This window comes from Camellia sinensis, chromosome 7 (genome assembly GCF_055761805.1).
Source record: "Camellia sinensis isolate YWXY chromosome 7, ASM5576180v1, whole genome shotgun sequence".
NCBI classification, from domain to species: domain Eukaryota; kingdom Viridiplantae; phylum Streptophyta; class Magnoliopsida; order Ericales; family Theaceae; genus Camellia; species Camellia sinensis.
Genome location: NC_138967.1, coordinates 188,297,018 through 188,441,196, shown reverse-complemented (window position 1 = coordinate 188,441,196; position 144,179 = coordinate 188,297,018). Strand labels below are relative to the sequence as shown.

General features: G+C 39.2%; 4 protein-coding genes and 2 pseudogenes across 6 annotated transcripts; 4 read left to right on the top strand and 2 right to left on the bottom strand.

The window, feature by feature from the left end:
* Window positions 1-35,379: 35,379 nt before the first annotated feature.
* On the bottom strand, window positions 35,380-46,078 carry LOC145796397 (putative germin-like protein 2-1; annotated as a pseudogene).
* A 5,551-nt stretch (window positions 46,079-51,629) lies between these two features.
* On the top strand, window positions 51,630-82,294 carry LOC114287912 (DNA mismatch repair protein MSH5-like; annotated as a pseudogene).
* LOC114287895 (DNA mismatch repair protein MSH5) lies at window positions 81,570-88,412 on the top strand. Its single transcript, XM_082880207.1, has 7 exons — window positions 81,570-81,623; window positions 81,743-81,801; window positions 83,045-83,098; window positions 83,428-83,459; window positions 83,549-83,572; window positions 83,892-84,007; window positions 84,113-88,412. The coding sequence occupies exons 3-7, from the start codon at window positions 83,079-83,081 to the stop codon at window positions 84,221-84,223; spliced, it is 303 nt and encodes a 100-aa protein (XP_082736333.1). The 5' UTR covers window positions 81,570-81,623; window positions 81,743-81,801; window positions 83,045-83,078; the 3' UTR covers window positions 84,224-88,412.
* LOC145795531 (GDSL esterase/lipase At5g55050-like) lies at window positions 87,745-111,315 on the bottom strand. Its single transcript, XM_082880205.1, has 3 exons — window positions 109,986-111,315; window positions 90,298-90,550; window positions 87,745-88,354 (listed from the first exon to the last, which is right to left on the bottom strand). Exons 1-3 carry the CDS (start codon window positions 110,013-110,015, stop codon window positions 88,134-88,136), a joined length of 504 nt encoding a protein of 167 aa, XP_082736331.1. The 5' UTR covers window positions 110,016-111,315; the 3' UTR covers window positions 87,745-88,133.
* LOC145795532 (uncharacterized) lies at window positions 105,431-106,572 on the top strand. Its single transcript, XM_082880206.1, has 3 exons — window positions 105,431-105,721; window positions 105,830-106,061; window positions 106,173-106,572. Exons 1-3 carry the CDS (start codon window positions 105,635-105,637, stop codon window positions 106,328-106,330), a joined length of 477 nt encoding a protein of 158 aa, XP_082736332.1. The 5' UTR covers window positions 105,431-105,634; the 3' UTR covers window positions 106,331-106,572.
* Window positions 111,316-130,021: 18,706 nt separating the features above from the next.
* On the top strand, window positions 130,022-134,990 carry LOC114294739 (uncharacterized). 3 transcript variants are annotated; one of them, XM_082880202.1, is made up of 8 exons: window positions 130,022-130,345; window positions 131,722-131,814; window positions 132,032-132,161; window positions 133,521-133,592; window positions 133,754-133,825; window positions 134,141-134,284; window positions 134,447-134,518; window positions 134,626-134,977. In XM_082880202.1, exons 4-8 carry the CDS (start codon window positions 133,534-133,536, stop codon window positions 134,753-134,755), a joined length of 477 nt encoding a protein of 158 aa, XP_082736328.1. In that variant the 5' UTR covers window positions 130,022-130,345; window positions 131,722-131,814; window positions 132,032-132,161; window positions 133,521-133,533; the 3' UTR covers window positions 134,756-134,977. The 3 variants fall into 3 exon arrangements, with proteins under 3 accessions (XP_082736328.1, XP_082736329.1, XP_082736327.1); XM_082880203.1 differs by lacking the exons at window positions 130,022-130,345; window positions 131,722-131,814 and having other exon boundaries at window positions 131,825-132,161; XM_082880201.1 differs by lacking the exons at window positions 130,022-130,345; window positions 131,722-131,814; window positions 132,032-132,161 and adding an exon at window positions 132,223-132,617 and having other exon boundaries at window positions 134,626-134,990.
* Window positions 134,991-144,179: the final 9,189 nt, after the last annotated feature.

Here is a 144,179-nt window from a genome sequence, read left to right as displayed (position 1 = left end):
CTAAGGTAACCCAATGATCATGCAAATGCAGCAAGCTGTAATGAAGCAAGTATTCGCAAATAGATGCAACAGTTTTAAGCAAGAATGCAAAGCAACAACTACATTTCATGCAGTTAAGAATGCGGAGGATTATTCAATCCCCGCCACGTCTCACACGGAGAAGATACAATACCTGTGCGATTCGTCTGGTCGCACCAGCTTCAATTGAACCGTACATACAATATCGTGCCTGCAAAAGAGAGAAATTGCAACAAACACAATATGCTAACAATATGTATTCAATGTGACTTTGAAAATTCGACACACGCAGTGCCGGTGAGTGAATGCATCGCAATGCAAAAGCAGAACATGCGTGACAACGTATGCTCAAACACAGAAGTATGATTAACATCAAGAAACGTGTATGTTAATGCGGGTATGTTCATGAAAATGCAAGATAATGTAACACGAGCAGGAATCAGGGCGCTCGTTTGTCATGAAACAACGAGTACAGAAACGCATGTTTCGGCGAAGGTAACTCAATCGCGGCCTCCGATCCGCTTCTTTGAAATGTTACCTTTTATTCAAAAAGGATTTGATTTCGATGAATGAAGATGAGACACATGTCAGAACTTGAAACCGAAGTCCCGACGGAGCAATTTCGCGACCGGAAGTGTACTTTTCTTGAACTTTTTCAGGTCCCGGGAACTCCGATCTTCCTCAAAATTTGCAGAGAGCTAGGTGAGCATGTGGGGATGATGGCCGGCCGTTTATCTTCCCAAGGGGAGGTGGCCAACCGGTTTCCACAAAAGTAGATGGCTGGCCGGCCATTTCTGCAAAAAGCAGATGGCTGGCCAGCTAGAAATAGGGGCCGGCCGGCCATGCCCTTTTTCCGGGGGCATTTTGGTCTTTTTCCCTCCTTTTTGATGCTCTTGCAATCCAAGGCTTGAGGCCTATAAATGGCAGCCGAACCTCACTTCATTTCTTGCCTCTTTCAATACTTTCCTCTCCAGTTTTGAGTTTCACGCCCGTTTTCCAATGCCCCGCGCAAATTGTTTTCGCAAAAACACTCAGTTTTAAATACTTTGGAGCGATTAAATTCCGGCTTCGGAGCTTCCTTTTGCATTTTCACCACTTGAGGTAAGTTTATCTTAATATTTGGAATATTTTCTCGAGAGTTGACTTTTGTTGACTTTTTATTTCCTGAGAGTTGACTTTTGTTGACTTTTTCCAATTTTGGCCCATTTTGCTCATTTTTGCTCCCCTTTTGCAGATTCCTAAAAATGGCGGGTACTTCTTCCCATGGTGGAGGTTTTCTGGGTGCCGGAGATGATTTCGATCCCACGACTCTACCTCCGAGGACCCGACCTTTTATTCCTGAGAGGTACCGTCCGGCAGCTCACGTCCTCCCGCATGCCGTCTTCCGTCATTTTACCAGCTTCGACGAGAGAGCACCCGTGGATCTGCTTCTCAGAGAGCCGGAGCAGTATCTCTCTCACGAGGCCCGAGAGGTATTTACCTTATCTTCTGTATTTTACATTTCGCACCTTTGCCATGCTTGAATATGTAGTTTAGCTTATGACATAGTACTTTGCTTACATTTTGAACATGTAGTTTCAACACTTGAATTTCTGAACACTCGGCTCATTAATTAATTGCGAACACACAGCCCACATTAGAACACACGGCTCAAATTTCAAATTCTCTGAACACGCAGCCCAGGTAGATAGTGAACACGCAGCCCACATTTTAAATGGAAGTTGAACACGCAGCCCAAACTTCAAATTTTCTGAACACGCAGCCCAGATAGATAGTGAACACGCAGCCCACAAATTAACTGAAAGTTGGACACGCAGCCCAAATCTCAAATTTTCTGAACACACAGCCCAGGTAGATAGTGAACACGCAGCCCACAAATTAACTGAAAGTTGAACACGCAGCCCAAATTTCAAATTTTCTGAACACGCAGCCCAGGTAGATAGTGAACACGCAGCCCACAAATTAACTGAAAGTTGAACACGCAGCCCAAATTTCAAATTTTCTGAACACGCAGCCCAGGTAGATAGTGAACACGCAGCCCACAAATTAACTGCAAGTTGAACACGCAGCCCAAACTTCAAATTTTCTGAACACGCAGCCCAGGTAGATAGTGAACACGCAGCCCACAAATTAACTGAAAGTTGAACACGCAGCCCAAAATTCAAATTTTCTGAACACGCAGCCCAGGTAGATAGTGAACACGCAGCCCACAAATTAACTGAAAGTTGAACACGCAGCCCAAACTTCAAATTTTCTGAACACGCAGCCCAGGTAGATAGTGAACACGCAGCCCACAAATTAACTGAAAGTTGAACACGCAGCCCAAACTTCAAATTTTCTGAACACGCAGCCCAGGTAGATAGTGAACACGCAGCCCACAAATTAACTGAAAGTTGAACACGCAGCCCAAAATTCAAATTTTCTGAACACACAGCCCAGGTAGATAGTGAACACGCAGCCCACAAATTAACTGAAAGTTGAACACGCAGCCCAAAATTCAAATTTTCTGAACACGCAGCCCAGGTAGATTTTGAAAGTAGCTTATTTCACTTCATCGGCACACAGCCCAAACTTCATTCCATTGGCACACAGCCCTTTTTCATTTCATTGGCACACAGCCCATTTCATTTCATTGGCACACAGCCCATTTTCATTTCATTGGCACACAGCCCATTTTCATTTCATTATTGACACATGTATTCATTCTGAATGCAGGGTAGTTCCCGCAGTGTGCGGGGGTATGGTTCCACTGCGGCGAGGGATTGGTACGCTGAGCTCCCGGAGGGCGTCAGAGACTTGGTAGATTTGGCGGGGTTCGGCCCCTTCTGTGTCGGGTTGTCACGTTGTCCTGCCAGGAGGACGCTGATGGCAGCCTTGGTAGAGAGAAGGTGGGACACCACCAATTCCTTCCATTTCTCTGCTACCGGGGACATGACCATGACCCCTTTTGATTTTGCTGTATTGACCGGCCTTGACGTCGGAGGTTGGTCCATCCCTTACGACGAGGACATGGGCGAGTGGGAGGCCGCCTGGATGTATTTATTGGGGGCTTGCCCACCTGTTGACAGGGTCTCTGGGAGAGTCCGATATACTTGGTTCTCTTCCCATTTTCGGCGGGCAGAGATGGTGCCCGAGACTCCCGAGGAGACAGAGCAGTATGCTTGTGGCTTCTTGATGTTCCTCTTCGGGACTACCCTGTTCGCCGACAGAGGGAACACCATTGGGCTATACCTGTTGAGCGCTCTGGTTGACCTATCACAGGTCAGTAGATATGATTGGGGTGGCGCTGGCCTGGCTACCCTCTACTTTTACATGAGCGCGACCTCCCGCGGGCGGGGCGACTTACTTGGCGGCTACTGGAGAGCTTGGGAGGTACTTTTCTGTCCCCCTGATTTACATTTCTGCTTCTCATTACTTGTACATTGCACCCACAGCGCACTTTTACAGTCTGTATTCTGCTCTCAGCATTTCGTACTTACATTCTGCACTGCTTTTCTCAGCTATGGGTTTATGTATACTTCCCATCATTAGCCCCAGAGCTGGAGGTGGTAGGGATTCCCGTGACCCCATATTCATTGATATTTGAGGGCCCGCACCGGGCGAGGCCTCGAGAGACCCTCCTTCGCCTGCGACAGTATTTCGACACGGTGCGACACTCAGAGGTACCTCAGAACTTTCAGTTCTTTTCATTTTCATCTTTGATTTGCACTGTATATTCTTGATTTCTGGTCGGTTTATGCATTTGTCATCCGCAGATTACATGGCAGCCTTGGGCGCCCCTGGGTGATGATCTCCGACTTCAGTATACCGGAGCATCAGGCATCTCTCAGTATAGGGTCCTGCTTGAAGGGCCGGTTGGCAGGGCATGGTTCCTGGGGGAGCGCTTTCTGCGCCAGGTATGGGGGTATCTTTCTCAGGATATTCCCGCAGCACCCCCAGCTAGTATGCGGACCGCTGACAGGCTCTCTTACTCAGAGGTAGTCGGCGCCATGCTGGGTACTGAAGCCTTACTATATATTGAGGAGGGGGACTACGCCACCTACCGTCACATATACTTGATGCCCCCATTGACGGAAGCTCGTATCCCGATGATGAGGCCTGCCGGTACGTCATCCTCGGATCAGGCTCGGGCTCGAGCTACAGACGTCCCTTCTTCTAGCGGGGCTGGCGCATCTAGAGGTGGGAGTAGACCGTTTCCTCCGACTCCGTCGATTCATCCTCATGTCGGATGGCCAGATATGCCGACTGAGTTGATGGCATGGCAGTATGGGGCTAGCTCTCCGACTCTGATTCCATTAGAGCCTCCGATGCCCAGTGATCGATACGCCATTGATCCGGACTCACCGCCGGTATGCTCCACTTGTTTTCATTCATCGTTCAGATGTTTAGACACTTTTCTGTTCACTGATGATTATGAGCTCGTTTTTGCAGCCATCGCGAGGATACATGGAGGAGGTGGTTGGGCTGGTGGCCACACTCGAGGGCATGGTTCTACGCAGGGAGGCACAGTTATCTGTCGCGGGCATCCAGGTACCCTTCAGTTTTCTGGCATTTATCATACTTCTGATGACATGCTGATTTCTACTGCATCGATAGACTATTTGTGTAGAGCACATCTGACACACACCCCACTTATACACTGTACTTACATGCACTCACTTCATGTAGCCTCTGCTTGTATCTGCATCTGATGTATATATTTGAACTGATGCATTTGAATTGAACTTTTTGTTTTCAGATGCCTTCATGGTCCGGCCAGCTGCAGACTAGGCCATCCGGGCCTCATTGGGGAGCTGGGCCATCTCGGCCTTCCAGAGGATCTGGGCCATCTAGGCCTTTCCGAGGAGCTCGAGGAGGGCCTGCCCGCAGACGCAGGGCTCATGTTGTGGAGGTGGAGTCTGATGAGGAGGAGGAGGAGGCTACCGACCGTCAATTCGAGACATCTGTTGAGGAGGGAGGCTCCGGTTTTGGCTCGGGGAACAGAGGCGAGGCTGAGGAGGACCCTGAGGATGACGGCTCCGACTCAGATGATGGTGTGGAGGTCGTCCCGCAAAAGAGGACGAGGCGTGCTTCTCGTTCCCGCTCCCGAGGACTTTGATGTTGTTATTTCCTGCTTTATTTTTCTTTTTGCTAGTAGTTTGTAACACTTTGCACATTGTTAGGCAGTTTTATTTTTTGTAAAACTTGTACCTTTGTTTGTTGTAAAGCATGATGAAATGAAATAGCTTTTGAAAATATGTTTGTATTTTTAGCATCGTATCGCATCAATTTATTTTGCACAAAAATAAAATTGAATGGAAATGCGCATTGTGTAAGCACCAAGTCAGGTAGTGAACCGACGCAACAAACTAAACAACTCAACTTACTAAGATATAACAGGACCTTAGAAAGTTTACAACTCGATAAGCAAAATGCAACAACACCAATAAACCAGACTTAAACAAAGATTGCTTAAACAGAGCGCAATGACTCAAAAACACGAAACACGTCCGCTCGACAAACAACTCGATAAGCAAAAACAACAACTCGAAAATCAAAACACCTTAACAAAAACAAAGTGTACTTTTGACGATCGGAACGCATCCGAAACGGAGGGAGATGAAGGCCTTTGAGTCTCCTGTTGCCCGGAAATGCTTGGAATTCTCTCTCGAAGGATAAGACAGGGTCAAGGAGATATACTGCAGCATTGCCAGCCATCCTTGGGAGCTGGCCGGCCATTTTTGGTGGAGAGAGACAGCTGGCCGGCCATTTCTGAAAAAGTAAATGGCTGGCCGACCAGAAAAAGTAGCTGGCCGACCATTCAGTCCTGCAGCCACCGGATTTTTGACACGTGTCCCCGTGAATAGTGTTTTTCCTTCTATAAAAGCCTCAACTTCGGGAACATTCATTTCATCTTAGTTTTAGGCAAAGATGGAGGCGTTTCTCGCAGAAAATATCACATCTTGGATCTCTTCTCTAGATGGCTCGGAAAAGCTGAATTTCCGGGGTTTCGGCTTGAATGCACTATTCACGCTGAGCCATACTCCGTTATATCTCCCTTTTCTCCATGCCACGGCAAGGTTCTGGAATCCAGTGACGCATGTTTTTAGCTTTGGCGGCCAAGAGATGTGTCCCACTTTCGAAGATTTTCAGGTTTTGATGGAGTCTGAATGCTCTGAAGTGATCTTGCCCCAGTTCCGTTTTGGTCACGCCCAGGCTTTAGGGCGGATGTGTGGACTCACAGCACATGACGCTCGATCTCTGATCTGCAGTGGAGAGCTGGACATCCTCGGCTTGATCCATCATTTTTCCGACGCTGGTGACCGCAGTAACCATTATTGGCAGGGTTTTCGGCAACACGCCCTCTGCTTATGTTTGTTGTCTCACTTTCTGCTTTCCTCGGGCTTCGGCGGGGCTAGCATTCGCCTGATTGAGGTCGCCCAAGGTTTGAGAGAAGGAAAGAGCTGTATTGCCATGACCTTGGCCGAGACATTGATGGGCTTAGATTCTGTCTATCGCCGGGAGGCGACTAGGTTTGCCGGGAGTCCACTGCTACTGCAGGTAATGTTTTCCACCCGACCTCACATATATATCTGCTCACATCACTCGACCCTCAGGCTCGATTTTTCTCTCAAAACCCTTGTCTTACTTTTCTCTCATCGTACATCTCTCTGTTCTTTAATCTCTCATTTTCCATCCCTCCCCTAGGTATGGTTAATGGACAAGTTGCAAGTTGTGGACTCTTGCCCGGCCTATTCAGCTCGAGGCTACTTCTTTCGGCAGCGCCTAGTCAATGCTCTTGACGAAAGGTGGTGGTTCGATTGGATGTGCAATTTGTCCACAAACGGCATTGCCTGGCGTTGTCCTTGGCTCAACCTCCCGGCAATGAGCTATAGTATGTCTCGGCTGATTGGGATCCAACTGATTGGTCTAACCCATTGTGTATTCTATTTTCCGTTCCGGTTTCTGCGTCAGTTTGGCCATGATCAGACCTGTCCACCGGAGGGGATTGAGTACCCAGCCGCTTTCCCGGTCCGGGGTGCACAGCTTGCCCGATATGCCACGGCATGGAGGACTAGAGAGCTCCTGGCCCCTGCTTCCACTTTCAGTTGTACTTTGTCTGATGAGTGCGTGGATTGGCTTAATGAAGAGGCACAGGTCGGGCCTAGCTTGGCGTCAGATGCTCCATCCAGCTCTGGGAGGGGACGCAGAGATACTTGATTCAACTATGCCTCAAATTTATTGCTTATTTAGCATTTTCAAGTTTTCTTTATGAATGTACTAAAATAAGCAACCTCGATTGTAATGCAAGAGCAAGAGAATTCTATTTTGAAATCAATGAAATTGAAAGTTATGGTACTGAAAATTTTCCACTTTTGGTCTAAAGATGGTCTTAGTCGTAAAAAGATTGATTTGAACAAAGTCAACTTTCATTAAAACTTTTCAAAACTATTTTCGATGTGGATCAGAATTGGACACACCGGAAATCTGTCACTGAGATGCACAACCCCAGATTCCTGCAACTGGAAAGTTGCCCCTAGTCTGAAGAACAATGCGGCACTTCACAGCAACGGAAAGTTGCCCCTAGTCTGAGTAACTTTGCACCGTCGTGGCAACGGAAAGTTGCCCCTAGTTTGAACAGCACTATACCGGAGATCACGATAAATGCTGATGGATAAAGATGACTGAGATGGTCGAAATGGACAGAGTTGATCGGGGAAAAAGGTTTATGACTGAACTTCAAGGTGAAGCCGCCTACGTATCCCAAAGATGGGAATCAAGCCTTACGTAGTTCAGGCCCAGGTTCACTCGAGTATTTTTACTCTCCTTTTGCGCTCTAACTTTTTCCAAGGCCGCCCTTTGCGGGTTTTCAACCTTGCGAGCTCAGTTTTTATATTTTCTAATTTTTTTGTGCTCTGAATTTTGCCTAGGTCGCCCTTTCGGGTTTTCGGCCTAGCGAGCCTCTCAAGGATAGTATTTCTTCAACTTGCCCATATTGATCGGTTGTGAGAACTCCAAGCCATCTAGATCCATCAGAATCACAGCCCCACCTGACCAGATAGCTTTGATGATGTAAGGACCAGTCCAATTGGGTTTGAACTTGCCCCTTGGGTCGTGGATGGGAGCTCGGTTGTCTTTGAGCACCAAATCTCCTTCTTTCAGATTCCTGGACTTAACTTTCTTGTTGAAAGCCCGGGCAATTCAGCGTTGATAGCCTTGGATGTGGTACAATGCTTTCAGTCTTCTTTCATCAAAGAGCATGAGTTCTTCGAATCTGCTTTGCTGCCAATCTGCTTCGGCTATCTGGCATTCAGCCAATACTCGTAACGACGGAACCTCAATCTCAATGGGTAGAACAGCCTCCATTCCATAGACTAATGAATATGGAGTTGCTCCAGTAGAAGTTCTGATTGACGTCCTGTAGCCCCACAGAGCAAATGGCAGCTTGTCTGGCCAATCTCGATAGGTTTCCACCATCTTCTGTAGTATATGCTTGATATTCTTGTTGGCGGCTTCAACCGCTTCGTTGGTCTGCGGCCTGTATGTAGATGACTTGTGAAAAGCCACATTGTATTTCTCCAACAAGTCTATCACTTCTTTCTTGAAGTGGGAACCATTATCTGAAATTATTTCGTTTGGCACCCCGTAGCGACAGATGATGTTGTTTCTGATGAATTTTGCGACATGCGATGCCTTCAACACCGCGTATGATTGGGCCTCGACCCACTTTGTAAAATAATCTATCGCTACCAGGATAAACTCATGCCCGTTTGACCCCTTCGGGGTAACAGCTCCGATCACATCAATTCCCCAGACTGAAAAAGGCCATGGTGAAGTCATGTTGTACAGTTTTGACGGCGGGATGTTCATGCGGTTTGCATGGATTTGACATTTGTGGCATCGCCGAACAAAGCTAATACAATCCTCCTCCATGGTTGACCAGTAGTAGCCCTGTCTGAGGATCTTTCTGGCCAGCATTACTCCATTCATGTGTGCACCGCACTCCCCCCCATGGATGGCTTCCATCAGGCGTTTTGACTCTTCAGCTTCTACACAGAGCTTATGCATTCCCAGATGACCCCTTTTGTACAGCTTTCCCCCGCAGATAACGAACTGAACAGCCATTCTTCTGACAGCCCTCTTATCTTTGGCATTTACCCCTAGTGGATATGTCTCCTTTTCCAAGAAGTTCCAGATGTCGTAATACCAGGGGTTGCCGTCTTGAACCTCATCTATGGCGGAAATTGACTCGTATGCCGGCACGAACTTCTGATCAATAATGACTGGACGCATCCGGACTCCGGACGGGATGTCTATCATAGAAGATAGAGTTGCTAATGAATCTGCAAACCTGTTGTTCTCTCTTACGAGGTGGGTGAATTTTAGCTTTTCAAACCGAGGAATTAACAAATCCAAGGTTTGGTGGTAGATTATCATCCTTTCCTCTTTGACTTTCCAATCTCCTTTCGCTTGAGACACAACAAGGTTCGAGTCCCCAATGACGTCCACTCGTCTTGCCCCTAGTTCCAGGGCTGCTTCCAGGCCAGCAATACATGCCTCATACTCTGCTTCGTTATTGGAAACCTTGAACCGGAGCTTGAATGCTAAGGGGATACGGGAATCGTCAGGCGCTATCAGCAACACCCCTATCCCATACCCATACTGGTTTGACGCTCCGTCAAAGTACATCGTCCAAGTTTCATCTTCGGCATGCAGAATGGCTTCATCTGGGAATAGATATTCAACCGCTTCATCCCCCTCAACCGGGTGGTCGGCAAGGAACTCCGCTACCGCTCTGTCTTTTACTGATTTGCGCGTTACATACCTCAAATCAAATTCGGAGAGCAACAGCAGCCATCGAGCTAGCCTACCCGTAAGTGCTGGTTTCTCGAAGAGATATTTGATGGGATCCAAACGCGAAACCAACATTACAGAGTGGGCTAACAGGTAGTGCCGCAGCTTCCTGGTTGCCCATACCAAGGCCAAACAAGCCTTCTCCAGCGGCGTATAGCGAGTCTCGTAATCCAGCATATTTTTGCTCAGATAGTAGATGGCTCTTTCCACTTTGTCTTCTGACTCCTGCGCGAGCATGCAGCCCATGGTGGTCTCAGTTACCGAAAGGTACAGTATCAACGGTCTCCCCGGCTCTGGCGGTGACAACACGGGCGGGTTCTGTAGATACTCTTTGATCTGCTCAAAAGCTGCTTGACATCGGCCGTCCCATTGGAATTTCTTTCCTTTTTTCAGGAGACCAAAAAGTGGTTCACAAGTCAAGGTTAATTTAGAAATAAACCGTCTTATGAATTGCACTTTACCCAGAAAGCCTCGCACCTCCTTTTCAGTCCTTGGTGGTGGCATTTCTAAGATGGCCTTGATTTTGGAAGGGTCGACCTCGATGCCCCTATGTGTGATCAGAAACCCTAGCATCTTCCCTGCTGTAACACCAAACGTGCATTTCTGGGGATTCAGTCGCAGCCGAAACTCTTTGATCCTTTGAAAGAATTTTTGTAAGGCGGTGTAGTGGCCCTCTCTATCTTTGGACTTGACAATCATGTCGTCCACGTACACCTCGACCTCTTTATGGATCATATCATGCAATATTGTAGTTGCTGCCCGTTGATACGTAGCTCCAGCATTTTTCAACCCAAATGGCATTACTCTATAACAATATGTCCCCCACAGGGTAGTGAACGTAGTCTTCTCCCGGTCTTCGGGTGCCATCACTATCTGGTTATAGCCTGAGAAACCATCCATAAACGAAAGCAAGGCATGTCCTGCCGTGAAGTCTACCAATTCATCGATGTGCGGCAAAGGGAAGTCGTCTTTCGGACTGGCCCTGTTCAAATCTCTGAAGTCTACACAGACCCGAATTCTGCCGTCCTTCTTCGGCACTGGAACTATGTTGGCCAACCAAGTTGGATATTCAGATACCAGCAGGAACCCTGTGTCAATTTGCTTGGTGACCTCTTCCTTGATTTTGAGAGCCCAGTCCGGGCGAATCCTTCTGAGCTTCTGTTTGACAGGGCGGGCCTCTGGATCAAGAGGGATCCGGTGCTGTACAATCTCAGGATCGATTCCAGGCATGTCTTCATAGGACCACGCGAAAACATCTTTGAAATCTTTTAATAAAGCGACTAAGCGCTCGCGCTCCTCTGAAGACAACGTGGACCCGATCTGGACCAGCCGCGGGTCCTTCTCAGTACCAACATTCACAGTAGTGATTTCATCCATTAATGGTTTAACAAATCTTTCCTGCTCTTGATCAATTAATCGTTGCAAAACTGGGGGAATTTCTTCCTCGCTGTTTTCATCAAAATTTTGAAAATCCTGATTTAAGCAATAAATCAAAGGCACAGAGAAATACTCGGAAACCACATCCACATCATTCTCATTAAATACTTCCAAGCCGTCAGATTCCTCTGTTACAACAGACTCAAAAGAAAATGAAAAAGACGACCTAGACAGGACTGTGGCATCCGGGTTATCACCCCCAGGAATACCGGACTCAGACTCAGTCGAGCTGGAATCTGATTCCGACGCAGAAGATTCGGTAGAATCAGATTCCGGCTCACTACCTGACCCGGAACTGCTAGATAAAAAGCCTTCTTCATACTGCCAGATGAGAGAAGGTGCGATAGATGCATCCAAGATCGGCGCTGGAAAGCCCGCAGCTATTTCATCTCCAATCACAGAAACCAAAGAGTTATCCCCCAAGCACTCTTGGCCGATTGGAGGATCTGATAGTAGACTTGCCAGTGCTACCCCCATTTCAAGCTCTGTGCTCTCAGGATCCACTGCTTCACATTGCTCAACCTCAGTTGGTGGGTCTGTCTGCGCTTCGGCAACGTCATCCCCAGAGAATTGTATGTCGAAGAAGATTTCAAAACCAGGCACGCGCTTCCCCTCCGCGTTTTTCCATGGCTCCGGGAAGCCGCAGAATGGAAAATCTTCCCCCTCCCGGACGAAACGTCCGTTTAGGGTACCCCAGATGGGCCTGTGCATTAAATCAAATGGCTTCCCGGCCTTCTTTGCCCTGGCCCTTCCGGCCATTTCTTTCCCTTTCCTTACCCAATCCTCCTTGGTGGGCAGATAACCCAGTCCAAAGGCGTGGGGGTTGTGCGGCACTTCGGCCAATACTGAGACGCCTTTCCGGCCGCTTCTCCCTAATCCCATCCCAGGGGTATGCTTTAGCTTGTTCATGAGGTATATGGATTGTGCACTAACATACATGCCCTCATTCGCAGCCATGACATTCTGTACCACTTGAGCCTCGGCCAAAGTGAACCCTGATAAAAAATACATCCTCCGTGCCGTGCTCAATCTCCAAGACAGGTGTTGACACCTCCGGCGGCGGATGGATTGATGAATTTCTGAAAACTATCGCTACCCCTTTCCCGTGGGGGTACTTTAGCATCTGATGTAGAGTGGAAGAGACTGCTTTGACCTGGTGCAACCACGGTCGCCCCAAAAGTAGGTTAAAGGTTGCGGGAACGTCCAAGATATGAAATTCGATACTGTGTTGTCCTGGACCAACCTTGGTTTGCATTTCAACAGTCCCCATCACTTCTCTGCTGGTATTGTCGTATGCTCTGATCATTTGGGTAGTTGGGACGAAGTCCACGGGTTTCAACCCGATTGCATATGCCGTTCTGGTCGGGCAGACATTAATCGCAGACCCGGTATCAACAAGTACCACCGGTATCCACTTATCTCTACATTCCACAGAAATATAGAGCGGTTTGTTATGGTTTGTGCCCTCAGGCGGTAGCTCCTTGTCCGAAAAGGTTAATGCCGGGGAACCTCCTCCCGGAAAAACCAGCCCAACCAGCTGTTCAGGCGTGGTGTCTATGGAGAGTTTGGACTTGTCCATGGCAGATAGGACAGCTTCTCTGTGTACTCGTGATGCCATTAGCAGTCCCCAGATGGAGATGTCTGCTTGTATTTTCTTTAACTGTTTCAACACAGCCTCATCTTCGATCTGCTTCTCCTTCTGTCTTTCCACTTCTCTATCCTTCCCGGATGCCTCGGGTTGGTCTAGGTGTGGGGGCTTGAAGTACCGCCCACTTCTTGTCATATGGTCCACTTCATCGAGGTACCAAGTATCATCCGGCTGGTTATTCCCCCAGTCTTCATCCGTGTGGGCAAGACACAAGTCGTCATCTTCCCACCACATTCCACTAACAGCCAACAGACACCTGTCTGGCTCCGGTCCACTCGCACTCTCAGTGCTCTCTGTCCATATGCTCGCAGCATTGTTTGTCTTTGTGCACACAGCACTTTCAGTCCCTTCAGGGCCCTTTGCCTTTCTGGCTCTCTCAGCTTCCTCAAATTTTCCTTGCTCCAACTGCGTCAGTACAGCTGGTTGTTTAACAATTCCTGTATCTACAATGCCTATGTCTTGAGCGGAATTCTTAACACCGGCGCTCTCCGGCGGTACAACTTGGTTTTCGGCCGTTCCGGCCACAACTGATATTTCTGCCTCTGCCGGGCTCTGTTCTGATTGGGCTTCCCCCACTGCATCTGGTTGATCTTCGAGCCATCCCGTGGCCTCCTCTGATTCCTCATAATCATACCAATTAATTGACGCCTCCCCCAGTTCCTGGTCGTCAAAAAGTTGCAGGTTGGCAAAGTCCTCCCCTGCAGTTGTCAGCTCATCTGTCCATAGCCCGGATCTATCCCCCCGGATCATGCATAGCTCTCCTGTCTCTGGCAATTCTACACTTAGCCCAATTCGGCTCGTTGATAGGATGTGCTTGCTTGGATCATAGGCTCCCCCGACAAAATTCTGTCCAGTTTCAGATTCAACAATCTCATTTCCTCCCAAAATCTGCCCTGCCCTGTGTTCGACGGTCACCACCACCGGTTCTGTTTGGGTTTTGGAGATGTCCACCATGCACAAGAAATCAGTGCAATCGGGAAGGAGCACCTCTGGCTTGGGTAGGTGGGTGGGCGTAATGTAGATGCTAGGATCGTAAGATGCGACCCCAGTCTGGATAAAGTTAATTCTTTTGGGAGGAGGAGCTTGGTTATGTGATGGGAGAGGGTTGGTTGTAACATTGGGTTGATCGGGGGGTGCGATCACCTGTTTGTCAATAAGATCTTGGATCTCATGACGCAGTCTGTAACAACGGTCGGTGTCATGACCGTGTTGTTGGTGGTATGCACAGTATTTTGACGGGTCATATGAGGGGGGAAGTGGATTCGGTAATGGCTTTGGTTCTAGGGGTTTTAAATGATTCTTTCTGATCAGTATTCCTAGAATTTTGGTCAGAGGCATATATAGTTGGGTAAAGGTTCTTTGGCCTCGTGGTTGGAATCGGCTGTTGGCTTGTGTGTTGCTTCCGGACGCGCCGGAGAAAGGTGTGGCAGTCATAGGTCTTGGAGGGGGAGGGGGAGTGGTGGTGACCATACCAACTTCCGAGGCTCTCGTATTTGCAGCGCCGCTCGGGCCTGCATTGTTATTGCGATTGAAGGTCCTCCTTGGTTGTTCTCTGTCCTGGTCAAACAGACCTTGCCTCATAGCATCTTCTATTTGCACCCCCATATCATGTAAATCTGCGAAAGTGGGAAAGGGGACCACAATCATTCTCTGCATTAACTTCGGGTGGAGATTGCGCACAATCATCCGAATTTGATCTCTGTCAGTGGGCCTTAAAGTCATCGTTGACGCCTTGGCCCTCCATCGGATCACAAAGTCCGAGAAAGATTCCTTAGGCTCTTGCCTTGTCGTTTCAAGATCACGGGTTGTGATCTCGATTTGAGTGTTGTATGAATATTGTGTGACAAAGGCCTCAGCCATCTCATCCCAATTCTTCTTCACCTCATCTGATAATCTTGCGTACCAATGGGAGGCCACACCTGACAGGGTTCGGCCGAATAGTGAGAGCTTCTGTTGTCGTGTTAGGCCCATCGGCCGCAAGACATCTGCAAACAGTCGGATATGGACCATGGGGTCGCCGGTCCCGTCAAAACGGTCGATTTGTGGCATTTTGAACCTATCGGGGAGTGTCACGGCCTCCTCGGTATATCCATCTCCGATATCTGGCATAGCCTTGGCCCCTTGGGATTTCTTGAAGAGCTTCTCCAGTTTGCTCAATTTCAGAGCTGTTTGATCAACCTCGATCTCGGATGGAGAGTCCGGGTGATTGGATATATGAACCTTGGACAGTTGTGGTGGAATCGGGGGCGGAGCTGGCCCCGTTGGGAGACTTGTGTCCTCTTGCAGATTTTGGATAGTCGGTACAGTAGTCTGGGTGTTTGGAGGGACGTCGTGGATAGCAGGAGCCTTTTCAGGTAATGGGGCCCCCGCCGGAGGAGGGATTTGTTGTGAAGGAGACGCTGTATTCTGTTGTTGCAGTCTGGCAATCAACTCAGCCTGCTGGGCCATGACTGTGGCCTGCTGTTTGGAGAATTCCGCTTGTCGGGCGGCATCATCGTGCATTTGTTTCATACTCTCCTGCATCTGGCGCATCAAAGCCTCCATCCCTGATGTATTCGGTTGATCCATCTGTCTAACCGGTATGTCTATTTCTACAGCAGTAATTGAGACCTCAGTCCTGTAGTCATCTGATAAAGTAACCCACTGTTCTGACAATCTCTGTTCTGACGTACTGCGCCTTTTTGGCTTCCTTCTGGTAACAGGGGGTAGAGAACGGAACACTGGCTGTCCGTCGATTAGATCCTCAGATCGGTGGAGTCGACGACCTCGTGTCCAAGGTGCTTGGGGAATGCCTGTTGGGTTGGAAGCAATCGTGCTAAAACTGACCTAGCAAAAGATAAATAAAGCGAAAAGGAAATAAATAAACAGATAAACGGACAGCATAACAGCTTAAAATAAAATGCAAGACACACAGTCGGGCATAATCAACACACAGTCAATAAGCTGAATACATACTGTCCTCAAACACTGATTATTATCCCTGTATCACTGTTCCCCAAAACAGAACCTGATATCCGCAGATAACTCGTTCTCAAAGACTGGTTGATGCCCGCAGGCCTGATACCCATAATACTGAACTGATGCCCGCAGGCCTGATGCTGACAATACCGAACTGATGCCCGTAGGCTTGATACTGAAACTCATATACTGATCTGATGCCCGCAGGCTTGATACTGACAATACTGAACTGATGCCCGCAGGCTTGATACCCAAACTCATATACTGATACATGCATTCCTGTAGAGACGCACTCTAAAGCACATAACAGATAAATGAGAGCCAAAACACCCCTATGTTGGGGTAGGGTTTCCCTGTCCTATTGTGTCAGGAGTTAGGGTTTCACTACGCACACAGCGGTTTCAAACAATCTATAAACGGGTAAGCAACCTGTCCTAATTTGGAATGGTCACTATGGATCCGAATATGCACTAGGTCGAATGGTCAAAGAGGGTGCCCCGGTAAAACCGGGGTTTGTGTTCCCATACTGGCAGAGCCCACAACCGGTCAGCCTTATGGTCATGCCTTGACAAGACAAGCCTCCGGCAAACCGTTCAGGAATAGCAGATGGCAAACACGGTGTCCTAGGCGCACCAATGCAAATGCAATGCAAAGAAACACACAAATGTAGTCAAAAAACAGATATCAAGAGTTCGAGTCAAGTTCTCTAAATCCCCAGCGGAGTCGCCAGAAACTGTAACAAGCCCGCGAGGGACCTCGCTACAGCTCGGACTCGACTTTTGCAGTCACGGTTCTAAATCTGAACCAAAGAGTCCAAATCCGGCAAATCGTTTTAGGAAAACTGATTTTTGAAAGAAGTGCCAAACATGGACTGCTTTGCCAGATACAGAGTCGCCACCTAAATATTTTATTTTGGGAAATTTAGGAAACCCTGACTCGGTGCCAAAAGGCCACGTGTCCGTCATCACCAAAGTTGCCTCGGCTCGGGAACTTGGGTACGATTGGGGAAGGTCACTTCGTGAGCACCCCCGCTCGCCCGGTCATAGACCGGCCTCTACTAACCATGATATCAATTTTTGAAAACATTGTGAGTTCTTATTCCGGTTATTAGCCTAGGTTACTATGTGATGCTCACAGCATATAAGTATAGACCGGGTCGCCCGAATTGGAACAAAACATTTTATGTTTGTTTTTGAAAATGGTTTGCTACCCGCAGGTAGGTTTGAAACATTTTGATGATTCATTCCAATTCAGATAACCCAACCTTCACCCACAGGCATTCAGGCAGATATATCAGATAAGCACATAGCCTCATGGTAAGCATGCTATCATGGCATTCACTCACACGCATGCAAGGATGCTAAAGCATAAAACTCACCGAGTACTCCAAGCCAAAATAGAAACTATATTAGAAATCATGCATGATCCTAAGTGTACAGAAATGCCTAATGCAACACATGCAAAATGCAACTATAGTAGGCTCGGCTATTCTAAGATGGCATACGAAATGCTACAACTAACATGTATTCAACTTGGAATTGAAAGTACAATGCAGTTAGTATGATGCGCCGAGCCCGATGCATGCAATACAGATGAATGATGCAAACATGCTGTCATACTGTATGCTAATTGAAATATGCCTTAATCTAATCGGATAAATAAAAGGGAGAAAGACGTGGGGTTGGAAGACATACATCACACTCACCCACACTTATTACAGTTGTGCCTTCACTCGGAGGGTCCGAATAAATAATACAGTCCAAATATTACAGTCCCCAAATAAAAGAATATTACAGTCCAAAATATTACAGAATTCTAATTAATTAATGAATTAACTAGAAAGCAAATAAACTGGCGTGCAAGCCGGGGACTGCCTTGCTTCTGGTGGATGATGCATGTCCGGACTGTCTTGCGCGGAAATCCACCGGAATGCCCCAATTAGCCTCTGTTTACACCTGTTATTCTTGAAAAGCGTGCCAAGTCCCGGAAAGTTGCTGATTCCTGGTTTTGCTGCAACAGAGAGCAGGAAAGGGGCATAGCAATGTATTTGCACAAATATACGCATGTCTCGATCCTCGTGCCACCAATCACGCATACCGAGGCATGATGGCCGAGGAGTCGAAATGCACAACTCAATATAGGATGAATGCACATGAGACTACAGCTAAAACCTAACTCCATCATGGATAATCCGGAGTGTCGGTGACTGGGGAATTGAGACACATTCCGTCACTCGGAGTACGAAATGTACCTCGTTTCCCGTGCCCGGGCTAACTCTTATTCCGGACACGATGCAATATGCATGATATGCATGAAATTCAACTAAGATACAATCCTAACGTACACAATGTTATGAAATGAGATGCCTCGAAATGCGTGTACGCGGGCACGCAAACCGAGAAAATGCAGAATGCTATGAAAATGAAATGCCTCGGAGTGCGTGAACACGGGCACACAAACCAAGAAAATGATATGTGTCTCGAAGTACGTGCACGCGGGCACGCAAACCGAGGCGATAATATGTGTCTCGAAGTACGTGCACGCGGGCACGCAAACCGAGAAAATGATATGTGTCTCGAAGTACGTGCACGCGGGCACGCAAACCGAGGCGATGATATGTGTCCCGAAGTACGTGCACGCGGGCACGCAAACCGAGGCGATGATATGTGATGAAATGTGTCTCGAAGTACGTGCACGTGGGCACGCAAACCGAGGCGATGATATGTGATGAAATGTGTCTCGAAGTACGTGCATGCGGGCACGCAAACCGAGGCGATGATATGTGTCTCGAAGTACGTGCACGCAGGCACACAAACCGAGGCGATGATATGTGTCCCGAAGTACGTGCACGCGGGCACGCAAACCGAGGCGATGATATGTGTCCCGAAGTACGTGCACGCGGGCACGCAAACCGAGGCGATGATAGAATGTGATATGAAAATGACATGAAAATGACAAATGGGCTTATACCAACATGAGAGAGCCTCAGCCACACTCACATCGGATGCCGGTGGCAGAAAATGAAGTGTCTCGAAATGCGTGCACACGGGCACGCAAACCGAGGCGATGACAGAATGTGATATGAAAATGACATGGAAATGATAGCAATCATTCTAATGGAATTTCAGTAGTAAAATATGGGGGAAAACAGCCCCGAAATGAGGCGAAATGACATGAAATGCAAGGAAATGTCCCGAAATGCAACATTAGGCATCCGAAATGGCCTATAGCTATGCCAAACATGCACAATATGGACATGCAATGCAAAGACAGAAGCTAGACAGTCCCAAAAGATGCACTTTCACAGTTATAAACATGGCCAAACAGCAAGTATAGGTAGGGGAAAAATAGCATGCAAGAATAGGGGCCAAAAGAGGGGTAATGAAGCAAGTGGTATAAGCAAAACCCAAACTGAAAATTTTCCTTCTACAACACTGAATATGGACCAAAAATATGAACATTTACAGTATATGGCAGACCTCAAATCAGTATAAAAACATGCTAAAATGTGATGCAAAACAATACTCAAAAGGTGCTATAACATGAAGTATATAAAATAATCACCAAACAGAAAAAAAGTGTGAATGAAACATGAAGTATAGGCCAAAATAAGACCACTTTTAGTTCGAACCAAGGTCCAAAAACAGAAGAAAAGAGGGCTACTAATTTATGCAAAAATGGGGCCAAATAGGGGATATAACTACAAGTGACATATGGAAACACCAAACAAGGTTGAGCCCTTCTCCAATGTTGAAGAGGGGCTCAAAATAAGCCTTATATCAGTTTATAACATGCTGAAAAACAGATTGCTCATGGGCCAAAGATAGCATGCAAAATCATGACATACAAGATGATCAATGAAGCAAGTATATTATGGAGGGCTCAAACAAGGTTGAGCCCTTAATGAGAAGTGAAGATGAGCTCAAAATATGGCCCTTTTCAGTTAGGTCCGGAGCTTGAAACCAAAAAGAAATGGGGCTTAGAAATAGATCAAGAAAAAGGTTCAAAAGGTTAAAAGTGTAACTTACCCTTGAAGATTCAAGCTTTTGTTGCTTCTTGGATGGATTTGCAGCTTCTTTTGCCTTCTAGAAACCTTCCTTGCTGCTGGAGGTGAGGTGGTGGTGGTAGAGCTTGGTGGTGTAGAAGGAATGAAGGTTAGGGACTTAGGGTTTTTTGAAGAATTGAGAGGGAAGAAGATGGAGTTGGCTATGGAGCTTTGAAGGATAATTTTTCTAACCCTTATGAAGAAGGCCACCAGCTGGTTATAAAGATCAAAAATGGGGTGTAAAGGTGGGGGAGAAGGAGGGCAAAACTCCCCCACAAAATATCCCCCGGATACAGAAAATATCTGGGGGATATTGCCCCACAGCTGGAAAGGGTACAGTACAAGGAAGCAGGCCGGCCTCATACTTTTGCTGGAGGTGGCCGGCCGGCCACACCCCCTAGCCGGCCGGCTAGGGGTCAAAAGGGTCAAGGTGATTTTCTGGCCGGCCAGCTACTGGGGAGGTACCTCTATGTGTGTACAACACAACCATGTAGTTGAAATTCCAAGAAAGTGGGCCCAAGGGGTTCAACAATGGCTCGGAAAGAGGGGGTCAAAAGGGTCAAGTTGACTTACTGGCCGGCCATGAACTTTTAGGGGCCTCTTATGTGTGTACATCACAGATATGTGGTTCAAAGTTCAAGAAAAAAGGTCCAAGGGGTTCAACATTAGCCTGGAAGAAAAGGGTCAAAAGGGTCAGGTGACCTTAATGGCCGGCCATGAACTTTTAGGGGCCTCTCAGATGTGTAGATCACAGATATGTGGTTGAAAGTTGGCAACACTAGCTCCAAGGTATTCAACATTAGCCCGGAAGTGCGAAAAACGGGCGCCGGGAGGCTCCGGAAGAGAGATAACTGGTTGCTGCAACAATTGCTGGCCTCCCACCCTTCAGTGACCTTCCCTGTGATAAAACAGAGGTACCTGCCAAAAATGAACGAAAACCGTTGCAAAACGAACGTTCCGGGGCCAAAACACGCAGTTCGGGGTCCCGAAAATGGGCTGTTAAGCACCGAAAATGGTATTCGACCTCGAAGTGGGTTTCTTAGCCCCCAGTGTCCCTCAAAAGGGATGAAATAAGATGTATGCCAAAAATCAGAGCAATAGGAGATGGTTAAGCGGTCCCGAACCGAGGCACACGACCTGACGGCTCCGAAAACCGGGAACCGGACTCCGAAATGGGCAAAATGGCCTACGGCCACCAAATGCAGCCTACGGACATTGAGAGATGGTCCACGGGACCTCTCCCTTCCCTCAGGAAAAGAAACAGAGAAAACCGAGTCTGGCTCGCAAACCGAGACAAGGCACAGAAAAGGGTTCGGAAGTCCGGAGGCAGGGCTCACGGCCGCGACTCTGAAACTTCTGAACGAGCATATTATGCAACATCACCTAACGCTCAACTGGTGACGTCTGAGTCTTAAGGTCGGTCAAAAATGGGGTGTCTACAATTACCCAACCAACCCCAACATCTCAAAATACTAAAATTTGAAGACAAAATCCATAGAGAGGAGTAGGATATCCCTACCTCAAATTCGGAGCCCCAAGGGAGAAGATGACAAAACCCAACGTGCTCCAATTCTCGAAATTTTCAGATTAAAATGTAGCCCTCGACGATCAACAACTTTTTTGTAAAGGCCAAAGATGAGCAAATCACTCATACTAGATCAAAACCTAGAGAGAAGGTAGAGTTCTAGAGTGAGAGGCTCAACAATAGTGTTTTTGGAAAAGTAGGAGAGAGAAGAGAAAGTGAAAAAGTGATTTGAAAAGTCAAAACACGGAACTTAAACCCAGTCGACCCGCTCGAGCGTCAAACACCCCGCTCGAGCGTCACTCACAGACACCCGCTCGAGCGTCAAAAATCCTGCTCGAGCGGAGGATACACACTCCCAGAAGTTTTACAGAACCAGGTCTACGCTCGAGCTTCCAACTCCCCGCTCGAGCGGCACTCACACAACCCCGCTCGAGCGTCCAACTCCACGCTCGAGCGTCCAACACTGCACAGGAAAATACTAGAAGGGTGCAATTCCCGCTCGAGCGCCAGAACCCCCGCTCGAGCGAACAAGTCCAAAATCTAGGCAACTAGTTTTGGTTTCTAAACTCAACCAACCTGTAACAAACCTGCCCAACGCATCCTATAACTCAAATACGACCTAAAAAGGATGCAAACAAGAGAATAAACAACTACCAACATCCACGGACACATGTCCGGATCACTATACAACAAGGGTAAACCCGGGATCGCTATATGATGTTTGTGAGAGAAAAAGTGAAATAATTATGGGTTTGATGTGAAATTTTATTTTATTAATTATTTTAATGTATTTTGTCATTTTGTAGATTTTAAACCAAAAAATCAAAAAAAAATCTTTGTCAAACACCCCTAATGTAGGTAGTTATCATGATATTTCTTCTATTCATTTGCTAATTTACTTGAAGATGTGCATTTATCCCATTGGTTATTACTCTACCTAAGAGCATCTCCAACGGTGTACCAAATGTTTCATCAAATCTGAGTCAAAAAGGGGTCATTTCCTTAATTTGATACTTCGCGCTCCAACGGTTCAACATCAAATCCGTTTCATCAAATTTGCGCTGGGCAACCGGTTGGTTGACCGGCCGGTCGACCGGCCGGTCAACTGGTAACGGCAAAAAAAATTTTTTTTTTTTTTTTTTTTACCGGTTTGAACCTTTTTTTTTTGAACTTTTTCAACTTTTGGTGGTCGACCGGGTGGTCAACCGGCCGGTTGACCGGGTGGTCGACCACCTTGGCAAATTTTTTTTTTTTTTTTGGACTGGTTTGAACCTTTTTGTGAACGGTCTGAACTTTCTCCGGGGCGACCGGTTGGTTAACCGGTTGGTCAACCGGATGGTCGACCCGTTCGTCTCATCCCAACGGTTAGGAACAGTGATTTGCTGAAATGCTTCGCCTGCACTCAATTTGGTACCATTTTTGCTGAATTCTGGATTTGATATCGATTTGGTGAAACCGTTGGAGCTTAAAAAAGTGGTTTTTTCACCAAATTTTAAATTTGATGCCAGGTTTGGTTCACCGTTGGAGATGGTCTAAGGGTTTTTTTATGTGAATTTTTTTTTTTTTTCCGAATGATTTGGTGGTAATGTTTCCCCAAAGATTAATAATAACATTTTAAAATTTGGATAAATTACAAATATACCTATTGAGATTTGTTTAAAATACGAATTGTTTCTTATGATTTTAAAAATTACAAATATCTCTTTGTCAGAATTTTTTATTTAACAAAATTAATTGAAAAAGTGAAATTTTTAACTGTTCACCTATATAATAATAAAATTATCTGAATTATTAATTGAAATAGAATTTGAACATTATTAATAATTGTTAATTAACTTAATAATTTATTAATAAAAAGACTTATTTGTTATGAAATTAGAAACCTTAAGGAGCATAATGTAATTTCTAGAACTATAAAGAATAATTTATAATTTAAATAAATCTCAATTTACCCTTAAAATTTGTTTATTTTTATTTTGGCTAAGGTTTGTCTCCGATTCACGAGTGCAATCCAAGTTAGGGGTGAGCATAAGGTTAGTGACCCAACCAACTCAACACTGACCTTATTAAACCAAGAAAAAAAGTGTAATTATATTAAATTATAGGATTATATATATATATATATATATTTATTTATTTATTTTCAAACTTAAGAAAAGGTAGTGTAATTTACCCATTATAATATGGTATAGGGTAAATTCTAAGAGGCTAGTTTAGTGGGTGCAACTTGAGACTTAGGACTGTGTTCTTTTTAAGTCTTAAATTCAACTCTTATTAAGAGCAATTCGTTCTTTGGAGCCATGCTTACGAACTCTGTCTGAGATTTATCCGACCCACGTGAAGGGGACGCTTTGCGTGGATAAATTAATCTGGATATTTGGTCAAAAAAAATAAAATGGTATAAAATATTAGTTATAAGTTAGCCTGGATATTTGGTCATAAACAAAAATGGTATAAAGTATTAGTCCGGGATATTTGGTCATAAAAAAAATGATATAGAGTATTAGTGAAGGTATGCATAAGTTAGCCCGAACAATTAGCCATAAAAAAAAATGGTATAGAGTATTTTTCTTTGTTAAATAAGAGGGAAAAAAAAAAGGGAACTTTTTTGATAAATCCATTTTCTAAGAGCTTTATTCCATCCAACCCATATTCTTTTTGACTATTCTATTAGGTCCAATTTGAGATAAGAAAACCAAAATACCCTTTTCATCTATTTATGTTTCATTTAGTTCACATAATTTTCTTATGTTTCAATAAGTCCTATGGGTGACATAATTACCAAAATACCCTTAATGTGAATATTCACACCGTCAATACAAATGTTTATATCGTCAATGTGTAGGGGCCCGGCTCATGTCGATCCTCGTAGGTGCCCGGAAAAATTCGAGTTGGGCCGGGTCCACAAGCCAAAAAATAGGCCCGACCCGGCCCGTTGATAATATGAATATTCACATTGACAAGTTAACATTCACATTGATAGGAGTGTAAAATTGGCCTACGGCCCGTGGGCGGCCCGAAACGAGCCCGTCGCCCGAGGTGGGCTCGGGCCGGCCCGTTCACAATATGAATATTCACATTGACATATTAACATTAACATTGACAAGAGTGTAAAATTGGCCCATGACCCGTGGGTAGCCCGAAGCCCCCGGGCCCGGCCCGGCCAGGCCCGTGGACAATGTGAATATTCACATTGACATATTAACATTCACATTGATAGGAGTGTAAAATTAGCCCGCGGCCTGTGGTCTGCCTAAAACCCGCCTGCGGCTCGTGGGCTGCCCTGGACGGGCCCAGCCCGAACGGTTGATAATGCAAATATTCACATTGACATGTTAACATTCACATTGATAAGACTATAAAATTAGCCCGCGCCCCGTGGTTGCCCGAAACTAGCCCACGGCCTGTGGGTGGCCCGGGGCGGACCCGGCCCGGCCTGTTGACAATGTGAATATTCACATTGACATATTAACATTCACATTGATAAGAGTGTAAAATTGACTCGTGTCCAATGGGCGGCCCGGGGCGAGCCCGGTCCGGCTCGTTGACATTCACATTGATAAGAGTGTAAAATTGACTCGCGTCCAATGGGCGGCCCGGGGCGACCCCGGTCCGGCCCGTTGACAATGTGAATATTCACATTAACATATTAACATTCACATTGATAGGAGTGTACAATTGACCCGTGGCCCGTGGGCGGCCCGAAGCCCGCCCGCTGCCCAAGGCGGGCCCTGCCTGGCTCGTTGATAATGTGAATATTCACATTGACATATTAACATTAACATTGATAAGAGTGTAAAATTAGCCCGTGACCCGTGGACAGCCCGAAGCCCGGCCCTGGGCCGACGCGGGTCCGGCCCGTTGACAACGTGAATTTCACATTGACATGTTAACATTCACATTAATAAGAGTGTAACATTAGCCCGTGCCCCGTGGCTGCCCGAAACACGCCCACGGCCCGTGGGCGGCCCGAGGCGGGCCCGGCCCGGCCTATTGACAATGTGAATATTCACATTGACATGTTAACATTCACATTGATAAGAGTGTAAAATTAACTCGCGTCCCATGGGCGGCCTAAAACCCGTGGACGGCCCGGGGTGGCCCGGGTTTGGGTCCGGGCCTAACTCGGGCCGCGGGCAAGCTTCGGGCAGCGAACAAGTTTTACACTCCTATCAATGTTAATGTTAACATGTCAATGTGAATATTCACATTGTCACGGGTCAGGCCGAGCCCGCCTCAGGCTACGATCAGGCTTTGGGCCGCCCACGGGCTGCGGGCCAATTTTACACTCCTATCAATGTGAATGTTAACATGTCAATGTGAATATTCACATTGCCAACGGGCCGGGCCCGCCCTGGCCCGAGGTCGGGCTTCGGGCTGCCCACGGGTAACGGGCCAATTGTACACTCTTATCAATGTGAATGTTAACATGTCAATGTGAATATTCATATTGTCAATAGGCCGGGCCGGGCCCGCCCCGGGCCGCCCACGGGCCGTGGACGGGTTTCGGGCAACCACAGGGCGCGGGCTAATTTTACACTCCTATCAATGTGCATGTTAACATGTCAATGTGAATATTCACATTGTCACGGGTCGGGCCAAGCCCGCCTCGGGCTGCGGTCGGGTTTCGGGCCGCCTACGGACTGCAGGCCAATTTTACACTCTTATCAATGTGAATGTTAACATGTCAATGTGAATATTCACATTGTCAACGGGCCGGGCCGGGCCCGCCCCGGGCCACGGGCGGGCTTTTGGCCATCCATGGGCCGCGGGCCAATTTTATACTCTTATCAATGTGAATGTTAACAGGTCAATGTGAATATTTACATTGTCAACGGGCCGGACCGGGCCCGCCTCGGGCTGCCCATGGGCCGCGGGCGGGTTTCGCGCCGCCACGGGACGGGGGCCAATTTTACACTCCTATTAATGTGAATGTTAACATGTCAATGTGAATATTCACATTATCAACGGGCCGGACCGGGCCGAGTCGGGCCCACCCTGGGCTGCTGTCTAGTTTTATACTCTTATCAATGTGAACATTCACATTGTCAACAGGCCGGGCCGGGCCCGCCTGCGGGCCGTGGGCGGGTTTCGGATAGCTACGAGGCGGGGGCTAATTTTACACTCCTATCAATGTGAATGTTAACATGTCAATGTGAATATTCACATTGTCAACGGGCCGGGCTGGGCCCGCCCCAGGCTGCGGACGGGCTTTTGGCCGCCCATGGGCCGTGGCCCAATTTTATACTCTTATCAATGTGAATGTTAACATGTCAATGTGAATATTCACATTGTCAACGGGCCGGACCGAGCCCGCCCCGGGCCGCCCATGGGCCGCGGGCGGGTTTCACGCCGCCACGAGACGGGGGCCAATTTTACACTCCTATTAATGTGAATTTTAACATGTCAATGTGAATATTCACATTGTCAACGAGCCGGTCCCGCCCTGGCTCGCGGGCGGGTTTCGAGCCGCCCCCGGGCCAATTTACATTCCTACAAATGTGAATTTTAAAATATGAATGTTCACATCGTTAAATTAGTAATCATTGAAAAAATATTTATAAGGGTATCAAAATTAAATATAAAGGCATAAGTGTCCAAGAAAATAGTGTAAATCAAGAAAATAGACTTTATGGAATTAAACTATACATACATGGGACTAAATGGATTAAAAAATCTCTTCATAGACTTCTTGGATTAAAACACTTTTAAATTGGACTTATCAATAAAAATCCCCAAAAAAAAAGTGTGGTATTATTATACACACTAATTTGTACAAAAATTCATACTAATGAATTGGTAAAAGTGTGCCCCTTAAAAAAACTCATTAAAATTATTTATTTATTTTTAAAAAATGCCACTATGATTTTTATGTATGAATTTTTTTATTTATGAATCATCTATCTATATATTATTGTGATTATAAAATATTGTCATCCCATTAAGATTGAAAATTGCAATTCTTTTTTCTTATTTTTAAAATTTTTATTCATACGTGTCACAATATGATTGGTCTATAAATTAATTTTATATTCTTAAAATAAAATTTCAAATTTAAATTCTTACTTAAATAATGTTGCTATAATTGGAATGTGATCAATACTCATTCCTTAAATCATGCATCTTTTGTTAAATTATAAATAAAATTTCAAATTTAAATTCTTCTTCAAATTATATTATTATAATTAGAATGAGATCAATATTCACACGTGTCATAATATTATTGGTCTAAATATAATTTGTTTTAAAAATATGTGTTCAAATTATTAATCGCTATTAAAAAAATTTACTTTTATTTATTTTCTTTTTTAGTTTTAAATTTTATAAAAAAAAATATATCCTTCTAAACTATAAGGATTTGAACAATAATATTTTTTAATAATTTTTTCTTTTAATAAAAGACAAAAAAAATTAAGAAAATGAATGACTTTTTTAACATTTGCCAAACATGGTGGATTCTGTTAAAAAAATTTTTCCCTCAATCGTCAATTAAGCAAATTAAAAAAAAATTAAAATATATTTGGCTTTAAATAGCTAAGAAGTGACTTTTTGCTAAAATAAAATAGAAATAAATGTTATTTTTTTTGTTAAAAGTGATTTTTGGTGAAATTTATTTTTTTTATAATAAAAAAATAGGGGTTATATGTGATAATTTATAATTCATTTAGATTTTTTTTAGCACTGGCCAAATATGGTGGATCCTGCTAATTTTTTTTAATCTCAATTGTCAATTAAACAAATTAAACTAAAAAAATAAAAATATTTTTGGCGCAAATTGCTAAAAAGTAACTTTAGCTAAAACAAATTAGAAAAAAAATGTTTTTTTTTCTAATTATTAAAAGTGATGATTCGTTAAACCTTTTTTTTTATTAAAAAAAAAGAGTTATAGGTGATAATGTACTATTTATCTAGAATTATTTTCAAATTTTATGAGAATATTATATTAAATTTTCTTCTTACGCTTTTTTTTTATTCAAATACTTTTATTTTGTAAGAAATTTATTTTTATTCTATTTAATATTTTATTGTAATTTTTAAATTAAAAAGAATTTCTGAAAAATCATATTTAAATTATTTTGTGCCATTATAAAAAGTAATTTTGTTTTAATATCAACTCATTTTTTTAATATTTCAAGAAAATTTCTGTTAGAAAATCTTAAATGTATTGCTTTAGCTTTTGTTCATTAATATTAATTTTTTAATTAATTTTATTTATTATTTAAAAAATAATTAGCAAATAATTTTATATATTTATATATATAATTTTGTTTTGATTGCTCAAGTTATTTGGTATCTCTGCCCAAGCCTATTCAAATTTAATTCAAAATTTTTAATTTCTGCTTAGGTTCTTACATAATTAAAAATTATGTTATTCTAGCAAAGGGGTTGAAAGTTACATGATTTAATTTGTGACAAATTAAAAATTAATAAATAAATTATTATAAATTTGTGGAACTTAAATTGTAAATTTCAATATTCTTTGTTTTCATAATTTGCATACAAAAATTTAACTATTTATATTATTTTGTATAAAAATATATTATTAATTTTAGGAAAAATTAGTCTAATATCCCTCTCTAACTTTTGGTTGTAAGAGAGGTCCACAATATATATATATATATATATATTTTTCTAACTTAAGGTCCCTCGTCCATTTCTTTGCACTAATCCACTCAACTCTCTTTCTACTGTTTAACTCTCTCCCGTAGACCTAAGCGCGGAGATAATCAACCGGAGCTTTGGCGAGGAGTCCCTTGAGCTCATTGAGCGCTTCAAGTCTAGATTGCATGTAGTGGGAGACCGACGGGGTTCAGCTTTAGAACTAGGGTTCCTTCGATCAAGGGATCCAATTGCTTCTCCATGAACTTCACCAGAGATTCGAGGAAACAATCTCCAATCACAACCGCCATTTTATTAATCGCCAAAATTACGATTTATACAAGGATAAAAAGATGTATCTAGAACATAATTTTGAGAGTAAGAATGAGAGAGAAAATTCTGTGGATGTGAATTAGGGTTTTGGTGAGAAAGAACTGTAAAGTGATAATTTCAAGAAGAAAATGGGGGTTTGGAGGGGGATTGGAAAGGGAAAAAGGGCCATGGCTTCTCTGCAAACGGACAGAGAGAGAGAAAGAGACGTTTTAAGATGGTGAGTGGGCGTTAATGATTAAGGGAAATCCTATTGGTCAAAACACATAGAAAATTGTGAGTAAACCAAAGAAATTTCAAATTAAAAAAAAAATTTAAAACACGGAGAAAATTTCAAAACACAGAATTTCTCTATGTTTTGAAATTTGTTTGAAATTTCTCTGTATCGAGGCTGAAATTTCTCTAAGTCGGGCTGAAATTTCTTTGAATTGAATTTTTTCTGTGAAAATATTGAAGACCCTCAACTACTATGAAAATGTCTTTTATCTTATAAAATTTTAATATCAGAGACCTTAAAAAAAAAATTCCCTTAATGTTTTTACATGTCATTCATAGCATAGGTTACCACTAGTTTTCTAAAAGAGAAAAAGAAAAATTTATAATTGTGACAGGTCGTTGCTGATGCTGATTCTCCAAAATCCAAACCAAATAAAGTCAATTACAAATACAACTCATGAGATTTGTTTAAAATATAAATTGTTTCTTATAATTTTAAAATTATAAATATCCCTTTATTTATATTTTTTATTTAACAAAATAAACAAAAAATTAAAATTGTAAACTATTTTTTTATACAACAATAAAAGTGGTAAAATTGTTAATTGAAATATATTTTTAACATCAATTAAAACAATTAATTAACTTGATTTGAAATTGGAAGGGATAGAATGTAATTTTAAGCAAATATCAACTAAAGAATTACGGGAAATTCTACTTACACAACAAAAAATTCTCATTACATTCAATTTCTCATTACACAATACAAAAAATCCAATTCTCTCATTACAAACATTATAATATCGATCATAACCTCCATCCCTATACCCCAACCTATCAAACCCTAACTCTACCCTAACTACCACCTCTAGCAGCCACAACCTTCAAACCTTAACTCCTCTACCTTTACTCTCACTTCCACCTCCACTTCTGACCATCGCCCTACAACCTCTGACCGCACCGACAACGAGTTGGTTGTCGAGGGTCGAGCTTGACGGAGAGTATTATAGTGACCATAGTGCATCATATCGAAATAACAATCCATGTAAACACGAGTATGCCTGTTCTTCTTCTTCATCTTCTATTTTCATATAGAGAAAGTGAAATACATGCCCAGAGTAGAGACTCCGAGAACCACATGTGACACCTGAGTTTTTCGCTTCGCTCGAGCGAAGCTTTTCTAGCTCGAGCGTTGATCTTTAGCTCCCAGTAAATGGCAATTTTGCATGCGGGCCGCTCGAGCGAAGGAGTTGTTACTCAAGCGTAGATTTCACACTCCCTGTAGTTTCATTGTAGCTCAGTGAAACTCTGTAAAACTTCTGGGACATGTTCTTTTTCGCTCGAGCAAAGGAAGCTACGCTCAAGCGAGATCACTTATTCGTTCCTTATGCTTGAGCGACAAGACTTTCGCTCGAGCGACCTAACGGGGACAATAGATTTTTAAATAGCAACTCCAAGTCATTTTCTATACACTTTCTCTTCCTCTCACCCTCCAACTCAATTTTTTCACAAAACCCTAGCTCACAAAACCATAGATTTCCCCAATCTTGGTTCGAGATCCATCCAAGATTCCTAAGATTAGTTGAAAGAAGACCTAGATCGTCACTTTCACCGATTGTTTCGCTTGATCTTGGGAGTACAAGTGTGTATTGCAACCCTAGCATACTAACTCGAGGTATGGGTGTTTTTAACTCTTTATATCTTCTATTTGAGTAACTTATGTGGTATTTTTCGCGAGTCATTTATATGTATATATATACGTATGTTTTGATTTAAGCTTGTTGACTAAGATTGTGATCAATGAGGGTGAAAGTCTGTGATTGTTGAAGGAATTAAACTTATTATGATGGAATATCATTGTTTATGATGGATAGTTAACTTAATTTCTTAAAGGAAAGAAAAACCCCAATTTTACTCAAACCCTAATTTTCAAATTTAAGTTATAAAAAAGGGTTTTGCTCAATTGATTTCTAAAACATGAAACTGAGTATAATTACTTGACTTTGAGATTGAAATGTAAGATTGGAGGTTCCTTCTTAATGTAAACCTTGAGAAGAAGATGATGATTGCTTGATAGTAGATGCTTGAATTATGAAATGTGAAGAGGTGGATTATTATGAATTGATATCATTTTAGGAAAATAATGCATTACTTATAAATTCATGCATCATATCCATTATTCATTTCTTTTTGGTTCTACCTTTGTGTAAACGATTGAAAGTTGGAAGAGAGTAAATAGTCTATGAGTCCGGGTAGTGAGTCGGGTTGGATTTGAGTTGTGTATTGTATTTGGTATCCGTGCGGGGAGTCAAGGTACCCAATTGCCCTGTTTGTGCATATCGCCAAACGAATGTGGGAAAAGGTTGTGGAGTATCCACGACCCCGCCGTTTCTGGAGTCGGCAAATGTAGAAAACGGATGGTTTTGGGTGTCCACGTCCCCGCCGTTTATGGAGCCGGAAAGTGTGGAAGGTTTTTGGGTGTCTATTGCCCTGCCGTTTCTGGAGTTGGCAAATGTGAGATTATTTTCTATATATGACTATAATAATCTATTTATGTTTGATTTTGGACTCTTACCTATGGATGTCATGGTTGAGTTACTGCCTGTTGAGAATGTGGGAAAGATGAGACATGTACAATACATTACATCATAACAATAGCATACTTCGGCATTGTTTTACCTTTTTTCATACATTCCCGTAAACAGCATTGCATGATGCATAAGTTTTTCAAATAATTATATAATTTGTTAAATGCATCACCTACTAAGCTTATGCTCACCCCAAAAACTAAAAATTTTCAGGAATTGAGGATGAGACACCTCTTAAGCGATGATTCCAATAGAGCTAGCATGTTTTGTTGAAGTTTTCTTTGGGACGTGGTGATGATGATTGTATTTTTTTTTAAATTGATTTTTGTGACCTAACTTTGGGTAGAGCATTGTGATAAGAAAGATGCCCTTTTGGAGTACTAGTGTTAACTTCTTGCCTCTTTTCCTTGAACTGCTTTAAATGTTTTGAGGAATGTAATGAAACAATTATGTAAACTTTTGTTTTAGGAATAGTTCAAAAGGAAAGAAATCTATGAGTAAATGGTTTTATTGTTTTATTTTGCCTAGATCTTGTATGTTGATATTACTTGGAAGTGAAATTGTATGAAAAGGGTCTTTCGGGGTGTCACAATTTGGTATCAGAGCGAATCGGGTCGAATACCTGAAGCTCGTGGGAAGCAGCTTTGCCGCATAGGGCTATTACGTTAGATGGGGGAAATAGTGGATTGTTTTGTGTGTCTTAAATTGATTTCTTTGATTAAGTATGGAGTTAAACTCTTAGGACACGACTTGCGTCCATTGCAATCATTGAAATCCTTTTGAAAAGGCACCTGATTAATGCTTTTTTCCATTATGAAATCTTTGAGTGCCATAGAACTAGTTAAAGTCCTGGAGGAGTAACTCATGTGTGCACTACGTGTTTATGTGAGTATGTGGTGTCCCTTATGTGATTTAATTGCCCAATGGTGCATTTAACTGGTACGTGTAATATGAGAGTTAGCATCTATCGTGTATGGGTTGAGAGCTAAATTCTTCTCCTTGTTCTCATATAGGATGTCAGGACGAGGAAGAGGGGGTCGAGGCAGACCCCGTAGAGATCACCGAGCTATGCCAGCACAGCAAGATCTCCCTCCCCAAGAAGAAGGGGTAGGGTAGAATGACGCGGTCGTTCCGCCGGCCCAAGATGCAATAAGGGCATTAGCCCGAGAGATGGCGAGCGTCCTCCGCCAATCCATGGAAATCCTTCGAGCTGAGCAAGCGGCAAGGACAATCGAAAGGGAAACTCAAGTCTCTTTCTTGAAGAAGGAATTCTTCCACTCTAACCCTGCGGACTATAGTGGTGAGCCTGATCCTATGAAGGTGGACAAATGGTTAGAGCAGATTGTTAAATCATTTGAGATTTTAGATATCAATGATGAGGAGCTTAGGATGGCCTTGGCGATGTATCAATTGAAAGGAGAGGCCGGTCAATGGTGGAAGACAGTAAAGCACAGAGTGGAGCATACTTGGGAGGCGTTCGTTCATGCCTTTCAAGAGAAGTTTTTGCCTCTTACGGCCAGGGAAAGGTTGAGGAAACAATTTGAAGAGTTACGATAACTAGACACACCAATGGTGGAATTTGAAGCTATGTTCACTAGTTTGGCATGTTTTGCACCTAAACTTGTAGCTACTGAAGAACGTCGGCGTTTCGAATTTGAGAAGAGGTTAAGGCCTAAAATACTAATGAAGGTGATGGGTCATGTGTATCGAGAGTATGATAAGCTGGTAGAAGCTGGGCGCATGTGGAGATTATGATGGAGGCCGAGGAAGCAAGGCAAAGGCATAAGAGGCTGAACTATGTCGAATCAAAGGGCGATTCTGGATCTTCCAAGAAATCGAAAAGTTCCTTTTCTTTATCTTCTCAGTCCATGCCCCAACTAACCAAGTCATCAGGATTTGTTTCTATGAGAAGATCGGGAAGTACAGGCCCCAACCGTGTCATTTGTTTTCGATGTGGCCAGCAGTGCCACAAGGCTTCAAATTGTAATCGGAATCTTAGCCGTCAACAACAAGCTCATTCTCAAAGTCCAGCACAAGGAAGGGGCCAATCACCTGCATACTACTATTGCGGACAGTCGAGTCACATTAAAAGGTCTTGCTCACAACTGATTGGAAGAGGGAACACTTTTGGGCCTCGAAATTCTGGGGGTTATCGTCAGGCCAAGGTCAGAGACAGAGGTACCAGCCAATTCAATCATACCTATGTATCACATGTCAATTATTTGTCCGCCTAATCTACCGATCTGTCCATATCACTACCACTACTATCACTCCTCGTCGGTGGTCAATAATAGCTACTTCCAGTGACTTTTCCAACGTTGGTGATTTTTCTGGTGATTGATAGCTTGACAGTGATCTTGTGTCAATGAGAAAAAATAAATAAATTATTCTTTAAAATGATAAATTATTATTTTCATAAAATAATTTCATTAATTATATATCCTTACAACTAAAATACAACAATTTCTTGAATGTAATGTTAGAATTAAATTTCTCAACAAATTTTCCAAAGGCATACTACTTTGTCAAAACTTGAAACTGCAAGGCAATACTTATTCCATATGAAAGCAAACTATAATACTACTTTTTTCAAAATTCATCAATTATAAGTGTAACTAAAAAAACAAAATTCAATTATAAGAAGGACCCACCACGCATTTTTTTTTTTTTAATCAAAATTGTGGAGCCAAAAAATTTTGAGAACTATTCTAAATATATATTTTCTAAAGTATATAGCATTTTTGTTTGGATAATGGCATAGAAATTGAACAATTTAAAAGTTGACAACAATGGGTTATCATCTTCAATTATTACCAACAAATAATAATTCAGTGAAAGGTGCCACGTCTGATTGGTAAGTCAATTTGATATAAAAATTTAATCATCACAGCATTACTCTGAAGAGAAAAAAAAAATTTGAATGAACAAAAGCACCATTGCAAATCTAATCACATTATTTGTTTGGAAACTATGTTTGAATGACAAAAATATCAAAAATTACATTTCTACTAATGAGATTATTGTGTCCTTGTGATTCATGCATTTGGTTTAATTATGGATTGTCTATTAATATTATAAGTTCATTTAGAGTAATGTGAAGTTTTTGTATGTAAATTATTTTCTAAACTTTCACCCCCAAAACAAAATATGAAAAGAGATAAAGGAACATGAATCATGAAAATATACAAATGCAATATCCAATAAGTTAATTGCGAGCTCTTACAACAAATAAATGGAAATACAAATTTTGTTATCAATAACAATCTTGCTCAGAAAACATCATTTTTTATCATATTTTCTGCCATCTACTCATAATTGAAGCAAAACTCACATTGTATAATTGTGTAAGTTTCACTCCTGTTATGAATACGCAATTAAAAATATGATTAAAAATAATGTGCCTCCAAACTTATTCTATCACACACAAAAACACAAAGAATTTCTTCACCATACCATAAATGTAAAAAGACAAACCCTAGTGGATACGTGAAAATCACAAACAAAGTACTTTTAATGAAATTTCATCCTTCTCCCACTCCTTTCATCACCTACATCCCTCCCTGAATTGCATCAACCACTGTCATATTAACTTTAAATGTTTTGGCAAGAACATCGCCAGAAATCATTGGTTTTGATCGGAAAACAGCATTAGCCATCGTGATAACACCAAGGTTCTGGCTGCTTAACCCAGCAATTGCGATAGCACTTCCATACCCAACATTCCTTTCATAATGAATGAGTCCTATTGGGAACACAAACACATCACCTTTCTGAACAACTACTAATAAAACGGTTTTCAAGGTTGGAAGTAACGAAGCTGACCTCGAGGGTGCCTTCAAGGACGGTGAAGATTTCAGTGGCACGAGGGTGGATGTGAGGTGGGTTAAGGCCCCACGCAGCGTAGTCGATGTGGACCATGGAGATGCCGAGGGTGTTGAGCCCTGGAATTGGGCTACAATGGCTGGGGTGATGGCTGAGCCCAGTGGGTTTGATGTGTTGCCCGGTAAGTTGAGGCCCATTAAGGAGAAATCTGATGCTTGAGCGAGCATAGGGTTTCTACATACGAAGCCATTGACTCTAACTGTGACACATGAACCAAAAACAAGTAAGAACAACATAATAGTAAATAATATATAATCAATTATAAAACAAAAGGACTAGGATTCTCTGTCCAAAAAGTTTCAAAAAATTCATATCTCCTATTTTTTGGCATGATTATTTTATTTAAATTATAATATAAAAGTCCAATGAATATAACTCTATTTGGTGCACTTTATGAAACTATTTATTTATTTAAGTATTTGGTTCAAAATAGTGTAATTTTTATTTACACACTACAAGAAATGTCACTTTTGGCTACCAAAATATTGGTCGCCAAATGTCCAATATTTAGTCGCTGAAACGATTTAGCGACTAAAATATTTGGTCGCCAAGGTCGTCGCCTTTGCCCTGTCGGCGATAGTATTGGCTACTAAATTTCGTTTGGTCGCCGAAAGTGACCACATTTGGCTACTAAAATTAGTTTAGTCGGCAAATGTTATGTTTCCGCCACTAAACCTTTAGTCGCCGAATGAGGCTTTTTGGCTACTAAGTTGTTGTGGTCGGGGAAGGTGTCACCTTTAGCTACTAAATAATTAGTCGCCGAAAGTACACTTTTAGCTACGAAACATTATTTAGTCGGCAAAAGGTGTATTCCGTGACTAAAAATTTAGTGGCAATTGTTTCTTTCTCTCATTCTCAATTGTTTTAGCTACTAATTATTTGGTCGCCAAAACTTTTTGGGTTATGTTTTGCTACTAAATTATTAGTCACCAATACATTTGATTACATATTTGGCTACCAAAATATTTGGTAGCCAAATGCTTTAACGTGTTTTTCTTTTCTTTTTTTTTTTAAATTTCTAAACAACCTGTATCCATTATGAATACAACCTGTACCCTGTATAAACACTATAATCCATCAACACTAAATATGTTATCAAGCATTCAACAATGTGCACACATTTTAGCTCCAACCATCCAAAACATTAATATTGAACGTCCAATTCTATATATAATACAAATTCCATACGAACCAAGTCTAATCCAACGTCAATAATTTCATTTCATACATAATACAGGACTAACCAAATTAATTAACAAAAAGGACATATGTACCACAACCTAAATTAGCATATATGCTAATTTCTACCATGCCAAATTAGTTACCATTTACCACACCAATGGTATTTCTTCATTTGCAGCCTGTTCCCATTATCCCAAGTTTCAAGAGCCGCAATATTATCACTGTGCTTCTCAAGCAAATCAGCAAACCGCAACATTATTCGTGATCTTTCCTGAAAAAGTTTAACAGGCGGTGTGATTGGTTCCTCAAATGAAATAGCGGTACTAAACCTATTGATGCCTCTGCCCCAGTTAGAGTACCGACCTGAAATTACAATTTTTTGATCAGTGAGCCATCAATCAATCACATGCCTCATAATACTTACAAATACATACTATCATCCGTGTTTAACATATGCATTTTTAAAAGAATGCCACAGTTCAATTTTCTCATACACACGTAATATAGCAATCCCGGGTTTACCCTTGTTGTACAGTGATCCGGACATGTTTGTTAGGCAGGTTTGTTACAGGTTGGTTGTGTTTGGGAGCCTAGTGTTGCTGCCCAGATTTTTGAACCTTCGCTCGAGCGAGGAGTTTGTCGCTCGAGCGAGAGTGAGGTTGTGTCTGATGGGTCGAGCCAGAGTGGCTTCGCTCGAGCGAGTGTTGCGTCTGGTTCTGGACCTGAGAGTTGTGTTTCTTGGCTCGAGCGAGCTTTTCTTGGCTCGAGCGGTCTGGTTCGTTCTTCGCTCGAGCGAGAGGTCTGTCGCTCGAGCGTGCTTCTGGTTGCAGACCTGTAGGGTTGAGTTGTTGGCTCGAGCGAGATTTCTTTCGCTCGAGCGCACTTTTGAGTTTTTGGCTCGAGCGAGGGATTCTTGGCTCGAGCGAGAGTTTCTGTGTCTGGTCGCTCGAGCGACCATGTCTTCGCTCGAGCGAGCGTGTTTTATATCAGCGGACAGTAGCGATTTTAAACATCACTTTTTCACTTCATTCTTCTTTCAAACCCTTGATCCGACACACACTCTCTCTAAACTTACACTCTCTCTAAGATTTGATCTCCCTAGAGTGTGAATCTAGCCTAGGGTCTTTGTTAAAAAGATAGAGGGCATTGAGAGCTTTGATTTAATCTGAAAAAGTTTGGATTTGGAGCAAGTTGATCTTCGAGTCTTCATCTCCTTTGGGGCTTAAACTTTGAGGTAGGGATATCCTACTCCTCTCTATGGATTTTGTCTTTAAATTTTGGTATTTTGAGATGTTGGGGTTGGTTTGGTAATTTTGTGAAAGTTTGGGGCTTTTGTGCAATTTTACAAAAGTTGGGGTTTTATTCATAATAAACCTAAATGCATGTTTGGCATAGAGAAATGGAATAAATGTTAAATCATTGATGAAAATGGGACCTAAGGGTTGAAATGTTAATTATGGGAATTGACCTAATTACATTGTTTAATTAATTGGGATAATTAATTGTGAGGAATGAAGAAATGAAATGTTGATTGAATATCCATTGTGCATTTATTTTCTGTTTAGAAATAACTGCTTTGGGCTATCGGTGGAGGATAGTCATGATTGTTGTAGACAATGCATGATGATTAGGCAAACTGAAAACTAATCAATGAAATGTGTCATGGAACTTGACGGTTGATAGAATACATTAACTGTATGTATTGGGTGATTGTATATAGAACCAATGTGTTTATATACGTTATGTGTAGAGGAGGAGATAGGGGATGTACTCCGCGGTTTAGGGGAAGATAGGGGATGTACCTCTAAACCGGATAGTGTTGGGAGAAGATAGGGGATGAACTCCGTAGATACAGCTCATATGCTTGTCTAAAGAAGTGAAGATAGAGCTTATATGCTTATCTTTGTGATGTGTGGATATAGCTCATATGCTTATCTGTGGATATTGTGGTTATACATATCTGTTGTAGAATGTGGATATAGCTTATATGCTTATCTGTGGATATTGTTGTTATACATATCTGTTGAGAATGTGGATATAGCTTATATGCTTATCTGAATGTGGGATATAGTTTTTATACATATCTGTGGAAATGATGATAGAGCTAGCATGCTTATCTGTTGAAAAAGAGAAAATGAAAGGAAACTTGGACTCATAAGTCGTATGACATAAATATGTGATTTATGTGAATGTATCTGTGTTAGCCATCTATCAATTGCTAATCTTTTAGTCATTGTTCATGGTTGGTTTAGTGTATTTCTACTGGGCTGTGGCTCACCCTATATGGGAATATCATTTTCAGGTGCAGGAAGCATGCCACCTCCAAGGACATAGCTTGGGAGGCTTGAGGCGGACATAATGTTGTCGCTTAACTTTTGATGTATTACATGTAACTTCAAGCCAAGGGCTTAATGTGTATGAGTTAGTACTCTGTTGTTGTAACCAAGTGTTAACTTGGAAAGCTGTAAGCCCGTAGGGCATTTTGTTTTGATGTTAACATGTAATACCTATGTAGTGGAACTCTAATGAGTAAAAGAATGTGGAACTTTTGAGTATCAATGCATGTCTTATCTAATGAGTTTAATGTTGTTATTTTGAGGGCGTTACACGTAATGTAACCTATTATCTATTTGCTAATAAGTCCTTCGAGTCTGAGCAAAAGATCATAAAGTAACCAATGAATACATATTCTCATGCAAATTCTAATACTTTACCCGCATACAGAAAGCTAACTCAACTTTCAGTATGAAAACAAGCATTACAGATACATAAAGAAATGCTACACCAACAAAACATTTGGTTTTCTCTTCTAAACAGAGTTAAGATCATGAATACAGCACAATCAACATTACTCAAAACACCAACCAGCCTTTGAATTTTAATATTTGCCAAATATGAATGTATTCGGACCATTCAAAGGGCAGGTCATAGCAAGGATGAATTATCACTTAGAATTTTGGATTAATTCCAATTCCATTTTGGATTAATTCCAATTCGGAATAACAATACTTTCCAACAACATAATATACCTTATGGTGATACATATTATCACCTAAGAATAGCATATAGCATTACACAACTAAAAATTTCATTGGAAGTACCAGTCAAAATGCACAGGTTTGGAGTTCGTGTGCATGCGCCTATGAATTGTACAACATTCTTGTGCCGAATTTTCCTGCAAGAACCAAAATAAGTTGTAAAAAAACAAGAACCAGCAGAATTCTCTTAATGTCAGCTTCTTCCAACCAGAACAATCTCCATGAAAGCAGGAACAATCCAATTTTAGCAATACAAACCCAAAACTTCAAATCTATCTCAGGTTGTCTATAAAATCACCACATTTCAGTCCAAATTGAAGGCATGCCAAGAAACAGTAAGCAGCCTCTTCAGCTGGACCCAGATGAACTTTATACATAATTGATTATATAATTGAATACCCCTGCAACAAAGAAGAGAAAATTTAAGTTGAATACAGCTTAAATTTATACATAATTGATTAAATAAAATTCATTACTTTGGTGCCTATAAAATGTGTAATAAATAGATCCTACAAGATAGATCCTCGTTAAAACAACAAGGTTGTAATAAATAAATAAAAATGTGTCCTACAAGGCTTGAATATAGAAGAAACATCATGCAAGATGCAGCCAACCTCAAGTAGTTGTCACTGTTATTTGTTAAGTAGTAAGATCAAAATTGTTAAGTAGTAGGAATTTTAAGAACTATGTATTTGAACCCAAATGAAATAAATTTACTCAATCTGGACCAATAAATTTAGAAGAGAACATTTTTGTACCACTTAATTGTTTTCTTTGCACTATGTGGACTTCTAAAATGATAGCTTGTCAGGCAAGGAGTGAGGACAATTTATCTACATCACAAGAACGAAAGAGTGGACTAACAGTGGACAATTTATCTACTCAATCTGGACATTAAAAGGAATCACTGAATCACTGCATTGTTAGTCCAATCCATAGGCAGGAAAAACATCTTCCAAACTTCCCACCTGTAGAAAGAAATAAAAACAATGACTATGCTAACCTTATAGCACATGAGTTACAAATTAACTCCACATTTTAGTTAAAATAAGGAGAGAGAAACAATTTATAAAATTAAATAATGATATTCACACAACACTTTTAGCCTCACACTCCACTTGCGATAAAATATCGTCAAGTCAAAACATGAGGGACATTAATAGGCAAGCATTTAAAACATTTACATCTTATTGAATAGTTAATTTAATCCATTGTTTAAGAAAAAATTATAAATTTCTCATTTAAAGAACAAAAATCAAAGAAACAAAAAAGTGAACATTGAAAGTCTTACATTTGAAGCACTTTGACTAATAGGTTTTCCTGAAGAAACAGAGCTGTTAATGCAGTACTCATCTGCTGGTGGTGGTAGAACATTCCCTGAACGCCTTTGCATATCATTTATAGCACCAGTGATTTGTTGAACTCTACTCCTTTAAAATCACTATGCGAGTTAATTAGCTATCCAAAAAAAATGTCAAAAAAAAAAAGAAAAACAATGCATCCTTTCCTTCAGGTATACATAAGGACATCTAACCATTTCAATTGAGATAAACCACAACATAGAGAATTTAAAACCAATTGAGTGGAGACAAAAGGTTTGATCATAGATTTTGATACAATTTCAGCAATGTTCATAATATATTGCAGGAACATTAAACTGCTAGCTTTCACTTTCAAAACTTCAACATTTGGGCATTTCAAAGTTCAAACCCCACTAACATTTCCCAATGATTCAAGAAGTCTAAAACATGTTTTCCAAACAAAATAAATACATGAGGTTACAAGAATTTCCTAAGATTTCAAGTGATGGTTTAGTCAACTTTCCATTTTGAATTACATCCATCCAGCCATCCAGCCCAAAGACAACTGCATAAACCATGGTGGAGGGGGGAATACAAAATGTTTTATTCCAATAGATGTAGTAAATAAAAAAGACAACTGCATAAACCATGGTGGAGGAAACAGATGTAGTAAATAAAAAAGAAAACTCATCAATATTAAATAATGAAAGTCATTACTATTCATTTATTCCAATATAGAACATGCATATATGTTGTTATGAAAGACGTGTTGTGAAGTATCAATGATGAGAAAGTGCTGATGTAAATAGAAACTTGTGAGAAATATATTACTATTCACCTCCTCTTCCTTAGCTCTTCTTGCTTTCTCTGCCTCCTCAAAGGCATCCTTTTTATATATTAACAAATGAATTCATACGTAGGGATAAATACCTACACAATGAAATAGAAGCATAATCATTAATTCCTTGAGGCAAACATCAGCAGGAAAAGTAGCTCACAAACATAGGCACAAGTTTGTGAGACTTCTATTAAAAAATATATATATACGAATAAAAGTCAACAATAAGTGTTTATTTGTGGACATTGGAACTAGTTAATAAAAAAGCCAACATCAAAAACAAAGATAAATGACAAATGTAAATACTAATATTATTCATAACCAAATTCAACTCTCACAAAGTTTTCAATTCCCAAAATTTTGGGTGAGCTCCCACTACCGAAAATTCAGAAATATAACAAAAGGGAAATGAAAAAATTGAATGTATATTTAGTGGAGATAGAAATTGGGTGCAAGTATAATATGTGAGGGGTTCAATGATTTTCCACTATTGATTTTTCGCTTAGGCATTTCATCGAACAACTGATGGGCATAGAAAAACAATACAAACAACACAAAGGTTATCAATGTCAACAATGGTGAAGGTGAGAGAGACAGAGAGAGTGTGAGAGAGAGTGATGCATTACCTTCAAATTCAATGATTGGCCTTCAATTTCGGCTTGCAACGTTGGCTCGGAGCACAGAAGGAGAGTGGAGAGAAAGGCTACCGGCGTAGGGTTAGGGCACCGAAGGAGAGTTGTGAATTGACGGAGGGAGAGAGAGTAAAGGGAGGCAGGAAATGCGCGAGAGATTGAGACAAAGTTACAGATGAGAGCAGAGGAGAGAGAGACCTAGAAATAGTGAACAGAGTGAAAGGGGGAAGAATAGGGGAAAATGTCACGCCCCACTTTTTATTACTCAAAGTATTACCAATTTCATTTACTTAATTCCATTTCAGAGATAACATGCGGAAATAAACTCGTATATTCAACTTGTAGAAGTGAATAACATTTCTCTCATTCGCATGCAAGTAAATACAATATGAGTACACTAAATAAATTGCCCTTGGACTTACATCATTAAAAGTCAAGAAGAAGGGTATAACCCTTTCTACATAAATAGCATTCCACCAACACAAAAGAGGCCCCGTGGCCAACAAATAAGAAGATCCAACCTTGTAGAACATCCTGGCTATCACCTGAAAAAGATTCAACAACGTGGGATGAACATATAGTCCAGTAGGGATCTCAACATGATCTCCAACAATAACAACTTACAGATAGCTATGATCATGAATGTTCATTCTCATACTAGAATAGTAATGTGGCAGTTTATACAAAATATACATAAGTATGAACTTTTCTCGAAAACAGCCATTTCATTCAACGCTATAAGCGGTTCACCTTTTTTTCCTTTTTATTACCCATTTTCCAAACTTTCATGACTATAACAGTTTTAGAAAAAAAACAATTTCACCAAGCCCATTACTCTTCCCCTATTTTCCGTACTTACAACAAAATGACCTTTTTTGAAAAACATGTTCACAAATACCCCATTTTCCTTCACACTTTCCAAAATCTCAAAATGACATTTTGGTTTGTTCCCAATACATTCATATCAATACATGCATGCCTTAAATAAAAGGGAAATAACAAATCATCAACATGTATATAATCCACAAATGAGGCAGCTCGGCCTTTCAAAACTGTAACCATCGCAACCCATAACATACTTAGATACACTGACGATAACAATTAAAACTCTGCTCTACCGGCTATATGCACAGTAAGCTAAGGATACGCCAAGCGATAAGCGAGATAATAACTCATTTTAAACATTTCATACCTCATAATAGATACACATTTTAGTACTGTATCAATCTCAGATAAAAACACTTCCATACTTCACAAATGATACACATTTTAGTGTTGTATCAATATCAACCAAAAACACTTCTGTACTTCACAAATGATACACATTTTAGTGCTGTATCAATATCAAACAAAAACACTTCTAATATCAATAAGCACACATATAGTGGTGCTAATGGAGTCCATCCCCTATCTCCTCCCAAACAAAATCCGGTTTAGAGGTCCATCCCCTATCTTCCCCTAAACCGTGGAGTACATCCCCTATCTCCTCCCACACAAAACAATGTATATAAGCAATTATCATGTACAAATTCCTCAATACAACAAAGCATAAATAACAAGTGTAATACATACACATAAACTATTCAATAATGTTTACCCAACACAAGTGTAATGCATACATCACAATTCAACACAACAATGTCATCCTCCACCGATGACCAAGGACAAAACCTCTAGATGCATGTATTCAGTACACCTAATAAAAGGGACTTAACTCTGAAGCAATCCTTAAACCCAACAACGACACTAGTACGATAGGTAAGGATAAAACCCCCAAATGTGTGTATTCAACACTCATGATACAATAGTTCAATTCTCAAATTTATTTTCTGAGACTCACATAGAGTTAACATTTCATTTACCATTTTCAAGATCAACTTTCATAATTTTTCAAGTCAACATGTTCCATCACTTATTCCAAAAACACTTTTCCCTTTTCACAAAACCAATTACATTCTCTTCATTTTACAAAATCAATTCCATGGATAATAAGCCATAACCCAACTTGATTCAATACGTTCATTTCAAAATAACTCCAATACCATAATTAATCCTTTAACTGTTAACACCTTCTACGCAACTCATATTAACAATAGAAATTTACCAACATTGTTCAACCATAAACCCTTTTTATTTTACCAAATCAAAATATAATTTAGGGCTTTCTCTTCTTTCAATAATAACATGCTAATTTTATTCTCTAATTAGTCCAAACCACAGTCAATGATAACAAAACCATTCTCAAACAACCAACCCTAGGTTCCCCTCATGATTTTCAAACAAATCCAACACGGATATGATTTTCATGCAATACAAAATTACCACATGTCTATCTATAGACGGAGTATTGAAAAAGAACAAAGAAATCCCTACCTCAAATGGAGAAGATGAAGGCCAAAAACCAAAGTGCTCCAAATCGCCAAACTTTCAGATTAAAATGAAGATCAAGGGAAGCTCCACACTCAATACAAAGGAACTAGGGTAGAAGATCACTAGAACTAGATGTATTTATAGAGAGAAGATGTAGTCTAGAGAGAGAAACTCTCAAGTTATTCATTCAATGAACTTCATTAAATTGATTAATGTATCTCATACATTCATGATACATAATGCATCTTCTATATTAATGAATTCATTAGATAGATTAATGTATCTTACATATTCATAATAGAAACATAATGCATCTCTAAGATTCATTCATAATAAATCCATCACATTCAATGTATTAGCATTAGTCTTCTATACATTGTATAAATAGGTATCAATGATTAGTCACCATCTAATTGATGTACATGTATCTTACTAATGAGATGAATCTAGTATAATCATGCAAAATCTTTGAAAAGTTGTCATATATTACAATTAAACAATGAAGGTAAAATCGGGATCGCTATAGAAAATGATGTCGCTTTGTGATCTCATCTTCGTCTTCATCTTCGTCTTCTTGAGTGATCTCACCTTCATCTTCATCATTGTAGCTTGGATCGTACTCTTCTTCCAAGTCCATTCTAGACAAAAAATTTACAGTTGGGACCAAGGAGAGTGAAAATCGGAGATGGGTTTTGGAGGGTTAGCTTCGTTGGGGAGTCTCCAAGGGTCAGAGTGAGAGAGAGAATGAAATGTATTGAAGATTTGGGCGCTTTATTTCCCCCCAATTATTTTAATTTTTTGGCGACTAACATTATTATTCGTCGCTGAAAATAACTTTTGGCGACAAAAATTTTAGTCGCCAAAAGGTAAAAATTAATTTTTTATTTTACATTTGCCAACCAAAGATTTTAGTAGCCAAATGTACACCTAAGGCGACTAACATTATTTTTCGTCGCTGAAAATCAACTTTTGGCGACAAAAATTTTAGTCGCCAAAAGGTAAAAAATAATTTTTTATTTTACATTTGCCGACCAAAGATTTTAGTAGCCAAATGTACACCTACGGCGACTAACATTATTTTTCGTCGCTAAAAATCAACTTTTGGCCAAAGGTAAAAAATAATTTTTTATTTTACAATCGGCGACTAAAGATTTTGGTAGCCAAATCTCTACCTACGGCGACTAAACCTTCCAATGGTCGCTGAAAATAAACTATTGGCGACCAAAATTTTGGTCGCGAAAGATAAAAAATAAAATTTTTAAAATTCATTCGGCTACTAAATAATTTAGTAGCTAAAAGTAGCTCTACGGCTACTAAAATTTATTTTAGTCGCCAATTGTGATATGTTTAGCTACTAAAAATTTTTTTAGTCGCCAATTGTAATGTTTTTAGCTACGAAATTTTTTTTAGTCGCCAATAATCAACATTCCCCTACTAAAAAAAATTAGTAGCTAAAAAGTTGACTTTTGCCGACCAAAATTAATTTTGGTAGCCAATTCCCACACTTTTGGCGACTAAATTTGTTTTGGTAGTCAAAAGTGGTCGCCAAAAATGTATTTTCTTGTAGTGACAGTTTATGAGTAAAAATAACTTTTCAATTATATATTGTAATGGTTATAGCTAGCACAAAATCAAGTGAATGTATAATACTTACTATTATTTATTTACTATTTGTTTAATGAAGGTCAAACCCAATGATTAACACTATATGCTCATTTTTTTTTTTTTTTTAAACTTCCGAGCAGGTGAAAATGAATCAACTTTAGCTCCCATGCATGTGTGTGGGAGTTTAATGGTGCAAAATAATACGTTTTAAAATTTGTCTACCCTTCTATTCTGATTAATTTCCAGCCATAAAATAGTGTTTTGAGATTGTTACATAAATCTATGACTAAAAATATATTAGAACAGAAGAATTAGGAGGAAAATTGTCTTTGACCGAGTTTAATGGCATCAAAGCACGATTATTTAATGCACATCTAAATTTGGTATGAGGATAACAAAGAACTTAAAAGTGGTGAGATATTAAGTGGGCGTGAGATCATCTGTGTCACTTCTTGTATTGTTCTGTGTTTCATATTTTTCTATCATTGATTTTTGTGACATAATAATATAAGACAAATAAATGAGACAATGAGTAAGACAGATGATACGATGCTACAATGAAATTAAAGAAAAGCTTTGAGTAAGAAAGCAATATACCAGAGCTATCTGTATCTGCAACACAGAAGTCCTGCAAAGGGCTAGGTTCAAAGGAATGGACAAGAGAGCAAAAACTGATCAGAGCTACCAAAGTCAATAACAAAGATTTGATTTCCATTTTGAAAAGCCCTTTTTCAGTTTTTGTAACTAATAAAACTAACAAATATTAGTAGATAAAGAAGAAGGAGATGGAATGGATGCACACAAATGCAAAAGTTAGAGCTTGAGGAGTGTGGAGATGTGAAAAACAAACATGGGTTGAGCTCTATATTTATATATAGATATATAGATAGATAGAGAGAGAGAGAGAGAGAGAGAGAGTTACTAATTTATTTCTATTTGATTTTAATGATTTGCCGTCCAAGAAAACCAGAAGAAATTTGCATAGGTGCTAAACTTCCCCAATTAGCTACTTTTAGTTGGTTTAGGATTCTCTATACGATTTCATATACTCGATACATTCTACTTACGTGACTCTGTCTCGATTTTTTTCCTTCAAAATTCCCACTATATTGGGGGTGTTTGTTTGGGTTTTTTTGAGCCAATTTATAGTTTTTAGTTTTAGAAAAGTTATTTTGGACTGTTTGGTTAAACTTATTTCAAACAGTTTTTTATTCTAACAACTTATTTTAACTCAAAAAATTCTGAGAAATTGTTGATCTCTTGCTTCAGATTATGAGTTTCTGCTGTGGACATGCTAATTTCTGGTTATATTCTTAAATTTTTTTATTTTTTATTTTTTTAAAAATAGAAAAAGACCCAAATGGACTATAGATTATTATTATTATTATTATTATTATTATTATTATGAGAAATGTAGATAAGTAGTGAATAATAAAAAATAAAAAGTTAATTAAAAAAGTTACTTCACAACTTATTTAACAAACACTACTTCGCAACTTAAATTTATAATCCAACAGATATACCAAACAGATTAACAGCTTTTGATTAAAGTTATAATCTATAATCTGTTAAGTTATAATCTATAATCTGTTTTAACAGTTACACCAAACAGGGCCATTTTTTGGTTGGGAGGATCTTTGTCTTTCATGTCTCTTCCTCTATCAATGTTCATGGTACAAAGGATGAGATAAGGATTCTTGCACATTTGGTTGCTAGACGAAAGAGAGAATTGGATGAGTTCTTCATTGGATTGGATTCATGTATTCCATATTTGGCTGTACATTTTGATAATAGAATAGTGTGTTACGATATGATACTTTATCCTTTCGAAATAGGATAACTCAATTCCATTAGGAGAGATAAAATGTAATAATTAACTGTGTACTAATATCATCCAAACTCGCCATTCTCAAACATAAGATACGAAAATATGTATTATCCTTCACATTGCTCTATTGTTTTGTGGGACTTATTATCCCACTGCCTATTTCAAAGATAAATTTTATCCTCTCCTTATCTTGTGTGCCAACCAAACACAACATTTCAATTTACAGCTAACCACATGAATACAGATAATATGGTGATTAACATTTTAATAAAAATAGCCAAATACACCCTGGAATTAAGTTAAACTTAGATCAAACAATAAAAATTAAGATAAACTGCAATGAGATTACAAAAAATTCTTCAATTTTTTTTTTTCTTTTAAAAAAAGTACTTTAAAAGTTGAAGAACATTTCTTGGGTTGAAGACAAGCCGGCTCAATTTTTTAGTCAAAACACAGATATGATCACCTTTGCTTAACTTATTATTAGTTTTGCAACTGCTTTTGCATTCAGTCTTTTTCATAATTCATCACATTGAAATTAGTTTTAGTTGGTAGAATAAACATTTTTTTTTTAAAGTAATTGTGCCTGAGTTAACTCTGGTTTAAATATTTTGTATTGTTCACTTCTCTATAAATCCTCCAAATGGCAACAGAATATATATATATATATATATATTTGGTTTTCTTTGTCTCCTATTTCTTATTTAACATTTGGAAATTCAAGAGAATTGCAATTTTAAAACATGTAGACAAGCCCTTGTCACTTTTGCATGTGTTTTGCAAAACAGAAAGCAAAATCCACAAACCACAGTAAACCAAACACTGTTCTCGAAACAATATTTAAACATAATAGAAATAGGAATTCAAACTGGAAAACCTACAGAAAATATATTGTAGAACATAGAAACATATGAATGATCGAAGCTAGCATTTGATGCTATGTCCTTGAGACAAAATTTGTTGCTTCCTATCACCTAAGATACAAATGCATACTGAAGAAGCACTTATGTCGATGTGTTCAGCAAACTAATTGGTTATTTAAAATTTAATTGGATAATTCAGCAAGTATTAAATAAATGTATTTAAGTTTAATTTATTTATCTTTTCAATCTAATTAAGTTGAGTTGAATAACATAAACTTTTATAATATATATATATATATATAAACTCATCAAATCATCAAGTAATAAGTGTTCAAATTTAAATTAAAATATGAAAGGCATAAGGCACTCGTGCCATAAATTTAATTTTGAAATCTTTAGGGGCAATAACCCTAAACTCTAATCTTTTGAGGATACAAGAAAAATAACAATTTAAAAGATCATATTATCTTGACTATTTATTTATCTATCAATTATTTCATCTTTTGGCCAGTGTCACCTATCTATCTACCTAATTTACCTTAGTCATACCATTACCACCACCATCAACCATTGGCCACTAACGCTACCCACTTCCAGTGACATTTCCAATACTAGTGACTAGCAGTCTAGTAATAGTCTAGTGACAATAAGTAAAAATAAAAAAATAATTTTCAAGATAATAATTTATTTAATTACATCTTAGAACTAAAACAAAATAATTTTTGAATCTATCATGCAGCCTTAGAATTAAATTTCTCAACAAAATTTCGACATATTACTTTGTCAGAACTTGAAAATGCATCCAATAATTATTCCACATGAAGGCACACGATGATATAGTTTGTCAAAATTCAATTATAATTAAGGTAAATTACACTAAAACCCATCCTCTGAGATTTGGTCTAATTATATCTCACCCTCTATCGTTCTAAAAATTACATTCTCACTCATGTGGTTAATAATCTCATTTTACAAACTCTTCTACTTATATAAAAGGTAACCACTCCTAATAAACAAATAGAGAAAATTATATTTAAAAAAAAAATAAAGCAAAGAAAAAGGGGAAAAAAAAGAAGAAGAAGTAAAGCAAAGTAAGAAAAGAGAGTGTATGAGTTAATATTTTCATTCTGTCTAAATAATTACAATGTTAGGGGTTTTCCCAAATTTCAAAGGATGATATGTATTAAACCTAAACCTCAGGTATGTGAGTATAATTTATCTTTATAATTATAAGTGTAATAAAAAAATAAAAATAAAAAACCACAATTTTTTTTTTTGTTACAGGAAAATCTTCCTTACTCTCCCGCAAGTCCAATGCAGCGCCCTTTGCAGAGATTACCAGGGTGTCCTGTTAGCCGTTTCGAGCGAGGAGACTATAACTTGGGAACTTATCCCGACCTTTCAAGACAAGCTCTGCTTAAGTCAGGACTCGCACAGCGAGGAGTATTGAACCCACAACAAGTGCTGATTAGACAACTTAAGGTTCAACCTCCTAACCAACTATACTTCACCCAAGAGATTGGTCCAGGGAGGGAAATTGAACCTGTGACCTGAGGGCTTAATCTCCAACCCTTAACCACAATGCCACCACCCCAGGTCAAAACTACAAGATTCAATTATAAGGACACGCTCCACAATTCAATCGCGATTGAGAGCTCGAATCTGGGCTCCCCCGAATGCTCCTAAACACAAAAACGACGTCGTTTTTGTTTATTTTATTTTATTTTATTTTTCAGCAGAAGAAGGAAGAAGAAGACGGAGGAGGGAGGAGGGAGGAGGGAGGAGGAGGAGGAGGGGGAGGGGGAGAAGGAGGAGGAGGGGGAGGAAGGACTGGAGGGGGCCTAAAAAATGGGGCTGGAGGCGGAGGCGGGGGGCGGAGGCGAGGCAGAGGCATGGCGATCGGCGACGGAGGCGGAGGCGGAGGCGGAGGCGGAGGCGGAGGCGGAGACGCGGCGATCGGCGGAGGCGACGCGATCGTCAACAGTTGGCGACGGTTCTACTTCCCCTCTCTCTCTTTCTCTTCCTCTCACTCTCCCTCTCTTTCTCTTTCTCTTTCTCTTTCTCTCCCTCTCCCTCTCCCTCTCCCTCTCTCTCACTCTCACCCGTTTCAGACTGGAGGAAGAAAAAAAAAAAAAAAATTGAATTGGTGAAACGACCAATTCAAAACATTCGGAGGAGTTACATTCGAGGCACAAATCTTTTTTCCTCCACAATTTTATCACAATTATTGTGGAGCCCACTGACGCCAACACACTCCTGAATTTCAGGAAATTTCACTTCACGTTCAATTAACGCCGGCTACCACTTGCTTATACTTTTTCGTTGTTGGTCTTATTAGAAAAGTTTTAATTATTATTATTATTATTATTATTTAATTATTTTTAAGGACTATTAGCCTAGAAATTTATAAAAGCCACTTCGAAATGAGTAATTATTAAGCCTTTGATTGCGTAGAATTTTTTTAACTGGACTTTTTAATTTTTTGGTTATTTTAGATTGATTAAAAAAAATTATTTAGGAAGAATTTTTTATGTTTTTGTAATTTTGTGAGAAAAATAAAATAAAATAATTATTTTAATTTAAATATAATATTTTATCTTATTAATTTTTTTTACATATTTTATCTTTTAATGTGCTAATTTAGTTTTAACTCACTTGCCAAACGAAAGGTACGTGAGTGCTTGGGGTTTGTTTTGTAACTTTTTTGTTAGTTTATTTTTGCCTTTAATAAATTTTTATAAAGATTTTCAAAAAAAATTGAACTTTTAGATTATATTCAACGAGACAAATTGAAAAATTAAAAAAAAATCGAAATAAAAGGTTAGAAAAGACATAAATAAGTAAAAAATAAATAAATAATTTTTTTTGATGAATTTTTTTTTTATTTTTTTAGATTCATCCATAGAGGATGAGCAGAAAAATTTAAAAATATGTATATGATTTATTTGGAAGCTACCATTATATGTAACCTTTTAGAGTTTTTGAAATTTTATTTTGTCTTTATCTTCTATTTAAAAGAACCTTTTTTAATTTTTTTTTTTTTTTTACATTTTATTTAAAATGCACGGATGAAGCCAAACAAATGAACACTGAAATTAAAGCGTGTCACCATTAATATTTCATTAATTATTTTGGATCCTTTATTTCTTTGGATCCCTATTTATAAATTTTAAAACTCTTAGAATTTCTTTTCTCCTCCCAAATAATATCAAAATTATTCTTGTAAAAACATTTCACCTATTCAATTGAATTCACACCCCCACACCTCAAAAAGCCTCTCTTTCAAAAATTCTAACAAAAGTCACGAAGGTAATTATTATTTTATCTCTACATACTTGTTCATGACTTGAGAAAATGTAGAGTTTTTAGTTGTTGATTCAAAATTTCCTTTTTGTGGGTTCTGCGATCTCCACGAGTTTCGGTTATCTATTCCGGAACAAATAAGAAATGTTTGGTTACCTGTTTCCAAACAAATGAACAACGTTCGGACCTATATTCCTGAATTTCGATCATATGTTCGGGAGTTCAGTCCTGAAAAAATGACGAATAATTTTTATTATTTTTGTAATTTTTTTTAATAAACTTATCCTTGCAAGACCAATATCCTCTAAGCTAAAAGCACCATCAAAGTTATGAACCTCCTCTGATTTTTTGTTGTTGTACTCCTATCGTCTCATGAAATTGTGGTTGTCAGAAAAGCTTCACTCATTGTCATTGTCGAAGAAATGTAAGTAATCAAATGGTTGTCACCGTTACCATCAAAATATTGTCGCCAAAAGATTTTCAAGGTTTTGAGAATAGGTAGGTTTTAAATGTGAGATTTGGGAGAGGTGGATGGATGGTGATGGGGGTGGGTACTCTCATAATCCCTAACTGATGATATAATAGGTGTGTGACTTAATTGTGAGATGAGGTATTCCAAAATTATATTGATATCATTTTTAATAATTTTATTTGAGGTAATTATTATAATAAAAAAAATAAAATTTAAAATAATTAATAAGATACTAATACCAGTCCTCAAATTAAAATCCAAGAAAAGAACGTTGTAATCAAAGGAGGCTTCAGTTTCACTGCAACTTTCCTTTCTACTTTTTTTATTTCTATTTATTTATTTTGTCTTTTAAGTGATTTTTTTTTTCTCTTTTCAATTTGATCCATTTTTTTTAATTTTTGAGGCCTTCTCTTAAAAATCGTGGTTTTATTAGTAACTTTAATTCAATAATTTTTTTTTTGTTTAATTAAAATTTAAAACTTACCTGATTTTAATTTTAATTTTTTTTTTTACATTTTAAAATGCTTTTAATCTACAAGAACTTAAAAATAAAAAAATATTAAGGATATAAAACCCAAAAAAACGGGGGGCAAGATAGGAAATGCACTTTTACCCACTTCTTTTTAAGGTATGTGAAGTCTTTTTTTTTTGTTTATATATATTTAATTTTAAATACAACGATTTAAATGTAGGGGAAATAACAAATCAATTAACGGTGGTGCTACATATATTAATTAGTTTACTAACTAGTGTATCAATACTAGTTATGACATTATTATTTAACCCACTCATTATACAAGTTACAAATACCAAAAATCTCTTAAATTATGTCACATCATTAATTCGTATATTAATTAGTACACTAATTAATACATATAGTATTATTCATCAATTAAAGGGAGAAAAAGAACTTTCAAATTAATGGTAAAACTTATAAACTTTAATTATTACCGTTACAAATTTTTTCAAGTGTATGAAATTTTTTTAAAAAATTAACTTGAGTTGTAATTTTTCTTTAAATAATTTTGGACAAAGACAATAAAATAAAAATTAAAGAAATTATAATATGGCAAATCATATTTTCTTTGGTTATTTTATTTCACACAAATTGATTATAAAATGAGACAATATTTGTACGGAGAAATAAAAGTCATAAAAAAAAAATAAAACGCATCTCATTATGAGAGAGTTGTATTCGGTTATTTAATCTATTTTTGTGATCCTAATTGTTTTTTTTCCTTTCTTCTTCTCTGTATTCTTATTACAAGTTGTTTATAAATTTGTCATTATTTTTTATCAATCCAATTTGTTAAGTGAGTAAAATAGAAAATGCTTAATATTCTTAAATTTTCTCGACAAATGCTCTAAAAATAGAAAAATTATTAAGTGGTTTGGAGACACCATATCTATCCCTTATTAATCACCAAACGTCAAGTTTCTTGTCATCCTCTCATGCCTAATTGTAACAATCCCTATCCGTAATTAGCCACTAATCCGTATTTAATGATGTTAATGAGAGGATTAGAATAAATTATGTGTTTATTCTGCACTTTGAATGATTTTGGCTTTCTATCTGGCACTCATAGAAATATCTGTTTGGAATTCCACTTTAATATGTAAATCGAAAGCCTTATCGGCACTCGAAACCGAAATTGACTTCACCGATATGTTATTTGGAATTTTTAGAACCATATGGTAAATTTTATTAAAAATTGATTCAGTTTGATTCGTTAAGTTGTGTTTGGCTAGCCTAATATTCCAATTAATGTGTTTTAGCACCATAAGCATATATATGAGCCTTAACTGATGTTTGAGCTCAATTCTTTGCTAATCTCAGTGCAAAAATCTGAGGTTTTCTTTTAGAGAGAGAGTGTGTGCAATTCTAGAGAGAGAGATGAAGGAATTGAGGGAGAATTGAAGACCTTGGCTTAGATTCATCAAAACTAAGCTAGAGCTAGATTAATTCAAGACTATAGGTATGAATTCAACCCCTAAATTATGAATCTAAGTTATCAACATGAAGATTATGTGTTTAAGGGTGTGTATTGAGCTTAGAAGGAAGATTTGAGTGGCAATTCATGCATGCATGTACATTTTCTTACAAATTGAGCATGATATCCATGAATCCTCTCTTGCATGTTTGAAATTCATCTTCATTTAGGGAAATCATCAAGTTTCAAGTTGTTTTGTGGTGTTTGATCATGTTTTGAGAAGTTTTGAAAAATTCATGCATGTTGTGTTCATGGACATTCATCATGTTTTAAGTTGAAACTGTGAGTTTTAACAAACTCCTGGGCCATGATTTTATGAAATAATTCTTAATTCATCATGTTTTACAAGTTTACTATGTTATCTCAAGTTTTGGGGCCCAAGAGATGTGTTTTGAATATTGGAAGTCGAGTTTTGAGCTTGAAGGTGCAATCTGGAAATTCCAGAATTTGCATCTATGCTCGAGTGTGGGAGTTCACGTTTGAGCGACCAATCTGAGTGCGTTCACTCCGCTCGAGCGACTAAAAAGTCCGCTCGAGTGTGAATTGCAAGCTCCCAGAAGTTTCATGTCTTTTACAGATCGCTCGAGCGAAGGAATGTGCACTCGAGCGACCATTCACATTTTGCATGTCCACTCGAGCGAGGAAAGATACGCTCGAGCGTGGACCTTATTTTCAAAAATTTTTCCTAAGTGTTCCACGGCATGTGTTTGGCATCCTCATTGCATCTTAGGCATTCCTAAGCCTTAATTAAGCCATAGTAATGAGGTTATGAATTAGAAACACACTAAGAACAAGAATGTACTAAGTTAAGAGTTTATAAGTGTGTGTGTTTTAGGCAATGTGATAAGAAAGAATAAGAACCAATGTAATGAAAGCCAAGCCTTAATGGCCACTTGAATGTGTAATGATAAGACATGCTTGTGTTATGTATTTTTTGATTGTAGGTCAAGACTCGAGGGTTGATTGACCATTGCTGGAACCACTGTGAGTAACGTTATTGTAAAGATACGTTCAAATGAATTACGTTTCAAATGAATAATGATAAGTTCTGATTTCTGAAATGATATTTGTTTTCGTGAACGAATATTCCATGTTTGAAATCTATTATGGCATCCATAGATAGTCCCAAGTCATGGGGGACGGCATGAAAATGCGGGTCCATGGCATACAAGTAATTACGAGATCTCGTTAGCCACTTCATTATGGTGATATGTGTTTAATCGGTATCCAGAACCGATTACTCTAGTCGGAAGACGTTCTGTGATGTGTTCTATGAGATGTACCATTATTATGTTCTGATATGAGAATGATTATGCTATGATTTATTTTCCGCTTATGATATATTCGGATTTCGTTCACTAAACCCTTTACCTTAATGTTATTCATTGGGTTTTAGCTCATTGTGTGTATATATATGTATAGGTGAGCATTCTGGAGCCGAGCCTGAAGGCTTTGTCTGGATTTGTGTTCTGTTTTTAGCCAACCATTGTGCCTCACGTGGAGGTTCCCGAAGTGTCTTGTGTTCAAGTTCTGTTGGTTCTGTGTATATGTATGACTTGATTTAATTCTCTTGGCTGGACTTAAGATACTATATTGTGTGTGGGTATAATGTATGAATGACTTTTGATTATGTATATAAATTTTTAAATATTATGTTTCATATAAGTCAGCACAACTCATTGGACAACTATATTTATGTATTTGCTTCCGCTAGCCCCTTAATCTTGTTAATCTGTTCAGAGGCCTTCGGTAGTCCAAGGATTACTGGCCGGTTACGATGCTAAACCTATAGGGGCGGATTTGGGTCGTGACAGAGTGGTATCAGAGCACGAGTTATACTGCACACACGTGTCTATATGAGCTATAGGATGTCCTAGAAATGAAATAGGGACATTGCATTATCATGTGTAAGTATTTAAGCTATTATGAACACATCCTTATTGAAAATGAATTGAAATGAAACCTTTGTGCATGATCAAAGAAGTTAAGTGGAATAACATGTAATGCTAATTTCAATACTGAATGTGGAATCTATGTGAACATGAACGTATGAAAGTAAGGGATCATGTGACTGTATCTGAATTGAAATGAAAGTATAAACGCGTCTGATATGAAATGAAATGTGAGAACAGTGAGAACTTTCCTTATATTAATGAGCACCTTGTTTGTGTGTAGCCAATGGAAAGGACAAGGAATATAGACGAATTTGAATCTTCTGACGCTAGAATTAGCCAGTTAGAAAGAATGGTTGAAGCCTTAACCGAAAATCTGAAACAATAATAATAAGGGCAAATACATGTACCTGAACCAGCTAACTATGATATGGTAACACTGACACAGAAATACAATAAGATGAAACCACCGGAATTTCAGGGGGGCATTGAACTGTTGAAAGCCGAGGCTTGGGTCTTAGAAACTGAGAAAATATTTGAGGTATTTCCGTGTACTGAGACACATAAGGTTTTGTTGGCAACATTCACACTTAAAGAAGAAGCTAGGAGATGGTGGATGTTAGTACGAAATGATAATGAAGGTGTGACATGGGAGAGGTTTAAAGAAATTTTCTTTGAAAAATATTTTCCCCAATGCATCCGAGATAGGAAGGTATTCGAATTCGAACAACTAAAGCAAGGCAATATGACTGTGGCCGAATATGAAACAAAATTCACCGAACTGGCCTGATATGCACCCCACATGATAGACACTGACTACAAAAAGGCTAGGAAATTTGAAGGTAGGCTGGACTTAGATGTGTTTGATCGAGTTGGCGTCTTAAAATTGTCAAAATACATAGATGTTCTTGATAGGGCCTTAATGTCCGAGGCAAACATAACAGCCTTGAAAATATCAAAATCAACATCATCAACTGAATCCGAAAGAACGAAACATAAGAAACAGAAGGTTGAAATGACTAGTAATTCGATGACCTCTGCGAATGAAAATTCTAGGGCAATAACTGTGAACAAGGAGAGTCGGGGAAACAATGTGAACAATGGTATACCTATTTGTAAAGAATGTGGGAAACAACATTGGGGCATTTGTCGCTGCCTATCAGGGGCTTGTTTTAGATGTGGTCAGAAAGGGCACTTGGCTAAATCTTGCCCACGAACTCATTCGAAAAACACTAGGCCTAATGCTAGTACGACTGGTTCTGTTCCTACACCCTAGTTCCAGAAAATGCTCGGAACACTGAAACAACTGACGCAGGTATTACCTTAACTATGTGCAATTGTTTATATGAGAATTTGTGTAGAAGTGTACGTTCCTTAACTTGATATAGATTGTGGACATGTTAATTGAACCAATTGAATTATTAGAATTATGAACCCTTAGTTATTGACTGCCTTGATCACTTGCTAATTTTATGTGAGATGCCTGAAGCCCTATAACGAATTACCTGAGCTTTGGAAATTGTTGAGACTTATGGACAACGAGAACTTGTTGGGTTAAATTCTTGTACCGTATTGCAAAATTTAATATGAACTGTTAGGTATGACCTTTGAACTATGACTATTGAACATGAGAACACATCATGATTGACTATAGTTTGGGAAATCTGTACGACCATGACTTGAACTGAACTGTTATATATTGACTGACATCATCGAATGAGTAGACCCGTGATCTCGAATTATATACATGAATCAGCCACGTACGGAACTTCTGAAATTGAGAACCTATGTCAGTTTGGAAGAACGAACTTTTGCTTACGAATTGTGAACGAATGCCTAAATGATAATTGATTTTGGACTCGTACCTGTCTGTATGTTTCCATGCTTGTAACACTATTAGTATTGATGGGATTGAATCGTGGTTAATGAACACTTAGAGATTTACTGGTTGATATGAACTATCGTGACTGACCTGTTGAACTATGCTCGAAATGTTAAATATGAAGGCACACTATTGTTGACTGGATATGGAACATGTTTGAACGTACATATGCCTATACCTTTGCGTGGGATGTTAATTAATTGAACTCGACACACTCTTTGTGTCCGCTGCATTTGTGTCTAGACTGAGTAGACTTATGACTTGTTGCCTTAACTATTGTATCTGGGGAAACTGTTTTGTGTTCATCTGTACATAGACCTCGTGAATCTGTATTGGGAAGGTTATTAGACTCTGGACATGTATATATATATATGGCTATACCGTTGCCCAGAATGATTGATACGATTATTTGTTGATAACTTGACCATTGGGATTATGACTCTGGGATTGTGTGATTAAGTAAAGACCTCGAGCGATAAACTCTAAATTGTGAACTACGATTGTTGAAAATTGACAAGACTGCTTGACTTGACTAGTGAGCCTATACTTTAGCGACTGTACGACCGATTTGAAACTTCTGTATAACAATCTGCTATTGTGTACCACCGAGAAACTTTATGTGATACACCGTTGTGTACCTTATGCTTACATGAAAAACTCATTTGGGAAATTGCTCTACTGACTGTAATGCTTACCTCTCGATGTAAATAACGGCATGCCTGTGCATTTACCTGTAGAATTATTTGGAGGAAACACATTGTATATGACTTGAAACACTTTGACATGAATTACTATGATACACGACTCTGATGTGACTGTGAGAATTGATGAACTTAGACTAATTGTGGAATTACTGACTATGCACCAAAGCGAATGGAGTATGAACTATAGAATTAATGTACCTCGTTTGGAAATAATAAGGCTAGAACCTTTACCTGATCTAATGTGATAGAACTATGGTTTGATGAGACCTTTGTTTACCTGAGAGAACTTCTGTTTGATGACTCACGCCCGAACCTTGACTTGATATGACCTGGTTGAACTTTTATTGATTTGATCTGCAAAGACCCTTATTGAGAGCTATTATCTGATTTGGTTACATTATGGGGGATTGTGAATTGCTTATGATTGAATGACAGGGCTGTGTTACTAAGGGAATTAACCGAATGAAAACTTGAATCAATCTCAAACACTTAGGAAGAATGTGAACCGTCAACAGCAGACTTTGTGATTACGAATAGCTTCTTACTATATGCCTGTAACCGATTGGGAAAACACGTGAATGAGATTATGAAATTTGGTAACTTGTGCTTGGGGAATATGGGAATGTTGTATATATGACACGTGGTTAATTACTCCGGTATTACCGTTACTGCCATGAACTTGTTTGACTAAGAGAATGATTGCTTTTGTGTTACTGTACTTCAAAACTGATGGAATTTATTGACAACAGACTGATTCGATTATAAACTCTGACTACCTGGGAGGATATGCAATCAGTATGGCTGCTTCTGTATTGACACATAGTACGATTGAATCTGTGGAAATTGAGGCAGATGAATAGTATATGAATGATAACTTCAGAATGACCTGGATTAACTGTAATAAGATTACCGGATTGAAAACCAAATCGAACAAGGACCGAATGGATGACTCGGAAATGAATAAATCAAATCTCTGTAACTTAACGGGGGAAATTACTTATGAAAATGAAAACGATGTGAATCTATGACCCCGATAAGTACTTGATATAAGTAATGTGAATAATAACGTAGTAAAGTGTGTTCAACTGTATTTGTTTTCTGTGTGTCTAAAGGGGATCTGTTTTCTGAAATATTATGTGTTGTGGAACGATTAATTGTCCAATCTTGATATGTATTCTTGTGACTCTTGGTATTACGTGATATCTGTTGGCTATTACACGGTAACGGAGGTTCCTTTATCGAACTTATATCTGTCTGCACTCTGTTACCCGTACCAGAGGCCCCGTCATGGGGGCTCAGCTTATCTGTTCTCTGTTCCCGAATTCGGAGGTTCCTTTATGGAACTGGTTATTCATAACCATCACGTGTCTGCATCTGTTCTGTATCTGCTATGTCTGCATCTGTTCTGTATTTGCTCTGTTAGTGCTAATGAATGCACCACGCATGCTTAAGTAAGAATTGTGACATCTGTGTATGATCTGGACAAGAATGTGAATATGAACATGTATAGGAATCTGTTTCTGATTAAAATCTGAATGCGTATAAGACTCTGTTTTGATACGAACCCTAATCTCTGTATATGATTTGTGATTCTGTTTCTGTACGACGCTAAGGTCGAGATTGGGTTATGAGCATATTTATGAATATGATTATGCTTCTGTTTTGTAAAGAATTGCAGTTATATTTTCGATGAACATCTTCTCTTTTGATATAAGACAACTTGAGTTTGGAGGACCAAACTTTTTAAGGTGGGGAGACTGTAACAACCCCTATCCGTAATTAGTCACTAATCTGTATTTAATGATGTTAATGAGAGGATTAGAATAAATTATGTGTTTATTCTGCACTTTGAATGATTTTGGCTTTCTATCTATTACTCATAGAAATATCTGTTTGGAATTCCACTTTAATATGTAAATCGAAAGCCTTATCGGCACCCGAAACCGAAATTGACTACATCGATATGTTATTTGAAATTTTTAGAACCATATGGAAAATTTTATTAAAAATTGATTCAGTCTGATTCGTTAAGTTGTGTTTGGTTAGCCTAATATTCTAATTAATGTGTTTTAGCACCATAAGCATATATATGAGCCTTAACTCATGTTTGAGCTCAATTCTTTGCTCCTTTCAGTGCAAAAATCTGAGGTTTTCTTTTAGAGAGAGAGTGTGTGCAATTCTAGAGAGAGAGATGAAGGAATTGAGGGAGAATTGAAGACATTGACTTAGATTCATCAAAACTAAGCTAGAACTAGATTAATTCAAGACTATAGGTATGAATTCAACCCCTAAATTATGAATATAAGTTATCAACATGAAGATTATGTGTTTAAGGGTGTGTATTGAGCTTAGAAGGAAGATTTGAGTGGCAATTCATGCATGCATGTACATTTTCTTACAAATTGAGCATGATTTCCATGAATCCTCTCTTGCATGTTTGAAATTCATCTTTATTTAGGGAAATCATCAAGTTTCAAGTTGTTTTGTGGTGTTTGATCATGTTTTGAGAAGTTTGATACAAGAAAAATTCATGCATGTTGTGTTCATGAACATTCATCATGTTTTAAGTTGAAATTGTGAGTTTTAACAAACTCCTGGGCCATGATTTTATGAAATAATTCTTAATTCATCATGTTTTACAAGTTTACTATGTCATCTCAAGTTTTGGGGCCCAAGAGATGTGTTTTGAAGGTTGGAAGTCGAGTTTTGAGCTTGAAGATGCAATATGGAAATTCCAGAATTTGCATTTACGCTCGAGCGTGGGAGTTCATGCTCGAGCAACCAATCTGAGTGCGTGCACTCTGCTCGAGCGACCAAAAAGTCCGCTCGAGCGTGAATTGCAAGCTCCCAGAAGTTTCATGTCTTCTACAGATCGCTCGAGCGAATGAATGTGCGCTCGAGCAACCATTCACATTTTGCATGTCCGCTCGAGCAAGGAAAGATACGCTTGAGCGTGGACCTTATTTTCAGAAATTTTGCCTAAGTGTTCCAAGGCATGTTTTGGCATCCTTATTGCATCTTAGGCATTCCTAAGCCTTAATTAAGCCATAGTAATGAGGTTATGGATTAGAAACACACTAAGAACAAGAATATACTAAGTTAAGAGTTTATAAGTGTGTGTGTGTTTTAGGCAATGTGATAAGAAAAAATAAGAACCAATGTAATGAAAGCCAAGCCTTAATGGCCACTTGAATGTGTAATGAGAAGACATGCTTGTGTTATGTATTTTGTCATTGTAAGTCAAGACTCGAGGGTTGATTGACCATTGCTGGAACCACTATGAGTAACGTTATTGTAAAGATACGTTCATATGAATTACGTTTCAAATGAATATGATAAGTTCTGATTTCTGAAATGATATCTATTTTCGTGAACGAATATTCCATGTTTGAAATCTATTATGGCATCCATAGATAGTCCCAAGTCATGGGGGACGACATGAAAATGCGGGTCCATGACATACAAGTAATTACGAGATCTCGTTAGCCACTTCATTGTGGTGATATGTGTTTAATCGGTATTCGGAACCGATTACTTTAGTCGGAAGACGTTCTGTGATGTGTTCTATGAGATGTACCATTATTATGTTCTGATATGAGAATGATTATGCTATGATCTGTTTTCCGCTTATGATATATTCGGATTTCGTTCACTAAACCCTTTACCTTAATGTTATTCATTGGGTTTTAGCTCATTGTGTGTATATATATGTATAGGTGAGTATTCTGGAGCCGAGCCTGAAGGCTTTTGTCTGGATCTGTATTCTGTTGTCAGCCAACCATTGTGCCTCACGTGGAGGTTCCCGAAGTGTCCTGTGTTCAAGTTCTGTTGGTTCTGTGTATATGTATGACTTGATTTAATTCTCTTGGCTGGACTTAAGATACTATATTGTGTGTGGGTAAAATGTATGAATGACTTTTGATTATGTATATAAAGTTTTAAATATTCTGTTTCATATAAGTCAGAACAGCTCATTGGACAACTATATTTATGTATTTGCTTCCGCTAGCCCCTTAATCTTGTTAATCTGTTCAGAGGCCTTCGGTAGTCCAAGAATTACTGGCCGGTTACGATGCTAAACCTATAGGGGCGGGTTTGGGTCGTGACAGAGTGGTATCAGAGCACGAATGTTTTTGTTGATTACAAATGTTTGTTGATATTATTGAACTGCAGGTTCTCTATGTTTGAAATGATGAATAAGGTATGCAAAAGCCATTTTTGCTTTTCAACTCTGCAGTATCTTTTGGATTTGGAATAAATTAGTTGTACTTATTTCAGTGTGTAACGCCAATGGGTAGACGTCTCTTGAGGTAAATTCAAATTGAGAAATTTACTGTTCTACTACTTCTAACCATTTTAACCCAAGACCCCTGGATGATGGTTTAATTTGCACTAAGAGCTGGTTCCTGAGGCCTATACTAGATCTTGATGACCTTAATAGTCGTCTTAATGCTGTATCCTTTCATCCCCTCAAGATTACTTTAATGCTATCAGGACTAAATCACTAGTTTGAAATGCTAGAACATGACATAGTTAACCTGAAAGCATTGTAAGATGAGGTTTGGCTAAAATCAAGCCCTGAGCATGAAATTTAGAAATCCATATTTCTAACTATTCCATGAAGGGTGATTACATAACTAAACATGAACTAAGAGATGGATTCCCTTGCATTTGAATTCTGTATCCTCAATATACCTTGCCAAAAATTCATATACTTTAACAGAATGAAGATATCTTTCTTCCTTTGTTCTGAAGAACTGTTGGCTTCTTTACGGGAAACCCTGAAGTCGGTCAAGGATATCCCCCACGTACTCAAGGTGCACTAATATCTTATCTATTCTCTTTCTTCTATCTATATCCTACGTTTGTATTATTTCCAAAATAAAGAATTTAAACTTTATTTTTCTATTAGTAACTGCAGACGTGAATCAGTGGCTGGAAACTAATTTTTTTTTTCACACTTTTAACATATTAACTATTTCTATCTGATTTAAAGGTTTGCAAAAGTGCAAACCTTTAAATCAGTTTAATAACCTCACACAACCCCTTTTTTTGCTTTTGCTGAAAAGAGTCATTTTTGAAATGGAGATTTTTCCTGAAATTTGTAGTTGTAGCACATTGCCACTAGTTATTTTGAACACTTACTATTATGTGGTTCAAAATGATGGGCACAAAAAAAAAAATTTCTATTATGTTTCTTTTATGAATCTGTATTTAATCAAATTCTAAAATTTATGAATCTTTTGCTTTTACTTCTGGAAGAAATTCAACTCCCTAAGTTCTGTATGTACAACTGGCGATTGGACAGCTTTTCTGAAGGTAAAATTTCCACTTTCATGGTATTTGTTCCATGTACAGTTGGCACAATAATCCATTTTACACTTTCTCTTATAGAGCATCTGTTCACTCCCACATGTGAACAAGATATTTGAAGTTGGCATTTCTGGAAGTCTTCGAGAGCAAATGAAATATTTGAATTTGGACATTGTTCAATAGGTATGAAAACTATGAGTTCAACTAATTCTTTCTAAATTTGTGTGACATATACTCATAATCTCTTGTTCATGTGTTTAAATTTGTCACAGGCTAGATCATGCATTTTGACAGACTTGGCTTATGTTTATGAATTGGTTAGTTTATCTATAGACCTTAATATTTCATTAGGCTACTTTGTATGTACTTTGCTAAGATTCCTCAAAGTTCCGAGATCAGGAAGTTCTGTCCTTCAATCTGGGGTAGCCAATGACTTCAATAAGATGCTTGAAAATGTATCCCACTCTGCTCTACTGGCCACACAACTTCACTTGTGCTCAAAGTTCTATTTGTGTCTGTCTAAAGGACTTTTAGTCTAGTAACATTAGAACTCTTACTTGAAACTAAGCTTTTGATATTTTATCCCTAATTATTTGTGAGAGCCTTATTCAAAGCTGTATGCTCGTTTAAAAGAAAAAGGAAAGGAAAAAAAAAAAAGCGCAAAAGAGAGGAAATTATTGTATTGGAGAAACTTTTAGATTGAGATCAATATATATATATATATATATTTATTATTCTAGAACAAGGTCTGAAAATGACGAAATAAGGCTTGGTTGCCAGTGTAACCAATGACTATGTTGTTGATTTGGTTCAAATCTTTTTGTAACTTTCTTTAGTTCTGATGTAAACTAGTGGAGTGGCTAAGACAAACAAAAAGGGATGAATATTAGATGAAGCTAAATGATACATAAAGCCTTATATTGGTTATCTACATCTTGCCCTCCCCAGGCCCCACTTTAGCAGGGGCCACGTGCACTGGGTCACCCTTTCTTATTCCCAACCTCCCATTTCTTTTTTCTGCCAAGATGTTAAACCTAACATTCCCACTCCACATCCCTTGCCCGAGGGGGAATCATTTAGTTGAAGCCATGGTTGCTGTTTTTTTTGCAATGCAAGAATTACAGGTGACCTTGCAAGTGCAGTTGAAAAGGGCTTTCAATATGAAGTACTGCATTTCTGTAATCATTGATTCACTGATTTTATTAATCTCTTTGTCTTTTACTAGTTTCTTCTTTATTCTTTTTTCTTTAATTGTGTACTTGCTTCTTTCTTTATTACGTTTTGAGTAATTTTCTTGTGTTTGTGTTTGTGTTGTGTTGTGTAGGTGATTGGTGTTTTTGATGTGAGTAGAAGTAAAGACAAGGGTTATGGGACAATAGTGAAAGAAGGGTTCTGTGATGAGGTAATACATCCTTCCTATTGGTGATCTTATCTTATTCCATAAAATTAAAGCCTTTAGGAATTTTCTATAGTACTGTATTCTCTTATTTATTGCAATTATAAACCAAATCAAATCAAACCAAATCAAGCCTAGCCTTAAGTCTCATCAAATGGGGTAGGATTATTTATCACAGTTATGAATTAGAAAATTTTAATTTGTTTACCTTGTGCCTAAGCCACCTACTCTATCCACTGCCTTCTTTATAAAATCTTCAAATAACAAGATTAGTAGTGAAATGATTGAGTTTGTTGTTATATAAAATTCATGAGTCATGATACAAGGTCCTTCGTATTCGTGCTGCTAGTTTTCTTAATGTCTGCAACTATTCTTCTTCCCCCCAACCCCCCCAACCCACTTCTGACAAATCATTCCACCATGTTGAATTGCAGTTGGATGAGCTGAGACAAATACATGAGGAATTGCCAGAATTTTTGGAAGAGGTGCTTGTTTTTATTTTCTTTTCAGACCAAATTCATAAATGAATTTGATATGGAATTCACATATTTTGATAACACAAGTGCTTTATAGGTATCATCATTGGAACTTGCTAGGCTTCCTATTATGTCTGGAGACAAGTTTCTTCCTTGTATTGTTTACCTACATCAAATAGGTTGGTCTCCGTTTCAATACCAATTTTAAAAATTATTGTGTTTGGTTTGTGTTTTTTGAATTAAGTTTTTTAAAAATTGAGTTTTTTTATTTTCGTGCTTTTTTTGTTTTTAGTAAATATTTTTAAAATTTTAAACATTTTTTTTTTACTTTTTTAGATACACATTACTTTTTAGATACACATTACTTAGATGTATCTAAAAAGTAAAAAATTTGTGAAAAACTATTTTTAAAAATTAATAAATACATAAAAATATAAAAAAATGTATTGAATTCTCGTATTTTTTTTTTGTATTTTTGGTATTTAGTGAATTTTTAAAAGGTTTTTTTCACAAATTTTTTATTTTTTAAGTATATTTATGTTAGGTATGTCTAAAAAGTAAAAAAAAAAATTGCTTAAAATATTAAAAAAATTCAGTAAAAACAAAAAAATACGAAAAATAAGAAAGTAAAATTTTTTGAAAAGTGTTTTTTGAAAAACCTAACCAAGCAATATCATTAGATTTTTAATGAATGATCCATCTTCATATGGATTGAAGATTTCTTGATGAGGAACAGGTTCGATCCATCCAACATTAGTTTCTTCTATTCTTTATTTTCTTTCATCCATTCATTGAGGTCTTCTAATTGTGAAAACTTGTGGCTCATGACCAAACAGGCAACATATTAGAGCAAAATAATAATAATAATAAAAACTATAGAAAGTAGGGGTGGGCGCGGGTCGATTGTGGCCACGGAACCTCCAATCCGCCATCCGTCCATCAGATTGGAGAAAATCAATCCGCATCCGTCCGCCAATCCGGCGGGTGTGGATTGAGCAGATTGGCGGTTTGGCGGATGGATGCGAATCGGTTTGGCGGTTTAAAATTTTATAGATTTTCAACATAATTCAACTTGTGCACTTCCTCAAAAAAAGAAGAAAAAAGTATTACAGTCAATAACTTAAAAAAATATTACAATCATTGCATGTCTCATCCAAAGTAAGAAAGTTTGAAACTTTAGAATATCACAATCACTGCATGCCTGATCCACATACTACAATCACAGCATGTTTTATCCACATAAAGTATTACAATCTATGGTTCTTAAAATATAAAAACAATTCAAACCACCAAAACCATGAACAGAGCAGTAGTAGAGATTGTATGTCTCTATATTGTTACATCTATATTTGTTTTTGAAAACAAAAATCAACCAGCATATATCATATTTTTTATTTATTATTTTTAGAGATAGATTTAAAAACTAAAAAATATAGATAAATAATGCGTTTATTTTTTTCAATTCAAAAAAGATATTCAAGTTGAAAACTTTTTTTCAACAGAATATTTAAATTCTTTTTTAATTAAAAACACAAACAAAATATTTAAATAAACTGAAAACATAAAGTCTTATATAAATTACTAGAGGTGCTTGCGGTTTGGAGGTTCGGTTGCGGTCTGGAGGTTCGGTTGCGGTCAAAGGAATCTCAAATCTGCCATCCGTCCGCCAGATTGGCGGATTGGAGAAAATCAATCCGCAACCGCCCACTCGTCATCACGCATCCGTCCAAAATGCGGCAGATCGGTTCGGTTCGATCAGTTTTGACGGATCGGTATATCCGTTGCTCACTCCTAATAGAAAGTAATCTTCTTTACATTAACTTGAAAATTTTAATTTGGATTTTATTATCCATCTTGAAATTGTCCTAGAATCACTAGACTACGATACACATGGACATGATATATTATATGACATTTCCTTTTAAAAGATCATGAGAATCTTGCTTTAACAAGAGCTTTCTTGTAAAATTCTTAATCCGAAGTATGGGGATATAATTTCTGAGTGCCAACACGTGGCCAAGGTGACGCCGACGTGTCAGCCGAGGTGCCACGTGTCCTGGTCATGACGCCGAGGTTATCTCGGCAAGGCCGAGGTTATCTCCGAAGATATCGGAATCCGAGATGAGCGGATAAGGCACAAGAGTCCTAGAATGATGAGGGGACTCAGCCTGGATAAAGATAAAGCTCTTAGGGAGTTTATCTCTATCTATAGAAGAGTCCTGGATAAGCACTGAACAGAAGTCCATTGAAGCCAGGCTTCTGTTGGGACAAGGATTGAGCTAACTATAAAAGAAAGGCACCCCCGATGGGTCTAAGGTACGCAATTATATCTTGAACTATGAGTTTAGCACGATTGATTATCTTTGAGAGATATACTGACTTGATCGTCAGAGTGCCCCCGGGTGGACGAGCCACCGCCGGAATCTACTCTTTTTGTTGCAGGTCAGCCAGGTGCCATCTATTCTGCCAGTGCTCTCCAGCTGAATACTGAGTTGGCAGTGTGATCGGAAATTCACTTACACAATTTGGCACCGTCTGTGGGAAAGAAAAAAGAATAGATGGCCAGTGACAGACAGAAGGATAAGGTTGGGGATGAAATCCCTGCTGGGAGTGGAAAACACGTTGACCCAAACATAGAAGAAGATGGTCGCAATGAGGAGACTCAGAACTAGAATCACGGCAAGAAAGACGTCGGCCAGGATGGTGACGTGCCAAAGAAACCAGATCGAAACAGATACTACAACGAGGACGACCTCCAGGTATAGAAGGATAGATGCCTGTGGAGGGACGAAGAGGTGAAAGAGATGGCAAACAAGTTGGCAGACCTGCAATCGGTCGTCAATTTTATGATGCAAAGTAATGTCATGCAGCCACCATACCCGCTGTAGGACACGCCGATTCCAGCGGCCAATGCCCAGAAGGGAGGGCAAAAACCAATCTCAATAGCCCCTCAGCACACCAGAAGCGAAAAACACTCTCATCGGCCTTCCAAGGAGGTCGGGCGAGGAGAGTCGAGGAAAGAAGAGTCACGAAGGACACATCGAACTAAAGAAGTAGACCCCAAAGAACATCGGCATATTCAAAGGCAGGAGCTGTGCTTCGACACAACTCATGGAGAAAGATTGAAAAGGGCCCACAATGAAGCTGAGAGTAGTACGCCAAAAAGACTGAAGTCGGGAGATAACTGAGCTCCTGGGCGGAGCAAGGAAGACCTAAGAGATTACCTCAAGAGGAAACAACATAATGCCGATGCCGAAGTAACTTCACCTGTTAAGCCGAGAATACCATTCTTGATAGAATTAGACAGATTTGAGGCGCCGAAGAGATTCGGTATGCCGAGGTTCCAAATATACGATGGTAAGTTAGACCCCAACTTCCACGTTGGATTATACTTGAACTCAATGGCATTGTATAGTGGAAACGAGCCATTGCTCTGCAAAGTGTTCCCCTCATCGTTTGGGGAGATTGCATCAGATTGGTTTCACAAACTATCGAAGGGAAGCGTGAAGACCTGGGAAGGCCTGGCCGAGATGTTCGTGGCTAGGTTCGTGACAAACAAGTTGCAGCTATTAAGGGTGGATGCATTGATGGCCCTGAAGATCAGTAAGGATGAAGGCCTTAGGGCCTATGCAAAAAGGTACTATGAGGTGTTCAACCGAATACCAGAGTGTAATCAAGAGGTGGCGATCGGATCTTTCAAGAACGGCCTAAAAGACGATTGTCCACTACGAAAATCTTTGGCAAAGACATTGCCAAAAAGCATGGAAGAGCTCATGGCTAGAATCGAGAAGTATGCCAGAGCTGAGAAAGATACATCGGGGACTAAGGAGACAAAGCAAGACAAAGGAAACGGCTCGCCGAAACGAGGCCGAGGTAACAACGGATCCAGCAAGCAAGAGATAGGACTGAGGGCTACACATGCAATTACGACTGTGTTTTGAATCCCAATCCACAAAGTCCTGGACAAAATTTGGAACCAACCCTATTTCAGAGCACCAGCAAGGGCACCAGGAGAATTTATGGGAAGAAACCTTGGCAGACATTGTGCTTACCACAATGAAGATGGACACATGACTCAGGGTTGTAGAGCCTTGAAAACACACTCAGAAGACCTGGTGAGGCAAGGCCATCTGAGAGACCTTGTCGATGAGGCCAGGACAAGGGAAGAACATGCAAGATTGCCTCAGGCGACAGCAGCTCCACCTCCCCCAGCACAGCAACCTCAAGCAGGAGGACCTCGGGTAATTAATATAATTCACTCGAAGGTCAGCGAAAACGAGATTCGGGGGGACACCCAGAAGGTAAAACACCTACAGCATGTCTACCAAGTCGGGGAGAAGAGACATCGGATAGAAGAGTGCCAAGGACCAGTAGTGTCCTTTACTGAAGCCGACCTTGAGATGGTACAACATCCACATAACGATGCCTTGGTAGTATCCCTCCAGGTTAGGGAATGCCAAGTGAAGCGCATCTTAATCGACCAAGGCAGCTCTTGTGACATCATGTACATCAGATGTTACAAGGAGCTTGGCCTTCACCCAGACGATATGGAGCAATCCAATAGCCTAATGGTTGGGTTCAATGGAATGCCGACATGGCCACTGGGAACGACGAGCTTGGAGGTGCAGGCTGGCACCAAGAAGATAAAGACAGAGTTCACCGTAATCGACACACCCTCCTTTTACAATATCATCTTAGGAAGGCCGTAGTTGCATGCGATGGGGGCTGTTCCCAACAGAGCATGGGATTGAGGAGGTTAGAGGAGATCAGCTGTAGGCAAAGAATTGCTCCATGGCAGCAATGAAATACACCTGCAGCATAAGAGAACCAGAGAAGGCAGAGATCGATGACGAAGACGTGGAGGTCTTAGAGGATGTCGGCAAGGAGCCAGCCGAGAAGAGTAAAGAAGCACTGAAGAAAATCCTCGTCCAGGAGGAGGATGGAGAACGCTTCTTTCTTCTCGGCTCGGGCTTAGCTGAAGAAGAGGAAAAAGAGTTAGAAGCTTTTTTGAGAGCAAATATTGAGGTGTTTGCTTGGACGCCGTACGAGATGCCTAGCATTGACCCCGAGGTCACTTGCCATAAACTGAATGTTGATAGGTCGGCAAAACCCGTAATCCAACGAGCAAGAAGACTGACGTTGATACACGTCGAAGCAGTGGAAGAGGAAGTAGACAGACTTCTGGAGGCCAGGGCCATTCGAGAGGTAAATTACCCGACATGGCTATCAAACACAGTGGTGGTGAAGAAAAAGAATGGTAAATGGAGGGTCTGCGTGGACTTTACCAGCTTGAACAAGGCCTGTCCCAAAGACAGTTTTCCTCTACCCAAGATTGACCAGCTGGTAGACGCCACTTTGGGGCATGGAAGGATGAGCTTCCTGGATGCCTACATGGGATACCATCAGATAGCCATGCATTCCCCAGATGAGGAGAAGACTGCGTTTATCACCCCAAAAGGTCTGTACTGCTACAAAGTGATGCCTTTTGGGTTGAAAAATGCAAGAGCAACTTACCAAAGACTGCTAACCAAGATGTTCAAACACCTAATTGGCGGAACGGTGGAAGTTTACATCGATGACATGGTCGTGAAGACCAAGGAACCTAAAGGTCATCTGGCTGACCTGAAAGCAATCTTTGACATCCTTAAAACATATCGGCTCCGACTCAATGCAGCAAAGTGTGCATTTGGAGTGGGGTCTGATAAGTTTTTAGGATACCTGGTGACTAGAAGGGGCATTGAGGCCAGCCCAGATCAAATTAAGGCCATCCTGGAATTGAAGAGCCCAACGTCGGCAAAATAGGTACAAATGTTGACTGGAAGGGCCGCAACCCTGAATAGGTTCATAAGCAGAAGCTCAGACAAGTGCAAACCTTTCTTCAACTTAGTGAAGAAAGCCACAGATTTTTATGGACAGAAGAATGTGAGGTTGCCCTGGTTGATTGAAGAAGTATTTAACCACAGGTCCAGTTCTTTCAAATCCAGAACCTGGGGAGGAATTGTTTTTGTACTTAGCAGTCTCAGAACACGCAGTAAGCGCAGTGGTAATCCGAGAAGAAAAAGGGGAACAAAGGGTTGTTTACTATGTAAGCAAAACCTTAGCTGACGCAAAAACAAGGTATCTACCCTTAGAGAAATTAGCACTGGCTTTAGTAATGGCTTCAAAGAAACTGAACCATTACTTCTAGGCCCATAAAATTGTGGTGCTAACAGAACACCCCTTGAAGTCCTTGCTACAACAAGGAGACCTGACAAGAAGAATAGCCAGATGGGCAGTGGCCTTGGGACAGTACGACTTGGAGTACAGACCTAGAACAGCAATCAAAGGCCAAGTTTTGGCTGACTTCGTGGCCGAGTTCACACTAGAATCCATTGTACATCGGGCTCCGTTGAGTCGAGGTCAACGATGTCCAAGCAAGCAAGGAGAAGCCCAGCCTAATGCAACAGAACAAAGAAAAAAGGAACAACTCAGACCCTGCAGCATTTACATCGACGACTCCTTTCGACTGTTTGTCGATGAGAGCTCAAACCGGCAAGGAGCGGGGGCAGGAGTAGGACTAGTATCTCCATATGGAGAGATATTGGAACAGTCCATTCGATTGGGGTTCAAGGCCTCAAACAATGAAGCAGAGTATGAAGCATTGATTGCAGGACTAAAGCTGGCGGTAGTAGCAGAAGCAGATGAAGTGATAGTTTTCTGTGACTCCTAGTTCATAGTCAACTAGACAACGGGCGAGTTTGCAGCCCAAGATGAAAGGATGTCAGCTTACGCAAAGGAAGTCAACAGGTTAGTAGCCTTGTTTCAGAATTGCCGACTGCATCAGGTTAGCTGAGATGATAACAGTCACGCCGATGCACTGGCCAATCTAGCTAGTGCAATACAACCTGGAAAAGCAAGGACGATAATGGTCGAATACCTGTCGGGCCCGAGCATTGAACCATCGATTGCAGAGCACGAAGCAATGTGTGTGGGTATGGGACCAAGCTGGATGGATGCAATTGTAGCATTCTTAAAGGAAGGAAAACTGCCAGATGACCACAAAGAGGCACACAAGATCAGATTGAAGTCGGCAAGATTCAGTCTGACAGCAGAAGGACATCTCTATAGAAGATCCTTCACTGGACCCCTTTTGAGGTGTGTACATCCTTTACAAATTGAAGATTTTTTATATGAAATTCATGAAAGAATTTATGGAAGCCACGCTGGGGGCAGATCACTTGTCCATAAGGCCATTACCCAGGGGTATTGGTGGCCCTACATGCAGAAAGATGCAGAAGCCTATGTGAAGAAGTGTGAAAAAGGCCAAAGATTTGCACCTCTTATACACCAACCAGCAGCAGACCTGAACCCAGTATCCAGTCCTTTGCCGTTTGCCCAATGGGGCATGGATCTCGTTGGGAAACTGCCCCAAGCAACTGGACAAAGAAAGTACTTGCTGGTAGCAACAGATTACTTCACCAAATGGATAGAAGCTGAGCCCCTGGCCAAGATCCGAGATGTGGACGTGAAAAACTTCATATGGAGAAATATCATTACCAGATTTGGGATTTCAAGAGCAATAGTTGCCGACAATGGAACACAATTTGACAGTAAGCTAATCAAAAACTTCTGTGCAAAATTCAAGATTACGAATTCTTTTTCAACCCCAAGCTTTCCTCAAAGCAATGAACAAGCAGAAGCATCCAACAAAATTATCCTGGATGGGATTAAGAAGAGGTTGCAAGCAGCAAAGGGAAAATGGGTGGATGAACTGCCAAGTGTACTTTGGGCATATCGGACTACGCCGAGAAGATCAACAGGGGAATCCTCCTTTGCCATGGCCTATGGCACAGAAGCCGTCATTCTGCTGGAGGTCGGCATACCAGGGATCAGAACCCAGGGAGTAGAGAACGGGACTAATGATGTACTCTTAGCCCAAGACCTGGATCTACTAGAAGAAAGAAAGGAAAGAGCTACAATTCAGTTAGCAGCATACCAACAGCAGCTTGCCAGGGCTTACAATAAAAAAGTTAACCCAAGGGAGTTCCAAGTTGGCGACCTAGACTTGAGAAAAGTCGTCGGCAACAAGAAGGATCCCAGGGAGGGCAAGCTTGGCCCAAACTGGGAAGGACCCTACAGAATCACTTTGGTATTGGGCAATGGGGCATATCGGCTTGAAGATAATGAGGGCAAAGAGTTGCCAAGACCTTGGAACACTTGCAATTTGAAATTTTTCTATCATTAGAAATTTTTGTTCTTTTGTCATTTGCCGAAGTACATAAATAACGTTTTCACTTGTTTATATGTTTATACACTTGTGACTGATAAAGATACATAACGTTGTTTCTGGAATACATGTATAATGAGAATCCAAGTGGAACTTAGGTTCACATTAGGGGGCAGAGAGAAGAAAAATGGTTTTAACACTTGTTGAAACTTGAGAAAAGTTTACAAATTGAAGTTAAACCGAGATGATGTTTAACATTTGTTGAAACTTAAAAAGTTTACAAGTTGAAGTTAAACCGAGATTATGTTTAACACTTGTTGAAACTTAAAAAGTTTACAAGTTGAAGTTAAACCGAGATTATGTTTAACACTTGTTGAAACTTAAAAAGTTTACAAGTTGGAGTTAAACCGAGATTATATTTAACACTTGTTGAAACTTAAAAAGTTTACAAGTTGAAGTTAAACCGAGATTATGTTCAACACTTGTTGAAACTTAAAAAGTTTACAAGTTGAAGTTAAACCGAGATTATGTTTAAACCTGTTGAAACGTAAAAAATTTACAAGTTGAAGTTAAACCAAGGTTGAACACTTATTAAAATTTTATGAAAAAATTTTACAAGTGAAACCAATGTTGTATTGAGAAAGATACTTGGGTACTTGCCGAGGTAAATCATCAGTTTGTATAACCGAGGTGTGTCACCCCGAGAAGGTTGCACAAGATTGAAGTATATATCAAAGATATGCAAAATATTCTAAGTATGGAATCATACAAGAGCAATAAAGGAAAGACAAACATGCAAGTATCCAAGAAAGAAGGAAGTTGTATTTATAAGAAGGCACATCGGCCATATGAAGAGTTAACACTGTCCCAAAAAACAAAGATGTACAAAGGGCAAAAAACAAAGGAAAAAAGACGCCAAAATTAAGATTCTTCAGCATCATTAACAGGCTGGGTTTGGATCTCGAAAGACTGTTGGGAGGACATCTCGGCCACCTTCTCGGCCGTAAGCTCAGCATCAATTTCTTGAAGGGTTTGATCAAGGCTCTTGTCGGCGAAATGCACGTCCAATAATGCTTGCTCAGGGGTAGCTTCCTTGGGAACCTCATCACCCTTCTCATCTTGAGTCAAGTCCAGGACTTGCTCATTCAGAGAAGAGGACTTGGTCCCAGCAGCCTCCGCTGATTTCCTCACCAAGGTCTCTTCCTCGGACTCAGATTCGTTGTCGGATTGAGTAGGAACTGGAGAGAATGGAAGAAGAATGACGTCGGCATTCCTGAGGGGCGAGTCCTCGGGGACTTCAAGCTTTTTTAGAAGAGACATCCAACCCAGGGTGAAACCCTTGTTGCATGCTTGCTTCACTTGCTTTTCATAGTCTGCGTGACATCGACCACCCCTTCGTTATATCCCTTCTCATCGGCGGCCTTGACTTCGGTCTCTTTTGTGGCCAGGGCTTCTTGAAGTTCCTTCTGGGCCTGGGTCATCTTCTCTTCGGCCTCTCTCTTTTCGGCCTCAAGAACCTTCTTAATGGCCTCGGCGGATTGTGTTTTTTCTTCGACAACATTTTGGGCCTTGATAGCAGCCTCAGCTTGATCCTCCAAGGTCTTCATCTTGGATTGTAAGCTTTTATTGGCCTTTTGTAGACTGGCAACTTCTCTCTTTTTATCGGCCAGTTCTTTCCGGTTCTCAAATGATTGAATTGAGAAGGAATGAGCATGCTAGATGACCTGAAAGTGAACAAGACAAAAGTTATTAGAAAATTTTCTAAGTACAAGAAAGAAAGAAAAATGACCAAAAAAGACACTCACTTGGACAGAGCGCTGGAGCATCAGAGCATAGTTTTCGTATTCACTCAACTCGGAATGACCAAAAAAGACACTCACTTGGACAGAGCGCTGGAGCATCAGAGCATAGTTTTCGTATTCACTCAACTCGGTGTTTCGGTCGAGATCGTCGGAAAGAAGCAGAGCAGTACTAAGGGCAACGTTGACATTAATGTCATCAGCGCTGTCACTAGCCCTAACTGGCTTATCCTCCAGTGTGATTTAGGGAGCCCAGGGGGAATCCTACTTTCGAGACCCCGATGTGGTTGTGGCGGATGATCTCGGCTTCTTTGATTTTGGGGATTCGGATGGTTGGCCTTCGGCAGGCCTCTTCTCGGCGGCAGAATGGGACTTGTCACTCTCAGCCAATTTGGAGATTGACAAAGTATCTTCAGTGTCAACCTGAGTCACATTTGCTTTTCGCTGAGCCTTCTTTATTCTTTTCGGCTTCGTAGGGGGCTAAGATTGTGCTGGTGAAGCGTCAATGGTTGATGGGATGCTGGCCAAGAAATTTTTGGTAACTGTTTTCTGGCGACCCATCCCGGTTGGAAAAATCGTTCGTCGCCAACATTGGCGTTGAGATGGCGGGATCAGATATGGAGTCGAGATTGACAGCTGATCTGTTGGGTCAGAAGTTGATCCTTGATCTGGCCGAGATGAGGAGGCAGATTGAGGAGTTGTAGCGGAAGGCAGAGAAAGACTTTTCTTCTTCTTCTTGGGGACGTCGGGAAGAGCTGACTTGTAGGTAGGAATGAAATTGGGTAGAAGAGGGGCCTTCCATTTGAGGACTGGTAAATCTAACAGTTTCCTCAAGTCTTTGCTGGGAAAGAAAGATTGACGGACGCCCTTTAGTGGCTGAGGAAGAGCTGCAAGAAAAGTAGACATTAGAAACAAATAAAGTATTGAAGACTTTAAAACAAACAAGTTAATATGGACACAGGGCTCTTACCATTGCCCTCTACAAAAACTGTTCAAGGAAGAGGGTAAAGATGGAAGTCCTCATCTGGAGCGAACTCCCAGTTCCCCGAGGTAATAAAGTAGTCGTCTCCAGCCCCCTTGTTGGAGTCTGAGAGGTCGGCTACGATTTTGTACTCTGTAGATTTCGACTTGAGGTAGTAAACGTAGCCCGTATCTTTTTTGAGGCCAGACATGGTATATCAAAACTGAATATCGGCTAAGGTAACCCTAACGTTTTCTTATTTGGCTAAGGCTATGATGCCATTAATAACTCGGTAGGAGTTGATGGCAAGCTGCATTGGGTTCAACTTATAGTAGTGAATGATCTCACGAAAAAGGATATTGAGTGGGAGCCGAAGTCCTTACTCGATGAAAACTACAACTGGAAGGGGCATGGAATCAACTGTGGGCATGATAGAGTCATCCTCCCCAGCCAACCTCAGATGAATGTCGGCCGAGATGTCAAACTCCTGCCTAAAGTGCTCTAATTTGCTCGGGGTATCTACCCTATGCTTCCACATACCCATAACGACGGCCTGAATTAGAAGAGCTGGACTTCAGAAAAAGGGAGCCTTAAGAAAGGGTTATTAGGACTTTGACAAAAACCTAAAGTATGTGCTGGGTAAGAATTTGTGAAAATAGTTTCAGTTTTTCCTAATAATCGTGGGTTCTACAAGCAAATCCCAAACGTAGGTCTATGGAAATGAAGATTGAAGGCGCGAAATCTGAAAAACAGAAAAGTAAGAATGCGCTTCAGAATCAAGAAACAGACGTGGACTATCAAGAACATTGTAAGTACGAAGGGTATAAGGTCAAGAACAGTGGAAAAAGTGCAGAAAAGTTGTGAGCAGTGCGAGTATTCAAGATATGGGCAAAGAACAAAATCATGAAATAAATACACTCAGATGCATGATTCATGAATCAAATATTTGAGTAAAACAGCAATAGCGACTAATGATGAAGCAAAATTTCTTGGAGCACAACAAGAACTAAAATCAGGAGGAATGGTGACTTACCAGAGAAAAGAAACTGATGTTGAGATCGCCAAAGTAATAAAAACGGCGGCAGCGAAACAGATTGGCAAGAACCTCGTCGGAGGAAATGGACGGAGCAAGTTGTAGAGCTTTGGAAGCTTGAACAATGGAGGATCTTGAAGGGAAAAGTTAGAAAGAGAAAAAAGCTTCAAACGTGAAAGTGAAAAGTGGAAAGACGGGGGAAGGAAACAAGTTTTGTCAAAACTTGAAATGGCGGCAAAAAGGACAATTAATGTGTCTGGAACAACGAATGCGTCAGACGGCGCATGTAGGTGCGAGACGACTTGCAAGCGCGTACGGAGTACAATCCAGTAAAAAGAAGACGCGTGGCTGAAATGGTTGAGTTATTTTGCATGACAGCTCATACGCGTGAAGGAGATCTTGGAATGTTTAATCTTTAAAGAGACATGTCGGCCTATATGATGATCTCGGCTGAGAGACTTTAAACCGATGTATTGACAGGAAGTTCTGATATAGGTTCCTTCATCTCAGAATGCCGAGATAATAGAACCTAGGGGGCAGTTGTGGGGATATAATTTCTGAGTACCAACACGTGGCCAAGGTGATGCCGACGTGTCAGTCAAGGTGCCACGTGTCCTGGTCATGACGCCGAGGTTATCTCCGAAGATATCGGAATCTGAGATGAGCGGATAAGGCACAAGAGTCCTAGAATGATGAGGGGACTCAGCCTGGATAAAGATAAAGCTCTTAGGGAGTTTATCTCTATCTATAGAAGAGTCCTGGATAAGCACTGAACAGAAGTCCATTGAAGCTAGGCTTTTGTTGGGACAAGGATTGAGCTAACTATAAAAGAAAGGCACCCCCGATGGGTCTGAGGTACGCAATTTATATCCTGAACTGTGAGTTTAGCAAGATTGATTATCTTTGAGAGATATACTGACTTGATCGTCGGAGTGCCCCCGGGTGGACGAACCACCGCCGGAATCTACTCTTTCTATTACAGGGCAGCCAGGTGCCATCTATTCTGCCAGTGCTCTCCAGCTGAATAATGAGTTGGCAGTGTGATCATAAATTCACTCACACACGAAGAACACTTTTTATGATTCTTTTCGTTTTCATTTTCTTTTTTTAAAGTATGCCAATTGGGATTGCTATGTCGGTTATTGATTTTAAGCTTTAGTACATTGATTAATGCTATGGCTTTTTTGTTTATATGTAGGTTACTTGATGTGTGTTTTTGAAGAAAAACTTGATGAAACCACACTAGAAAATCTTCAAGATTTTGAATTTGCTGTAAGTCAATCAATGACCTAAATTGGAACTAATAGTTTATGCAGTTAATTTGTATATTTTCATTCATACTAGAAAATGTGCCACCAAATGTAGTTCTCAGATGAAGATGGAGACATGAAAAAGTTTTTCTATTGCACCTTGAAGACACGAGAATTGGACAACCTTCTTGGGGATATATATCACAAAATCCTAGGTCTGTAGTCTAATTCACTCTTCTGCTATGTGTTGTTATTCCAGATGACAATTTCTAAACTGCTTGGCCAAGAAGCACATACATTACTAAAAAAAAGTGCCATGTTCGCATCTCACAGCATATTGAACATTGACACTCATTGGACACCCCGAACATGTGTCCAAACGTGTCAAATTATTATTATTATTTTTTTTTTGTGGAACCAGACATGCTTTGGACACTTGAGGGAAACACGTGTTCATTGCTTAAATGCTTATAAAACACATTGCCAGTTTGAAAAAGTTAACTTTGGAACTTATGATTAAAATAAAAATAATGTGGATTTATACCAAATCATTGATAAACTTAATGTAGCCCCAACAGTTTACTTGTGAGTGATTTGATGATGCTTTTTAAAAAAATTAAAAATAGATTAATGTCTTATCTTCAATTCCTTTTTGAAGACATGGTGAGGGCAATTACTGGGGACTTGGTGTCACAAATTCTTCTATTCTCAGCACACCTTCTCAAGGCTTTGAATTTTTCAGCTGAACTTGACTGGTAATTTAGTAACATCTATTTTATTTGCATTGCAATATCTTGTTAGGTTTTCATGTCTTCTTTTTTTTTTTTAATTTTTTTATGACATATATTTCCTCACTATATTTTTTCACTTCTCAAAAAAAAAAAAAAAGGAATAGGAAAATTCCTCACTGTATTTTTTCATGTTGTCACCCAGCTTTTTATCACTGGCATTGGTTGCTCATCAAAACAATTATGTGAGGCCAAATTTGACTACAGAAGACTTGCTTGATATATAGAATGGAAGGTTAGGTTGTCTAGTACAGTCTACAATATGTCAATGATTGTATTTGCAAGGTCATATTATAATAGATTAGAGAAAAAATTGGGCATCCACCAAAGGAATCCTAACAAGTAGTTAATTCATACATGTTTTGCAGGAAATGACTGTAGATACTGTCATTCCCAATGATACAAAGATTCATGATGATGGTATTTGTAGTTAAACATCTCTAAGTATATTGGTTTCTTACTCCACTCGCCAATAAAGTCTTTTCTCATTCGAATATACTAGTTATTCTTGTTCAACTAACAAAGTCACACTTCTTTAGGAAGGATTAATATCATCACTGGCCCCAATTATTCAGGGAAAAGTATCTACATAAAGCAGGTCAGTAGTTATTATATTTCTCTTTATGGAACCAACATGCTCTCCTTCACTCTCTTTTTCTTTCTCTCCTTTGAATGATTCACCCTCATGTATCAGTAGATATATGTCATATGTTTAAGTGTTCATGTAAGTGTATAATTTGCAATCCTATATAATATCTGCTTTAAGTTAATTATATTGTCTATTTTATTATTTCTTCAATAGTTTTATCTGACAACTATAAGTGTAAGGTTTGTCAATGTTTCACCTTCCTCTTTGTGTCAAAGTTTTAATAATAATGTTGCATTTATGTTCGGTATAAATGCACTAATCTTTGATAAATAGAAATACTTATTTGACACATCTCGAAAGATGATTTTTTTTTTAAATTATTATTTTTTTTTTCCAAGTAGCTTTAATTGTTTTCCTTTCCCACATTGGAAGTTTTGTACCCGCAGATGCTGCTACTGTGGGTTTGACTGACAGGTTCGATATTTATATCCCTGGCCTTTAGGTATCATTAATTTTTTTGGTACTGCATTTTTTACATATTTTACTACGAGAACTTACCAGAATTTCAAAAAATAGGATATTTTGTGCCATGGGAAGTAAATTTATGAATGCTGAATAGTCAACATTTATGATTGATCTACATCAAGTTAGAATGATGCTAAGGTATAGTTACACAGTTTTCTCTTGACCTACTAATAATGGACATGGGATTGGCATCTACCCCTTGCATCGTTGGTGTTTGGTTCTGGGGATTAGTCCACTGATTTTATTTTTTGTTGGCTGTTGGCCCTTGTTATTTTCTTGCTATGGATGTGAAAGAGTGCTGGAACCATAGGGTATACAACTTAGTCATTTATATATATTGATTCCAAGAACTTTCATAGGCATGCAACTTCACGATCTTTATGCTTCTTGGACGAATTTGGTAAAGGCACTCTAACAGAAGGTTGGTTTTACCAAGAATAATTTCCATCCTTTTGATATGTCATGCAATAAATGTAATTTTTTAGCTATCATACGCTGTTGTTAAAATTCATTTCAGATGGCACTGTCTCCTTGGTGGAACTATAAATCATTTTATCACTTGTTATGATCCTCCAAAGGCTTGATGCTCTCAATTGCTATCCAACCAGAGTTTCTAATAAATGCAAATTCATATTAAGAGTGCATTCCTGGAGGCCACCTCTAGGTTTGCTAGTCACATTTGTTTTGATAGGCAACTTGTGATGGGATATGCTCTACTAATTTGCAGGTTTTGGTTTGCACTCACTTGACCGAGATGTTTAATGATAGTTGCATACAAGAGGTATAAACAAGACATTGCATTTTTTAAAACTTTAAGTATTAACTATTTCAACTGCGTGACACATCTATATATATATTATTTGCAGTCTGATAACATTAAGTATTACACCATGAGTGTCCTACAACCTGATGATGGTACAGATATTGAAGATATTGTATTTCTATATTTTTAATATCGTGTAGTATTCTTAAGGAAAATTTCATACACTTTTAGACAAATTCTACTATCTCTTTATGCAGTTATTGTTACACATCATCTGTCGGATTTAGTTTCCAATAGAAATTACCTTTTATGAAACCCCACTCGGATTTTTTAATTTGATCTTGCAGGCTTGTTCCTGGACATGCACTTCTTAGCTATGGTGAGTAAATAGTGTCTGTGTTTGTTGGGAATTCTGATGGATATTATTAAGAAAATGGGAATTTACATACTTCAGTTTATACCTTGCAGGGCTGCATTGTGCACTACTTGCTGGTACGTTTCAAATAATTGCTGGTTTTCAAAAAATATGCTAGGCATTTCACAATAATTTTTGTGTGTGTGTGTGTGTGTGTGTTTTTCTTAAGCTTCCTTATTATTGCTAGGCAAATGCAAAACAAGGGTTTCATACTCCGCCCATATTTTTTAATCTTTTAGTAAACATTCACTCGTTAAACATTCTGCAATTCCCATGATTTGTCATAGGTTTAAATTCATGCATTCATTTCCATGACAAATTGCGGAGGTTTTACTAGAGGCTTTATTTTCCAACGTCTCCGGTAATTTAATATTTCTGATAAAATGGTTCATACAGGTGTCCCAGAGGAAGTTATAAAGAGAGCAGCGTCTTTACTGAATGCTACTGGAAATAATAATCATGTTAACCAATTGTGCAATGATAAAATATCAGCTCAAGATCGACAATACAAGGTACTTTCTTTTTCGTTCAGAAACTAGTTTTGTAGTTAGAATAAACTCCGAAATTTCCGTGTCACCTTTCACATGAATCATTGTGCGTGTGTAAACCAAATGCAGGATACAATCAACAAGATGTTATCATTTTGTGGGGATATATTTTCTGAGTACCAACACGTGGCCAGGGTGACGCCGACGTGTCAGACGAGGTGCCACGTGTCCTGGTCATGACGCCGAGGTGATCTCGAAAAGGCCAAGGTTATCTCCGAAGATATCAGAATCTGAGATAAACGAATGAGGGACAAGAGTCCTAGAATGGGAGAAGACTTCAGTTTGGGTAAAGATAGGACTTTTAGAGAGTTTGTCATAATCCTACTGGGAGTCCAAGATTAGCAGTAATCCTAAGTCCATTGGAGCTAGGCTTCTATTGGGACTAGGATTATGTTGGCTATAAAAGAGAGGCACCCTCATAGGTCTATGGTATGTCTTTGATGCTTTTGATATTCTGTCTAATGAGTTAAGCACTATTGGTTATTTTTGAGAGATATTGAGTACTAAATTGATCGCCGGAGTGCCCTCGGGTGAATGAGCCACCGTCAGAAACTCTTCTTTCTGTTGCAGGTCGTTCAGGCTTAATCTATTCTGCCGGTGTTCTCCAGTTGAATACTAAGTTGGCAGTGTGGTCAGAAAATCACCCACACAATTTGGCGCCGTCTGTGGAAACGAAAGGAGAATAGATGGCCAACGACAGACCAAGAGAGAAGGTTGGGGATGACACCCCTACTGAGAGCGGGAAACATATTGACCTTAGCGTCGAAGAAGACAGCTACAACGAAGAAACTCGTGATAAGAATCACGGAGAAGAGGACGTAGAGGACGACGTGCTGAAGAAATCAGACCGAAGCAAGTATTATATCGAGGACGACCTCCAGCCACCGTTCCCGTCACAAGATACGCCGAACCCAGCAGCCGAGACAGATGCCCAGGCAGGGGGGCAGAAGACAACTCCTACGGTTCCTCAGCACGATAGGACCAAGGAACATACTCACCGGCCTTCAAGGGAGGTCGGACGAGGAGAATCAAGAAGGGGAGATTCACAGAGGACACATCGCACCAAGGAAGCTGACTCCAAAGAACATCGGTATGTTCAGGGGAAGGACCTCTGTTTCGACGCGACCAATGGAGAGATGTCCAAAAGGACTCGCAATGACACAGGAAGTAGTGCACCAGAGAGGCTGAAATCCGGAGATAGCCGAGCTCTTGGACGAACCAAGGAGGATCTGAGGGATTACCTCCAGAGAAAGCGACAAGATGCCGAGGTGACCTCACTTGTCAAGTCGAGATAACACTGGATATAAGAAGACAAGAGCTCAGCCCAAGTAAGCCGATCCCGGATTCCAGATCTCGGATCCCAGATCCCAGAAGACAAGATCTCGGCCTAAGATGATTAAGTCCGAGAAGAGAAGAGTTTACCGAGATGATATTTAACACTTGTTGAAACTTGAGAAAAGTTTACCAGTTGAAGTTAAACCGAGATTATGTTTAACACTTGTTGAAATTTGTGGACAATTTACAAGTTGAAGTTAAACCGAAATCATTGTTTAACATTTGTTGAAATTTGTGGACAATTTACAAGTTGAAGTTAAACCGAGATAATTGTTTAACACTTGTTGAAATTTGTGGACAATTTACAAGTTGAAGTTAAACTGAGATCATTGTTTAACACTTGTTGAAATTTGTGGACAATTTACAAGTTGAAGTTAAAACGAGATCATTATTTAACACTGATTGAAACTTGAGAAAAGTTTACAAGTTGAAGTAAGACAAAGGATATTTCTTGTACTTGTTGAAATTTGTGATAAATTTACAAGTCGGGGCTAAGGTTGTATCAAATTAAGTACTTGGGTACTTGCCGAGGTAAAACATCAGTTTGTATAACCGAGGTGTATCACCCCAAGGCGGTTGCAAAGAATGACGGTTTCGGCTGAGAAACTTGAACGAACTTGGTCGTTGGTTCTAAGGCATTGATGAAAGCAGACTATAGGTCTTGGTCATATTGAGCCGACGAGTTCTGATTTCGGCAATAGATGATGAAGCGAGCTTAGCCGACGTACTAAATGGAAGAAATGATATAGGTTCCATCACCTCAGAATGCCGAGGTAACAGAACCTAGGGGGCTGTTGTGGGGATATATTTTCTGAGTACCAACACGTGGCCAGGGTAACGCCGACTTGTCAGCCGAGGTGCCACGTGTCCTGGTCATGACGCTGAGGTGATCTCGGAAAGGCCGAGGTTATCTCCGAAGATATCGGAATCCGAGATAAACGGATGAGGGACAAGAGTCCTAGAATGGGAGAAGACTTCAGTTTGAGTAAAGATAGGACTCTTAGAGAGTTTATCCTAATCCTACTGGGAGTCCAAGATTAGCAGTAATCCTAAGTCCATTGGAGCTAGGCTTCTATTGGGACTAGGATTATGTTGGCTATAAAAGAGAGGCACCCTCATGGGTCTATGGTATGTCTTTGATACTTTTAATATTCTGTCTAGTGAGTTAAGCACTATTGGTTATCTTTCAGAGACATTGAGTACTGACTTGATCATCGGAGTTTCCCCGGGTGGATGAGCCACCGCCGGAAACTCTTCTTTCTGTTGCAGGTCGTTCGGGCTTAACCTATTCTGCCGGTGTTCTTCAGTTAAGTACTAAGTTGGCAGTGTGGTCAGAAAATCACCAACACACATTTGATGTTTGTAATGGCAATCTCAACCTCTTCTTCCAAGATATCTTTCCTTCTTAGATTCCTGTAAGCATCAAATCTGTCTTCTTTCTTCTCCCACTCAACAATGGCATCACGAAATGCAGGCCCGGCCCTGGCCATAGGCCCACAAGGCCATGGCTTAGGGCCTCTCAAAATAGGCCCAAAATAGGGGCTCCCTCCTATTATAAGTTAGTATAATATATTGGGTATGTTTTAAATCTAAATATTTATTTAGTATAATAAATAAATTTAAAATAAATTTAATTTTTTTGACTCATTAAAAGGCCAATAGTTAAGGCCCAGCCCAACCATTTGAAAGGCTCATTTTTTCTAATTCCTAACCCTATCTCCTATTAATCCAACATTCCCTAAATTTGTTTGATATAGCACACACTAGCGGCATAGGGACGAAGTAGCAGCAAACAGGTAAATTTTTTATTCATTTATTTATTTTCTATTCAATTAGTTAATTAAATATTTATCTTGTCTTTTGCACAATTAATTGCTATTATAATATTGGTATTTACATCATTAAGAAGAATTTATTTAAGTTTAATAGTTCACATCACATAATTTAAAAATTTTGTGTTTTGTTAAGTGGTGGTGCTCTTATTTTGAATTTTGATTTAAAAAAATATTTTGATCTCAGCACAGCAAACACACGTAATTTTTTTTTTTTCTATTCAATTAATTAATTTTTTTTCTAAATATTTTTTGTGATTTTAATACAAATCTTTTGTCATTTACCTTAAAAAATTGTGAAAGGCCCCAGAAATTTAATAGTTGATTATCGGTTTTGGGCCCCGAAAATCTCAGAACCGGGTCTGACGAAATGCTACTGTAAATTTCTTGGGTTTTTCAGAACCATTCACACACAAGTAAACTTCTTTTGGTATCAATATTGAAGTCCTACTGAAACCAAAGGTAAACAAGTGGGTAATTTCTGCCAATGCAAGCCATTTTTCTCCTTCCGGTATCAGATTTCTATTAAATCTGAATCAAACAATTTTCGAACTTTTCTCATTCTAATGCAAGAATGTGTATTACAATGATATTTCTCAATAATTTCCATGCTTGATTAGTTTGTGAAAATTGAACAGTTGGAGGCAAATAGAACTTAGGGTGTTTCTCAATAATTTTCAGTTTACTCTTTTATCATACCAAAAACTAGAAAATGTAGAAAATGTTTTTCAGAAAAACTTCTTTTCGATGAAACAAATAGAGCGTAAAGCAGTTGGTTTGTACTAATGCATGCACATATTATTGATCCAGGTAATTGGTTAACAATCCCATGTTCTTTATCCCCTCTGTTCTATATATTTTGTATTCCTTTCTATGTTTAAGGGCATCAACGACAGCCCTAACACTTGTTTACACCACTCGGTTTATGCAGCGATTAGCTGGTTCACATTCATAGGCATCGCAAACTGTTGTGAACCGTCAAAAACGGCGTTGACAAAGAGGTGAGCTGCTGCTTCAGTGGGATGGTAGAGATCCCAGAAGACATGATCACTTCTGTTGGAGCAGTACTTGGCAACGGGCACGCATGGAACTTGGGCTCTCAGGTTCCCCAACCCACAACAAGCTGATTGAACCTCAGTAAAACCTGAATATTTGACAAAACATTGTGGTTAATTGCAATTATTGGAGAAGAATTCCAAAAAGAGTAAGTTACCGATTGGCTTTTGGATTTGTGGACAGAAGAGAAAAGTGAATGGTTTAGTTTTCAGATTTTTTTTTAAACTAACAATTGGAAACTAGTTTGATAACACTATTAAATACCAAGAAAAAGATATTTTTGAATTTTTAAAAATCATTTGCATTCCAAAAAAGTGAATCACATGAAAATAATGAGCTTTTTGAATATTTTAAGATAACAATTTGAGAGAAGTCAAACTTTTTTTAAAAAATTTCAAAAAGCAAATTCTGAAAACTAAAATTGTCTTTTATAAAACAAATCTCTCTTTTTGTTTACCTCTCTAGTAATTTTTTCATCAGTAAGAGATTTGAGATGAGCAAAAACTTCTTTGTGAGAAAGGAGAATCCATTTTACTGTGCAAGATTCATGGGTCTTTTTGAATATATATATATATATATATATTGGGATCAATGCAACCATGAATGGACCACACTTCTTTTATTTTCCCATGGCATGAGAGCTTTACTGAATATTCAAGTTATGGTTTGGATTAAAGCGCAGACATGGTCAATTATTGAACCAATTTTATCTTTCATGAGTTGGGTTGGTTCCGTTTTTAAAAGTGGCACAATTTCATCTCAATTTTTATTCGTCTTGGCTTAATTCAATTTAGTTGGTTCATTTTGATTTAAAATTTTTGAACAAATCAGCGCTGATTTGGTTTAGGATCTAACATTCACTACAAGAAAATGCAGAATTGGCGACTAAAATATGTATTTTCGTCGCTGAAAGTAGTACGAATGGTGACTAAAATCAGTTTAGTCGCCAAAGGTGAGCACTTTTGCCGACTAAAGCACTTTAGTCGCCGAATATAGGGCTTTTAGCGACTAAAAGTTAGTTTAGTCGCCGAATATAGGAGTTTTCGCGACTGAAAAAATTTTAGTAGCTAAAAGGCACGGTTTTTGGCAACTAAAAGCATTTAGTAGCCAAAACTATAGGTTTTGGCGACTAAAAAATACTTTAGTCGCCGAATATAGGTGTTTTACCGACAAACAAATTTTTTATAGCCAAAAGTAAAGGTTTTTGGCTACTAAAAAAAATTTAGTAGCTAAAAGTGGACAAATGGCGACTAAAACTGAGTTTAGTCGGCAAAAGTGGAGCTTTTGGCGACTAAAAATCAGTTTAGTCGCCGAAAATTGTTTTTTTGGGCAGAAATTAATGTATTTAGCGACAAAACAGCATTTAGTAGCCAAAAAGCATAGAATTGGCGACTAAAATTCATATTTAGTCGCCAAAAGTGCTCCCCTATTTTTTTTAGTAAATACTTTAATTTTTTTGTAAAATATATTAAATAAAAATAATTATTTATATATATATTGTTTTCTATTAATATCGGTCAATATATTATATAAATAATATATTTTGCATTTATATTCATGTGATGTTCTTGTGGCGTAGTGGGGAGAGTGTTGGTAAAGGTTTACAGAGGTTGGGACGTTAGTGGTTCAAAACCTGGGAGTAGCAAAGGCTGAATTTTTTTTTTTTTTCGGAAAAATGCTTTCAGCGACTAAACTGTTTCGTCGCCAAATGTGTTGTTTTGGGCGACTAATGAGTTTAGTCGGGGATTCATGACCTATTGGCGACTAAAATAGTTGTCGCTAAAGGTGATTTTTGTTGAAGTGGATTTGAGTATTGGCGACCAAAAGTTTTGTCGCTGAAGACCTGACTTTTTGCTGACTAAAACGTTTTTAGTCGCCAAAACCTTGGGCGACCATTTATTCGCGACAACACTGGCGACAAAAAAAATCAGTCGGGGAAGGTATAAAAGTGACTTTTGGCGACTAAAAGGTGATTTTTGTTGTAGTGATTACCATTTTGATAACTAATTAGAAGAAAAGAAATGGAAGTACCATAGGTGGAGGGTGACTGAATGAAGCTAGAAAAGATAGTGTAGGTGTCAACAAAGGAGTAGTCCATGTCATTGAGCTCTGATTTGAGTCCTTGCAACATTAACTTCAGGCCTTCATTGTACTTAACTGACCAGTAATTAGCTTCTTCATTGCATTCTTCACTAGTTTTGTTCTGATTCCTCTGTGAGGGACAACACCCCACTGCTCCTATCCCAGCCACCACGAACTTTCGTGAACCAAAATTATGCATCCTCTACAAACCAAATATATATATATATATATATAAATATGTTAAATGAGCAAACATTAGGGCCGTTTGGTAAAACTTAAATTCAGCTTAAAGCAGCTTTTAGCTTAAATTAAGTTAGATTGGTGTGTTTGGTACAGATTATGGGGATAGATTATGGCTTATTTTAAGCCAAATTTCAGCTTAAATTCGAAGGCCCTGTTTGGTAGAGCTGTGGGAAAGTGCTTATAGCTTATACTTTAACAGCTTATAGTTTATAACTATAAACATAAGCTGATTTCTGACTTACAAAAAGCTATAAGCTGCATTGTTAAGCTAAACTAAACACATCAAAATAGCTTAAATTAAGCTGAAAGCTGAAATAAGCAGCTTTTAAGCTGCACCAAACAGGCACGAAGTTGCTCGGCAGGTGTTTTCAAAAATAGATTATGTGCGCAGCTGTTTTGGGAGGGGCATAATGACTTAAATGCCCCTCCAAAACTTAAGGAATACCGAAAATGTCACTATATAAGCATGCCTCTTCAGCTCAGACCTAACTATCCTCTTCTCTTCTCCTCTCGCTGCTGACTGCACCAGACATCAAAATCGCCGGCGATCGTCCATATTTTCCGTTGATCTCCACCAAAAAGTAAGATTTGAAACCCTAAACCCTATGTTTTGTTATATATAGATATACATATATTAGATATATACATCGATTTAGGGTTTTTTTTTTGGTTTTTTGTTACTTTGTGTTCAAATCCATGAAGATTTGTGTTTGTTTGTGGTTCTGGTTGCTCTCTCTCTCTCTCATCGATTTTGGTTTGTGGTTCAAAGTCTGCAGTTTTGTTCCCAAAAGCTATGTTTACACTCTCAAAAGTAAATAATACAAACACTAAAAAATTTGCTGAAATGCTACCCGTGAATTATCACATTTCGTCTTAACTTGGCTTTGGGGCAAAAAAATAAAGGGGCAGATTTGTAGGGCAAATTATATGTTGGACCGTTTAAGTATGCAAATCCTTAATTTGTAATTGTTGACTTTTGTTAAGGTTGGAGTATTGCTTGCTCAGATTGGAGTATTTTCTTTTGTTCTCTTAAGTCGTGCCTCAAATCTTCATCTAGCACAGACACACATTCTTAAGGCATGCATGTTGATGTCTGTAATGTAGATCCCACTTTCATTTACTTTTTCTTTTATTGGTAATATGAATGGCATACTTATAATGTTGCTAGCACTGGGCCAATTATTTCTTGCACAAATTCCGGAGAGTAGTTGTGTGTAATGTTTGGTGGACAACATGGCAGGCAACCAGCCATGTTGATAAATTTTCAACTCAGAGACATTAATCTAATAGTTATGATCTTGATCTTGCTCTTGCTATTTTTCACGGATAATTTGTACTTTGTATGGCAACTGATTTGGTCACAGAGTTGTTCAACACTTGCAAACTGAATCGTTGATTTCAATATTAAAGCCTGGAATTATCATTTTTTATAACAGTGTATGAAAAATCATCTAAAATATGAATAATCACAAGTAACCACTTCCTCTGCAAAATAGAAATGGTTGGGGGGCGTCTTAATAGATTTGTTAGAGTTTTTTTTTTTTTAATACTGTTTTTAGGTTGACATTTTTAAAAATGTTTTTGGTCCTTTTTTGTTGCTTAATTGGCTCGTTTTGATTGTAATATCATACATTAGTCAAAGAAAAATGAAAACAATGAAAACAAATTTAGAGGGCATTTAGTTAGTCTGATCCTTTTGGATGAAAACAATGAAACTGCAGGGGAATATTGGATGAATATGGAATGCATAACTAATTCAATGAAAACAATGAAACTGTAGTTTTGATTTATGGATGAATATGGAATGAAAACAATGAAAACAAATTTATGGGTTCACGTTTTTATTCCAAACTTTTGTTTCTACCTGAAGCTATTAAACTGCAGGGGTTATTTTAAACTAAAATACTATTAGTATAACTTATAAGTTTAACATTATTACTATTAGTTTAACATTATTCTGATTGATTTTTATTCTTAAATTAGGTTATAAATTATTTTTCATAAATTATTTTTCAGTATTACTAAAATTATTTTTACTATTAGTTTGGGGCATGATGATTGACCTTTAAGAAGTGAAAAATGAGAAATTTCATAGTTGTTCACTGAAAACCCCATTGACACAAGTTGTTATTCTTATTATTTTTAATATTCGTAACACCTGCAATTATATATCATCATGGTCGGTCTCGTCATTTTAAAAAATGCTAGTAAGTGTTACATGTAGTACACATGACATTGCTAATTTTGTTGGACCAACATATGGGCTTGAAAGGCATTGGATTATCTCAAACTTCTTAGTGCTTAGGTGTGAATGCCTTTATTAATTTTACCTTTCTCATTAAGAAATGCCTTTTCCAAATGAGGATTTGGATTCAATTTTTCCTAATTAATGCAGAGGCATGTCATCCTCTAGTAACTATTATTCTAATGGTGAGAGCTTCGACTTGAGGTATGAGCCTTTGAAATGTGATTGTGGGCTAAGAGCTGCCATAAGGGTTACCGAGTCTGACAAGCCATCTAAAGGGAGACTATATTTCATTTGTGAGAAGAGAAATTGTCAATTTTGGAGGTGGTGTACCCCAAAATCTGTAACGATGTTAGAGAGGCTGAGGAACGAGAGCATGCTTGATCAAAATCAAAAGTGAAGAACCAAATGCTTGAGCAATCCAATGCTTTCATGAAGCAGCTTGTTGTGGGTCTGCTCACGATTTGTATTGTTATGTCAGTTGCATTACTCTTCAAATAATGATAGGTGCCATTTGGAGATACCCCATGTTTTTGTACTAATGTAGTTTACTATGAACTATTGTACTAAGCTTTGTAATTGTTGAATGTTGACGTAGTTTCCATGTATGGTTGTTTTGGTTGGGATCTACCTGTTCTAATGCAAGCACTGATGAATGAGTTTGTTTTAAATGTTTTTTTTTTCTTTCTTTCATAGAATGAGTAACCAAGATGAAACACAGTCTCAAAATAGGAACAATAAGGGAAAATCAAGTCAAGTACCATTCGTTAAAGCTCATTGGGATGCAAAATCAAATGAAATTTTTATTAAGCTTTGTGTTGAGCAAGTCAATGGTGGACATAGACCTGGTACACACTTAGATAGGGTCGGTTGGGAAAATGTCATAAGTAAGTTTAAAAGTATGACTGGAAAAGCATACTAACGATTACAAATGAAAAATCATTGGGATGTTTTGAAAAAAGATTGGCTTTTATGGAATAATCTGTTAAGGGGCGAGACAGGATTAGGCTGTGATACATTGACTGGAGCTATATCTGCATCTGATGAGTGGTGGACTTTGAAATTGGAGGTACGTGAATTGCTTAATGTACATTTTGTTTGTTTTTAGTTTAAATACACCAAATTTTGTTACTTGAAATTGTTACATTTTCCTTTGTAATTGTTGCAGAGGTATCCTGATGCTGCTAAATTCCGGCGTATACCGTTGCAATTCGCTGACGACTTAGACATATTATTCTCAGATGCAGCTGCTACAGAAGAATGGGCATACACTCCTAGCTCAGGGGTAATGCCTCAGACTGATGAGACGCCGGAGGAATTTCATACCCCACATGATGCTGAATTTCATGATGATGCTGATTTGGAGGTGGTTCATCCTTCCGAGTTAAACAAAAAACGGTCAGCAAACACTGATACTTCATCAACCAAGAGCAAGACAAAGAAGAAAGTTACTGGTGCAGCTCTGCTGAACAAGACACTTGATCGTATAGTTAATGTCGTTGAGTCATCTTCAGCAACTTCAACACATACCTCATCAAGATATCCTTCAATTGCAGAATGTTTGGCGAAGTTGGAAAGCATCCCTGGTGTGTCCCCGGATGATGAGCTGTATGTATGGGTTGCCAGATTGTTCTTACGAGACAAGCGTCGTGAGTGCTTTATGAGTCTTCCAACGGATGAAGTTCGGTTGAGGTTTCTAAAGTTGGAGATTGAGATGGAGAAGACCACCACAGGTTATCACGGCTAGTTGTTTTTTACTTTATTTGGTAGACTTTGATGGATATTTATTGACTATGTTGGACTTTTATTATTAATATTTGACTATGTTGGACTTTGATTAATATTGAAAAATGTTGGGACTTTTATTATTAATATTTGACTATGTTGGACTTTGATTAATATTGAAAAATGTTGGGACTTTTATTATTAATATTTGACTATGTTGGACTTTTATTAATATAGAAAAATGTTGGACTTTTCATAGTTGAATGGTAAGTAAATAGTTGACTAGTTGAATGTTAGTTGAATAGTTGAAATGTTAGTTGAATAGTTGAATGGTTGGTTTCAATTTTGAATATGAATGGTAGGTGAATGGTTGTTTTTTTTTATATATATGTACATGTTTTCCAGGTGGTGTGTTCATTTTACAGCTGTTTGTGGTGTGTTCAACTTGGTGGTGTGTTTTCTTTGTGGTGTGTTCAACTTTATTTTCCAGGTGGTGTGTTCAACTTTAATAGTCAACTGTTGTGTTCATTAAGGTAACATTTTACAAAGTTCAATTTGCTTGCTGTTTGTAACAGTTTACAAAGTTCAATTAGTTTGAATTTTAATAATAATTCTAAAACTCTAAAACTCATTAAATGATAATTCTGTCAAAGTTCAAATGCTAATTCTGCTAATTCTGTCAAAGTTCAAATGATAAATGATAATTATGTTTGAATTTACAAAGTTCAATTTGCATTACTTGCTGTTTGTAACTTCTGATAAATGAAGTGAAGAAGCCGAAAAATGAAGTTCCGATAAATGAAGTTCAATTTGCATTAGCCCAGATGAAAAGGTAAGGCCAATAATAGTCTAGTAGATATTGCTAATTTTACATCTATTTTTTCATTTATTTGTTTTACTCAAAAAAGTGTTTGGAATTTCATTCTGATTAATTTTAAAATAAATGTAAATTTGTCCTACATATACTAAATAAGAAATATTAAACCTAAGCCCTCAGGTGGATTTAAGCTTTTTTTTTTTTTTCTAAATTTTAAAGTTGATTAAATCCATTCATAGATAAATAATGGATGACAGAAAATTATTCTATAGTGCATTAAGAGCTATGGAATAAATAATCTCCCATATTCCAACCATCTTGACTTTATTTTATTTTATTTTATTAAAAAGGATTAGTAGCTCTATTCTTTAATAACTTTGAAATCTGTGACTGTAAATGAATATAATAGTAACTAAGCCTTTTAATGGATAGGTATTTTGGAGATGAATAACAGTGATAGCGAATGGAATGATGATTACCATGATGAAGATACAGAAGATGAAGGTAGCACATTGGAAACTCAACAACATAACATGCTCTTAGCTACGGCGGCAACAGTTGCAGTGACATATCTGACAAATTATTTGGTAAAAGAACCATGTAGGACATCTAGTTTAACAGGGGGGAAGTGGATGGTAGAATTACAAGAGGGGAATCACACAAGAATATTTGAAAATTTTCGAATGGAAAGTATAGCGATCCCGGGTTTACCTTTGTTGTACAGTGATCCGGACATGTGTCCGTGGATGTTGGTAGTTGGTTATTATCGTGTTTACATTCCTTTTTCTTCATATTTGAGTTATAGGATGTGTTAGGCAGGTTTGTTACAGGTTGGTTGTGTTTGGGAGCCTAGTGTTGCTGCCCAGATTTTTGGTCCTTCGCTCGAGCGAGGAGTTTGTCGCTCGAGCGAGTGTAGTGTTGCGTCTGGTTCTGGACCTGAGAGTTGTATTTCCTGGCTCGAGCGAGCTTCCTTCGCTCGAGCGGTCTGGGTTTTTATTCGCTCGATCGAGAAATTCTTGGCTCGAGCGAGAGTTTTCTGTGTCTGGTCGCTCGAGCGACCAAGTCTTCGCTCGAGAGAGAGTGTTTTATATCAGCGGACAGTAGCGTTTTAAACATCACTTTTTCACTTCCTTTCTTTGATCAAACCCTTAATCCGAGTCTCTCTCTCCCTACACTTATACTCTCTCTAAGATTTAATCTCCCTAGAGTGTGAATCTAGCCTAGGGCCTTTGTTAAAAAGATAGAGGGTGTTGAGAGCTTCGATTTAATCTGAAAAAGTTTGGATTTGGAGCAAGTTGATCTTCGAGTCTTCATCTCCTTTTTGGCTAAAACTTCAAGGTAGGGATATCCTACTCCTCTCTATGGGTTTTGTCTTTAAATTTTGGTATTTTGAGATGTTGGGCTTGGTTTAGTAATTTTGTGAAAGTTTGGGGCTTTTGTGTAATTTTACAAAAGTTGGGGTTTTATTCATAATAAACCTAGATGCATGTTTGGCATAGAAAAATGGAATGATTGTTGAATCATTGATGAAAATGGGACCTAAGGGTTGAAATGTTAATTATGGGAATTGACCTAATTACATTGTTTAATTAATTGGGATAATTAATTGAAAAGAATGAAGAAATGAAATGTTGATTGAATATCCATTGTGCATTTAATTTCTGTTTAGAAATAACTGCTTTGGGCTATCGGTGGAGGATAGTCGTGATTGTTGTAGACAATGCATGATGATTAGGCAAACTGAAACTAATCAATGAAATGTGTCATGGAACTTGACGGTTGATAGAATACATTAACTGTATGTATTGGGTGATTGTATATAGAACCAATGTGTTTATATACGTTTTGTGTAGAGGAGGAGATAGGGGATGTACTCCGCGGTTTAGGGGAAGATAGGGGATGTACCTCTAAACCGGTTAGTGTTGGGAGAAGATAGGGGATGAACTCCGTAGATACAGCTCATATGCTTGTCTAAAGAAGTGAAGATAGAGCTTATATGCTTATCTTTGTGATGTGTGGATATAGCTCATATGCTTATCTGTGGATATTGTGGTTATACATATCTGTTGTGGAATGTGGATATAGCTTATTTGCTTATCTGAGTATGTGGATATTGTTGATATACATATCTGTTAAGAATGTGGTTAGTGCTTATATGCCTGTCCGTTGAAAAAGGGAAAATGAAAGGAAACTTGGACTCATAAGTCGTATGACATAAATATGTGATTTATGTGATTGTATCAGTGTTGGCCATCTATCAATTGCTAACAATTTAGGCATTGTTCATGGTTGGTTTAGTGTATTTCTACTGGGCTGTGGCTCACCCTATATGGGAATATCATTTTCAGGTGCAGGTAGCATGCCACCTCCAAGGACATAGCTTGGGAGGCTTGAGGCGGACAAGTTTTGTCGTTTTACTTTTGATGTATTACATGTAACTTCAAGCCAAGGGCTTAATGTGTAAACGAGTTAGTACTCTTTGTTTGTAACCAAGTGTTAGCTTGGAAAGCTGTAAGCCTGTAAGGCATTTTGTTTTGATGTTAACATGTAATACTTATGTAATGAAACTCTAATGTATAAAAGAATGTGGTTAGTTTATATGTAAATGCATGTCTTATCTGATGGGTTTATTGTTATTATTTTGAGGCCGTTACAACTTGGTATCAGAGCGTACTGGGTTCGAATACTTTGGGTACGTGGGAAGTGATTAGTATCACAATGGGTTTGTCTCGCTTGATAGAGACTTAGATGTAGTATCGTATGCTATGTGTTTAATTGATAACATGCTTATGTGACTATGTGGGTATGGGATTTAATTTCTAGGATGTTGATTGGATCCTTGAGTTTCTGGGAGTCTTGTTGGAAAAGCACTTGATCAATGTTGTTTCTAACCGGAACTCTAGTAACGCCTCGGGACTATCATTATCCGGGAATGAAATTCGTAAATGCTTATGTGTTTATGTGCTTATGTGGAGTGAATTACAGTTGTCCATGCACTAGGACGTGAGTGTTTAGTTTCGGCACACTTATGAATGTGCTAACGTTCTGTGTTGCCTTTATTAGGATGTCAGGACGAGGAAGAGGAGCTAGGCGTGGTAGACCTGCGAGGCAGGAAGTACCGTTACCGGGTGAGATTCCGACAGTGCAGGAGGGAGTTGGGCAGGCCAATGTGGCCGAGCCAGTGGGTCAGCAGGCTATGGGTGCCTTGGCCAGAGAGATAGCAGGAGCTTTGGGTATTCTTAGAGCTGGGAATCAGGCAGCTGAGACAGGGCCTTCTTTCTTGAAGAGAGAGTTCTTCCGGTCTAATCTGGATGAGTTTATCGGGGATCCGAAGGAGCCACTGAAGGCTGATGAGTGGTTAGAACAGATGAGTAAGATGTTCGAGATGCTTGGCATCGAGGACGGAGCACTGAAAGTGACCTTGGCATCCTTCCAGCTGAAGGGAGATGCGGGTCAATGGTGGAAGTACGAGAAGGCTCGTGTAGGCGGTACTTGGGAGGCGTTTATAAATGCTTTTCAGGAGAGGTTTCTGTCTGCAGCAGCTAGGGAGAAGCTGAGGGATCAGTTTAGCCGGCTTAAACAGCAGGGCTTGTCAGTGGCCGAGTTTGAGGCTACTTTTACCAGTCTGTCCAGGTTTGCACCGGAACTGGTGGCGTCTGAGGAACGCCGTTGCTATGAGTTTGAGCGGAAGTTGAGGCGGGGCCTCAAGTTGAGAGTTGGTGGGTCTTACATCCGAGAGTATAGACACCTAGTTGATGCTGCTGCTCATATGGAGATTATGATGCAGGAGGAGGAGGAAGAACAGAGGGGCTCCAAGAGGAGCCAGGATAGTCAGAGTGATGGCAGGAGGCAGAGGGGTTCTAACCCTCAGCAGTCGCAGGGTGGTGTTGCTAGATCGACCTTCCCAGTGCCGAGTGTAGGCTCGGGGAGAGGTAGTCAGGGGGAATTCACTTGTTACAAGTGTGGCCAGCTGAGTCACAAGGTTTCTGTTTGCCCGCAGAAGGGTGAGGGTCAGAAAGCTGCTTCTTCTTCAGCTAGACCGCAGAGTCAGAGTTTGGGCAGGGGGCAGCCCTTGACTTGTTATCAGTGTGGACAGCCTGGGCACCTGAAAAGGTTTTGCCCGCAGTTGAGTGCCACTTCGGGAGCGTCTGGTTCTAGGCAGACGCAGGGTTTTCAGCCAGCTCAGTCTGTGCAGGCCTCGAGGGCCAATCCGGGAGTTTCGTCATCCCAGTCTGTGCAGCAGTCTTTTGCTCCGAGAGGTGAGCAGGTAGACCAGGGGCCTACGGGGCGCGTGTATGCTGTTACCACGCAGGATTTAGTACCGGCTCCATCAGTAGTGAGAGGTACTTTTCTATTTTGCAACTCGGTTGCTAGTGTGTTGATAGACACGGGTGCATCTCATTCTTTTGTATCTGCTGCATTTGCATCTGTTTTGGAATTGGAGTTAGCACAGTTAGCATCTCCTATTTCTGTGGTATCGCCTTTAGGTGGTGAGTTGATCCTGAAACAGGGTGTTAGAGGATGTGATATAGAGGTCGCCGACTATAGGCTTCCTTTTCCGTTTGTTGTCATGCCCATGAAGGGTTTTGATGTTATTTTGGGTATGGACTGGCTATCGTCATACCGGGCTGTTATCGATTGCTACCGCCAGAGGGTTACGTTATGTACCTTGAGCGGGGAGTGGTTCCATTTCTTGGGAGACCGGGTTGGTAGTGTTTTGCCATCGGGGTATGATTCGCGAGGGCGAAGTGAGCTTAGTAGTCTACTTGCCAGCTTTGAGAGTGGTGAGAGTGGTGAGACCCAGCTTGTGTTGCCGAGGGTGGTTTGTGAGTATTCGGATGTCTTTCCCGAAGATCTTGTTAGTTTACCACCTCACAGAGAGATAGAGTTCTCTATTGATTTAGTGCCCGGCACGACGCCGATTTCTATGGCACCTTACCGTTTTGCTCCAGCAGAGTTGGTTGAGTTGAAAGTTCAGCTCCAGGAATTGCTAGATAAGGGCTTTGTTCGCCCTAGTGTTTCACCGTGGGGAGCGCCGGTCCTCTTTGTTAAAAAGAAAGATGGTGCCTTGAGATTGTGTATTGACTATCGGAAGTTGAATCGGGCTACGGTTAAGAATAAGTATCCTATGCCCCGTATAGATGATTTGTTTGACCAGTTGAAGGGTTCCCGTTGTTTCTCAAAGATAGACTTGAGATCGGGTTACCACCAGTTGAGGGTCAGGGAAGAGGATATTCCGAGGACGGCATTCCGTACGCGGTATGGCCATTACGAGTTTCTGGTGATGCCATTTGGGCTTACCAATGCACCGGCAGTCTTTATGGACTTGATGAACCGGGTTTTCCGGGAGTTCTTAGACCGATTTGTGGTCGTCTTTGTGGACGACATCCTTATCTATTCACCTTCAGAGGAGGAGCACGAGGAACACTTGAGAGTGGTGCTTGAGTTGCTTAGAGCCCATAGGCTGTATGCCAAGTTTGGGAAGTGTGAGTTCTGGCTGAGGGAAGTTAAATTCTTAGGCCACGTGGTATCCGGGAAAGGGGTGTCTGTTGATACATCCAAGGTTGAGGCAGTGCAAGATTGGGCACAGCCTAAGAGTGTGTTTGAGATCCGCAGTTTTCTGGGATTAGCTGGGTATTACCGTCGGTTTGTGAAAGATTTCTCCAGGTTAGCGTCACCGTTGACTAGACTGACTCGGAAGGGAGTCAAGTTTGTGTGGAGTGAGACTTGTGAAAATTCGTTCCAAGAACTGAAAGTTAGATTGACCACCGCTCCGGTGTTGATTATTCCGGAGAGAGGGTTGGGTTATGCGGTTTATTGTGATGCCTCACGAGAGGGTTTGGGTTGTGTGTTGATGCAAGAGGGGAAAGTGGTAGCTTATGGCTCACGTCAGTTGAAAATACACGAGAAGAATTATCCCACACACGACCTAGAGTTAGCGGCTGTGATCTTTGCCTTGAAAATCTGGAGGCACTACCTTTATGGTGAGAAGTTCGAGGTGTTCTCGGACCACAAGAGTTTGAAGTATCTGTTTACCCAGAGAGACTTGAATTTGAGGCAGAGGAGATGGATGGAGTTCATCGAGGATTATGATTTTGAGTTGCATTATCATCCGGGAAAGGCCAATGTTATGGCCGATGCCCTTAGTAGGAAGACCATTAGTGATGTTGCTTGTATAGCCATCCGGGAATGGGAGATGTTGGGAGCACTTGGCGAGTTTGATTTGCTACTGGGCGAATCTGTTGAGGCTGCGGCCTTGTTTTCTGTTGTTGCGCAGCCTACACTTGTGATTAGAGTGTTAGAGGCACAGAGAGGTGACCTTGAGGTAGAATCCCTCCGAGAGAAGATCTCCAGTGGGAAAGTGGAGAAGGGTCTGACGGTGTATCCCGACCTGAGTGTGAGATACCGAGACCGTTTGTTTGTACCGGAGTCTTGCCGAGAGGAAGTACTCCGAGAGTTTCACCATTCGCGCCTTGCGGTGCATCCGGGAGGTACTAAGATGTATCAGGATTTGGGTCGCCAGTTTTGGTGGCGGGGTATGAAGAGAGATGTGGATGTTTTCGTATCAAAGTGCCTTACTTGCCAGCAAGTGAAGGCCGAGCATCAGAGGCCAGCGGGTTTGTTGCAACCCTTGCCTATTGCCGAGTGGAAGTGGGAGCATGTCACTATGGACTTCGTTGTAGGTCTTCCGAGGACTCAGCGGGGTAGTGATGCTATTTGGGTGGTTGTAGACCGGTTGACTAAGTCGGCGCACTTTATTCCTATGTGCGTGAGAGATTCGGTAGATCATCTTGCCGACTTGTATGTTCGGGACGTAGTGAGATTGCACGGGGTCCCAGTGACGATCGTCTCAGATAGAGATCCTCGTTTTACTGCTAGGTTGTGGCAGAGTTTGCAGAGTGCCCTGGGCACTAAGTTGACCTTTAGTACGGCCTATCATCCTCAGACTGACGGGCAGTCCGAGCGTACTATTCAGATCCTCGAGGATATGCTTCGGGGTTGTGTCCTTGACTTCAGTGGGACGTGGGAGAGGCACTTGCCATTGGTAGAGTTTGCCTACAACAATAGTTTTCAGTCTAGCATCGGTATGGCACCGTTTGAGGCCTTGTATGGCCGACCGTGTAGGTCTCCAGTTTGTTGGGCCGAGGTGGGTGATACACCTTTGTTGGGTCCGGAGTTGGTTAGGGAGACGACGGAGAAAGTTGAGCTTATCCGTAGGAGGCTTGTTACAGCCCAGAGTCGACAAAAGAGTTATGCCGACCGTAGGAGGAGACCTTTGGTGTTTGAGGTAGGTGACCATGTCTTTCTGAAGATATCACCTAGGCGAGGTCTGATGAGGTTTGGGAAGAGTGGGAAGTTATCCCCTCGGTTTATTGGTCCTTTTGAGATCCTTGAGAGGATTGGCGAGGTTGCTTATCGGTTAGCCTTACCACCGCAGTTGTCCGGAGTGCATGACGTGTTTCATGTGAGTATGCTTCGGAAGTATGAGCCAGATCCATCACATGTGTTGGATTGGACCGATTTAGAGGTAGATGAGGATGCCTCGTATGAGGAGAGACCGGTTCGGGTCTTGGATAGGCGGGATCAGGTCCTGCGTGGCAAGACCATTCATTTGGTGAAAGTCTTGTGGAAACATCACGGAGTGGAGGAAGCCACTTGGGAACGTGAGTTGGAAGTTCGAGAGAAATATCCGGACTTGTTTGTTGATATGTAATCTTGTATTTAAATTTTACATTTTGTTGAACTTAAGAGCTTTTATATATGTCTTAAGTTGTGAAACATTGAAAATGTTTGGTTTGGTGGAATTATGTTTGGGAACTTGCCTCATATGGGAGTTGAATGTAACATTGTATATGTTGAATATATTGTTGAAATTGGAAAGATAGTGCATAATGTTGATGCATGTTGAAAATACATATGTTGTTTACATATTGTGATATGTCTCTTGTTAAAGGGATGGGATGACCGGTAATGGGTCGAATTGTTGAATGTTAAAATGTAACATTGTCTAAAATGGAGGAAAACCTGTTTTTGAAAACTTGTGCTTAATTTCGGGGGCGAAATTCTTTAAGGGGGGGAGGTTATAGCGATCCCGGGTTTACCCTTGTTGTACAGTGATCCGGACATGTGTCCGTGGATGTTGGTAGTTGGTTATTATCGTGTTTACATTCCTTTTTCTTCATATTTGAGTTATAGGATGTGTTAGGCAGGTTTGTTACAGGTTGGTTGTGTTTGGGAGCCTAGTGTTGCTGCCCAGATTTTTGGTCCTTCGCTCGAGCGAGGAGTTTGTCGCTCGAGCGAGTGTAGTGTTGCGTCTGGTTCTGGACCTGAGAGTTGTATTTCCTGGCTCGAGCGAGCTTCCTTCGCTCGAGCGGTCTGGGTTTTTATTCGCTCGATCGAGAAATTCTTGGCTCGAGCGAGAGTTTTCTGTGTCTGGTCGCTCGAGCGACCAAGTCTTCGCTCGAGCGAGAGTGTTTCATATCAGCGGACAGTAGCGTTTTAAACATCACTTTTTCACTTCCTTTCTTTGATCAAACCCTTAATCCGAGTCTCTCTCTCCCTACACTTATACTCTCTCTAAGATTTGATCTCCCTAGAGTGTGAATCTAGCCTAGGGCCTTTGTTAAAAAGATAGAGGGTGTTGAGAGCTTCGATTTAATCTGAAAAAGTTTGGATTTGGAGCAAGTTGATCTTCGAGTCTTCATCTCCTTTTTGGCTAAAACTTCAAGGTAGGGATATCCTACTCCTCTCTATGGGTTTTGTCTTTAAATTTTGGTATTTTGAGATGTTGGGCTTGGTTTAGTAATTTTGTGAAAGTTTGGGGCTTTTGTGTAATTTTACAAAAGTTGGGGTTTTATTCATAATAAACCTAGATGCATGTTTGGCATAGAAAAATGGAATGATTGTTGAATCATTGATGAAAATGGGACCTAAGGGTTGAAATGTTAATTATGGGAATTGACCTAATTACATTGTTTAATTAATTGGGATAATTAATTGAAAAGAATGAAGAAATAAAATGTTGATTGAATATCCATTGTGCATTTAATTTCTGTTTAGAAATAACTGCTTTGGGCTATCGGTGGAGGATAGTCGTGATTGTTGTAGACAATGCATGATGATTAGGCAAACTGAAACTAATCAATGAAATGTGTCATGGAACTTGACGGTTGATAGAATACATTAACTGTATGTATTGGGTGATTGTATATAGAACCAATGTGTTTATATACGTTTTGTGTAGAGGAGGAGATAGGGGATGTACTCCGCGGTTTAGGGGAAGATAGGGGATGTACCTCTAAACCGGTTAGTGTTGGGAGAAGATAGGGGATGAACTCCGTAGATACAGCTCATATGCTTGTCTAAAGAAGTGAAGATAGAGCTTATATGCTTATCTTTGTGATGTGTGGATATAGCTCATATGCTTATCTGTGGATATTGTGGTTATACATATCTGTTGTGGAATGTGGATATAGCTTATTTGCTTATCTGAGTATGTGGATATTGTTGATATACATATCTGTTAAGAATGTGGTTAGTGCTTATATGCCTGTCCGTTGAAAAAGGGAAAATGAAAGGAAACTTGGACTCATAAGTCGTATGACATAAATATGTGATTTATGTGATTGTATCAGTGTTGGCCATCTATCAATTGCTAACAATTTAGGCATTGTTCATGGTTGGTTTAGTGTATTTCTACTGGGCTGTGGCTCACCCTATATGGGAATATCATTTTCAGGTGCAGGTAGCATGCCACCTCCAAGGACATAGCTTGGGAGGCTTGAGGCGGACAAGTTTTGTCGTTTTACTTTTGATATATTACATGTAACTTCAAGCCAAGGGCTTAATGTGTAAACGAGTTAGTACTCTTTGTTTGTAACCAAGTGTTAGCTTGGAAAGCTGTAAGCCTGTAAGGCATTTTGTTTTGATGTTAACATGTAATACTTATGTAATGAAACTCTAATGTATAAAAGAATGTGGTTAGTTTATATGTAAATGCATGTCTTATCTGATGGGTTTATTGTTATTATTTTGAGGCCGTTACAGAAAGAGAGGTATTTTATCAATTGTGTGATTTGTTACATACAAAGTATGGCCTTGAAACTGGACGAAAAGTCTCGGTTCAGGAGCAGGTTGCAATATTTTTGTATATTGTTGGCGGTGACATACGAAACAGAAATGCCCAAGAAAGATTTCAACATTCTGGCGAGACTATTTCAAAATACTTCAAGAATGTGTTAAAAGCTGTTACAAGGATGTCTATTGATTGGGTAAAGCCTCAACCGAGAAATGGTGTGCATCCATATATTCGAAGGAAGCGCAAATATTATCCTCATTTCAAGGTAAAAAAATGATTAGAAGTGGAACTTCGGTATTACATATAATAATGTTGGTCGGATATTTCTAATAATTTGTGACTAAAAATAATTTTATGAACTATTTTGTAATAGGATTGTATTGGAGCAATTGACGGAACACACATCAAAGCATATATATCTCCAGATAAGCAACCTCGTTTAATAGGTAGAAAGGGGTATGCAACTATAAACATAATGGCCGCATGTGACTTTGATATGTGTTTCACATTTTGCTTATCAGGATGGGAAGGAAATGCACACGATACTCGGATCTTCTTGGATACAATTAGGAATCCTAGTTATAATTTTCCAAAACCACAAGGAGGTAACTGTTTTATATTTTATTGCTATAGTAGATGCACTACACTCACATCTTCATATTTATTTTTACATTTATAATTGCTTACTTTAATTTCATTTTGCAATTTTAAAATAGATGAGTTTTACTTGGTGGATGCTGGGTATCCAAACATGAAAGGATATCTTGCACCTTACAAAGGAGAGAGATATCATCTAGCTCAATTTGAACATGGTCAACCCCTCAAAATGCACAAGAAAAATTCAACCAAGCACATTCATCACTTAGAAGTGTAATAGAAAGAACGTTTGGGGTTTGGAAAGCAAGATGGCCGATGATAAAGGATATCCCACCAAATTACAGTTGGGCGACCCAAGTCAAACTTGTTTGTGCAACAATGACAATTCATAATTTCATCCGACGCAGTGAGTTCCGCGATATTGCATTTGACTCTTATGATAGATTCGCGGATTATGTGCCTAATAAAGAGGAAAGATCTTCATCTCAACAAGCACGCCATGGAAATGATGTTGACTGTGATGACACTGAGATGGAAGTGAGGAGACATAATATTTGTATGTCAATTTGCCGACAAAATTAGGAGATCTTTAAATATGTATGAAGTTTTAATTTTATTGCTTTAATAGTAATTTCTTGTATTTTTATTGCAATAAACATTTTTTTGTTTCCTTTTCAACTCAATATTATTACAAAAAACATTTAAAAAATAAAAAAAAGTAAGAAAATATATTTGAGGTCATGAAATGTACAAAATTAGGTACTAATTAATCAACTTCCATTAATGAAATAACTTTTTCACAATTTAAAGAAAAGAAAATGACAAAATTAAAAATTTTCTGTTCATGAGGGCAAAAAGGACAATTATACAGCAAAAAACTATTTTACAGCTTATTTACCAAACACTACTCTGCTGCTTAAATCTATAATCCTACAGTTACACCAAATAGGTTACCAGCTTATACTCACAGCTATAAGCTATAATCTGTTAAGCTATAATCTATAATCACTTTCCAACAACTCTACCAAACGGGGCCATTGAGAAAAAAGTGAGGCAATCTATAACAATTTCAAGAGTAGCAAAAATAACTAACATGCTGTATATTATGGTGTAAGAAAATAAAAAATGGTAAATGAGCAACCACTATAAGAAAAAGTGAGGCAAACTATAACAATTTCAAAGAGTAAATAAAAAAAAATGCTTAGTTTGGTTTGGTTATATTATCAGTGTCACGTTCTTGAAAAATATGAATCAATCAATACGACTTAAATCGATAATAGCGCTTTACGTACTCAATATCATTGGCATAAATTTCCAATTTGAGGTGGGGTTGTTGAAATCATTTTTGTTTGTTTGTTTTGTAGAATGATTTTTTTGATATATCTAAGAGTGTATATAGCGACCCCGGTCTTTTCCCATTTGATTATGGTATCCGGACTTAGGTTCCGTAGATTCTGTCATTGTATAATTGTTGTTGTTGTCCCTTATTTTCTCATTTGGAATTATAGGATGTGTTGGGCAGGTTTGTTTCAGGTTGGTTGGGTTTAGAAATCCAGTGTTGCTGCCTAGAATTTTGACTCTTCGCTCGAGCGAGAAGTTCTTCGCTCGAGCGATCTCTTTGTTTTGGTCCTTCGCTCGAGCCAGGATAGCTTCGATCGAGCGAGGGTTGCGTTTTGAGTTAGACCTGAGAGCTGAGGTTTTTGGCTCGAGCGAGCTTTTCTTCGCTCGAGCGAGTTAGTTCGTTCTTCGCTCGAGCGATAGTTCCTTAGCTCGAGCGTGTGTCTGATTGCAGACCTGTGGGTTTGAGTTCTTCGCTCGATCGAGTTTTCTTTCGCTCGAGCGAGCTTTTGTGTTGTTGGCTCGAGCAAGGCTCCCTTGGCTCGAGCGTAGATTTTCTGTGTCTGGTCGCTCGAGCGACCAAGTATTCGCTCGAGCGAGCCTGTCAGGTTTAAATAGGCAGCAGCGTGTTTCAGATCTGTTTTTCTTGCACTTTCTTATTCCAAAACCCTAGTTACGAGTTCTCTCTCCCTCTACACACCTTCTCTCTTAGGATTGATCTACTTAGGGTGTGTTTCTACCCTAGATCCTTCATTAAAAAGATAGAGTGAGTCGAGGGCTTCCATTTAATCTGAATAGTTGGCGATTTGGAGCACTTTGGTATTTGGATATCATCTCTGTCTTCTCTATTTTGGGTTGTTGTCTTCGAGGTAGGGATTTCCTACTCCATCTTATAAGTTTTGTTCTAATTTTTAGTATTTTGATATGTTGGGGGCACTTTGGTAATTTTGGGGAAAACCCTAGTTGTATTAATTAATTAATTTGTATAATTAATTTAAGGGAATTGGGGAATTTATTGATTAAATGGTGTAGTTGGATAATTCAAATCACTCGCCTATGGAATTGTTGATATATTTATTTCCAAGTTTAGAAATAACTGTTTTGGGCTATCGGTGGAGGATAGTCGTGATTGTTGTAGACAATGCATGTGGATTAGGTATAACTGAAACTAATCACATTAGTTGAGTCATTAATTTTGACTGTTGAATTAATACAGACATTATGTGTATTGATTGTGTGATGTATATGTTATGTGTTTACATACTTTGTTTTGTGTGGGAGGAGATAGGGGATGTACTCCACGGCTTAGGGGAAGATAGGGGATGGACCTCTAAACCGGATTTTGTTTGGGAGGAGATAGGGGATGGACTCCATTAGCATCACTGTTATGTGTGCTTATCTATATTGAAGTGTTTTAATGATACAGCACTAAAATGTGTATCAAACTGGAAGTATGAAGTGTTTTGATTTGAGCTTGAGTCTCATTTATTTGTTGATATTGGAGGAATGTGAATATGATATATATAATTCACTGTGGTAAATTTGGCCAGGTTCTGAGCCATGATGATAAAATTGGAAAGTAAAACGTGTCTTAGACAATAGTGTCATGAGACTGTAAAATGGAATAATTGATTATCTTGGTTAACCATCTGTTGAATGCTATTGCTTTATTCATTGCTTATATGTGGTTTAGTATTTTTCTACTGGGCTGTGGCTCACCCTATATGGGAACATCATTTTCAGGTTCAGGTGATAAGCTACCTCCAAGGACTTAGCTTGGAAGGGACTTGGATTTCGAAGACTATCTTTAGTTAATTGTCTTTATTTATTAGTACATGTAAACATCCAAGCCAAGGGCTTTTCTTGTATTGAGTTAGAACTCATCTTTTTGTATCCAAGTGTTGGCTTGGAAAGATGTAAGCCTGTAGGGCATTTTATTCGATGTTACATGTAATGTTTTTATTTAGTAATACTCTGATGAATGAATTAATGAATTGTTTCCTTTAAATAGTGCATGTCAATGACATATATATAATGGGTTTATTTTGAGGGCGTTACAGTGTAGCTCAAAATAAAGTTAGGAAGTCGAATCTGATTTTGAATGAGTCAAGTAAAATTTAAAATTAAGGACACGTTGAGAACACTAAGTTCAAGCACAACATTGGATATAGAAATCATCAACAATCTATTTGGTACAATTTTAAGGTCTCCTTATCACTTATATTTTTATATAAATTTTTTTGAAAGTTTATGCTAATTGTTTGCATAGCTTCCATTTATAGCTTATAATTTAAAATTAACTTAAATAAATTAAAATTTTAGTTAATTGTGCCAAAATATATAGCTTATTGGGTGATTAAATTGAATGGAATGAGGAGACTACCAACATGACTAAAAAATTTAGGTATTAATTATATTTATTATATTATATAGCAATAATCTCACAATTATACTAATATATGAATGACATGTAAGGTGCCATATCAATAATACATAAATTTGATATAAAAATTTAAACGTCCTCTAGTATTACTCTAAATATGTATATTGTTGGAATTAATTTGTAGCTATCAAATTTTTTTTACAAGATTTACCTTCAAGACATCTTTGAGGGTCATAACCATTAGATCCACATACTGCTGTTGGGTGATTTTCTTGGGAAGATCCGACCCGGATTTGAAGTAACCAAGTATGTGGTTGCTTCCAATCACAACCGCGAAGAGGGACTTGGACAGGTGGTCTAGTGCAGTAGCAGATCCGAGCTGTTGCACCAAATCTTCGTACACCGTGGGTAGTACTCAACTTGTTTGGTTAAAGAAATTGACTGTCTCTGTAAAATAATTTAAACTGGACTAAGATGACTGAAGATCTGAAGGTCACGTGTTCGATCCACGTTCACCGCAATCCAAGTTTTTGAAATTTTCAACCATTAGTTGCTATTCCCACTATTCACAGACCAAGCCAATAAACCATCTTTTATTGGCACCAAACACGTTTTGTTGCTCCATTTACTTAACTTATTTACTCATAAATCTTCAATGGTCTTTTTTTTTATAAATTTTTATTATATATAATATAATTGTATGTTTGTGTTGTGAAATGATAATTTGGTACTAGTAATGATACTATGAAATTTTTATCAAAATGATAAATGATTAAGACATTTTGAATTTGTTTGTAAGTTTTGATTTATTTTTGCTAATTTTTATTGAAATATAATATGAGAAGTGTAAGTGGTTGAATTGTATTTTTTAAAAATGTTTTTATACTAATCAATTTATCATTTAAAGTTGAAGTAGGACTTATTAGTAAATAAGTTTCGTTCCTAGGACGAACTTGTAACTACCTTTTTTTTAAAGCAAGGAATACTGTTGGGCTCACTTCAAGCTCATATCTACATTCTAAACAGTTTATCTTATAGGACTTGTCAAGTAAAAATAATTTATGTAAAAAATAAGTTTGATTGAACATCTAAATTCATATGAATGAATCATATTTTTCTTTAAAAAAATATATGATAATTGTAATTTTGAGATTGAATTGTTAATTATTTTAAAAATAAATGTGATCTAATTAATTTATTTTTTACATGGATTATTTAATCAATAAAAATAAATGATTTAAATCAAGAGAAAGAACCGGCAATGAGTCCACCAATAGGTACAACAAGCCCCTTCAGTCCACTACCCAAATTAAGAGTTGAATTTGGATTGCCCATAATAAACCATAACTTTTTAATTTTGCCTTCTTTCGTTTATAATCAAACTTTATAAATGTAATAATTGTTGGTGATTGCATGCATTTCATGCAACTAGTAAATAAATAAATAAATAAACCACTTTTATTGAGTATAGAGTACATGGTTCATCCCATATCTTCTCATACCATGATTTGATTTTTTTTTTTTTAAATCCACAAAGAAAAAAAGCAAAGAAAAAGAAGAAAAAAAGGAGTTTTGAAGCCCATGTGTGGCCCCATAGCATCTATTCTAAAGGTGAAGAAGGATCAAAACAAAGTAGATTCACTACTTCCTAAATAAAAAATAAAAAATAAAAAATAAAAGGAAAAAATACAAATAAATTCTCAAAGTTTGACTATGTAACAAAATAAATCAAAATTTGTTAATTTATTTTCAATCTAAATTATCAGTCAATTTTTGTTAAGTAAAATTGATGGAAAAAAATTATTTTAGTTATTAAACTCAGTGTATGTATGCATCCTTTTCTGTTGAGTTTAATGATTAAAATATTTTTTTTCATTAGTTTTACTTCACTGAACAAATCAGAAGATTACGATTTAAATTAATAAAATTAAAAATTTATTTTGAGATTTTGTTAAAATAATCTTTTAAAATAAAAACATATAAGGCAAAAACACTTACATAGCGTTGATCTGTGCTATTAAAGATTCCAGCACCACCAGAGGCAAAGCTAACGCCAGTGATTGGGAATGCATTACTGTTAAAATTGATGTATTATTGATTGATGTATGTTATGTTTACAATGAGTCCTATATATAGAAGATTAGAGGAGGTAGGTATGTAGTAGGTGGAGTAGTAAGTGGAGTAGGTGAAGTGGGTGGAGTATGTGTAGTGGTAGGTTTTAACAGCCCCCCACAAACTCAAGGGGGATAGGAACTAACCAACTTGAGTTTGGAGAGAGTAACAAAACAAGAAAATAGACTAATACATAAAATAAAAGAGGATAGGAGACACTGTATAGTCGTGTCAGACCGTTGGCGAAGACACTGGATGGTTGTGTCATAACGTTGGAGAGGACACTGGATGGTTGTGTCATAACGTTGTAGAGGACACTGGATGGGTGTGTCATAACGTTGTAGAGGACACTGGATGGTTGTGTCATAACGTTGTAGAGAACACTGGATGGTTGTGGCAGACCGTTGTAGCAGATAAAGTCTGGACAGTTGACGAGGTCACACCGGACCGATGGAGAAGCTAATCGGAATCAATGTTGGGACAGTTTAGGGGGTCATGTCGGACCGTTGGAAAAGTCGCACCCTCAAAAGGTGTGCCCAATCCATCAAAAGGCATGCCATCAAAAGGCGCGCCCATGTTGTCGTCGAGCGCCGAGCGGCGCATGATGCGCGTGTCTGCCTTGGCTATTTAACCAAGACGGAGGCTGGGGCTGGGGCTGAAGCGAAGACAAAAAACTTGCGAAAAAAACTTCTGAAGAACTCTGCGTTGTCTGAGAGAGAAACTCTGTAACACTCTGTTGCCCAGAAAATGGCCTCGTCTTCCCGTGGTCTGCTCACTCTCTTTCCCGACCTCAACGAGTCAACAAGAGAGATAACTGGTGCGGTGGCCCGTGAACCTCAACCAAACACCTCTGGTTTTGCTCCGTTGAACTTTCCGATGCGGTCAGTGGAACAAAAAATGGCAGTGCAAACGGATATTAAGGCCAATCAGTATACATTGAAGTCATGTGTGGAGACGATGACGGCAGTCACAAACTTGTCGCACTGGCTTCAGAGTAGGACAAATGAGGTGCAGCAATTAAACGCCCAACTGGCTCTGCTCCAGCGCATGTATAAGGATGCGCGAGCAGAAATATGTGTACTAAAGGCAGAAAACAAGGATCTGAAGCGGAAGGCCACCGTGATGTTCCGATTTGGAGGGCCGCCATATGCTGCAGTGGAGGAGCAGGAGGGAGTGAACGTGCTTGGCGGCACGGGAAACACAGAGGCAGCACCGTCAAGGGCCGCCCAGGACGGAGGCAAGAAGAAGAGACCGGCGGCAGAGTAGAGAAGGGATAAGGAAAAAATCCCGCCTGTGGGTGGGTGTTTGTGGGTGTTGTTTGTTTGTTTGTTTTTTTTTTTTTTTGTGTGTAAAATTGGGATCGGGGTTAATCCCTGAGATGAATAAAATATGGGTTGTTGTGCAAATTTGTAAATTGTTTTGGGTTTTTTTGTGTTGTTTTTTTTTTTTGTCTTGAAATGAAAAGTGGAGCCAACGTGGGTGGACAGGCGGCTCAATAAGTTTGGTGTGATAGAATAAAAAAAAAGAGACATATATATATATATATATATATGAGTATTGGTGGAATGGTGATGATAATGTTTTGTGGGTGGTGGAAAAAGTAAAGTGAGAGAGAGAAAATCTGTATCCCAGATGGAGAGAGAGATTGGGGGGAAAGTGTTTGGTGGTGTAAAATAGATGAAAAGAAAAAATAAAGAAATAAAAGAAGAAAAGTAAAATGGGTTTGAAAAACTATCGCATGTGAGTGCTTTGTGCACTTGTCTGTTGCTGGCGTCTGTATCCCTAAGCTTTTCTGCATACCTAGGCTTTTTCTTTTGGCGTAGTCGAGGGCGCGGTTGAGGAGGAAGGCCTTTGGAGAAGGATGGTGGTGGGAGGGGCATGGTCTGAAGGTAGGTTTGGAGGGAGAGCGGTGAAGGGAGGATCGGAGGAGAGAAGATAATAGCCTCCGTGAAGCCATGGTCGTGTGGTGTGGATGTGAGAGAGAGAGAGAGAGAGAGAGAGAGAGAGAGAGAGAGAGAGACAGCTTCCGGCCTCCGAGATGCTATGCAGTGAGGGCTGCCATGCTTTCGATTTGGCAGCAGTAGAGTTTGTCAATGATGTCGTCCTGGGTTGCGGCCGATGTCTCTCATGTTTTAACACCTGGTTGGTCTTCTCCATCTCAGATCTTCTATTTGGTGTCTCAAAATCAGAACCCATCTTCTCTTTCACATTCTCTTGCTTATCACCAGACTCTGTCTCTGATAGTTTCTTCCTCATCTTAGCATACTTCTTTGCCCACAACCCTTTCCTTACCTCTTCAGTGGTGATGAGTCTGTAAGCTTTGCCAATAACCAGAGTGTCGGTTGGCCGGAGAAGCTTTATACGCGTTATGCGTATTAAAGTGGCAGTGAAGGTATGTGTAGAGGTCCGGTGGGCGGCCAAGGCGAGACTGCCGCCCGCGAAGCAGAATGACTAGGTTGTTAACCTTGCTCTGATACCATGTTAAAATTGATGTATTATTGATTGATGTATGTTATGTTTACAATGAGTCATATATATAGAAGATTAGAGAAGGTAGGTGTAGGAAAGGGTTCAAGAAAAGAGTTGGAAAATTCGAAGATCTTCAAAGATCCTTGAAGAACAACTTTGAATTCTCTAGAATATGATGAGAGGCTTAGATTCTTCAATAATCTCAACGTAGGAACACAACAACAAAGGAGATGATGGAGATAAGAGATTGGGTGAAGAAGAAGGCAAAATGGCTAGAGAATAGAATAATGGCAAGGCTCTCCCATTGATCTCCCACTTTCACTCTCAAGGTTGATAATGGAGAAGGGAAATTAGTTCTTTCCCAAGAGTTAAAAATCTCCAAAATCCATCCCTTGTAAAGCTATGGGTGGGTGCTATTTATAGGCACCTCATGATGTAGGATGGAGCCCATGTGCAAGGCACATGGGGGATATTCTCTCTAACCACCTTGTCCGAGGAGGTGACCTCTCCGAGGAGGTGACTTCTCCGAGGATGAGAAAACCCCGAAGAGGAGATCAATCCCTCGGCGAACCCTTCTTCTTAGCCACACATAACCAATGATCCCCAATCATCCCAAAGGGTCAGGGGTAGTCCCAGAGGACGTCCTGCCGCAAAATATTGCCGAGTCTCATGGACCCCCCGGGGTCGTGCCACCTCGACCCAGGTATAGGCTAGTTTAACCGAAGAGTGAATTTGTCTCCACTCACCGTCCTCGGGATCGGGTCCTTTGTTCGAACTCCATTACGCCCATGGTTCTGGTGCGTAGATCCCGGAAAGCTCCGAGCCCGCAAGTGTTCTGGGACTCATTAACGGAGCGACTTCTAGATTGCGTTTGAATCCGTTCGAAGCCAAGTATTTCGGACCTCTAGGTTCGTGGATCCGAACCCTTTCGAGTCCGAATGCCTCGGATCTCTAGGCTTGCCTAATACCCTTTCGAGTCCGGGCCTGAGTAAGTCTCTAGGTTCGTGGATCCGAACCCTTTCGACGCTTAGAGCGATTCAATCCGTTTGATGGCGATAAATCTGGGCCCACCGATTCTTGGACTTGCGATAAATTCGGGCCCACTAATCTTGGGCTATTGGGCCTAAATAATTTAGTGGGCTCAAATTAGCCCCTCTTACATTTGCCCCTTGCGTGTATGAGAAATTTTAAATTTCTCAGACATGCATACTGTCATTTCTTCGACCCTGTTTCGCATCACGTTCCCCAAAAAAAAAAAAAAAAAAAAAATTTGACACGACAGAGCCTATGGATAAAGTTGATGACGCACTTCAATTTACAGAAAAAATTGACAAGCAAAAATTTTAATTTTTTGTACTTTTTTTTTTTTTTTTTTTTTTTTTTAACCTCACACGTGTCTTTTGCACAATTATACCTCTTTCTTTCTATTTAAGGAAATGGAAAAACCCTAATTAGCTCACCAACTTTTGCACAGCCGCCACACCCACTTCTCACTCACCTCTCTCTCTCTAGAGGCCCAGACTTCATCTTCTTTAATGAGGGTCTGCTGCTACAATACCAGAGGCCATTGCGGCGCTTTTTTCTCTCTTTGAAATTCCTGAAAACTTCTTCGAATACAAATTCTGCCAAACTCATTTTCAGCCCACTATCTGCAATCAAATTGAGACAAAACCCAGCCTACCATCTTCCTCAACGAAGCTCTGTTTCTGCAATACCGTGACCACCGCTGTTTGTTCACTGCCCACTGTTACAATCATCGAAGATCACACAAGCCACCACCATCCCAGCTCGCCGATCATCACTGTTTTTTTGCCAACCCACTTGCCGGTGGTGCAACAAATCAGCGGCACAGCTTACCAGCTCCATCGGCTCGCTCACGACCACTAGCACACTTCGCCACCAACCTATTCCAGCTGCTGTTGTGTTGCGTCCCAGACCACTTCTGCATGCGGCTCTCGGTTTGCATCACTTCCTTACTTTCGCTGTTCTGATGAAATTCATACTCTAATGAACTTTGAATTTGTGAATTCGGTGGAAATTTGATTTGGATCTTGAACCCTATAATTTTTTTTTTTTTTTGTCTTGAAATAATTAGTGCTCCTTGTGAAGGCAAAGCAGCAGTTGATAACTGCAACAAAATTTGCAGGTAGCTTCAGAGATGGGGAATCTCATTGACTCCACACTCATTCACAAAAAAAAAAAAAAACATGAAGACTTGGGTAAATATTGGACAATGTCTCGCACAAGAGGCGATCAATCACACTGGAGCCACTGTGAGGAAGGATATCCTTGATTTGGTTCATGGAACCAGCTAAATCATGCCAATATACTTCAGAGGGAGAAAGAAATACCCCAGGTACAACAACATCATCCTCCTCTGGGATATCAACTCCTGCCCCTAATATATATATATATATGGCTTATGATGTATATATATATATAATATTTTATTTTATTATATATATATGTTATTTTATTTTATTTTATTTTTTGCTTCGAATCTGCTGGTGCTTCGTTTTTTTTTTTTTTTCTTTTACTTTGCTGCTTGACAAACTTTGGGCAAATATATATATATATATTGATTATCATATATATATTTTTTTGTTTAGAGCTCGGATTACCCACATTAGCCTTGGCTTGTGCACAATCAATCGTTGCTTCCGGCTTCAGCTTATCCGACGTCGACCACGCACGTTCGCCCTCTCAACGCAACGTGTGTGGTCTTGCCCAACCTAGCTCCACATCGCTGCTTCCGACTTCAGCTTATCCGACGTTGACCACGCACGTTCGCCCTGTCAACGCAACGTGCGTGGTCTTGCCCAAGCCTAGCCCAGTCTTGTTGATTACAGTCTGTAAAGCCTCTCTGATTTCAGCTTAAATTTCCAGTATCGGCTTCGGACTTCACCTCTCTAACTGCCCAAATTTGTAAGTATGACATTCGACACCCTCTTCCGAATATAAATATATTTAAATATATATAAATATATTTTTGTGGCAATGTAGAGGGCTCAAGCAATCTGATGAAAATAAAAATAAAATAAATAAATAAAAACTGAATCTGAATATGGACTCGATTTTTGTGGCAATCCCAATGATATTTTTTTTAGCTCAAACACCGTGATTTTGGCCATATGGAAACATGCACTAGCACTTGAAACCTTATTGAGGTGCTTGGCTTGAACATAATTTGTTAAACTTTATCACCGAGGAAAGGCCGAATATAACTTGTTGACTAGTATTTGAGCTCCATTTTTGACATGGAGAGAGAAAACCCTGGACTTATGAATATGGACTTTGGAAAGGACATTCTTGTAATTTGCATAATGATCCATTGAATCTTGCTACTGATAAGCAATGTAATATACTTCGGATCTCGGGCCTGAAATTTACTATTGAACTTCACTCTGTCCAAATTTTGAGCCCCGTATAAATTGGACCTTTAATATGGAACATAGTGACTTTAAGAAATTGACCCGATTGAACTTCATCATGAAGCGACCTATGACATTGCACCTCTTATTGATGATAGAAGACGAAAATCTATATGTTGATGATGCACCCAATGGTATTAAAATTTGTTAAGCTTGAAGAATATCCGAGAAAATGAATTGTTGATGACGTCCGAAGTTGGATTTGTTGATAAACCCATCATGTTGCATGTAACAATATTCTGAATTTTAATGCGGTCAACTCTTTAATATTTATACCGGTTATTTCAGCCATATGTCTTCTCAAAAAAAACCCGTAGCTCCGGGGTCATCAGAACCGACTCTCATGAAAGAGAGGGATGTACCTCCGGCATCTGAGTGGAGGAAATCTCCTTATTTTGGTCGGAAGGACCCCTTCTGGCGGGCGGCTACCTCCACCACTTCTCTTCTATCTCCGAAGGGGGCTCCATTATGTCTCACTGAGGACACTGACTCTGGACACGAGGCCCTCATTTCTCCTTCCTCGGTGCTACGCTTTCGGATTGAGCGGGGGGACTTTCCATACTGTTATCCTCAATTCAAGGCCTTCTCAAACCCTCCTTGATGTTCTCTCGGACAAGAGCTTCTGTCAGCGGCTTCAAGAGGCCCGCCTATTGATCCCAGTGAAAATATCTCGATCCCTATCCATCCGTCGCAACAATGCTAGCCTAGAAGCCATGGCTCTTCGGTGGAGCACCGAGACACACACCTTTATACTTGGCCAGCACGAGATGGGGCCCACCCTTGAGGATGTGTTCATGTTGCTGCGTCTGGAAGTGACCGGCCCTGATGCCTTTGACCCTGAGCAGACACCCCCCGAAGATGATTCTTTGATCCAATCTCTGAAGCTAAATCTTCAAACTTGTGGTCGGTGGAGTTCCGTTTTTGATGGTTCAGCGAGGAGGACTAGTCGAGTAAGGACGGACCGTGCCTCCTATACTGCATGGATCCGCCACTTCTTCAAAGATCTTCAGCCCTTGGCCAGAGATGCTGACCCTAACTCTCGGGAGTATGAGGTCGGTCCGATGTATGACTCCAGGCTCTATTTCTTGGGATTTCTGGCTTGCTTCCTTTCATTCTTCATTCTTCCGAGCACGCCTCCGGATTCCCTCAATCTTTTCGTCTTCCCCTTGGCAGTCAGGCTCTTCAGAGGAGATCGGATCCCTTTGGCTCCCCTATTTCTTGGGAATCTCTATTATCGGCTGGATCTACTACATCGAGATATGGTTCGCTCCGTGGGTCGATATGAGCCTGTCTCCTTTATTCACAGCCAGTTCCTGCTTTGTTTCTTCTTCGAGAGGTTCCCAAAATTTGCCCCTGCTCCGACTGTATTCGAGGCGGAGGTTCTTCGGGAGATAGTGGATAAAGATGGCATCCCCATGCTCGATACTGATGGGTCTCGGACATTTGGGAAAGCGAAGTCTTGCCAGCCGTTGATTACACGTTGGTCACGTACCATTTCCACCTTATCCTTGAATACTCTAGTGGATGATCCCCGACGCTTTGTGGCACGGCTGTATGTATGCCCGCCTGTGGGTGTGGCCACACCGCTTATCTATCATGGTTCCTCCCGCTCGGTGTCCTTTCCTTTGCCGAAGAACATCCCTGCACCCTTTGTTGATATGCTGATTATGATCCGTTCGAGTTCATTACCGGTATGGCATGAGGAAGGCGTTGATAGTGCCGTTTATAGGCCTGACCGCGTAGCATATCAATTCTAGTTTGATCAATGTGCCCCGGGGCCAGCACCTCCTTTATTATCATTTTCAGCGAGCTACGGGCGCTTCAGTCGCGGGCTTGTACACACCGTGCTTCCCATATCCGGCTCTTTGACGATGCCAGGCTTGAGTCGAGTAGGGGGTTTCACCTCCTCTTTCAGGCGGTATTGGCAGAAGAATATCGATGCGTTTATTGCATTTGTCCAGAGCAGACCGACCGTATGTTTGCCTCCGCCGATTTATAAGAAGGATTCTTCTCTTCGGCTACCCGAGAGCCGAAAATCTGACCACATGTACGAGAGTTTCTTCACCTCATCTGCTCCAACTGACCCTTCTGCTCGGGCATCTGCTTCTAGCTTGGCAATTACTTCTCCGGAGCCAGTCCCTTTGAATAAGGCCTCTGGTCCTCGGACGACCCGCCTTAAGAAGATGGCTCACAAGAGGACTTCTGATGCCAGTCCTTCCGCTCCTCGCCTTTCCAAAAGGCTTCATGAGGTACCCGAAATTTTTGATTTGAAGCTACTTTCCTTTTTGCGACTATACCTTCTAAAATGAAAACTTTTATTTGTCCATGTTGTGTAGGATCCTGCGGTTGTTGACGTTCTTAGTACCGTGGCTCCTGGCCATGCTGCCTCCCCCAGGCCGGACTCAGACTTGGACGACACCCTCCCTTTGTCTGCAAGACTTGTGAAGATGCGCACCTCTCGTATAGCAGTTATAGATGATGACGATGATGAGGCTGAGTCCTTCGACCATTTTTGTGACCTTATTCCACGCATGCGTCGTCACTGCCCTACCGTAGCTGAGGAGGAGCGCTATCTCGGTGACGAGGTTATTGGGGCTCACCGTTCTGATATTGAGATTACTGGAGGGACTGATGCCACAGAAATTGATGCCGTAGGCCATGCTTCTAGAAGCAATGTAGAGACGAGGTGCGCCTCTGGGAATGGTGTGGAGGTGGATGTGCTAGAAATCTCTGAGACTCGCTCTGGCACTTATGGTGATTCTCATCCTCCGGCCCTCCTTCCTTCTTCAGGGATGACTGCTACTGTTCAGGCTTCGTCAGACATTGAGATCGATCAGGTGCTCTCTATACGGCCATGTGACCTTGCTGATGCTAGGAGTCCTTCAGTTGCTCCGGCTTTGCATATTGATTCTCCCTCTGGTAATCTTTCTTTCTGAAGTTTGTCATTTACTTCTATCTGTGAGAAATCTTTACTCAAATGGCTTTCCTGTTCCCTACCTCTAATAAGGCTTCCTTATCTTTTCTTCAGTGTTAGCTGCTACCGGGGTCCTGCCTTCACCTGCCTCAGACTCTGCTCCAGTGTTAGCTGCTACCGTGGTCCCGTCTTCACCTGCCCCGGACTCTACTCCGACTCTCTTTGTAACTCCTCACGGTTCTCCTTCTCAAGGGGGAACACCTGCCTTTGAGACGATTGCCAGAGGTTCTTCATCGCCAGTGCCTTCGAACATTTGGATCTGAATCTTAGTGATTTCCACATTGATAGTGATGCTTTTGGTCTTTCCCCTTATCGTTCGGCATTCTCAGGCTCGGGACCTCTGCCGGGAGTTACCCCTCCGGGTGGTTCATCTAACCCGATAGATATTGGGGAGATTCCTGAGACTAGCAGCTTTCCGGCCCCAATTCCTTCTTCGACTTCTGGCAAAGTATCATTTCTCCATTATTGGGTAGCTCCTGAGTTTGCTTCAGTTCTACAGCTTGTGCATTCGAGTTACCCGGAGACTTTTGCTTCATTTGCTTGCCAGTGTCCACTCATTCAGACTGCTCTTCTCGAGTCTCTTGCCACTATCTTATATAGCTTGGACAGGCAACGGTTGTGTGACCTTAATGGGAAGGTAGTCGAGACGGCGTATCAGGGGATCTCTGACATGGAGCGTCACCAAGTGGACTTATCATGGCTTCGGAAGCGCCTGGATATAGCTTCGAACGCCAGTCATCGGGTGGAACTTATGTCTGTGCTTGCCTCTTATCGGACTTCTATAGATGAGACAAAGGCAACTCTTCGTGAACTTGAGTTGGGTTATGCTCGGGCCTTGGAGACTTTAGAGGCACACTGTACTATTTGTCCTTCGGATGTAGATGTGACGGGTAGCTTCTTCGAGGGTGTCTTTAGGAAAGATTGATTTTTTTTTTATCATTACTTTCTTGCCCCTTTCGATAAAAATGTTTTATCTAGGACAATGCAATGAAATGACAAAATTTTTGTTGTTTGGATATTTTCGCATTGTTTTCTCATTCTACTTGATAAAATATTTATTTCGAATGATACAATGGAAAGAACAATCATATGCACATGTTTATAAAAGCTGAAATATTCTCATTAGTTCTTCAACTTTCTTGACAAAAGTATAATAGATTCACTGTAAGTGATGGGATAAAACATACACCATAGAGAAAACCAGCTTCTTCATAACGTAAGGGAAATACAACTTTTAGACAAAGTAAGAAAGTGAAAATGAATTTCAACATAGATGAGTCCAACTATGGGTAGTAATGCTTGATAAACTTTGCATTGAGCGGGCCAGTTCGGAAGCCGTCTTCAACCCTTACGAGTTTGTAGTACCCGCTTGAGCTCGCCTGAGCCACCTTGTAGGGCCCTTCCCATTTTGGAGAAAACTTGGGCAAAGGTTGTCCTCGCATGATTGGGTCTACAATCTTCCATACTAGATCACCTTCTTCAAACTTCCTTGGTACCACGGTCTGGTTATAGGCTCGGGCGATGGACTCATGATACCTTTCCATGACTTTTGCAGCTCTGTCATGATTTTCCTCTAATGCTTCCAATCTGGTGGTTCGAGGCTCCAATACCATCCCCGAGGCGAGAGCCATTCGAGCAGATGGCGTTTCCAACTCTATAGGTAACACTGCCTCGGACCCATACACAAGGGAGTAAGGAGTTGCTTGAGTTGGCTTTCTCTTCGAAGTGCGATACGCCCATAGGGCTACTATCAACTGTTCGGACCAAGTCCCCCCAAACTCATCCATCATCTTGCTCAGAATCCTTATCAGTGTCTTGTTTGTGGCTTCCGCTTGCCCGTTCCCTTTTGGATAGTAGGGTGTGGATTTGTGATGCTTCACTTGGTAAGTCTCTAGGAGGCTCTTCACATATTTGTTTATGAAGGGAGTGCCGTTATCCGAGAGGATGGTGTTTGGCACTCCAAATCGGCAAATGATATTCTCCTTGATGAAGTTCGCGACTGCAGGCCCCGTAGCGTTCTTCAGAGGAATTGCTTCGACCCACTTTGTACTCAATTCTGTGGCTGCGAGAATCCACTTGTACCCCTTAGAAGATGTGGAGATGGGCCCTATCAGATCGAAAGCCCAGGTATGGAACGGCCATGGCGTTCGAATACTATGCAGGTCTACAGCGGGAGCATGGATCAAATTTTCGTGTTTCTGACAAGTCTGGCACCTCTTCACGTGATGGGATGCATCTGACTCCATGGTCGGCCAGTAATACCCAAGGTGTATAAGTTGCTCGAACAGCCGAGCCCCTCCTTGATGTTCAATCTCGTGGGCTCTTCCGAGGACTAGATCTGACTCCTCCTTGGAGAGACACCTCAGGGGAGTGCCCTCAATACTTCTTCTATACAGCTTGTCCTGATCAAGAAAGTACCGCCTCGCTCTCTTCTTGAGGTGTGCAATGTCCCTTGGGCTCTCAGGTAGTGTTCCCTCTCTAAGATAGTCAATGTAGATTTGCCTCCAGTCAGGGGTATCAATTTCAAAGCAACTCTTATCCTTCCGGATGTATGACTGACACTTAGGGCATTCCTTCTGTAATTGATTCGAGTCCTTCTCCATCTCGGGCCAATAATAACCTTGTCTTTGGATTCTTCTATACAGACTGATATCCCCATCCCCGCAAGACTTTTCATGGATTTGTTGTAGTCGGAAGCTCGCTTCTTGTTGGCCAACACACCGGGCTAGGAATCTGGTACCCCCTCAGAAGTAAAGTTCACCTTGAATAATTGTGAATTGGGCAAGCTTGGCCATAGTCAGTTTTCCAACTTTGCTTCTGAGTTGTTCGAGGACTTCTCCTCTCCAGTCCTCCGGAAGGTCTTTGTCTTCGGGTATTATTGAAGGTTCTGTTCTCTTCTTGATAACAATCGTTGCCTCTTCCTCTGGAATGTCAACTCTTGCCCCTAATGTTGCGAGGGCATCTGAAAACTTGTTGTCGGAGCGAGGAACATGCTCTATTTCGACCTTCTGAAATTTGTCAAGAAACCTTTGGACTGTTGTTCGATATGTGGCCAAAGCAGGCTCCTTTAAGATGAACTGTCTTGAAACTTGCTTCACTATCAGCTTTGAGTCCCCCCGGATCCGAATCTTCTTGATACTGTGCTTCTCAGCTGCTATCAAGCCTAAAATAAGAGCCTCATACTCGGCTTCGTTATTCGAACAATGAAAATCCAGTTTATAAGACAAATATAACTTTTCCCCACTTTTGCTTGTAAGGACTATCCCGGTTCCTCCCTTCCCTCCGGCTGCTGCTCCGTCAAAGCTCAATGTCCAGAAGCTTTCCTCGGAAGCCATAGCTGCGTGCACCTCTCCTCTTAATTCTTCATTCACTGGTTCATAGTCACCACTTGGAAATTGGGCAAGGAGATCAGCTAAGGCTTGGCTTTTGATCGCCTTGGGGGCTACACATGTGATCTCGAATTCACCCAGTGCTAACAACCATCTTGCCACCTTCCCGGTTAGAGCAGGCTTGCTGAGGAGGTATCGGATTGGATCACTTCTAGTAACAATTTGAATCTGATGTGCTAGGAAGTAATGTCTGAGCTTTTGGGCAGTGAATACCAAAGCTAAACAATGTCTCTCTACTGGAGTATATCGGACTTCTGCTCCTCGAATCTTCCAACTGATGTAATACACCGGGCGTTCTACTCCATCTACATCTTGGACCAATAATGCCCCTATGGACTTGGGGGTTGAAGTTAGGTACAACATTAGAGGCACCCCGGGCTGTGGGGCTATCATGGTCTGAGGCGAGGTCAAGGCCGCCTTGATTCTCTCAATGGCCTTATGGTGCTCTTGGTTCCACTCGAACTTGGCATCTCCTTTTAACAAAGAGCCAAAAGGCGCAGAGATCTCTGCCAGTGCTGGGATAAACCTCCGAATATAAGACACCTTCCCGAGGAACTTCTTTAACTCCTTCTGAGAATGCGGGGGAGGCATTGCTCTGATAGATTTGACCTTGTCTTCATCTGCCTCGATACCATGCCTATGTACAAGAAACCCGAGGAACTTCCCGGCCGTCACCCCGAAAGCACATTTGAGAGGATTCATCCTCATTTTGAATTTCTGGCACCTCTTGAATACCTTCTCAAGGTCTCGAAGATGGTCTTCTTCTTTCTTGGATTTCACCACTAGATCATCAACATAATCTTCCACCTCATGATGGATCATGTCATGAAAGATTGCAGTCATAGCCCTTTGGTAAGTTGCACCGACATTCTTGAGTCCGAAAGGCATGACTGTATAGAAGAAGTTTCCGAGAGGTGTTCTAAAAGCAGTCTTTTCTGCGTCCTCTTCAGCCATCTTAATCTGATTGTATCCACTGAATCCATCCATGAATGAGAACATCTGGTGTCCCGAGGTAGTATCCACGAGGGTGTCGATGTGAGGAAGAGGGAATTCATCCTTCGGGCAAGATTTGTTCAAATCTCGAAAGTCTACACATACTCTGATTTGGCCATTCTTCTTCTTTACTGGCACGATGTTTGCTAACCACGTGGGGTACTGTATTGGCCGGATGAAACCAGCCTGTTGAAGTTTTTCAATCTCCTCCTTAATCTTCTCTTCGAGATCTGGATGATATTTTCGAGCAGCTTGCTTAATTGGCTTGGAGTTTGGGAACACATCAAGATAGTAGGAGACTAGGTCAGGATCTAGTCCGGGCATTTCCTTATATGACCAAGCAAACACATTTGAGTATCGGCTTATCAACTTTAACAACTGTTCCTGCTTCTCTGGGCTAAGGCTCGAACTTACGAATACCGGCCTCGGTGCATCTTGTCCATCACTCAGATCTATTTCAATAAGTTGTTCGGGCTGAGGCTTCGGCCCATCTTGCATACATTCTGGAGCCACTTCAGGCTTTATTACTATATCATTGTCAGGAGGCTCTTCTTTTGACTCGGAGTCGGTGACTGAAGAAACCGACTCCCCGCACCTTCATAAATAGTACACCATCTTGCCTCCTTCTCGAACTTTCATCACCTTCCGAGAAATAGGCGGACTTTCTGGTCTAGACATTGCCCGCTTACTCGACTCTGCCATCAGCTCCTTGTCATCTTTGATATCCTCCCAACGAGGAATTTTGACCCCTCGAGGCTTAGAGGTGGTGGGAACTTCTTCGACAGCCAGTTCGGTGAAGTAGATGGCATCAGAATAATGAGCTTCATGGATCTCGAAAGGCCTTTCTATAGCCTGAATTGTCACCGTCTTCTTTTCCCATTTAGCCTTAACACACTGATGATAACTCAATGGTACAGCCCCATATCTATGCATCCAGGTCCTCCCTAGAATGATGTGATAATTTGCCTCAGAATCGATAATATGGAACTTGGTGGCCGAGCGAATCTCTCCAACGGCTAAATCAATTGTTACGCATCCGATAGTAACTCTCCTTTCTCCACCGAAGCCAGTGATGACTATCGGCTGCTTCACAATGCGTTCTTCAGAGATTCCGGCCTTTTCTAGAGTAGCGCGAGTCATAATGTTGATAGAGGCTCCACTATCTAGAAATGCCCTTTTGAACTCAACCCCGTTAATAAAAGCAGTCACATAAAGCGGGCGATTGTGAGAAAAAGGATACTTCCGATCAACCTCGGAGAAAGTAATGGCACTAGATTGCTCTTTTGCCTTCCTCGGGATAGATCCCTCAGTCGACATGCATTCCTCATGGTGTGCCTCGGCTATATTAATGATAGACTTGGTGATTTCTGTTCTTGCCACCTTGGAAAGTCCAAGCTGGTCAAAGAACTGCTTGAACTTTACACAGTCTTGCAAGGTTTTGGCATAGTGATCCGGATCTTTTTCCACTCTTGGAGGCTCGTAGTTAACCATCTCCTCGGTCTCTTCAAAATAAGATGCCACATAAACATGGTGTCCTCCTCTTCCGTAGTACTCTTCTCCTCCTTCTGGATCGAAGGGATCCTCGCCATGAGTCATAAATGTTCTGCCCTCTGGATCGAAAGCACTTCCATAGTAAACTTGCTCACCCTCTGGCTCGAGGATGTCGTCCAGATAACAATCATCGTCATCGAGATTGGCGATAGCCTCGATCATCGGGCCTTCATAAGCTATCATAGCAACATTCTTGCCCTTGTCTCGGTGTTGAGGATATGGTTGTTCTCGGATGTCTTGAGTCCCTTGCTTTTTGAACCTCAATTCGTCTGCCTCGACTTTATCTCTGAAGATTTTCCTAAGAGTCCAACACTTCTCTGTCGGATGTTTCAATGTACGATGGTAGACACAGAATTCAGGGCTCTCACGGTCCTTCTTTGATGGCATTTCTTCAACATAAGGCAATTTTAGCTCTCCGTCAGCCACCCATTCCTTAACTAGAGCTTTCACTTCCTCGATTCCACATGGATAAGAAACATTCCCCTTTTCACCATTATATTGCTTTCTCTTCTGGCCTCTATGACCTCCTCCTTGTGAATTTCGGGTATCTGGGGCAGAGGCAGCAGCAACAATAGGTCCACGAGACGATTTGAAACTAGTCTTGTAACTGGCCTTAAATCCGGACTCCTGAGCATAAGGAATGCTAATGTTCCGAGCTGCTTCTATTAATGCCGAGAAGGTGGGTAGCTTGTGATTAACTAGAAACATTTTGTATCTGCTCAATGCCCCTTCTAGACAGATTTGAACCAGATAACTCTCATCGACTGCTTCATGACAATCTACGGCCTTGTCTTGAAACCTTTTGACGCAGTCAAGGATGTCTTCACTTTCTTGTTGCTTCTCTTTACACAATGTAAGTGTGGTCACCCTCTCCGCCACTTGAAAGAACTTGGAGTGGAATTTGTTAACCATTTCCTCCCAACTTCGGACAGAGTTTGGGGCCAAATTAACATACCAACTATATGCTCGGTCGGTGAGGGACTTAGAGAATTCTCTCAGTCGGAGGACGTGGTTTGAACTGTGAATACCCAGAGTCTCGATGAATCGCACAACATGTTCTCGGGCATTTCCTTGTTTGCCGTCGAACTTGATGAACTTTGGCACTGTATACCCCTCAGGGTATGGATAGCTCAGCATCTCAATAGGGTAAGGCGGCTTGACGTCTGGATCAGGCAAAGAGGGTAAGGTCCTCTTGCCCCGTTCGAGATCGAACATGGCCTGCACATCGGCGAGAGTGAGAAACTGTTGAGGGAGAGAGTTTGATGGTGGTATTCCCGAGACTTGGCCTGTGGACCCGAAGACTGAGCTAGGGGCGACTTGGCCATTCTGGTGCTGCGAATTCATCATTGGTGAGGACATTTGACGATACTGGCCGTCAGCGCCTACAGACAAGCCAGTTCGTGATGGGATATTGAATTGAGGCCCGTAGAGTCCACCGCACGGCGCCGCTATACCGGGTTGTGCTTGCAGATTTGTTGTCGGCACCAAAGGAGGCCCGCTTGGTGCTTGGGTAGCATTTACTGGTGGCGTAACAAGATTAGGTACGGGCAGAGCTCCCTTTTGCGCCATTATGCTCCTTATGTTTTCCTGGACACCAACAGTCGCCGGAGCACCATTCATTACACCAGAAACTCCCCTAGTCACCATTGGATCTTGGCTTGGCACGCCATGGAGCCCGGGCATGGGCAAACTGCCGCCGCCTACTGTGGTTTGAGCATGTATTACTGTGGCCGTGTTGCCATGAGCCATAGGCTGATTGGGGCCTACTTCTCCTTGGATTTGATTTTGCGCTCCGGCGGGAATAACTCCACCACCAGTTTGATTTCCGTTTGGCGCCGGTGCAAAGTTAGAACTCATTACCAACATGGTGTGAGTGAGATTCTGAAGAGTGGTAAGAATCTCTTGCTGAGTATTCTGTAGTCCTTGAATGGCTTCAAGCAAATGTGGTTGATCTGGAGCCATGGTTCTGTCATCACCACCATTAGAGGATCCTTGTTGGTGAACTTCATCTTCTCCCGCCATCCTTGTTGGAGTTGTGTGGATTCCAGATCTCGTTGAGACCATTAACCAATCCACCTCCCCAGTGGAGTCGCCAAAATGTAGGAAAGGGTTCAAGAAAAGAGTTGGAAAATTCAAAGATCTTCAAAGATCCTTGAAGAACAACTTTGAATTCTCTAGAATATGATGAGAGGCTTAGATTCTTCAATAATCTCAACTTAGGAACACAACAACAAAGGAGATGATGGAGATAAGAGATTGGGTGAAGAAGAAGGCAAAATGGCTAGAGAATAGAATAATGGCAAGGCTCTCCCATTGATCTCCCACTTTCACTCTCAAGGTTGATAATGGAGAAGGGAAATTAGTTCTTTCCCAAGAGTTAATAATCTCCAAAATCCATCCCTTGTAAAGCTATGGGTGGGTGCTATTTATAGGCACCTCATGATGTAGGATGGAGCCCATGTGCAAGGCAGATGGGGGATATTCTCTCTAACCACCTTGTCCGAGGAGGTGACCTCTCCGAGGAGGTGACTTCTCCGAGGATGAGAAAACCCCGAAGAGGAGATCAATCCCTCGGCGAACCCTTCTTCTTAGCCACACATAACCAATGATCCCCAATCATCCCAAAGGGTCAGGGGTAGTCCCAGAGGACGTCCTGCCGCAAAATATTGCCGAGTCTCATGGACCCCCGGGGTCATGCCACCTCGACCCAGGTATAGGCTAGTTTAACCGAAGAGTGAATTTGTCTCCACTCACCGTCCTCGGGATCGGGTCCTTTGTTCGAACTCCATTACGCCCATGGTTCTGGTGCGTAGATCCCGGAAAGCTCCGAGCCCGCAAGTGTTCTGGGACTCATTAACGGAGCGACTTCTAGATTGCGTTTGAATCCGTTCGAAGCCAAGTATTTCGGACCTCTAGGTTCGTGGATCCGAACCCTTTCGAGTCCGAATGCCTCGGATCTCTAGGCTTGCCTAATAATACCCTTTCGAGTCCGGGCCTAAGTAAGTCTCTAGGTTCGTGGATCCGAACCCTTTCGAGGCTTAGAGCGATTCAATCCGTTTGATGGCGATAAATCTGGGCCCACCGATTCTTGGACTTGCGATAAATTCGGGCCCACTAATCTTGGGCTATTGGGCCTAAATAATTTAGTGGGCTCAAATTAGCCCCTCTTACAGTAGGTATGTAGTAGGTGGAGTAATAGGTGGAGTAGGTGAAGTGGGTGGAGTAGGTGTAGTGGTAGGTTTTGATAGATTTTAACAATTACTACCACTCTTGTTAGATACAAGGGATAGATATCACTACTAGAAATATGACTTTCTGCGTCTATCTTTTTGCGACCGTTTGTTTTGCGGTCGCAAAAAATCTCTTTTTAATTGACCCAACCGTGTCCTTAAAAATAAAAAAATAAAAAACCCCTAAATCACTAAAAAACTTGACCCGTCCCCCTTTTTTCCCCTTATTTCCCAAATCTGAACTCTCTCTCTCTCAAAATATGTCTGTCGCTCGACTCTCTCGCTCAAATCTCAGTCTCTCTCACTAGACTCTCACTTTGAAGAAGATTTGAAACTTTTGATCGATTGTTGATGAAGATTTGAAGATTTCAATCTGCTGTTGATGAAGATTTCGATCGATCCATAATCGAGATTCATAATCGGTAAGCCTAAACACTTCTCTTTGTCCCTCTCTGTAATGTTTGGCACATCTTCATCGATTCATCTTCATCGCTCGAATCTTACTCTTTGTAATGTTTGACGTATCTTCATCGATTAATTTGTAATGTGTAAATTGAAACATTAATCGATTCAACTGTCTGTCTCTCTCTGTAATCTTGCTCTCCTCTCTGCTCTTCGTACTCTCTCTCTCTCTCTCTATATATATATCCATGTAATGTATCACCGATATGTGTTGTTCAATTACAACAGTGTGTAATAGTTGGCTTGAATGATTGTTCTAGTATGTTATTGTTGTTCTGCTAACCATTGGATTTTGGCATTTTGGAACTAGCTTGTTGGACAACTGATCCAGCTGGAATGATGCAATTAAACAATTGATAGTGGAATAAATATAATTTTTGTTTGGAAATGTTTGATTAGTTCTACAGTCAGTAGATTATTTGGATGAATGGTATTATAGAACTGGTGGTCGATGGAATTTCTGCTAACACTTTTTGCATTGTTTTCTGGCGGTTTGTTAGCTGTATGCTCACAATGTCTTACTCTTCCTATATAGCCAACATAGCTATGTGGAGGTCAAACCGTCCTTCATGAACAGAATATTATAAAGAACCATTGATTGTTCTGTGTTGGCCCTTTATGGTCTTTTCTAAATTTTAAAATGACTGGCTGGAGCTGGACTTTGACAGTTCAATATCTCTGTTTAGTTTTGTTTTTAAAATTTTTCTTTTGAAAATAATAAAAAAATAATTTTGCTGAAAAAATAATGAAAAACTTAGGAAACTCATCATTTTTATGTTGTTTTATTTTTCTGCGCAGAAATACTTTTTGAAAATTCAAAAATATCATTATGATGTTTACTTTCACCAAACTATTTTTAGTATTTTTCAAATATATATACTTAAAAACGAAAATCAGACAGAGTAATGTTTCTTGCTGTTTCTTGATGGATTATAATTTTGTGGGAGAACATTAGTGACTATAATTGAAATTTTGTTTTTAATATTGTAGTTTATCTTTACAAGGCTAGTTGACCAAAACGTCTCCAACTGAATCTAAATTACAAATGAAATTCCAATTAGGAAATTTCTTTCTTTCTTTCTTTCTTCTTCTTCTTCTTCTTCTTCTTCATTCCCCCCCCCCCCCCCCCCCAATAATGTGTTTTGAATGCACTAGCTGATGAATTCATTGTTCATCTACCATGTTATATAAAATATTTTTTGTTTTAAATTTTTGTTGGTTTGTTTCCTTTCTTTACCAATTTTTTTTAGCTTGTATATGAAGATTATATTCTCTTTTGTGTTTCAACCACAACCACCTTCAATGAAATTTAAATCTTTTTTTCTTTCTATAACAGCCAAAGCTAGTGGCAATGTCAAATATTGTAGCTTTTGCAAATCCAAATGCGCCGGTGTACCCATGCTTAGCACAAGGAAAAACATGGAATGAAGTAAGTCTAATTCTGTCACATTAGTTGTTAGATCTTATGTGTAGTGTATGCCGAAAGTATAAGAAAGCTATTAATTTGTGTAGATGATTATCTTAATGCCTTGCCAATGCATGGGTAGGGCCTTCTTTCTTGTTGTTTCTTTTATTTAGTCATTTAATTACATGGTTGATTTTAAAAATTTCTTAGAGGAGATGATGTACTTTAACTTGAAACTTAGATGACCGTAACATGGACAAGTGGATATGGGATCAATGAAGCAGAACCTTTCGTTCAATGGGGTCCAAAAGGAAGAGAACAGAGCCGTTCCCCAGCTGGGACAGTGACTTTTGATCGCAGCAGTATGTGTGGTGCGTAAATATCTATAAATGTAAATATACATTTGAATCTAGTTCCTATAACATATTCTTTAGTATGGACACGAGGTGCATTGCTTTGGAATGATGACCTTATTTATTTGCTGTATGCTGGGATATGATTTTTTTCATGTTGAGCTGAATAATACATTTAGATTAATGGCCTAGATTGGTGAACATTTTTCAATTGCTAGTTTTAATTTATATGATTTTCTCTGTTTAAGTGCCTATATGACTGGTAATTATGTGTTTAAAAAAAAAGGGGAAATACGTTTGGTCTGATTCAATAGGATCATCCAAGTCCACAAGCAAACTAGAAATGCAACGACAACTTAACTGTGTAGATGAATCTCAGTAATTGGAATCGGGAGATCCATGTATGTCGAATTGGACAGGGGTTTTGTGCTTCAATATGATCATGGATGATGGCTATCTACACGTTGAAGAATTGTATGATTTCAGTCTTTTCCTAATTATTTGTCCCTGTCCTGGAGCATTTTGAACATGGATTTTTTGAATCGAGTATATAGGAAAGTAAGCTGGCATTAAAATATCCTGGCTTACACACCACTGGTACATTCATCAAAGTATATAGCATATGTTTAGGGATCTTCCATCTTAAGCCAGATTATTTTGGAGGAAGATGTTAAAAAAGGATGTCTATTTGCAGATTGTATTATATTCTTTTGTAGTAAATTTATCACTTCTTGGTCGAAGAGAACAGATACGATGGTTAGATATTTAGCAGAAACTGTGTGCCCAGAAGTTATGTTCCTGGATAATGTTGCTGAAAGACTCACTAGCTTATCCCAAATTATGTGCCTAGAAGCTATGAAGCATGGCTACTCCAAAAATATTGCCGTACAAGTACTAGGTATGCACAATATGTATCGGTACACGAAATACTTCGAGTACGGCGCGGATATTGGGCAGATAAAAGATGGGCACGTTTTGGATACTTTTGTGGGTATGTCGAGTCATAAATATATATTTTAAAAAAATTATGGGGGTGTGTTAGCCAAAACACACTATTGAATTCCTTCAAAAACGACCACGTTGCCTAAAATATGGCAAAATTGAATTCCTGAAAGATCATCTTGTTAGATAAATAAATTTAAAAGTATGGAAAACTATAAATGTATATAAGTTTTGCAACAAGAAGTTACTAAGTTTGCTAGCTATATTCCTTCCTTTATGTTTTTACTATTGGATGAACCAAGGGTTCTAAGTAATATAATAGAAGATGTAAAGACAATATGATTTGTTTAAATCTGATGTAACGATATATACCTATACAAAATAGTTTCTTTGCCTTCTAAATTTGCAAGTTGGTCTTTATGTTTTCTTTTGCAGGCTACTACAGAATATGAATCTGTCAGGCAGTTTATCTCCAGAGCTTCATCGCTTATCTTATATGAAAAGATTGTGAGTCAGAGTATTTGTGGAATGTTTACCATTTAATCCTATAACTTGGTGCTGCTTTTTCTCTGTCAATCCTCCTTAGGGATTGTGTTTTTTCTACTATACAAGTGGATTCTAATTTTCTTTTGTTGACTGACATATGTTCTTTTCTTTTGCTCTTAAAGGAATGTTATGTGGAATAAGATAAGTGGAAATATACCGAAGGAGATTGGCAATATTACATCTTTGATACTCTTGTAAGTTGAAGTGGTTGTTTGATGGGTTGGCTAGATATTCATATTCCATATTGTTTACCATTTGATCAAATTCTAGTATTATTAAGAAATCCCCTAAGCTAATATGTTCATACATATAGAATGGCTTCTCATTTATACTTATCAGGAAAGAAATAAATTTTTATTTCTGAATTGTTGGAGCCTCAGATATCTGATCCAATATAATATATATATATAGACATAGACATCAGTATATTTCTTGCTGGTAATTGAGTTGTGAGAAAGTGCACCATATTTTTGGATGTTCCTCATTCTGTGTGATCTTCTATTTTCCAGGCTCTTGAGTGGAAATCAACTCACAGGTTCCTTGCCTGAAGAGATCGGTTATCTTCCTACTTTAGACAGAATTCAAATTGACGAGAACCAAATATCTGGTCCAATACCTAAATCATTTGCGAACTTGAACAAAACAATGCATTTGTAAGGATTTTGACTCTATCTAGCCTAGACAAGGCTGACTAGTTGTTGCTTCTCATTATCTTCTTCACCGTGATATATTATTTGTTATTATTACTATTTTTTTTGTTGTAATTAGTATTTACTATAATTGATATTATTATTGTTACTTCATCCCTTGAGCAGCCACATGAATAACAATTCAATTAGTGGGCAAATCCCTCCTGAACTGTCTAGTCTCCCAGAACTTGTTCACTTGTAAGTTGGTAATTTGTTGCTTTTACTTGTAATGTGGTAATTTGGTGTTCTTTTACTTCAAATGCATTTGGACATTTGCCTGTCTTTAATGATGTAAAATTCTGCAGGCTACTTGACAATAACAACTTATCAGGGTACCTTCCGCCAAAGCTTGCCAATATGCCTAAACTACAGATAGTGTATGTTTTCTTGCTTCTGTGGTTATTAGAATACAATTTTCACTTTATTAGCTTTTAAAATTTTGCATTTTCTTAATTAGTTAACTCAAAATGCTTTTTACATTTTTGCAAATATCACTTTATATTTATTGTATATACTACTTGAATATATATATATATATATATATGAGAATATAGGTTGCTAAAACATTGTAGGTATTTTATTTATTTATATTTTTTTTGCGACGGTAACAAGATGGTCGCTAATACATTGTAGGTATTTTTTTAATTTTTTTGCGACGGCAAAATATTAGTCGCGATAAGTAGATTAGGCGGTCGCAAATAGTTTGCGACTGCTATTTTGTGGTCGCAAAAAGTATTTGCCACCCCCACATTTGCGACCCCCATTTGCCGTCGCATGGGCCGTCGCAAAAAGTCTTTTGCGACTGTTTTTTATTATTTGCGACGGTTTATAGCGGTCGCAAAAAGTGGTTTTTTTAGTAGGTGGTGAAGTCGGTAACCCCACTTTCTCAGCTGCCAAACAACACTCCAAAACATATGAATCATAATCACCAGAACAACACATACATGTGGCACATTTACATTTTCGTGGCATTTTCCTGATAGATAATTATTACGATAAATTATAAACACACTTCATAAAATTTGTTTATAATTTTGATTCTCTCTTATAATTTTAAAAATTATAAATATTTTATTCTAAAAAAATTATTTAACAGAATTAATAGAAAAGTAAAATTCTTGATACAATAATAAAATTATTTAAATTATTAATTAAAATAAATTTTTGATATAATTAAAAATTATTAATTGACTTGATAATTTATTAATGAAAAAAGATCATTTATTATAAAATTAAAAATTTTAAGAAATGGGTGTAATTTTTAAAATTAAAAAAAATAATTTGCATTTAAGCAAACTTTGAAAAGGTGTATTTATAATTATTCTTATTATGTTATGTCTTATCAATTTTACAATAATGCTCGAATATATACGACAACCCATCAGAAGATCTTTATCCTCACTGCAAGAAGTGCGATTTTTGGCGACATACTTTTTTTTGGATACATCAGAAAATACAAAAAGTCATTGCAAAAAAATTAAAAAGTTATTATGAAAAAATTTGACGACAAAATTTTTTCGTCACTTGGTGGAAAAAAAAAAAAGAAAAAGTCTGGGCCATTAGGTAAATATGACATATGATGGACAAATTAATAAGATAGAATTCTCAGAAAAATTAGTACATGATGAGACGTTATCTCACCTACTAAAATTAAACCGAAATGAAGGTGATACATATAGAGAATTGACACCAAAAACACAAAGGGCTGTTTGGAAAGTGTAATATTAGTGTATATATATTTTTTAGTTTATATTATTTTTTTGTAAAAAATAAAATAGTATATTTATTTAGCACTTTCCAAAGAAAGACTATAAATTTAGAATTATATATTCAGAATTATTGAAATAAAAATCAATGGTTTCAATTCATTTTACACGTGAACCCCATATTTTATCAAATTAATCTTCACCACACAATCTGATTCTGGATAAATTCTGTCTTTTGAATAAATAAATAAATTATAGTCTTTTCATTTTGCTTCTAATTATATTATTTTTATTCTTGTATTTTTAGTTGATTCAATTTTAATTTTAAATTTTAGATTTTGTATCAATTAGGCCTAATTGATAAAACTATTACGATTTTTGATCAAAAATAATCATCAAGCTCATGACATATGCCACTTATTTGTTTATTTTTCATAAGAAAATGCAAATCATTTATAAATTTAGAAGCAAAATCAAGTTCATTGAAATTGTATGAACCAAAATTATACAAAACCAAAAATATAGGAACCACCTTTTCTATAACAAAAGGTAGAAAATTAAGCATTAAGATTTCAATAATATTATAATAACCATATTTTTATATGGTGATTGACATTATTGATAGGATTCAATGCATGAGAGAGAGATATCTGCTTTGATGAGAAGTGAAAGTGAAGTGTGGCTATGATGGGATGGTGAAATTTTAGTTACCAAAAAAGTCAGCAGAGTTTTTGCCATTGCAGAATCTTCCGGTAGATTTTTGGCCTGGAAAGTCGATGCCGTTGTGAGGAAAATCAGCTTTAGCAAGAGAGAGCTTGAGGTGATTATTGTTACCAACATCCACTAATGAGTCTCCCAATACATAAATTGCTGGTACTTTCTGAGCTTCTGCAAAAGGACTTCTCAACCCCAACACAACTATTACAAAGAGAAACAAGAACAACATGAAACTCCTTAATGTTGAGACCTTGTAAGACATTGAGGAAGTGGAAGCCAATACTCTCTCTCTCTCTCTCTCTCTCTCTCTCTCTCTTCAATTTCGGAGTTATGGGGGCAGTGAATGGTTCATGGTTGGGTTTTAAATAGTGACAAAAAAGCTAATGGATTGAGTAGTGCCATGGGGTTGGTAACTTTTAACTTCTAAGTGTGAACGGTGAGCAAGGATCCTCTAGAGTGATTTTTTCCTAAAGTTTCCTAGAGTACTACATTGTGTGGTTGACATTTACTGGCAAGTCACATCAATTTTTCTGATGTGACTTGTCAGTAAATCTCAACCACACAATGTAGCACTCTAGGAAACTTTAGGAAAATTTCACTCTAGAGGATCCTTGGTGGTGAACGGTGGACAATTACTTTGTTGCGGATGAGTGCCTTTCCCTCTCTTCACATTGTTTTGTTTTTTTGCTTTTTTTATTTTTATTTTTTTAAATATGCAGTCCTATCATTTTCCAATCTTTATCCCTCTTCCTCAAATTGTTTTTTTTTTTTTTTTTGGGGGGGGGGGGAGGGGGGTGGTTACATTGATGGGAAATGGGCAATTGAATCGATAGTTTTCCATGTTCGGAAGTGGGTTTTGGAGTTTTTTTTTGGTTAAAATTGTCACAAAAAATAAAAAAACTTTTTACTCTAATAAGATAAAACATTATATCTAACCCATAATTATTATATTTTTTCTCTCACAAAAAAGTCAAAAAAGTTAAAAAAGTCAAAAGCATCAGGCTTTTTAGCCCCAGGCTAAAATAGCCAAAAAAACTAAAAAGCCAACTCACTTTCCAAATGAAGCTTAATTAGATACATAAATTTGTCTATTAAGCTAACTGCAATAGTTCTTTCCTTTGGATTTTTTTTAGAGGTAGAGTATGCATGGATTTTTTTTGTTACAATAAATTAGATGATAGACGCCATCAAATTAAGGTGATAGCTTTGGAGGAGCTCACTCTTCACTAGTTTGGTGTGCAAGTGGCTCTAAATTTGAGGCTCTATGATGACAATACGGTTCTTATTTTTTTTTTTTTTTCAATTTCAAACTCTGATAAATCTGAAGTCAAGTTATGATTCAAGTCTATCTTGTGAGGACACCTATGATTCTTCTTTGAAGTCCCTTATGTCTGATTCTTCAACAAATGGAGATCCTTTAATCAGTTAAAAAAAATTATTATTATTCATCTCTCCATTGTAATAAATTTTTTTTATCAAGAAATAATTAGTATTACCCTTGTAACCAAGATGTCTATGTAAGATTATAGGATCAATATACTATAAATCGAAACACTACGAATATAATTAACTACTAAAATATAAACTTAGATACATACCGTTTGATTCCGTTATTGTTTTGAGTTTTGCTTCCTTGAAAGAAGATGGTATTCACAATTGGAAAACCTTAGCACCAGCTTTTTCCCTCCTTCTCCTAATCTTTATGTTGTCTTTTCAATGGGGCCGACAACCCTTTGATCTACATATATATATAGATATATATGTAAACCCTAATAAGGATAGGAGAGGGGACTGGACCTAAATAAAACAATTACTAGGCCCTCCCATTAAGGAATCCAAATAACTTAAACAGGCCTTACACCTTCATATCACATATCCACATATAAAATAATAAACATACTAAGATAGACCATGACCCAAAACTTTATGGATCACAATAATAATTTTGGGCTCATACCAGTCAATTTATCTGAATCACGTTCAACCCGTTTTTCACAAACCAAACAAAATATAGTCAATGACAGCCTAATTTAGAACAAATTCTTACATTCTCTCACTTAGGCAACATTGACTATTAATTTAAGAAAATATTTTATTTAAGAAAAAATGACTCTCGGGGTTAAACAACTTTAGTGGCCACATAAACATGATTCAAAATAGAAACATCTCAGCACAGAATCCCGTTCAATGATAAATATTAATATCGAACTGTAGCGGTAATTATGTTATTGAACAACATAACACCTTCCACAATTACAAACACTAATATCTCACCAACATGGATTCCTATATATGGTAAAGTGTACTGTGGAAGTTTAGCATAATTGATCCAAAAATGATATAACATGCTAATTTCACATTCAGTCCTCTGTATGGTCTTGAAAAGACCCTGCAAGGAATCTTATTCCTTTCTCCACTTCTAAAAGAAGCCTTTATTCCTCTAAACCGAGGTCTTTCATGCTTTAAACCAAGCATCATACTTTATGGATCCATATACACTTCTAAACCAAAGTATTAATCTTTATATCTCAAAATTAAAATATAACTGTAAGAGCTCATATAAGAGGTATACATATATAATAATTACCATTTATGTGTACACACACATAACTATAAACAATATAAACAAAATGTGAACAAACACATTAAAATTTATTTACTGAAATATACCATAGATAATAGTCATGAGTAAAAAAATTTCTTTAGCCAAGCACATAAAAAAAAAAAAAAAAACTATAAAGTACCCATATGCCCAATATGTTTAGCAAACGAAAATTTAGCTTAAGCCCTATATTTAGAGGATCAACTAGTATGTATTTCGTAAGATGTGCTCATAAATAATACCATCCGTAACAACTTTCTAATTCTGAAGTACTTTAAATTTACCATCAAAGCTTTTATTATTCTTCATAGAGAAAATTAAAACCATATATCATAATACATCTTTATAGGTTTGGAAATGAAATTAACAATTCCAAATTCTGAAATAAAATTCTTTAATTACATAACTCAAGTTGAACTCTAAAACATGTTTGCATAGTGAAAAATTATAAGAGATTTTATGAAACTCTTTCATGAAATAACACCTCATGCAAACATAAAAATGTAACTAGTAATAGACACTGAGCAACTACCAAAGTCGACATTGTACAACCAATAATATTAACATGATTAATTCTTCTATAGACAAATATATAATCTTTAATTCTCTATAAATATCATGACACTTTATGTGTTTCAACCCAATGGTCAATGCTTAAATTAAAATAATAATTGTCTAACAAACTAATTGCATATGCACCAAGTTTAATTCAAACTTCATAATTCATTAAACTCTCACAACACTAGAATACGAGACATTCCTCATGAACTCTTTCTCAAAATCATTTTATAAATACTGAATGTTACTTAATTAGTCTCGATCACTAAGAAAAGCAATGTAAAACTTTCAATTCTACATATTAAATTTAGTAAAAATGTGATCTAGGTATGCTCTTTGAGATCGAGACAAATAATTATTTTTCAAGTATCTCAATGCCAAACACATAAAATACTTTATGAAGATATTTTATATAAAAAATTTATTAACAGCAATATCTTCACATCAAGTATTAATTTGAAATTATTACTAGTAAGTAAAATTCCATTGGTATAAAGGATCAAGAAAAATAAATTGCTCCCACTGACCTTGAGATATATGTATAAATTAACAGTATTATCCATAAAGTCAAGTAATAATATTTTGTGAACCTTTAAATATCATTGCTCAGAAATTTGTTTAAAACCATAAATAAATTTGTTTAACTCACAAATCAAATTTATTTTGTTTGGCGAAGCAATAGATAAAAAAGTCACAATGCCACTATAATCATTATAAACCTATCTTTATGATAATGGTAAAGACAATACCCTTTTCAAATCACAACCTCTTGCAATAGCATTGTATTTATTTATTTATCTTTAAAAAATACTCATTAGATTTCAAACTTTTAAAAAGTATAACATGATCTCATATCTAATTAATAATTTGTATTAATTCATTTACCATATTACAGATCGCCAATATCTTCATCATACGTGACAATCATCTCTTCAATCTCTTGATGTTGCTCATTTAGAAAAAATAATATGATCACAATGATCTTTTAACTGTATGAGAATGTCTAGGAGTTGTACGTGTTATGCATGTTCAAGTTATATCAATAGATTGAATAGACACTTCAGGTTCTACTTGCACTCTCACTTTCTCTATATGAGAATGAACGGACCAATTTATTACAATAGGCACAAGTACATAGGAAGATTTATATATTTGAGCTTTAAACTGTTCATCAATCTAAAAACTTCACATTTTAAGCTTAAAAGATTTTTATGTCAAAATCAAGATAATAGAACCATTGACAACTTACAAAAGTAACAACAAATAGCAATAAGGCCTCGTTTGGGAACAGGCTAATTTAGTAACTTTTTGGCTATTTGGCTAAAAAGGTAGGTAAAAAAAACTTGTATGTTTGGGATGACTTTTTGGCTAATTACGAAAAGATGTGCAAAAAGTAGAGAGAAAATAGAATCTTTGACTTTTTGGTATGGGTTGTTGGTTTTTTGGCTAATTTAGTAACTTTTTGGCTAATTGGCTAAAATAGTCTCTTGCCAAACGAAGCCTAAGTCCCATTTTAATTTCAAAAACACAACAAAATTTTTACTTCTGTACAATCCCAAACTCAAAAGTTATTTTAACTAAATTTTCAACTAGTTCACAATTCAAAAGTGTTTTAAAATATTTTTAACTTAGTACCATATGTAAAGTATACATAGCAATTAAAAATATTTTATCACAAAAACTTGTATAATTTAAACATGTTAACCTACACTTCATCATTTTATTAGAGTCCAATTATGACGCTTAAGTACTCAACTTTCTTCGAAGTTATAAGCATGATATATTTAAACTGATCCATAATTTTATAAAAAATTAATAAGAGGTTATGTACATTAATCAAAATTATCATGTTCACTATAATATCCATCTTCAATTAATAATTTTAAAAACTTTATCAGTGTGTTTTTCAACATTAATGAGATTAGACAAATGCATAACATCAATACTCATTTATGAAATCAATAAAATAATTTCTCCCACACACTTTATGATAATTAACATCCAAGTCAAAATAAAATCTATTTCGATTATTATTATTATTATTTTTTATTTTATTTTATTACCTAGTTGACAAAAATTAAAAAAATAATCATACTTATTTAGTTTTGACATTAAAATTAAATTGTTGTTATACGAACAATATATAAAATAACATTCTTTAAAACAAGATCAGTACTAGACTACAACTTAAATTACATGATAGAAAAATGACCTTTTGCTACCATACAATTTGCGACCCCCTAATTATCAGTCGCAAATAATTTATTTATTCCTTATATTTATTTTTTCTTCCTTTTTTCCTTATAATTGCCCTAGCCCTATTTCACAAACATTGATATCATTCCCCTCTCTCTCTCTCTCTCTCTCTCTCTCTCTCTCTCTCTCTCTCTCTCTCTCTCTCTCTATGTCTTAAATCAATCGCCGAAGCTCTCAGTTCTCAGGTCGCCAGTAACGTTTCTCTCTCCTTCGACTGCCTCGCCTTCGCCTCTGCCCTCCTCAACCTCTTCCAGGTCTCCTTCTCTCTCTTTATATACATGCATATATTTGTGTATATATCTCTGATAGCTTGTGTTCTAGATGATTCTAGAGAGAGAATTGACAAATAGCTCTAAAGATCTATGGCGGATCATTCTCTTTCTCTCTCTCTCTCTCTCTCTCGCATGCATTCAACAAACCTGTACAGCTCTGCTCTCTTGCTCGTCATCGTCGTCTGAAGATCTCCAGCGGTATGAATCTCTCTCTCAATCTCGCCCCCAATCCCTCTCTCTCTCTCTCTATCTATCTATCTATCTATCTATCTATCTATCTATCTATCTACACATACATATCATACAAGGAAGCTCTGGTTCGACTAATTCGTCTCATCCTCGTACAGGTATGTACTGGTTCAACTCATCTTATTCTTGCCCTATTTTCTTGCATTTTCCATATCTATTAGTGTATATCTCTCAATTTCTTCTTCAATACATTATAGTGAGTAGTATATTATTGTTTTTAACTTGAAATCAAGATTTCATTTATTATCGGCAATTTTGAATTTGCTGAGGCAAGAATTGGTAAATTTGAATTTGGAAGATAAAAAGTCCTAGTGTTGAATTTGCTTGATTTATATGTGATATTAAATTAGTTCGTTGATCATGCTGATTGGATTTTCTAGTTGATTGATCTGTTAGCATTGACATTGACATGAAGTCTGTATTGAATGAATTTGTCTCATGGATGAAGTTTCTGTGTAACATGAAGCTCAACATTGATTATTAGTGCAAGAAGACATAGAACATTTTGGAGATGTCGGTTCTCTGGATGATAATATGGATTCATTTCTGTCGCATGATGGAGGAGAGGGAAGAGATTTGTATGGCACCTTAAAACCAGGTCTTATTGAGCATAAAACAGAGTCTTCTAAAGGTAATCAATTTTTATATTTTGTGTGTGCTATGTTTGACCTAACTGTTTGAATAGTACTAAGAAATGGTCAAATTCTCCATTTCAGGTTTTTCCTTTGGGGAAGTTGGTTGTATAAGGACAAGGAATAAAGTTACCTGCTGTCATTTTTCTTCAGATGGGAAGTTGCTAGCTAGTGCTGGACATGACAAGAAGGTAAAATACATACATTAAAAAATAAATATAATACCTGAACACTACAGTTGCCAGGCCGGACACAATGGTTCACTTTAGTGATATACGACATGCATAAAGTTGGCATTTTGACAAAGGATATTCTCCTTTAAGATCTATGTCAATATCGTTAGTTACGTGTATGTATTTGTGGTGCGTGTGTCTGCTAGTTCCAGCCATTGATTGAACTAATGTTTCAATAAGCATACCTTAGAGTAAAAGTAATGTTAACATAGATAAGAAGCGCTGATCCAAAAGGCGTTATGGTTAATTATTCCTGTTACATGCATCAGGTTGTCCTCTGGAGTATGGATACACTAAAAACAGAAACCACACAGGAAGAACACCAATATTTGATTACAGATGTATGTTTTAGGCCAAATTCGTCTCAGCTAGCAACAACGTCATTTGACAAGTCTCTGCGATTGTGGGATGTGGCTAATGTAATTGTCTATACCCTCTCTTTTACGATAATCTTTGTAGTTCTTGCATTTACAAGCCGCGCTTCTGCTGTTCACATTCTGGTAACCTAAAATTTACAATGTATGAAGTTTGTATTTATTTATCATTACCACCACAAACACTTATTGGGCTTATTTTTGCAACCAAGTTATTGTTTAAATGCATACACCGGGAACCCTAATCATGTTATATCCCT

Bases quoted from the DNA above. Each gene is read 5' to 3' on its own strand.
- LOC114287895 (XM_082880207.1), top strand. From the start codon at position 83,079: ATGATAGTTGCATACAAGAG. The intron at 83,099-83,427 runs GTATAAACAAGA...TTGATCTTGCAG, and splicing joins ATGATAGTTGCATACAAGAG to GCTTGTTCCTGGACATGCAC. The intron at 83,460-83,548 runs GTGAGTAAATAG...TATACCTTGCAG, and splicing joins ACATGCACTTCTTAGCTATG to GGCTGCATTGTGCACTACTT.
- LOC145795532 (XM_082880206.1), top strand. From the start codon at position 105,635: ATGTCTATTGATTGGGTAAAGCCTCAACCGAGAAATGGTGTGCATCCA. The intron at 105,722-105,829 runs GTAAAAAAATGA...ATTTTGTAATAG, and splicing joins AATATTATCCTCATTTCAAG to GATTGTATTGGAGCAATTGA. The intron at 106,062-106,172 runs GTAACTGTTTTA...ATTTTAAAATAG, and splicing joins TTTTCCAAAACCACAAGGAG to ATGAGTTTTACTTGGTGGAT.
- LOC145795531 (XM_082880205.1), bottom strand. From the start codon at position 110,015: ATGGTTATGACCCTCAAAGATGTCTTGAAG. The intron at 90,551-109,985 runs GTAAATCTTGTA...TTTGGTTTGTAG, and splicing joins CCCTCAAAGATGTCTTGAAG to AGGATGCATAATTTTGGTTC. The intron at 88,355-90,297 runs GTACTTCCATTT...TCAAATATTCAG, and splicing joins TCAGTCACCCTCCACCTATG to GTTTTACTGAGGTTCAATCA.
- LOC114294739 (XM_082880201.1), top strand. From the start codon at position 132,547: ATGTCGAATTGGACAGGGGTTTTGTGCTTCAATATGATCATGGATGAT. The intron at 132,618-133,520 runs GTATGATTTCAG...TTTCTTTTGCAG, and splicing joins TATCTACACGTTGAAGAATT to GCTACTACAGAATATGAATC. The intron at 133,826-134,140 runs GTAAGTTGAAGT...TCTATTTTCCAG, and splicing joins ATTACATCTTTGATACTCTT to GCTCTTGAGTGGAAATCAAC.